The 121,896-nt window shown below is 37.5% G+C and overlaps 2 long non-coding RNA genes across 2 annotated transcripts; one reads left to right on the top strand and one right to left on the bottom strand.

The window, feature by feature from the left end:
• Positions 1–2,199: 2,199 nt before the first annotated feature.
• Positions 2,200–62,182, bottom strand: LOC118352576 (uncharacterized). Its single transcript, XR_004809873.2, has 3 exons — positions 61,697–62,182; positions 60,158–60,226; positions 2,200–2,402 (listed from the first exon to the last, which is right to left on the bottom strand). It is a non-coding gene; the product is annotated as an uncharacterized LOC118352576 (long non-coding RNA).
• On the top strand, positions 22,252–30,649 carry LOC118352577 (uncharacterized). The gene is made up of 3 exons (XR_004809874.1): positions 22,252–22,360; positions 29,882–29,967; positions 30,542–30,649. It is a non-coding gene; the product is annotated as an uncharacterized LOC118352577 (long non-coding RNA).
• Positions 62,183–121,896: the final 59,714 nt, after the last annotated feature.

Genomic DNA, 121,896 nt, shown 5'->3' with positions numbered 1-121,896 from the left:
AGGGGCCACATGTGTGGACATCCAGACTGCAAAGCTCCTCCCACAGCCCTACTAACTGCCACTCTCCGGCCATCCCTCAGGAGGGGTGATGCCCACACCACTGGTGTGGGGGAGGTGAGGGTGTCAGCCTTCAGGAGGCCAGAAGCAGAAAAAAAGCCTACAAAGGTCCTGCAGGTGTACCTGGGGACAACTGGGCAGGGACCAGGAGCTTCTAGTGCCCAGAACTTGTTCTAGAAGGGTAGCATTCCCTGAGAGACAGGGAGAAGGGAGAGCACTTTCTTGCCACCCCTCTACTCATCCCAGATTCTTCACTTTGTAGGAAAGAACACTGCTATAAAGAGGCAGAGTGGAAACCTCTGAAGTCTAAGGCATGACAAGGGAACTTGTAACTGAGTCTAAAGTATAGTGGTTTTAAATATATCATCTAATTTAAAATTTTACTGCTCCTAAAATCCCATGAAGTCACTACTATCATTACCCTCTTACACATGAGGAAACTGAGACTTGCAGGGTTCAGTACCTTGCTCACTGCTGAGGAATGCAATCAGGGCAGCCCTGCCTCCAGAGCCGGCCCCTAACAGGGTGCAATAACCCAAGACATCCATATAAAATAAAAGTGAGATGATGTTTTTCAAAACCAATGAAATGAGCTATGGCTTAAAGAAGCAGTAATTCATCTAAAATAATCTCTACTTGGGTTTGAAAATATCTTGACAGGTGTCACATTGCTTAAAATTCTAATGCAAATATTACAGAGATTAACATGTTTCTTCAATAGGAAAGATCTTTCAATGTCTGGTCTAATCCAGACCTCATCAGTCCAAGGTATTGAAAAAAGTACTCTCTCTCCATCTCTAGGCACAGGGCAAGGACTCTTTTTTGAAAATGGAAATTCAAATGAATATGAAACGATGTGTTTTCCTGGCCTCCAAGGAGATGAAAACAGAATTTAGCTGGTCCTGGCTGTGAGGAAAACTCTTTGCTCTGACTAGAGATCTCAATACAGAGTGCAAAGGAGCCAATGCAAGCCACTGACATGCAAAAAACAAAAGATAAACTCTGGTTGCCTAATGTTTGGTTTTGCTGCATACTAAGAACATGCGTTTCAGATGCAATTTCAAAGAATGTTTGAGAAACACCACTACAGTCTCAGGGACTAGAGCTTATTCCTAGCATATAAAGGTGATCATTCATTTTGTAGGCTAATGGTACCTATGATTTTGAACATGATTTCATTGACAGATTTCAGAATTCAGCATTTAAAGTAAGTAAAGATACTGTGCTTCTCTCACTTATACTTTTACGGTGCATGTCCAGAGGGGATTTATCGGGACAGGCACATTAGCAATATTTGACTGTTGAAGTTAGAATAAAGCAAATTTTCTAGCTAAGCTTTAAAACCTGTCATTTTAGAACTTTGCAAGTATTTAATTTCTGTGTAAATTGTACAAATGCACTTTCATTAATCACCCCTGGAAGCTTTTAGGTGATAAAAGAACAATGTTTTCCATTCTAACTTACATAAACAACTTTCTAATTTTGGGTCAAGCATTTTATGGCTTTTATGGTTTTGCTATGGCTTCATTTTTTAATTTAATTACATGCTGCTACAAGATCCTCTTTACTACTACAGAGTACTGAAATTCTCCTTTTTCTATGTTAATAAATTCACAATCTGCTAAGTGTACCTATAAATAACATTAATGATATGAGACAGATATAGTTTTACCATTTTATTGTATTTAAGAAAATCACAGTTAGGAACTGTTCCCAATTAAAGGAGACAAAGGAGGCTCTTCAGATGTCTGTGATACTTGATGCTATACTGAGTCCTGTCCTGGAGGGGAAACTTTATAAAGGACATGGAGTCAATTGACAAAACTACAGATGGCATGTTAAATTTGTGTGTTGTGTGTGTGTGTGTGTGTGTGTCAGGAGAGAGTGTGCAAATGATGAAAATATAGTAAACTGTTAAGTGTTAGAAACAGGTGAATCTGGGTAAGGGGTATACGGGTTTTCCTTTTACTATTCTATTTTTGCAACTTTTAACAAGTTGGAGATTATTTCTCAATAAAAAAATTTTTAAATGGTTACCCAAAAAAAGTGCCCTTAGAACTTTTTTCACTGGAAAATTCTTTTATGCATTATTCACAAGCTTAGTCATGTAACTATAAATAAATATTTAATATTTACATTTCTTGCCTTATTATAATGCTACTGGTTCCAGCTGAGTCTGGGGAAGCCTGGCTGAGAATCAGGGTGGCAGTAGGCAACAGAACTAGAGACATCATGATGCTGTGCTCAGGGAGAAAGAGGCCAGGCTTCTTCTGGAGTCACTGTCCCCCAGCACCAGGCCTTCATGCACAGAGAGGTGCTAAGTGGCCAGCTCTCAGTCAGCACTCCTACATGAATGAGAGAATGAGCAAATAATTGAACAACTGTAAGAACAATGATTTATCTTATAAGTAATTTCATGTAAAATGTAGGCAGTTGATTTCCACTTCTGGGAAATATACATACTTTTCCCCATTTTGCATGCTAAGTACAACTAAAAACCTTAGACAGTATAAGTAAAACAAATGTATGAAGATTATGAAAGGTGTTGAGAAGAAGGCAGACTGGCTAGGGACTTCAGGACCCAAGGAGTGATACAGTAGCTCTTCTCTTTGCCTTATGTATCCCAGTTTTGGAACTGGAGAAACCAGCAACTTGGATGCCAACACGTGCAGACAAAAAGACCCAAGGAAACCTGCTCTCTCTAGCCAAGATCAGGAAAGGGGCAGCCTAGAAAGACAGGAAACCTTTAGACAAAAACTGCTGTACTCTAGCCAGACAACACAGAAAACACAGTGGCCCCATTTTCACCATGCCAGCAAATGCCAAGAAGAGAGCCAGACTTCCACTACCACAGGGCTGTAACAAACTGCTTCAATTATCCCCCTCTCCTGCTATGATAGAATCAGATAAGGCCAAGCAGGGAGCTGGGACTTTTAAAGGCGGTAAAAAACCCTGTACCTCCCTGACTCCCAGTGTTAGTGGAAAACACTTGGCAGCCTGGCCTACCATGAGGCTTCACCCTCCTTCTCGCCCCTGGAGAGTGTCAGGAGAGACCTCCTAGAGAGTCAGGACTTTCACCACCACACACGGGTAATGAGGCAGCTCCACCCATTGGTATCAGTGGAGATCACAGGAGTATATAGTATATATATAGTATATAGGCACTCCTATCCCTCTGCCAGGAAAGTGTCAGAGGAAGTGTCCTTCCTAGGAGGAAGTCCTAGGACTTCCCTGCCCCACAGTAACAAGGAGACTCTCCCTCCCACTAAGACCACCTTGGCGTCAACAGAAGCAAACAGGTGAAACTGGAATTCCAATCCCACCTGGCGGTAACAAGGCGGGATCCCACTTGCCTGGTCAGAGAGGTGTCAAAGAAGGACAGCTAAAGCTGAAGGTGTAAATAAGATCCAGAGTTTCACAACAAAATATCCAAAATATATTTCAGTCAAAAACACACATCAAACCAAGAACCAGGAAGATTCCCAAAGGATGGATAAATGATAATCAACAGAAGTCAACATTGAGATAACAGAGATGTTAGAAATGTCTGACAAAGATTTTAAAACAACCATCATAAAAATGCTTTAACAAGCAATTATGAACATGATCAAAACTAATGAAAAAAATAGCAAGTCTTAGCAAAGAACTAGAAATTTCCAGCAAGGAAATAAAAAGATACAAACAGGAACCAAGCAGAAATTTTAGAACTCAAAGCTATAATAACTGAAACTAAAAACTCAGTGGATGGACTCCTTAGCAGAACAAAGGGGCCAGAGGAAAGAGTCAGTGAGCTGGATGACAGAACAATGTATTATCAAATTTGAATGACTGAGAAAAAAAGATCAACAGATAGATCCTCAGTGATCTGGACTATACCAAAATATCAAAGAGTCATGTCATTTGAGTCCCCAAAGGAGAGGAGACAGAGAGAGGGCATGGCTGAAAAAGTCCTAGAAGAAATCACAGCTAAAAACTTTCCAAATATGGCAAAAGACATAAGCTTATAGATTCAAGTGCTAAGCAAATGCCAAACAGGATAATTAAAAAACAAACAAACAAATACCGATACTATGTCACATCATAAACTTCAGGAAACTAAAGGCCAAGAAAAAATTTTAAAGCAATTCAAATACCAGTGGATTTCCCATCAGCATCCACAGAGGCCAGAGCTTAAAGAGAGAGCTGTCAACCCTGAATCTTACATCTAGTAAAAATATTCTTCAGGAAGAAAGAGGAAATGAAGCCATTCTCAGATGAAGAATGATGAGAGTGTGTCGCCAGCAGAGCTACCGTAAAAGAATGACTAAGGAAGTTCCCTAAGCAGAAAAGAAATGATAGAAGAAAGAAACTTGGCACATCAAGAAGAAAGAATATAGTAAGAAAAAATATGGGTGAATAAATAGACTTTCCTTTTCCTCTTGAGCCTTCTAAATTATGTTTAACAGTTGAAGCAAAAATTCTAACACTGTCTGATCTGGTTCTAAATATAAGTAGCCTTGAGAGCTATGGCTCATCAGCATCTATGCAGGAGAAGGCAGAGGGAAGTATTGAGGAATATGAAAACAGAAATAGCACTAAAAATAGTTTCAGACATGAAGACTAAACTGAAAGGAATGCATGGCAAATGCATCCAGGTCCAGGAAATAATGACTGGGTAAGCTTTATAATTTAGCCATACACATACACACAGGCGTATACTGCTACAGAGGGTGATGCAGAGAACATCAAAACTATGAAAAATGCACGTTGAGTTATTTTACTGGTGTTCTCAGTACAGGCTTCGTGACAAGACCAGCTTGCTTTCCTGTCCCTTTAATGAATGGCACTGTGAGATGTCAAACAGAGCATCAAGCCAAAGGTATCTGGGCTCTCTATCCTGTGGCCTGGTTCCCTTTATAACTGGAGCTACCTGAGTTACATCAGCAGGTTCAATCTTGTCCAGTCCTGACCAAGGGCGCCTTACAAGGAGGGACGTACACTAACTCAACGCTCTGAATGGCACCAGTCATCTGTGGGGAATCTTGCTCTGACCTCGGGCCTCTCCTTAGAATTTAGCTTTTCTCATTCCAGTGTATTTTTCCACTCTCATTCATGTTTTCCTAAAGTAGTTTAGGAATCTGCTCTTTGGCACCAAAGTGAATAAATCACACTTTATCTGGCATGTGAATGAATACCACATTCTATGTCTCTTTTGAGAGCTTTCATTAACTATTTCTGCTTCACTAATCCTAAGAAATTTTAGACATTTGACTCATTCTGATGTGGGTTTTATAAAAGACAAAAAAGAAACATAAATGTATAAGTTTCTCTTAGGATAGGAATAACAGATCAAAAGTTTTAGAAATAATAATTCAAGCCACAAAGACTCCTGCCTATTCAAAGGGGGCACTCCCAATCTTTTTTTTTTTTTTCTGTTTCCACCTACCAAAAACTATTTTTCCATGTCCAGAGACTTTAGATGAGAAACTGGATTAGTTCACTTGCAAATCTTTGGCACACAAAACCAGATAACCTGGGATTTTGACCATAGGAATCTTGGAAGGATCAAGTGTTGATCACTTAACAGAATTAAAAGAACTGAAATATTTTACTAAATTTCATAATTTTAATCACCAGGCAGAATTACAGATTAGAAGTTAAGAAATTTGGCATTAATCGGCTTTCCAGCCCTGCCGCTTAAAAGCTGTGTGACTGGGCAAGTTACTTTATTATTCAAAGCCACACAAAAATTTTCTCTATTACCTATCGATAGAGTTGATGATGACAAAAACAATCATAAGGAGTTAACATTTATTGAACATTGTTCCAGACACTATATTATTTTGCATGATTATGTAAATCCACATGTAATCCTCAAAGGTCAATGCAATAAGACTTGAGGTCATCACCACTTACTGGGTAAGATGGAATTTGAATCCAAAATCTTTGACTGTAGGATCCATGCTGAAAAAGACTCCTCAAAGTGGGTGTTGTATTAGGCAATGAATATAAACTGCATGGCATTATATCTGACATGTTATAAGAGATCAACAGTAGTTTGCTATTATTTTTTGTCCATATCAAATGAATGTTTTGATTAATACAAAATAGAATGAATATAATATCATTTTAAGGGATAGTATAGCTTACTGAGTGTTCAGGGTAAGCACTGGTACTCTGACAAGCTCTGCATTCCTTGAGGACCTGCGCTAAGTGCCATTTACATTCGTGGCTGAGATCCTAATACTAAGCATCTAATTTGAAGTAAATGTTCTATAAATATTGGTTGAATTAAAAGGTGTTCAAAGTGGTTATAAATATTTAAAGAGATCTATATTTAATCTATCACAATAATCAAAACTCCCAAAGAATAAAGACTTTGGCATTAGTAACTGTCCTAAAACAAAGGTCCCTGCCTCCTTTTGACTGTCTGTAATATGGATACAGACTGAATTACTGGCAAGGCTTCATAAGACTGTTATTTTAAGATCTATTTAAGATGCGAAGAGCCTTGTCCTAGTTTTGCCTTTATCAAATAGTATCTATTAAGTAACCATCTGCTTCTCAAATTGTAATGAAGTCATATAAAACAAGCTAAGGGCTGACGACTTCCTTAATCAAATCCAAACAAGATCCTGAAATGTCTCAAGAGAGTTTGAATAATTGGTTGCTGGGAAATAAAAGATTTTGAAGTGCATTTCTAAGTAAAATATATGGTTTCGAATATTTTTAATTACTAGTCTAACATCAGACAACATTATCTCTTCATATTATTTTTGTTTTTTTATACTCCCTCTCAGCAAATGGCATTCTTCTGTATTATTTATAAAACAAACAATTTTAGAGATTGTTTAGTCAAATGCCTTCATTCTACAAATGAGGTACACCAAATTTTATGTCTTGCTTATGGTCATACAACAGATAGTGGCAGAACCAAGACCCTATTTTCTGACTCGGGGATTTTTCTAGGCATCCAGAAAGAAACATGGCCTCACAATAACGCAGGTTGAATGAGACAAAAGATAAGTTTCAGAACAGTTCAAATATTTGCAATACTATTACAATTTTTACACCTTGTAGTATGTTTCTCAAGGCCAAATTCTTATGTGATTTTCCTTATTAATTTTTTAAAGAGGACAAATTTTTTTAAAGGACAAATTTAATTACAACTAAACTACTTAATTGAAGATAATCAATTAATGATGTTATGCAAATCAACATATTTCTAGACAACTTCTTTAATTACATTCCAGAAAACATAGATATTTGGTCAAAGACTGCACTCATTGTTGCTAAGAACCTATATCTACTCAAATCAATACTTCAAATTTCCTGTAAATCTCTCAGTTGTACACAAAGCATTAAATACTAAAGTGGATGGGCCGAAATTTAATCTTGTACAATAGTTTATGAGATTGTTTTTAAAGCTGTTGTAATAAAAACCTTTCATCCACATGGACCTAATTGTTATATGCACAAAAGTTTTTCTCTCTGGACAAATAAATGTTGGTGATGGAGGGCAGGTCTAATTATAAAAGAAACCAAATACAATAATTACTTAGTCATGTAAAAGGTTTTCTTGGCCCCCACACAACCCACCCTGAAGAAGATTTTGTTGGCTAGAATGAACAGGAGAACCAGCAATAACAAGTTAATTAAAATGTCTTTATGCTCCAGTGTAGCAGATTGTATTTTCTAAAAATGGCCAAAGCAATATTTCTGGTCCCACACGTTCCTTCTTGAATTTGAGCAGGCTTTGGGGCTGTGGGGATGAATGGAATGTGGCAGAAATGATCCTGCGTAATTTCTTAGGCTAGGTCATAAAGGAGATAGGGCTTTCTCCTGCCTCCTTTTCTAAGGACACTCATCTTGGAACCCAGCCACAATGCTGTGAGGAAGCATGGGCCACAGGAAGAGGCCACCCATCCTGGTGACAGCTCCAGCTGGGCTGTCAGCCGACAGCCAGCATCATCTGCCTGACACGTGAGTGAAGGAGCCTGTCAGATAATTCAACACTAGCCTTCAAGCTGCCCCAGCTGACACCAAGTACAGCAGAGAAGAGCTAGCCGCCTGAGACCAGACCAAATTGCAGACTCATGTGCAAAGTAAATGTTATCATAAGCCACTACTTCAGTGGTCTTCTACTCAGCAATAGATAATCAGAACAACTAGAGTTTTCCCCTCCCAAAACCTATAGTTTTTGAAAGGCACAATCATGAAGGACAAATAAAATTTCACTTAATACTATTGTATTGGTTTTTAACCATGATTCTCATTGAAGAAATAATAGTAGATCAGTATTAAGTATTTTGATCAATGTGCAGAGAAACCCAAAAGTGAGAACCCAGCACATCTAAACATTCACATGTACCTCTGACACAAAACTGCCATCCAGAAACTTCTGATAGTTGTACGGTGTAATCAGTGGGCTGGACCTAAGCAAAACTCTGATCAGATGAGACTGCCTTCAGTGGCCACTTTTCTTTGTCTCCTGCCTCTTTCAGCATCCCTGCTACCCTCCCTGGCAGCAAAGCAGCTAGAAAACTCCATCATGTTCAGGTACCAATGCAACCTTAAGTTGTTGGCTTATCAGAAATGAGAAGAATTAAGGGTGTGTGTGGTGTGGGGGGGGGACAGTGGAAGTAAGCACTCATGGAAGCAAAACTGAGTATAAAGGGAATTAACAGCAATGAGTTGGGTGCCAATGTGAGAGTTTTCTTGGCACCTCTCATTACTGACAGCATCTAGGCAGAAGGTACAGAAAGTACAAAGACAGGAAGATGTAAAATGCCATGGTGTATTTATGAGACATTTGTACTTCCTGAATGTAAAGTGACAAGGGAGGAATGGCAGTAATTTGGACTAGACATGAGGACAGGAGATGGGAAATGAGGTTTCCCATGCCCTGCTGTTGAGTCAACTCTCATCTACCAGTCACTGGGAAAGCTACTGAAGAATCCCATGTGCACAGGAGAGAGCCCAAATCAGGAGTCAGCAGGCCTGGAGTAAGTTGTGACTTTTCTTGTCTTTAGGTACCTCCTGAGGCTCAGGGATCAGTGGGGCCTGTATGATTGCAGAGATTCTCTAGCTCAAAAAGTCCATCTTATCTGAGTTATGTTACCTTGAGACACAAAGCCATCCATCGTGGGGTGAGTGAGATGAAGATTCCATGGCATGAGCTGTGAGCACTTGGAGGCACCACTCCTTATTTCTTCCAGGGTACTGGCTTGAAGAGTCAAAGAGTGGATCTGTGCTTATTTTCATTTTTGAAATTTTCCGCTAAAGACAACATCTCTATACTCCATGGGGTTAATTTTTAAAACAATAATATTTACCAATGCTTCTTGAACATCAAATGCTACTGTTCATAACACTAATTTTTATTCCTCCTCCTCAATCAGCCAAGTTGAACTTAAAATATCTAAGATGAGGGGTGCCTGAGAGGCTCAGTCAGTGAAGCATCTGACTCCTGATTTCTGGTCATGATCTCGGGTACCTGAGACTGAGCCCCACACCCAGCTCCACACTCAGCCGGGAGTCTGCCTGAGATTCTCTTCTCCCTCTCCCACTGCCTTTCTTTTCTCTTAAGCATGTGTCTGCTCTCAAATAAATAAATAAATCTTTAAAATAAAATATCTAAGATGATATTTCATTAAATTGCACATGCATCTGCCAAGTAGAAAGTTGGAAAATTAGGCAAAAATATGTTACTGAGGTATGTCTGAATTTCCAAGCACAAAAAGACTGGGAGAGGAGCCTAATTTTGAGACTGGGGATCAAAAATTGGCTAAACATTCTTGTAGTTTATTTGACAAAATTGTTTTTAAAAATTATAGCTTATTTCAGCCAAATAAATTTAGATAAAACTGAAACACAATTCGAGGAACCAGCAAGAAGGCATTTGTGGCATTTTCCAAAGTAAACATAGTGCATTTGTTTCTGGGAAATGAGGCCAATGGAAAGGTACATATTCCTGATCATACAAGGAACAGAGAGACATTAAAACAGCTAATGATACAGTCACTTAAAACACAACAGTATAACAGTATAATTAACTCTGTGACTCTAGACTTTTCTATACTCTTTAAAAAGATTTCATTTATTTATTTTGAGAGAGAAAAAGAGAGTGTGTATGTGAGCAGGGGGAAGGGCAGAGGCAGAGGGAGAGAGAATCTCAAGCAGACTCCCCACTGAGCAACCAGTAGACTGACGTGGGGCTCAATCTCAAGACCCCTGAAGTCATCACGTGAGCCAAAATCAAGAGTCAGATACTCAACCGACTGAGCCATCCAGGTGCCCCTAGACTTTTCTATACTTTAAGCTGACATACATAAGTAAAAAATAGGTAATGACTGCAGCCTATCCTACCTCATAGCAAACCTGTGGAAACAATTGGCGGGATATTAATAGATCCCCTGCAGCAGACATGACTGAGCTTGAATTTCATTTTCTGGCTTGGGCAGGTCTTCTTGAGCTGCAAAGAAGTAAAAATCTTTTCTCATCACTCCTGTTAGGAGTCTCTAAGGTGACCAAGTGTAAAGCTCAGATTGTTGTTTAACTGCCATCGGCACAGCCACACATATGGGCAAGCATCAACAGAAGTGGCCTTTCTGAGTGCTATCAGTGACCACAGAGGAAATCCAGCCTGAGGCTTCCATGTAATTTGGAAGCTCAGCTTCCAGAGCACAGGACATAGCAGGGACCTATACACACACAAGCACACACAGGTATAGGTGGTCAAACACACAGACATACACATGTGTCCACACATGTACTCAATAACATATAGATATACTCACACCATCCTTCACATACATACACAGATAAGCCAGATGTAGGCGGTGAAACAAGCACATACAGATGCACACATCTATCCACACATGTATATGGAGACAGAGACACAGATACATGCATATGCCTACATATGCACACAAAGACACACATATACACACACAGAGACAAGACAAACATAGGCAGATACACACACATATCTACACATGTACTTGTGTACAGACAGATGCACACAGATACACACACCCACATACTCCAACCCCAAAACAGAGACAGGCACACACAAATTCACATAAATACCGACACTACGCACTCTCCCAGACATAGGCATTGTGGCCAACAGTGTGGGGGTGAGTATGCATGAGAGGAAGCGGCACTCCTGCCCTGCCCATACAATACATATTCCATCCACTGCAGGCTGTTGCCTTCCTAAGGAGGCAGAAAATAGGCTTCATGATATTAACTATTATTATCATTTCTAATATAACATGCTCTAACTCTAAACAGGATCCTGATGTGTTTGGGGTATGTGGGTGTTTTTCAGAGTTCTACACATAGCAGTTATATTTCACTCTTAAAGTTCTATTTGGCAGCCCTAGGCTCTCGCTGTCTGCATCCAATTTATCAATCTTCGGGGAAGCTGATGACAGTCAAGCTCTCCCCTTCTGCCCTGGATTAAGACACTTGCCATCTGACAACTGGCATGGCTGCATCTCTGCATCTAGACTCCCTGCTAGATTCATGTCAAAGGCCACATATCTGAAAATTCAAAATCTTTCCCACTGACAAGTATTAGACACAGCTGTCCAGAAAAGGGCTGTCCAGTAGATATGAGGCAAACTCCGATAAACCGCCTGGCTACAGTTAGGGAATCCCAGAATCCCCTCTCCTTTCTGCCTCTCTTCCTGGACTAAAGACACTGCTACTTTCCTCTGTACTTTCAATCACAGTAGTTCTCCCCATCTGTGGGGACATGTTCCAGGACCTCCAGTGGATGCCCAAAACTTCACATGGTACCAAACCCGATATACACTATATTTTTCCCTATACATTCATACCTATGCATAGTTTAATTTATAAATTAGTCACAGAAGAAATTAACAATAACAACTAATAATAAACTGGAACAATTATCACAATATACTGTAATAAAAGTTACATGAATGTGGTCTCTCTCACATATCTAGCTGTACTGTATGCACCCTTCTTCTTCTAATGATGAGGATGAAATGATGGCATGCCTACCTGATGAACCCCAATTGACTGCAGGTAACTAAAACTATGGAGAGTGAAACTCGGGAGATACAGATCTAAATGTACAGTTGTTTCTATCAGTGTGTTTAGAAAGTGTGGTATAATCCTAAAAGCCATCTACGAAAAGCCCACAGCAAATATCATTCTCAATGGGGAAACACTGAGAGCCTTTCCCCTAAGATCAGGAACACGATAGGGATGTCTACTCTCACCACTGCTATTCAACATAGTACTGGAAGTCCTGGCCTCAGCAATCAGACAACAAAAAGACATTAAAGGCATTCGAACTGGCAAAGAAGAAGTCAAACTCTCTCTCTTCGCAGATGACATGATACTGTACTTAGAAAACCCAAAAGACTCCACCCCAAGATTGCTAGAACTCATACAGCAATTTGGCAGTGTGGCAGGATACAAAATCAATGCCCAGAAATCAGTGGCATTTCTATACAGTAACAATGAGACTGAAGAAAGAGAAATTAAGGAGTCAATCCCATTTACAATTGCACCCAAAAGCATAAGATACCTAGGAATAAACCTAACCAATGAGGTAAAGGATCTATACCCTAAAAACTACAGAATGCTTCTGAAAGAAATTGAGGAAGACACAAAGACATGGAAAAACATTCCATGCTCATGGATTCGAAGAATCAACATTGTGAAAATGTCAATGTTACCCAGGGCAATTTACACATTCATTGCAATCCCTATCAAAATACGATGGACTTTCTTCAGAGAGTTGGAACAAATCATCTAATATTTGTGTGGAATCAGGAAAGACCCCAAATAGCCAGGGGAATATTGAAAAAGAAAACCAGAGCCAGGGGCATCACAATGCTGGATTTCAAGTTGTACTTCAAAGCTGTGATCATCAAGACAGTGCAGTATTGGCACAAAAACAGACACATAGATCAATGGAACAGAATAGAGAACCCAGAAATGGGCCCTCAACTCTATGGTCAACTAATATTTGACAAAGCAGGAAAGACTATCCACTGGAAAAAGGACAGTCTCTTCAATAAATGGTGCTGGGAAAATTGGACAGCCACATGCAGAAGAATGAAACTAGACCACTCTCTTACACCATACACAAAGATAAACTCAAAATGGATGAAAGATCTAAATGTGAGACAAGAATCCATCAAAATCCTAGAGGAGAACACAGGCAACACCCTTTTTGAACTTGGCCACGGCAACTTCTTGCAAGATACATCTATGAAGGCAAAGGAAACAAAAGCAAAAATGAATTATTGGGATTTAACCAAGATAAAAAGCTTCTGCACAGCAAAAGAAACAACAAAACTAAAAGACAACCTATGGAATGGGAGAAGATATTTGCAAATGATATATGAGATAAAGGACTAGTATCCAGATCTATAAAGAACGTATTAAACTCAACACCCAAGAAACAAACAATTCAATCATGAAATGGGCAAAAGACATGAACAGCAATTTCACCAAAGAAGACATACACGTGGCCGACAAGCACACAAGAAAATGCTCCACATCACCTGCCATCAGGGAAATACAAATCAAAACCACAATGAGATACCACCTCACACCAGTGAGAATGGGGAAAATTAACAAGACAGGAAACAACAAATGCTGGGGAGGATGTGGAGAAAGGGAAACCCTCTTGCACTGTTGGTGGGAATGTGAACTGGTGCAGCCACTCTGGAAAACTGAGTGGAGGTTCCTCAAAGAGTTAATAGACCTGCCCTACGACCCAGCAATTGCACTGCTGGGGATTTACCCCAAAGATACAGATGCAGTGAAACGCCGGGACACCTGCACCCCAATGTTTATAGCAGCAATGTCCACAATAGCCAAACTGTGGTAGGAGCCTCAGTGTCCATCAAAAGATGAATGGATAAAGAAGATGTGGTCTATGTATACAATGAAATATTACTCAACCATTACCCACCATTTGCTTCAACGTGGGTGGAACTGGAGGGTATTATGCTGAGTGAAGTAAGTCAATCGGAGAAGGACAAACATTATATGGTCTCATTCATTTGGGGAATATAAAAAGTAGTGACAGGGAATAAAGGGGAAAGGAGAGAAAAATGAGTGGGAAATATCAGTGAGGGTGACAAACCATGAGAGACACTCAACTCTGGGAAACGAACAAGGGGTGGTGGAGAGAGAGGTGGGTAGGGGGATGGGGTGACTGGGTGACGGGCACTGAGGGGGGCACTTGACGGGATGAGCACTGGATGTTATGCTATATTTTTGGCAAATCAAACTCCAATAAAAAATATACAAAAAAAAAAGAATCAGATAAAACTTTTCAAACTAAAAAAAGAAAGCTAATACAGAACAGGAGTAGGAGGCAAGGCCAGGCTCTATAAAACAGAGCTCTCTAACTTTGCTTACTGTACAAATAGAGAGTGATAAGTGATATTCTTTGTCTAGTACATCTGGATAAGGAGAAAACATTGACTGCAGCCACCCAGGCACCCCCAAGCCATATATTCTATAGATGTGGAGGATTGAGGCTTAGACTAGAACTTTCAGTGAGGAAAGTAGCTGGCCAAATGTCAGTTGAAGTTTACTTTGTTTAGAATTCATTTGTTTGAAAAGGGAAGGAGAGGGCTTATTTTAAGTGGTAAGGCTGGACAGAATCAGGAACAGTAGGGACGTATTTCAGTACTTTGTTCAATGACTATTTTCAATGTTTACAAATGTTTGTGTTTTTTCTCTTCAGTACAATCTTGTCTTTTGTAGAAAATGAAGCAATTATGCTACACTGGTGTTTCCGATGACACAAGGTGATTTTAGGTGGTTTACTGACCCAGCATTAAACAACACTGAGCCATGTAGCAAGAAAGGAACTTCTTTCTCTTGCAAATCTTTTAAGTATGTTAAAAGCTCTTTGATTCTTACTAATCTCCATCTTAAATTAAAAAAGCAGTTCTCAGGTTAAAAAAAAAAAAAAAGAAAGTGTGGTATAAAGGTAGTTGATTTTGAGTAAATAGATCATGGGCATTTTAGAACTCCTGGGCATCCTGTAAGATTCAGTTTCTCTTCTTCAAGAAACTTTCCTTAACTACTCCGCACATAACTCCATCCCCATTGTCCAGCTTAGGTAGCCCTCTCCTGGGTTCTTCTAGCACCCTCCAAGGACTTCTATTGATGCCCTTAACTCATTGTTTTATATCTCTTTATGTGGCCATGTTTTCCATCACACTGCAAATTCCTCAGGGGTACACTCAACATGTTCAAATTTGTCATTTCAGGACCAGGTACACACAAAATAGATGTTCAATAAAAATGTGTTAGAAGGGACGCCTACGTGGCTCAGGGGTTGAGTGTCTGCCTTTGGCTCAGGATGTGATCCTGGGGTCCAGGACCGAGTCCTGCATCGGGCTCCCTATGAGAACCTGCTTCTTCCTCTGCCTATGTCTCTGCCTCTCTCTCTCTCTCTCTCATGAATAAATAAAAATAAAATCTTTTTAAAAATGTGTTAGGAAAAATTCTCAGTTACGGCTGCATATTTTTCACTGATCTTTCTGGCACTGGTGTGGCTTTGTGGGAATTCCCATGAAAGGTTATCTATCTCTGATAATGTACTAACACACAGTAGATGTGACATGAAGTTGAGCTGGCAAGTTCTCAGCCTTGAGCACACGGGGTGCCTCATGATGGTCTGACAGCATTGACACTTGAGATATTTTTCATCATCATACAATGCTTACCATTTGAAACCCTTCAATTGTATTCATTGTTCTTTGTGACTATTTGTTCTTGATGACCATAATAACTTTCTTGCTTGGGGGAATCATCATGCTTCAGAGAGACATTTGTTATTTTTATTATTGAAGAATTTTAAAATAGAAAATACCATCATACGTCATCTGATCACACAATTCTTTGACATCCCTGAGAAATATGTTCAGAACTCCAGCTACATGAAGGGGGTGGGGGCTGAACCATCAGATAGGTTATTCACTAGTGAAATGATTCCCATGTATGAATCTTACACCAAGGCACTCTAGATTTGTGCCAGGTAAGTCACGTTTCATTTTCACAGCAATGTGATAGAGGTATCATCCCCACTCAAAAATGGCATGTATCTTAGACCTTTGGGTCCCTCACAAATAATTCTAACCACAAATGCTAAGATAGCAAATATGGAGACTATACAGGTCTGACAATGGCAAAACTCAATAGCTGCTGCATGCTTTAAGAATCTTCTGCAGTGTAGGGGCACCTGGGTGGCTCAGTCGGTTAAGCATCAGACTCTTGGTTTCGGCTCAGGTCAAGTTCTCAGGGTCGTGGGATCCAGCCCCATGTCTGGCTCCATGCTAAGTGCAAAATAGGCTTGGGATTCATCTTCCCCCTGCCCCTCATCCCCTCAAAATATATAAAAATCTTAAAAAAGAATAAGACTTTCTGCAGTGTAATGCCTTTGCTGTTGACCATAGGAAATGAAACAGGTGTTTTTAATGGAGTAAATCAGAGGGCCAGATTTATTTAAAATATCACAGAACTTTTAATCCAAGAAAATCCTTATCCTCGTTAATACTACCATTGGTGAAGCTAATTAGGATTACAATTAACCTTACAATTTTACAGATTTTACAATTTGGCCTTTTCAAAGGCCACCTTCTGCAAGAGGCAATGCCACATGCAATAATAATCGGGGAGCTGAAGACCAAGGGAAATTCAGTGTTCCTGCACTGATATTTTACACTTCTGGTTTTTGAGTTCTGAATGAGATCTTTTGCATCACTTTTTGGGTTTTGTTTTGGTTTCAATCAGTAGTCTTAAACTTCTCACAAACTATGTCATGAGATTAAAATTCCTTATCTCCTCATAAAAATTATGATCAGTGTGTTTTATTGTGTGGGAATTATACCTCAATAAAAACAGAATTCCTTATCACACAAGAACAAAAAATTATGTTTCTAGGTTAAGTAGGATGAGATGCTGCAGCTCCAAGTTTGCTTGTTTGTTTTAGTATAAACATGAATAATAAATTCATAGCTCTGTTTAGAAAAGTGAACTACACTCTGCTTATATGTTTTCAAATGTTCAAAGGTAAACAAGGGGAAGCCCTTCTAAAAATCACTTCTCTAGATGGGGCAAGACAGGAAAGGACAGGATCTAGCACTGACATTTCATTCACGTTTTGTGTTAAGCAATTGCTAGAAAGGAGGAGTGTTTAAGAGAGTGAAAATCATGAATAAATCTTTTCCAATTGGAAAGAAACCATTATAGCTTTTTACGGAGATCTGGGGAGTAGCCAATAAGATGAACTTTCTTCATCATCTATGGTTATGACCAGAAGTAGGAAAGGAAGTAGAAAACTCTGTGTGTGTGTGTGTGTGTTTATTTTAAGAATCAAGTGGAAAAGGAGGAAAGGATTGGCTTAGATAACCTGTCAGATTCCTTACAAATTATAAATTCTATGTGTCCTGTAGAGGTAAATATGTGAAACGAAAAAAAAAAAAACCAAAACTAATATAAAAAATAGTGAAAAGGAATAAAGGGGGAAGGAGAGAAAATGAGTGGGAAATATCAGTGAGGGTGATGGAACATGAGAGACTCCTAACTCTGGGAAACAAACAAGGGATGGTGGAAAGGGAGGTGGGTGGGGGGTTGGGGTGACTGGGTGACAGGCACTGAGGGGGGCACTTGACGGGATGAGCACTGGGTGTTATGCTATATGTTGGCAAATTGAACTCCAATTAAAAAATATACAACCCCCCCAAAAACTAAACAAATTAAAAAAAAAACACCAAATAAGGAGAAAAATTATCATCTCTCAGGTGTTTACTAGGAAACAGATGAACCCTCCTGGTAACTTTACCAGATAAGTACAATTATTTCTACATTACAGATGAAGAAATTAGCATTTAAAGAGATTTAATAACTTAGCCAAGTTCGTCCAATGAAAGGCAAGGCTGGGTTTCAATTTGACATTTGGCTGACTCCAAAGCCTGTCCTCTCCCCCACAGTCCATCTGGCTTTGAACCCCAAAGCCATCCTCAGATATGGGAAGCAATTCCAGCCTGTCCACTATTTGTTATGTAGCCAAAATGTTCTCTGCCAGCAGATGAGATGCAGTGGGCTGAAGTTGCCAGGTAAGATTGCCATGGTGTTTTAGGAATATTTCAACCCTGTGGGTCTCTAGTATGGAGCATCACTGCTTCAATTTGCCAGCTGAATGCAGTACAGCAATTCTTTAACCTAAAGAGAGACAACTCCAGAATAGTAGCTCCTTACAAATTAGTCTGTCTTATTATTTTATATGGACCACCTGCTTATGTTAGCACTTAATATCTGAAAAATAGACACATGATCTACACTAGCCACAATATTTTACTTCAGGAATAAAAGTTTATACACAAATACTCTTTTCTCTCTGTTTAACATAAGTGTCCAAATGCTCGGTTGAAACCGCCCTTCTCAGTAAGAAAAGCAAGAGAAGGCTGGAAAACATTCACATTCCAGGGACCGCAGAGGGCCCATGAACAAACAGCCCAGTTGGAAATTGGCCAGATGGGACAAAGATCTTAAACATTAAGTCCATTCATATTCTATTACTTGTCATCACAACCACATTACTTTTTTCTTCTTCATAAACAATTCTTTACTCCATAACATTTTCTGTTAACCTCCCAATAATGTACCTTATCATGACCTCTCAGCCCTGTAACATATTTGCTATAGAAAATTACATTTTTCACTAAAGTGATATAGCACTTGCTATAGGATTCTGATTTTGCTCAAACTGAGTGCTATAGAAATTCACAAGCCTTGTGTTAATTACTATATTATTATGTAGAACTTTCAGTTATTAATTCACTCAACAAATACAATTCAAAAATCTAGTCTGAGTCTGGATACAGCAGTGAATAAAGCAAAGTCCATGGATTTCATATACTAGGGGGTGCTAGACAATAAAGAAATAAATACATGCATAATAAAATATCAAGTGGTTGTAAGCACCCTGAAGAAATATCATTTAAGGCAAGTCTATGAAAGATGATAAAGGGAGTTATTTTAGACTGTGGTTGAGGAAGGCTTCCTTGAGAAGGAGCATTTGAGTATAGACCTAAATCAAAATATGAGAATAATCCCTGTAACTCTCAGGAGGAAGAGCATCCCAGGCAGAAAAATAGCAACTACAAAGTCTTGCAGCTTTTCGTTAGAAGGTTTTTGTAATGACACTCTCTTGTGATTGTAGATATTAAAACTGCCTATTAGAGTTCTGATCCAAAGTCAAAATGAAGCCTCATTTTTCCCATAGTAAATACATGTATATATACAGAGGTACATAAAAATGTATACATTTGTAATAGTGTTATAGTTTGAGGTACTACAACACAAGGCATGAGTCAGGATTCTCCAAAGAAACATAACCAATGGGATGTGCATATATCCAGAAAGAGATTTATTACAAGGGATTGGCTCATGCAATTATGATGGCTGGCAAATCCAAAGCTGCAGAGTGGGCTGGAAGGTCTGAGACCCAGGAGAGCTGATGACACAGCTCCAGTCTGAAGGCCAGCAGGTAGAGATCCAGAAAAGTCAATGGTGCAGATGGAGTCCCAAGACAGTCTGTTGAAGATTTCCCTCTTGCTTGGGGAGGCCAGTCTTTTAAGTTCTATTCAAGTCATCAACTGATTAGATGAAGCCCATCTGCATTGTGGACTACAATATATTTTACTCAAAGTTCACTTAATTAAACGTTAATTTACTTCAAAACACCTTTTAAGTTGACATGTAAAATTAACTATCACAGGCAGTATAGTTACTAAGGCAACAGAAAATTATTGTGGGAGGGCAGGGTGAGCTGACATCAGGCGGATGTGCAGAGGGATGCCACTTAGCTACAAACACTCACTTGGTAGAATATGGGTGGGTTTTAGTCCCAGTTTCACTGCATTAAGTACTAGGTGTTCACTTAAGGGGCACAGTTGGAAAATCGAAGCAGCAGCATTGCTCTAAGAGAGATGTGTTCATATGGTAGGACCAAAGTCAGCTTGACTAAGGGTCAAGCAGGAGATTGGGTAAAGTACCAGGACCACCATTAAACTCATCTGGCTCCAGGGAAGACCATATGGTTAGCACCAGGCAGGGCACTGGGCAGGTTAACTCATGAGAACAAAAGAGAGAACCTAAGTAAAACCCCATTCCTCTGCTCAGAGCCAATCCAGAGCTGAGAGGGAAGAGAGGGTGGACAATTAGTTAAGGGCTCCTCAGAGGCCCAAACCTGGCACCTCATCTTGGTCCTGGTTGGAGATATGTGTGGCTCAGGGAAGGTCTCAATTATGGAATCCTAGGTCCCTAGGTCTGGGAATGGAATCCTAGGTGAAGCCATATGGTAAAGTTAGCTTTGATGAAGTAGAGAAAACAGAAGTAGAGAAAATGAGGAGGTGGGGAACACTGATCTGTCGAAATTAGAAGCCGACATGAATAGTCTTGTTCCTGTGGATAAGTAGCCTTCTAACAATTCTCAGTACTGCATTAGGAAAACATTTGTCCACCAAAATCTGCTGAGTCATCCTCACTGCAGGAATACTCCTCATCTGTCACACATTCTGACACACAGAAAGTGGTGCCTTCATTCTATAATCTCAAATCAACAAAAAGAAAGAGGCAAAAATTCCAGTTTCACTCACTTAGCGAAGATCCAAATAGTTCAGAGCAGCATTTCCTAAAAGCAGGGAAGAGTTCACTGTGCTTTATCAAACAAATGCGCGAGAAATTCTTGGCTTACTTCAAGGCCACATTATATGAAAGATAAATCTAGAAAGCATCTATTTTAGCAGCTAAGAAAAATGTGAGAGATTTATTTGTATAACAGAGCTTTTTGGGGAGCTACTATTAATAATGTAGCTGATTCCTGTTATCAATCAATGTATTCATCCAAAAGCAAAATATCTTCTAAATCAAAATATAGTGTATCTCTTTGGACAAGATCTACTTTCCTACTTCCAAGTTCACAGTGATAAAGCATGATGGATTAGTTAGCTTCTTAAGAAATGGTTTAGGGGATTCCTGGGTGGCGCAGCGGTTTAGCGCCTGCCTTTGGCCCAGGGCGCGATCCTGGAGACCCGGGATCGAATCCCACGTCGGGCTCCCGGTGCATGGAGCCCGTTTCTCCCTCTGCCTATGTCTCTGCCTCTCTCTCTCTCTGTGTGACTATCATAAATAAATAAAAATTTTAAAAAAATAAAATAAAATTAAATAAATGGTTTAAAAGGGTTTTTTTTTTTTTTTTTTAGAGGAAACTCACTTGATGGAATAGTCACCTTTCTCCACTTTTAAGTGTGCACACACTTACTTTCTAGAACCTAAGAGGGAAAATATTAATGGGTTAATAAAATATAGGAAAGGTCCTATGTTTTTAAATTGTTCAAATATCTGTGTTTTTCTGTGTTTTCTGTACACCTATTTTCTCTATTTCATGGTTTGGAGAAAGCATTCCTAAAAGGACTGTTTTCCATCAGATGACATCAGCCTATATCTCTTACATGTATATACAAGACAGGAACCTTTATATGATTCATATGAGGCTCAAAATCACATTAAAGAGAAGAGTGAATCCCCAACATATTAATTAGTCCCTTTAAGAATTTTAAGTGTCTAGAAACAAAGAATGAAATGGTTCGTCCAACGACTTTTGACTTCAATTATTCTTACATGAAGACATTATCGTAATGAAGACCTAAATCTTGGGAGACAGAAAACTAGAGTCTGCTACCGGAGTCATCCAAATCAAAAAAGGATAGTAGCCAGGGCACCTAGGTGGCTCAGTTGTTGAGCATCTGCCTTTGGCTCAGGTCATGATCTCAGGGTTCTGGGATTGAGTTCTGCATCAGGCTCCCCTCAAGGAGCCTGCTATTCCCTCTGCATATGTCTCTGACTCTCTGTGTGTCTGTCATGAATAAATAAATAAAATCTTTGAAGAAAGAAAAAAGGATGGTAGTCAACTGGAATGGAGAGGAAATCACAGTGTTTCTCCCAGTGGATTCCTTTTTGATACTGAATTGTAATTTCCTCCTGTTGTGAACTAAGCTAAGCTAGTTTGGCTATCTAAAAACAGTCAAAGCCTTTGTAAAAGCCTTTGGCCATAAAAGCCAGATGGGATGTAACAATGAAAGCAAGTCTTAGATAAGATTCTGCTGGAATGCAAACATTTATGAGCAACTAGATAGAACCCTGCACCACCTGTTCCTGGAAGCTTAAGAGTCACCCTCTGTCTTGGGCTTTTTAGGAGAAACTTGCATGACAGATTTACTCTGAAGAGGATGTCCAGTACTGTGAGGTAGCATCAGCTTACCTTCTAGTCTTTTCTGCAGGGAAATATTCAAACAGAGCTCAGTTCTAGCTCCATAAGGCTGCTGGACCTGCCAGAGCTGGATCTTTTTCATTTAAGGCCAATAATGTCCATACATTCCTTTTGGCCAACCACTTAGTTTGACCACTACTTATTTCAACAATATAAGATTATTTTCTAATAATTCTCATGCTGAAGAACAAGGCTCTGATATGAATTTTGACAACAATATTGAAAGTGCTTGTGTAGACTCTTTAATAGTTTTCTGTAACAACTTGGCTAGGATATAGTGTCCAATTGTTTGGTTAAACACCAGTCTAGATATTGCTGTGTAGTTATTTTCTATATGTAATTCACATTTATAATTAGCAGGTAAGTGGGCTTCATCTAATCAGCTCAAGCTCTTAAAAACAAAGACTGGGGTTTCCCAAGGAAAAAATAATTTTTCCGCAAGACTCCTACATAGAAACCCTGCTGTTTGAGTTTCTGGTGTGCCCTAAAGTTTCAAACTTGCCAGCCCCCATGAACACCATGAATTGAGCCCTAAAATAAATCTTTCTTACACACACACACACACACACACACACACACAGTTTGTTTTTCTGAAGAACCCACATTAACATAAGATCCCTAAGGAACAGAGACTCCTGATTTGGGTACTTTAAGGGCTAACTAACCACCTCTAGAGTGTATATTATAGGTCACTTAATCTCACACACATTCAAAGTAAATTACTACCCAGATAATATGTCACCTTGTTCTGTGAGTGTCTTCCCCCATCTACCTTCTATTTTTTTTTTCCTCATTTGAAATGATCAGTTAAATAGACACAGAAATAACTTCTCTCCCATACACCTTTCTGGTTATGCTTATGAAGCTCCCAAAAGATTCACTCAAGATCTTGAGAACTTACTCTAATAACTGTAAATATGTGAAGAGTTATGTAGGGTGATAGTTTTGCTTTCTATGGGTAAGCTGTCATGCAACGTAGTAGTGAGTAAGCTAGCTATTCTAGGTGAAATTCTCCTCCTTCAATTATACCATATCATGAATATACATACCTCTCATTTCATTAGAAGCCTTCAGAGCCGCAATCCTCACTACAGCAAAAAACAACATGTACATTTATAGCCTCTGCTTCTACTGTTAGTATAATAAATGATGTGTTCAGAAATCAGAGTGAGGAGTGAGATTCTGTGAGTCTGTTTCTAGTTCTGAACACTCATGGTTTTCATTTCACTGTGGCTCACTAGACAGCATGTAAAACTGTAAAAGAAATTATTCCAAAGGAATCCATATTTAAGTGTTTTTTTTTTTAAAGGGATATCTCTTTAAAGTACTTTGTCATTGTTTTCAAAAGTAGGAATGTGGCAAGTGAGAATTTTTTTCGATATTGTGTGAAAATCCACCTAATTTATCTACTGCTTTCAAATATGTGGGTCAACATATCCCTAAGAAAGTAACGCAAAATACCAATCCTTTAAAAAGCCTCTAAAATGGGTTATATATGGTTAAATATCACCCTGTAAAAGTTTAGAAATGCTTTTTACTATACACATCCCTACCTCCACCAGAAATTCCAAAGCATACAGCAAAGGCCATGAAGCCCTTCAGTAGAGAATTTTGTTTAATTTTGTTAAGCCTAATGTTTCTGAAATGCATTTGATAACAGAATCTTTACTTTGAGTAACTTCCCTTAGCAGTCCATAAAATGTGAGAGCATACTTTGAAAAATGTGGACATAAACTATTCCAGACAGAATGAGGTTAAAAAGAAAAGTTTCCACATTAAGAGATTCTGTTAACTTCTCTCAAGAAGTCATCTCAGTATCTGGCAAACAGAAGATCTTTCTGTATCTGAGATAAATCTTTCATGCTACATTTTAAACATTCCCTGCTGTTGTGTACTCTGTGGAGAAGAACAGCTGGGCACCATTCTCCATGTGAGAAATAATTTTTCATTTAGAGACCTTTATTAGGACATCTATCTACCTTCTTTGCCACAAGAATAAGTGCAATGATTAAATCTTTCTTAGATATTTATCTTCCACAAGTGTTAACTATCTTTGCGGCTCTACTTGGAATCATCTATTTTCTCCATTACATTTTTAAGTTAGACAGACCATATATGTAGTTACTCTATTAGAAATATGACCTGGACTTAGGACCATCGTGCTTACAGATTACTGTGGAGTAATACCTTGTGTGGAAATTGAGTCTAAAAGTCAGCGGGTTATATCAAATAAAGTAGTTGGCTTCTTCTCAGAGGCAATGTTGTATGACAAATGCATATCTTTAAACACTATCCGTTCACCACAGCAAGATGCTCGCACCATGAGGACTCATGAGAATGGAACTGACCAAGATGGGAATGAATTGGTATCTCAGTGAGGGCAACAATAAGAATTCTATCCACACTGTTGAATTCATTACTTTCCTCTTTTTCCATTGTTTTGCTTTTGATTTTTTAAATCAATATAGTATAATTGAATTTGTGTAAATGTACCTATGATGTGAATAACTGTCAAAATGCATTTGATTATCACTGTAGTTAAGTTTTTAAGGAAAGAGGAGTCTTTATTATTTGTTTTATTTTGTTTCAATAAACATTCAACAAACAATTTCTGTAGACAAAGAGTGGGTGAACTATTGGGCAAAAAATAACTACGACCCAACCTCTGGCTTCAGACTTCATCTATGATGAAGATAAGCATAAATAAAGCCAAAATCAAAATAAGACTATATTAAGTATCATAATATTATAGAAAGGGAAGAAATTCATTCTGCTTAAATCATGGAAGAATGTTACAGCAAGAAGTGCCTTTTGAATCAGGTCCTGCACAAGAAACAGGATTTCACTATATAGAAAAATGCATGTGTGCATGTGTGTAAATATATAGTGTGTGTGTGTGGGGGGGTGGATTTTATGCCAATGGAGCAAAAGACAAGTAGATATAAAATGGGTATTTTGTGTCAGAAAAATCCCATAATCTGGAACTGTGCTCCTTGTGTGGAAGGAACACATTTCATTCACTCCACCATGGATATGATATAAACAAGTCATTCCCCTACCAAGAATTCGTTGTGGTTTCTGTTCTCCATGAAGTCCATATTCCCTAGTGGAACATTCGGGGTCCTTCCCAGCCTGGCTTCAGCCATCTTTCCCATTTCAGTTCTTGGAAGTAGGGCAAGACAAGCTCCTCAAGGCCGTATTCTTTTTATTTGCAACACTCAGCATAATATCTGGTATTTTGTCTCATACTTTACCACTGTGTTTTTCTTGCCAAGGCATTGCCCTGCATATATATATATTCCTCTTTACTACCATAAAAGATATTCTGCTTCACTTGAATACTTTGTCAGTTTCATAGTAGTTTTTCATCTCCATCAAGTTCTCTGTGAGGATCTTCATATAGGGCAGTATATATAGCTATATATATATATATGTATATATGTAGCTGCTAACTGCAACTAGTCTGCTATTCAGATGCCCAGCCTCTGCCTTTGAGAGACACAGAAAGTACAAGTGGCACATGGATGATGAAGGGAAATAATGGACAGGAACCTTCCACTTCACTTCTTTTGTGTAAGTCTTCTTGGAAACTTTACTAGTCTCAGTATTAGTATTCCTAGTAATACAGGGTTATTGATCATTCATTCACCCAAGCTATATGCATCTAATACCAAATAAATGCAGGTTTTATTCTAGGCTCTTTGGGCTATATCAACAAGCAAAATAGGGGAAGATTCCATGCTAACATTCTACTTGGGAAACAAGATCATCAGGGAAACATAATAAGCAATAAATATAAATAAATTATGCATCATGTTAGAAGGTAATAAGTGCTATGAAAAAAACTATAAATTGAACAGATAAACAGTACCTGGAGGGTATCATGGGCCAGGATGAGTTGCAATTAAATATGATGGGTCAACCTGCTCAACATCATTAATTATAATGAAAATGAAAATTAAACTCACCATGAGATTCTACTTCATGCTTACTAAATTGGCTAAAATGAAAATGTCTGATACGAGCAAATATTGATTAGGAAACTGAAACTCATGTTGCTATGGAAACGTAAAAGGGACAAGGACTTAAGAAAACTGTCTGAGGTAATGATAGTGACTAGAACTAGAATGATAGTGGTAGAGGTTAAAAGATTGAATGCACTTTAAGGAAAGAGACAAAAGGCTTTATGATGAATTAAATGTATTATGTAAGAGAAAGAGGAGTCTATGCCAATCCAAGATTTTTGGTTTGAAAAACTGGAACGGTAGGTTTGTGATTAATAGGTGGGAAAGATTTCAGGAAGTATACAGATTGGGGATGCAGATATCAGAAGTCCAGTTCTGGACATATTAAACATGAATTGCATATTTTTATAACCACTAGGAGACATAATTTAGACCATTTTACATGAGTTGGAAGTTTGGAGAAGTCCAAGCAGAAGACCTAATGTTGAGGTTGACACTATCCAGATGGTATTGAAAGCCATGAGACTAGGAGGAGATCACCATAGAGATAAAGACAAAGAAGATAATTCACAGGCTAGAAGAAGCCCATGGATTAGCCTTAGACTATTACAATATTTAGAAGTAAGGGAAATGCAGAAGTGACTGAAAAATGGTGTTCAGTGAGGCAAAAGGAAACTCTAAATGAGAGTGAGGACAAATGAAGAAAGTGTTTCAAGGAGGAAGAAAAAAGTTAACACAGTTGAATAAGCTGAAAGAATAATATGAGGCTTAGAACTGACCACTGCATTTGAAGATGTGATTCTTGATCACCTCAGTAAAAGTTACTATCAAGAAACGGTAAAAATAGAAGCCTATCTGGAAAGCATTGAAGAAACAAGAGAGGTATAAAAGCAATATGTGTATATAATGGTTATGAATTTTTTCAGTGGAAAGAGAATTTAGAAATGAGGTGGTAGTTGAAGAGAAACGTGAGATCAAGTGAGGGTTTGGATGGGTGGGTGGATGGATGAGGACAGCTGGTCACCTCTACTGAGAAAAAAGCCTTCAAATCACCCTTCCAGTGGGGTTCCATTGCTTCACACCATGAGGGAAAGATATATCATTGTTTTGGTCATTATTAGGCAAGTCAGATCTCCTCATGTACCCCTAACCCCACTTAATATTCTCCCCTTATAAGTAGGCCATATGATTGTAAAGTGCATAATAAAAATACCCCCAAACCTCAAGACACCTTGTAAGAATGTAATAAAAAACCAATACCAAACAAATTACTCATAAATAAAATTCAATGATGTTTCTTATTGTTATGCAGGGAAAACACATGAGGAGATATAGGAAATAAAGAACTGTAAAAAAAATTAGACCCAATGACATTAATTCTGCCAATCAAAATTAGACTGGCTATTTTTCTGATTTATGTCACTATTTATTACAAACAAACATGTTTAGTCTGGCTTAAATCTGCAAGAGTCATAAAGGAAACCTGAACACATTTTCAGACTATGGTCTTCCTGGGGTATAACATTAACTATTCATAGAAGAAAATGGAGTAATCAGCCTTCATAGTTTTAATTCCCTTTATCTCTACTGTACATACATTCCAATGGAGTGATTATTCTAATCACAATGGTCAACAACAAATTAGGTCATTTAAAAATTTTATGCTAACAAAGGACTGAATTCAATGCTAAATTCTTAAGTGATTGTTTGCATGATGTAACATAGGTTTAAATTCAGTCTTAATGCAGGTCGAAGAGGAGTAGTAGGAGGATATGATGGAAAGGCACAGAACAAACCAAATTCTATGCACAAATTCTCACTGTGACTCGCTTTAAAGGGCACAATCCTTAGAAGATGCAACCTGAGTTCTTTTGTGATAATTAGAAGCTAAGCTTGAGGTCTCAAATTTCTAATGCTATGAAAAAACATAAATTTCAAACAATCCATATATTCAATCTGCAGTTTTTCCAGAGAAAAGTTAATATAGCTTAGTGTTTTTACCCAATTCTGTGCAATATCTTGTAAAATTTAATTATCTAGGGTGCCTGATGGCCAAGTCTGTCAATCGTCCAACTCTTGGTTTTAGCTCAGGTTGTGATCTCAGGGTTGTGAGATCAAGCTACACATCGGGCTTCATGCTTAGTGGGGGGGTCTGCTTACAGTTTCTCTCTCTTTCTCCCTCTGTACCCTCTCACTGACCATTCTCACACATGCTCACTGTATCTTTAAAATAAATAAATAAATCTTTTTAAAAAATATAACTATCTATTCTTTGGGTCTCCTACCTATGCTAACCTTCCAAGTACTTTATGGGATTTTTTTTTTTAATGAGGAGACTTGGGACATCTGGGTGGCTCAGTGGTTGAGCATCTGCCTTTGGCTCAGGGCATGATCCTGGGGTCCTGGGATGGAGTCCTGCATCTGGCTCCCCACAGGGAGCTTGCTTCTCCCTTCTGCCTGTGTCTCTGCCTCTCTTTGTGTGTCTCTCATGAATAAATAAATAAAATCTTCAAAAAATGAGGATACTTGATCTGTAACTCTCTGTATACTCCTGAATCTCTGATTTCAGTTGATACCACTAAACCCCTGACTCACTGTGCTACATCCCATTGCTTCCTTATTGCTGCTGAATATGTCAGCTATCCTCCTTCCTCAGGATCCTGGTACCTAACTTTCCTCTGCCTAGAATGCTCTTCCCTCAACAATCTAAGTGGCTCATTCCCACAGTCCCTTCTAGACTGTACCATGTCTCATCTTACTTGAAAGCTCTGTCTTAATATCTACACAGTATTTATCTACACTTAATTTTAATACAGACACACAATTTTATTTATTAATTATTCCCCTCTACTATAATCTAACTCCATGAGGCCAGAATCTGTGTTTTGTTCACTGCTCTAATCTCAGAAACTAGGTAAGTACTCAGCCCCAACTAGGCACTCAACAAATGTTAAATGAATGAAGAAAGACTAGAAAGAGTAGCTGCCCTCCCTCTACTGGTCAAGGTGAATTTGGCATACCTAGAATGAAAGAAATAATATGCTTGATCCTCTGGATTTTGTGTATATGCTTTCTCCTCTCCAATAAAAAATACACTTACTGGTAGTAGACCTCCAACCTCTCAAAATTTAAGAAAATGGGAAAAGTTATAAGATAAATTTAACCCAATACTTACTGAATACAGTGAGCATGTTAATGAGAAACTTCCAGGCCAACAAAGTCGTGGTTATTTTGCTGACAATTCTGCATACATTTCTTTCATTGTGTGTGTGTGTGTGTGTGTGTGTGTGTGTTTTCTGAACACAAAAGAATGTTCATACAAGCAAGACCTCTGTTTTCTTATAAGTTCACTCCCTGCTAGATGATAAATAGAGTCAGAGTCCTTAAGATCATTGCCTTAGTAACTAATCATTGCACATGAAAAATAATATTGTCGGAAATAACAATTGAGACAGGAAACAACTGGCCTCAAGAGGTTGCTAAGTAGTAGGAAAATCTGATTTTTAACAGCTGATTTCTATCTCTTTTCCAGTACATAAACAGACCAAAAAGGAAAGAAGCCACAAAAATAGGAGATAGAAGCCAAACCTCTGTCTTCAACCTCTAGAAGAACAAAAGGTAGAGTATAAATTGCCTCCAAGGATTGCCTGAAGCATTAGGTAATATTTGCAAAGACTTTTTAAGATGAAAGCTATCAGAGAAGGGCGAAATCCTACTATCTCAATAACTGGAATGGTATTCTTTTTTTTTTTTTTCATGCTGCATTACAAATTCTTTTAAAAATACTCCACCAAAAGAAAAGCCTTAACAACCTTCCATAGGGGAAATTTCCATTCATCCAACCAGAGTTAACCAAGACTGGGGAGAGCCAGGACATGCCTTCTGTGAGTCTACTTCTATCACGAAGGTCCATATTTGAAACACCTGAACAAGATGACAGCCTATGGGGAGTCAGCACTCTCTTTAATTTGTTGGAAGAGAGTCAAGGAGACCACTTACTAACATATCAATCCAGTGCTCCACTACATTTGCTTCTGCAGGTTAATAACAATATAACAGATGTACTATACCAGGAGTTTAGGCCAGATACTAATAATTCATAACCATCCCCCAGATGTCATGATGCTATTTAGTTTTAGTTTCTGTAAATCAGTGTTTATTCAAAGTATGTTTCCTCTACCACCAATAACAGAATGATCTGGGAACACATTAGAAATGCAGATTCTCAGGCCTCGTGCTAGATCTACAGAATCCAAATTTGGAGATGGAGTTCAACATGGTCTGTATCAAGCACTCCAGGTGATTCTGATGCATTGCTTTATAAATTATAGTTTACATTTTAAAAAAGATCTGGCTATTAAAATCCCACTGGACAGAATAATCGGCTTATTACTTATTTATTTATTTATTATTTATTTATTTATTTATTTATTTATTCAGCCAATGTATATTAAATGCCCATCATGTAATAAGCATTGCTCTGGAAGCCAGAGATTCTGCAATGAACAAAACAGACACAAACCCTGACCTTATGGATCTTGCATTCTAGTTGAAGTAGGCAGACAAACAAAATGAGCAAATTATATAATATTTCAGAAAATAAGGGTTGTGGAAGAAATAAAACAATGAAAGGAAGATGAGGCATTGATGAAAAGGGGCATGAGTGCATTTTATTTTCTTAAAGATTTATTTATTTATTTATTTATCTGAGAGAGAAAGAGAGGACAAGTAGGAGGGGCAGAGAGAGAGGGAAAGAGAATCTCAAGCAGACTTGTCACCAAGCACAGAGTCCAACTCTGAGCTCAGTCTCACAACCCAGAGATCATGACCTAAGCCAAAACCAAGAGTTGGCTGCTTAATCAACTGTGCCACCCAGGCTCCCCTGAATGTATTTTATATGAGGTGGTCACAGTCCACAAAATTTGAGCTTTGGGTCATATAACTAATTGATATGTCAGAATTTGTTAGAGGATGGTTTTTCACATTACTTTTCTAAAGCCAATTTATAAACTGATCTAAGAGATACTTATGTCAGGGTTCATTTTAAGTATGTTTTAGATACTTGACAAAAATTTTCAGAAATACACATTACATTTTGTATTCAAATCTTATTTCTAAATTTATCCCTTCTTTCCTCCTTTTGTATGTTTTAAATTTTATTTTTAGTACTTAAAATTATATTATTTAACCATTATGTTAAACTAAATGTTTAAAAATTAGACAAGCATGGAAAAATTAATATATGCTAATTTTAGACTTTTGATCCAATTCTCCTAGTGTTGGTAAGCACAGATAAAATAATGCTACAGTTAAAGCGGCCATGATCTTTTAAACTGTGATAAAACCTTTTAAAATGTGGGTCATCAATTAGTAAGCATTAAAAAGAAACAAGATGTTTTATAGTTTAAAAAAGTGGATTCAATTTCGACCCAGACCCCTGGGAAATGTGTTACTGAGTTGTTATGGACTGAATTATGTCCCCTTCTATGTTGAAGCCCTAACCCCCAATGTGACTGTACTGTATTCGGAGATGGGGCTTTTCAGGAGGTAATTAAGGTTAAATAAGGTCAAAGGGTTGGACCTAATTCAACAGGACTGGTGTCCTTAGAAGAGGAAAGATACCAGAGCATGCACACGCGCTCTCTCTCTCTCTCACCTTCTCTCTCTCTCCAAGTGCACAAAGGAAAAGCCATATGAGGACCTAGTGAGAAGGCAGCTGTTTGGTAATCCAGGAAGACAGGTCTCACCAAATGCCAACCTCCCCACACCTTGATTTTGGACTTCCAGTCTTGGGAGCTGGAATTTCTGTTGTTTAAACCACCCAGTGTATGGTGTCCTGTCATGGCACTCCAACCTGACTAATACATAAATATAAAAACATCTCCTTTTAGATAAAGAGTTCATTTGAATTTTTTAAAAGATTTTATTTATTTATGAGAGACACAGATTAAGAGAGAGGCAGAGATACAGGCAGAGAGAGAAGTAGGCTCCATGCAGGGAGCCTGATGTGGGACTCGATCCCAGGACTCTAGGATCATGCCCTAGGCTGAAGGCAGACGCTCAACCACTGAGCCACTCAGTCGTCCCACCTGAGTTGATTTGAATTTTAAGAAAATTTCCCTTAAGACTCATTACCGATGCGGTTCCCCAAACCATCATGACCACCAGAAGAAAGGTGACTAATTTATGGTCTCCCCTAGAAGAATACTGACCACTTGTGTGTAGTACAAGATAGTGGGCTTGAAAAGTAACCCATACATGTAAGGCCAGGAGATAGCACAAAGATAAAGAATAACTGGAGCACAACTTTTAATCACTTCATTTGTATTAAGTAATATTTAATAAGGTAAAGGAGGATAGAATATATTATGTTGATTCATCTAAGTTAATCATCAAATTCATCATTTTTTGGCACATTTTCATGGACAAGTTGCTATATTAGGTGCTGACTATTCAATGGTGTGCTAAAAAAAAGACAGTTTTTAAAAACATGTTAAATAACATACAAACAAATATGTTACAGAAATAACTCCTAAGGAGAAAAATGTGCTATAAAAGCATATGATGGGTTCCTGCCTTGGTCAGATAAGGCTTTCCTAAAAAAGAAGCATTTGAGCTGAGTAGTCAAAGGCCATTCTAAGCTAAGGTGAGCAAATTCTGGGATGGATAGTGTACAGAAAGCCCCATGTAAGATGAGATTGAAGAGTCAGGGATATATCATGCAATGACCAGATTATTCAACAAATACAAGAGACAGAGTAAGATGCTGATTAAAAAAATGGGAATACAACCTGCAACATGCACACAGTGGGACAACCTAGAGGAATAAATGACCAGTTTTTCCAACAAATGTATTGCAAGGGGGAAAAATGAGGAAGAATAAACCTATACTCAGAAGGAAATTAAGTGACATATTGAGCAATTACAATATACAATACAATATACAAGTTCCAATATATGGAACTTGTTTAGATCCTGATTTAAATAAATATAACAATGATATCAGACAAAGCTGGAAATTTGAGCTGGATATTTGATGAAGGAAGCAATCTTGATTTTTTTTTTTAGATGTGGCAATGATACTGAAGTTATTTTTTAAAGGAGTAATAATTTAGAGATCATGCTACAATATTTACACATGAAATGACCGGAATGTCTGGAATTTGCTTCAAAAGAATTCAGTGTAGGGGAAAGGAGAAAATAGGTAGGAGATGAATGAAACAAGATTGGCCGTGAATTCATGATGCTTGAAACAGAGTATTGGGTAGTTGAAGCTTTACTATGCTGCTCTCTCTTTTTTTGTGTACATTTCAAATTACCCATAATAAGAATTTTCAAAAGGAAAAAAGAAACACATTAGGAGAAAAAGGGCAATAGAACTGCAAGTGTATGAGGAAAAATCAGGGCTATGCATTTATCTCAACTAGTGTCTCCTTTCAATTCATGTATACTACGCTCATAAAATTTGAGATACCATCAACATTCAGTGCATTTAGAGTCAGATCAATGCTACCAATAAACTTTTTCAATACTATTTGAAATATTGACACAGCATTGGGAAAATTCTGCAAATTTAAGCAGAAAGAATCCATTTGGAATCATTCCAAAAGTGAATTGCATTTTAGGGGGTGTATTTGAGCTAGCTGTAATCAGCAACTCAAGTATTTTTTTAAACTCATTGACTATGAATTACATTTCAAACTAATCATCTTGTTTATTTCTGCTAAAATCTCAGAAACCAAGTGATCAGCTTAAAAATTCCTGCTTTGCCAGGTCTCTTTTTTAAAGCTAAGGCAATTTTCTGCCATAAATTCTGCTAACGAGAAGAAAGACATTAAAATATCTTGCCAACAAAATAGAATATAAAGCACAAATAAGCCAAGAATTAAGCCTAAACAATTTAGTCATGCATTTTTGTTGGTTAATCAGGAAAGAGTAAAGGAATTCATAACAAAAATATATGAGCAGGAAAGAGGAGATAAGACTGTAGGGCAATTGGCATCCAACAACTGGCACTTAATTAAATTGTATGGTTCTTTATATTCAAACTTTTAATTTTAATCAAGATTTTTTTTTTTTAAATCCCAGGATGCATTAAGTTCAAAAAGATAATCAGAACTCTAGGTTCTTTTGTCTTTGAGGAACATTGTCAGAGAAGTAACCAGAGCCCAAAATACTTCCTCAGCATGAGAAAATGCCTGTGATAGGTATATATGAAAAAAAATTTTAAAGCAGCAAGTGTTTGCCTTATATCAGAAATGTTAGTGTTCAAAGTCAAAGGATCCCTCCAATTCTTTTATTTAAAAAAATCTCTTGTTTATACAAAGATACAGGTGCTCAGTCTGTTTCATAGATCTTACCTCCTTCCTGGGGAAGAACATTGTCTGGCTTTGTGAAGGACACTTGTCTCAATTTAAACACCTGTAAGACGAGTGTGTAGTACTTCACCCTGACCCGCCTCCTTTTGTTCTACTTGCCAGGTATTGGTGATCTGACACCCTCGCTAAAGCTATCTTTTATTTTTGCTCTCACCATTTCTGAGAGCACTGATGCTTCAAAGGGCCTTTGGTTCCACCCAGTACCAGTTATAATAGGTCTAAGCAGCTATCACCTATTCTCTGCTCTCGAACATCCCTAGCATCTCACTCTTTTGTCACCTACCTTTTCCAGGATCATCCAAAGAAAGTTACTCTCAGCCATTTTCTTCTCAACAGAACCACTTAAACTCACTTGATGGGTAAAACCTGTCTTCCGTTTGCTTATACTTACAGTCCAGGTAATAACCACACACACATTCCCACTCATGTTGCATGGTGGAATGGTGTATGTGCTATCAATACCAAGTGTCAATGGAGCTCAAGAAATAAGGAGAATGGATGAATATGGGAAGATGTGTCTTCTAGGGAGAATTTAGATAGTTGGAATGATGGTACAAGAACCAGTCTGGCAGGAGCCACCGAATAAAAAAGCCTTAATATTATGAGCAAATGAGACATTTTCCTGAGAATAAAAGCACAGTTCACACTGTGTACTATATGACAACAATAATTATGAAGTTAGTTTGAAGAGGTTGCCATTTGTAGCAAGCTGTGGAGAGCCTTAAATTCTAAGTGTACAATAAAACTTACCTTGCAGTTTTCTCTGGAGAAGATTTGAATAACAGAGGAGATATCTGACAAAATCAATGAGATAGAAACACTGATTTTGTGTGAAGCTTATTAATAGAGCACAAAATGATGAAGGTCTTGATGAGGATAGACAGTGATAACAGAAAAAAAGGAAGAGAAGAAAAGCTGCTTCAAAGAAATGAAACAAAACAAATCAAAACCAAACCAGGATTCAGATACTAACATACAAGAAAGGAAAGGGAGCTGTCTAAGATGACTCCTGTTTCTGGCTTAGCTGACTGGACATTGGTAGTGTACATGGCCAGAATAGAGCATATGGGAAGGAAATCCAAGTGTATGGAACAGAATGTGGGGGAAGAGAATGTGTTCACTTATTGGCAAGTTTGGAATCATGACAACTAGGGAATTATGGAAAGAAGCTTGTTCCCCAAGGATGTTGCCGCAAAGAGCATCTGCTTCAGACAGTATGGCAGACTCAAGCAGATGAGCTCCAGCGTCCTCCCTAACTCTTGTATTTCTAGCCAAATAGACAGTGTGTGTGGAGTTACAGGAGTTGTTTTCCTGATTATCTCAGGAGTCTGAGTCACTTCAAGAGCAAGAAGACTGTGGGTTGTGGTGCTAATTCTTTATCACTTGCAGTCTCCAAAATCTGTCTAATGTGGATTAACAAGTCCCAGTGTCAGTTGGGCAGGGAATTCTCCTTCTTGGAAACATGGGATTTTGTCTCATGTCTCATGTCTCAACTCCCTGGGAATTCCCATGAGCTTTCCTATGGGAGTCCTCCTATCAACTGGCATCACATCTACCCAGCCCACTCACTGACATTATCATATACCACACAGTAACCAATAACCATTACATTTTTGCTCAATTCTACAAGCAGAAGTAGCACTTTATTTATTTGAGAATTTTGTTCCAATAACCTCAACCAACGAACACCCAAAGGGTAAATCAGGAAAACAGTAGGTACTCAGATTTAGTCTCCTAGTGACTACATAAGAGTCAAATGGCAATATAGCTGCAACTGTGTCACCTTGAGAAGGGTGACAATCAGCTCAAGTTCCAGTGGAGTCCCGACAGTTGCATAATACTAAGCAGGCATCAAAACCAATAGCACAGACAGCAGGGCCAGTGCTAAGAGTGTGCAACAAAGGAGCTCGTTAGGGAAAGTAGCATGAAACTGAGGTTGGACTGACTTGGAACAAGGCCAAAGCCCAGGTCACAGGTCTCCCAGTGGGAAACCACAGTTCCCATCAGTGGATAGGAGAGGGCTGGTACTCCTATCTGTCTGGGCCACAGCTTCCTTCATGGCCATCCTGCTTCACTCTGTACATTTAGTTTCCTTGCTCTCTCTGCTCACAGGCTTCTTGAGCAGCGGTTCAGAACTGAGACTAGAGCATGGTTATGAGGGCAGTCCCCGCCTCTCTCTTTCTCTTGTCCACACACAATCATCACTACAGTCTTCCTGGCTGTCTCTCAGGTGTCCGGTTCCTGAGAGCAGCACCTCTCAGTTCACCTTACCTTCTGGAACCAATTCTCACAGGCCGCTGAACTCTATTTCCTGATGACCCTCCAGGTAGCAGCGAGGATGTCACATCCTCTGACAAACCTTGCCTGTCACAGTCTGCTGCTGGTCCTGGCTGGGTCCCTTTCTGTGTTCCCACAGCCCTGCCTGGGCTCCCACACTGCCTTGTAACTAAGTATTCGTGTGTTTGTCTGCCCACAAAGCAGAAGCTCCTGGGGGCAGGCTGTGTCTCACAAATGATCATTTCCCTAGCACCTGGCTCTTTAAATAAATGAACATGAGCTCAATGGGCTTTTATTAACTAATCCTATATTAAAATATCACCTACAAATATGTAAATACATTAATTAAGTCTGTACTTTTTGCTCTTGCTGAAGCCACCTTGTGCATTTCTACATTTCTATAAAAGCATTTGCTATTCTTCCAGTTGTTCAGGCATCTAGCTGATGGTACTTGTTGAAGATTGGCTTCAGGTATCTGAAATCAACCTTAGTAGAATGAAATAAACCAATGGGAAATAAATGAGAAAGCAGTCCCTTTTACAGGCTACAGAAGTATCAATATATACCAACATAGCATAATGTATAAACTTTGATTCACTAAGTTGTACACCAGAAACTAGTGTAACATTGCATGTCAAGTATATTTAAACAAAAAAGTAAAAATAAAGAAATATCAATGTATGAATAAAGCTATGTGAGGTTCTTTTTTATCTTGTATTGAACAACAACACAGTTTAAATGAGGGATTTTTCTCATCCTGACTAAATCTAAAATAGATTTGAAATATACCATTAAGACTCTGAATTTTCTAACACAGTATTAATACAGTTACCTTATTAACAGAGCAAAATTAGCAAAGTAAATATCTAAATCTCAGACTGCTAGCAACAAATTCTAAAGCAAGAAAGCAAATGTGCTATTCTGCAAAACACATACTTGGTTCATTTCTTACCTTTAGTCGAGTTCTGCTCTATAAAGCATTTAATATATTTATTTTAAAACAATGAATTTTCTTTCTATCATTTCATCCTCTCAGTTTCATTCAATAAACATGTACAGATTGCATACTCTGCATCAGACACATTTCCAGACTTTCAGGCAAGAATATTATTTATCTATTGACAAACATTAGCAATCACATTAACAATGCCATAAATGGGTACGATGCTTTGTGGTTCATAAACACTTTTGTATAGGAATCATCTGATACCAACAAAAACCCTTTAATTTTACAATGGAGGAATAAAGTGGTTGTTATGACTGTCTCAAGGTCACTCCAAGTACGTAGTGGAATCCCACATGACACTAGGTTGTCTGGCTCCAAATCCAATTCTCTGATACAACACATGGCCTCTCATTTGTTAATGTGGAGAATATGACACAGGAATATGCTGTGTCAAATACTGCTTCCATGGAAGCACTTGTCTGAGACCCAGGCTGTTCAGGAGTGCAGCCCAGGTGAACTTGAGTATCCTTGTGACTAAATCAGAGCTGATACGATCTTACAATGAGTATACCATCTCTTCTAACAACACAGTCAATAGATGATTGCACTGCTGAAAATTTGTTAGAGCATCACACAGCCAGAAATAAAATTGTAAATTAAAAGCTTTACATAATGTTCACTAGAGCCTAGCAATTTTGTCATTATAAAAATTATTTTTGCCATTATGTTCTGATTTATGGAGAAAAGGATTTTCTCTCAACTTCATCGGTTTCTTGGCAACTGAGAATTTAACGGAAATATTAACATATAGGATTATGTAGTTTTCTCCATGAAGTTAAAAGCCAATAGTTAGACTGGAACATTTTTTTCCAACTGCTGGGCCATTATCCAGAGGCAAATTTTGTAACTCCAAAAGCTCCCTCCCCCTTCCCCCCACCTCAACACCATCTCCAGAGATAACACAGGTTGCTCAGCTCTTCTCTTCATCCTACCTTACACTATTTCTTTTCATTCCTAGGTATAAGACAAAAAACAAAAAACAAAACAAAACAAAAAACCTCACTTCACCCAACCATGGTGCCATTTGAGTTAAAAACTAAGCTAGCAAACTAGATGATCTCTTCTAAACCCATGAGTCTATTAGTCTATGAATAAAGCACTAACTACATGAATATCAAACAGTACTCACACTCCGAAGGATGTTATACCTATGAATCTCTAAAGGGATGACCCCCAGAAATCCCAGAGACACTTGGACACCTTATTAAATACACAGATTCCTGGGTCCAAGCCCAGATGTACTAAATCAGAATTTCTGGAAGTGAGACCTAAAACTATATTTCTAACACACTTCCTTCGATGAATCTGAAGTTCACCCTGGTTTGGGAAGCATTATTTAAACCAGTAGTTCTCAAAATGTGGTCCTTGGACCAGCAGCATCGATATCACCTGGGAATATTCTAGAAAGGAAAATTCTCATGTCCTGTGCCAGATCTACTAAATCAGAGACTCTCAAGATGGGGCCCCAGAACTCTGAGTTTTATCAAGTCCTCCAGGTGGTTTTGATGCATGGCGATGTTTGAAAACCACTGATTTAAACAAAAGAATAAATTTCAATTTTAAAAACCCCCTATACTGAGACCCTCCTGAGCAAAGTCCCTCAGTTGCTGCAGGGGAAAAATAGCAGCTCATTTTGTACTATATTATTTTTTTAATGCACATTTCTTCAAACATCTATTGAGAATTTACTCTGTGCTAAGTAAACACTGTTAGAGGATTCTTAGGATAAAGGTATTAAAAAGATACAGTTCCTGGACTCAAGGAGCTTATAATCTACTAAGACAATCTTTTCCTATAAAGGAACCAGACAGGAAGGGTTGGCAAACTTTTTCTGTCTAGGGCCAGCGATCAAGTGTTTTAGGCATCGTGGATCACATGCCTCTGTGTAACTACTTGGTTCTGTTATTATAAATGCAACCAGAGATAATATATAAATGAATGAGGTTGGCTGCATTCCAATAAAACTTCACTTATAGATACTAACAACATTTGAATTTCATATAGTTTTCACATGTCGTGAAATATCATTCATCGTTAGAGGTTTTTTTCCCAACCACTTAAAAAATGTAAAAGCAATTTGGGGGACCTTACAAAAACAGCTAGGGGCCAGAATTATCCTGTGGGTGGTAGTTCACTCTAAAGTAAAGCCTGTAAGACAGTAACAAACAAAATCTGAGGGTTTGAGTCTCTGTGATGTCAACAGAAAGTAAAAAGTCAGCAGAAAGAGTTTTTAGAAGGAAAAATGCTGAATTCTGTCTTAAATAGTCTTTTCTGTCTTTTCCTATCCTGTTGTTTTCCTAAAAAGTATCACATGTCTTTTCTTATATTTCCTTATAGCAGAAATACATCTTTCCACTTAAATAAATCCACTTCATCTTCTTATTCATACCATATCTCATGAAAATAACATGATGCTAACAGAGGGTCTTTATGTCTTTCCCTCTGGGTCCAATTTTATCCATTTCTATGGATATGGAAGCCAAGATTTTCAATATTATAAAAAACATCTTTGTTCAAACATACATTGCATCACTTCTTCTCCTTCAAGTACTAGGAGGTGGAGGTTGGCTACCATTTTTACATTTAGTCTGCCTTGAAAACTGCCAGCTTATGTTGTCTACTGAGGGCTCCAATTTTTTGGAGAATCATAATTAGCTTGGGCTTTTTGTTTCTTTGTTTTTAATCTCATATTTGTGCAGTTAAGTGCTAATTATCCAGCTTCTAAAGATTAATATTCACAGAAATATAAATGTCACTACTCTGACAGAATGAGTGACTGTGAATCTATGGCATCAGTTCCCAAATTCAAACCCACTCAGGATATTAAATCAGAATCTCTGGGCATAATACCCAGAATTGGTACTTTCAACATGTTCCTTAATGTCCTTGATGCCCAAGAAGGTTTGAGAACCAATCTCTACCCTACAGTGGCTAGACAGTGGAAAGGACAAATGTAAGTGGCTCTGGCCAGGACATGCTATTGGATGGTCAAGCTCAGGAAGTGTCACAGCACCATTTTGCTGGGTCATGGAGGAAACATCTTCATTTTCAGATAGCAGTTAAATTCTAAGTTTTTTATCACAACAAAAGTAGAAATAAAACCCAAACTTCCCACCATTTAAAGTAAGCTGAGCAGAACACGAGTTGGCCAATTAGAGAACACCCAAACCAGAGACGAAGGCTGCAGAGTGCACCGTGTCTCTTCTACCTGGTCTTTGCACTTGGCCAACCTACCCACTAATCAAGTTCCTTCCAGCTCCTAAAGTCAAGCTAGGAACTTTAGAGCTTGTTCTAGACAATCACCACAGCCCTCAACTCCATCACCATTGTCCATTCACATACACCTTGCTCTCATCTTCTGAGTTCATCATTACTGACTCTATGCTCAGTAGTTGGTTGGCACCTCCTTCTCAAGAGTCCTCAAATCAACATCAGTCTTGCTGTATTGCTTTTTCTCAAGAGTCCTCAAATCAACATCAGTCTTGCTGTATTGCTTTTTCCTCTACTTACTTCGTTTTTGGTGAAAACTTTTGTTCTAGCACTTGCTCCTATAGAAATTCCTGCTGGGGTTGGAGAGATATAGGACTTTGGACATATGAGACCTAACCTTTCTTAATTAGGAAAAAAGTGACTAAATAGCTAAATATTGAAGAATGACAGGCAAGATGTAGAGAAATCTCTAAAACTAATATGAGCATATTGCTGTACAAAAGCATCTTCAACTCTTTAGGCTTTCAGGGCCAGAGCACCAAATGTAGGGCACATTTGGGGAGTACTAGAGAACCAGGCTGACAAAAGCAGAAGGTGAGACAGACTGGGTCAACCAAAGGGGATTTGCCAGCTCCCTAGAGAGTTTATATCTTATTTTATATGAAATTACACTTAAATTAACTAGAAAGTCACACTTCTCATTCCATTGCATAAGTTCAAGAACTCTCAAGGAAATCTACGAGTGTATAGACTTCTGTAATACTATATTTTAAGACAAAAAAAAAACTGGACAAGGGATGGGACATGGAATTTTAAGTTTCTATCAAAATTCTGATGCAGCATGGACTCTCAGGTGGATGATATTGCTTCAGAAGGTACCTCAACAGGTCTCACTCCTGTCTTGCTGCTAAGTGTATCACAGGCACTGGCATTCCTTCATCCCATAAGGGATAGAGGATCTAGCTGGGAGCCAGGTAAGCCAAATTATTTAAAACAGTCAAAGCCAATAAATATGCTAAGAAATGTTCATGGAATAAAAAGTATGCCATCACTGTGGCTGTTACCCCTAGAAATATAGGAAAAACTGAGTAGTAGATAGGTTTGTCAATGAGCATACATCTCCCACCTAACGTACTGATACCATTTCTGTGAATTAATAGCTGCTCCTCTTGACTTCAAAACTTGCATTCCTTCATAGTATATGTTCACCCTAGACCTCTTACCATATCACCTGTGCCTCAACTTACTCCTCCAGGTATGGTTCATGCTGCAGAATCACCAGGCATAGCACCTACTTGTTCAGGGGCAAGATCCTGCCTGCCTGGGCTTTGAAAAGAAAAGCACTCTGATCAAAGTAATTCACAATCCAGTACAAATCACAGTATATTTAAACAATTAGGAAATGAAAGTCATTGCCAGTTTTATGTCAGAAAAACCTCTCTCCAAAAGAGGTTAAGACTTTAATTGGCCCTTTATGAAATTTATGGGCTAAGTAAAAAAGTGTGTCTGTGTGTCTGTCCCAAAATTCTGAGATGTCCTGTTCAAGAAGTTAATGACAGTGCATTGATCAGTAGGCCTGATAACTTTTACTGATATATAAATACAAAGGGGAAAAATGTTTGAAAAGAAACAAAGTGAGCTGGGAATTTATCTAATGTTAGGTTGTGTTCACCAAGTCCTGCTTTGTAATGCTTTTCCTGAGTACACAAAAAGACTGCTTTTCCCAGAATCTTAGCATTTAGTTAGAGTCATGTGACTAGTTCTCACCAACAGATGTGAGCAGTAAAGTAATGTGTCTCTTTCTGGCTGAAATATCTAAGGATTGGTGGGGCTAACTGAATATTTGATGATATTAGAAAACTGTGTCATCTTTTAGGTGTGATAATGGTGTTGTGATGGTGCTTTTAGAAAGAATCTATATCCTTCGGAGTGCCTGGGTTGCACAATCATGACCCACTCTTGGTTTTGGCTCATATTGTGCTCTCAGGGTGGTAAAATCAAGCCTCACATGAGGCTCCACACTTAACTTGGAGTCTACTTGAAATTCTCCCTCTTTCTCTGCCCCTTCTGCTTGTGCTTGCTCTCTCTCAATCTCTCTCTAAAATAAAAACACAAAAAATTAAAAAAAAAAAAAACAATGAATCTAAATCTTTTAAAGGTATATACTTAAACATTTACAGAGGAAATTCCTGGCATCATTTTCAAAATAGTCCAGTAAGAGCAGGCAGGGTGAGTAGGGGAATACAATTGAAGCAAATTGAACTAATGATTGTTTTATATGACTGAAATATATTAGAACAAGTTTTTTAAAGATGAACTGATTTGAGACCTCTCCTTATACCTTCTTGTGATAGTGATCCCAAAGCCACCTATTTCAGAAGTAAAGCAGTAATCCCATGCAGGTCACTGCTTAGACAAGAATTGCCCTGATGATCCAAAGCAGACCTTTTGTGAACAAGATAGAAATCTTTATGTGTTATGCCACTGAGATTTCAGGGTTACTTGATACCTCAGTATAGCCTCACTGTAGCCTAATCTAATCAAAATAATAATAAGCAGCATTGATTTTAAAGATGGTGTAGCCTGGAATAGCCTATATGGTATGGAGCTAACCAAAGAGAGCATTTATAAGATGACTGACTTGGTAAGAAACTCGTAGGAATTTGAGAATAAACACAGAGGAAGGAAATGGGGGTAAGAGGGAAAGGCCAGGAAACAAAGGAAGCAAGTGGTTTTCAGAAAAAAAAAAAAAAAAAAAAATCAACCAACAAGAAGTCACCTCTGGCAGAAGTGGTTAAAGAACTTTTTAAAAAATGGCAATGCCTAGGGATGCCTGGGTGGCTCAGCAGTTAAGTGTCTGTCTTTGGCCCAGGGCATGATCCTGGGGTCCCGGGATCGAATCCCACATCAGGCTTTCTGCATGGAGCCTGCTTCTCCTTCTGCCTGTGTCTCTGCCTCTCTCTGTGTGTCTCTCACGAATAAGTAAATAAAATCTTTAAAAAAAAAAATGGCAATGCCTAAAACATTGGATAATTTAAAAGAAATGAATTAATTACTAGAAACATAAAACTAACCAAGATGAATCATGAATAGAAAATGTGGAAAGATCAAATAATGAGTAAGGGGATTGAGTCAGTATTCAAAAATCTCCTAACAAAGAAAAGCCCAGGACTAGATGGCTTCCTGATGAATTCTACCAAACATTTGAAAAAGAATTAATACCAATTCTTGTTAAGTTCTTCCAAAAACCTGAGGAGGAAAAAACATTCCCAAATTCATTTTACAAGGCCAGCATTATCCTGATATCAATGAGGATACTATGAGAAAACTACCAATATCCCTAATGAACATAGATTTAAAAAATCCTCAATGAAATACTAGCAAACTGAATTCAACAACACACTGAGGGATCCCTGGGTGGCGCAGCGGTTTAGCGCCTGCCTTTGGCCCAGGGCGTGATCCTGGAGACCCGGGATCGAATCCCATATCAGGCTCCCGGTGCATGGAGCCTGCTTCTCCCTCTGCCTGTGTCTCTGCCTCTCTCTCTCTCTCTCTGTGACTATCGTACATAAATAAATAAATATTAAAAAAAAAATTAAAAAAAAAAAAACAACACACTGAAGTTGCAAGGATGCAAGGATGCAAGGATGATTTGACATGCAGATATTAATAACAGTGATACATACATTAACAAATAGAATAAAGGATAAAATTCAGCTGTCCATCTTAATAGATACAGAAAAAGTACTTGACAAAAATCAGCATCCTTTCATGATAAAATTGTCAACAAATTAGATATGGAAGGAATTTACCTCAACATAATAAGGGCCATACATGACACCCCTCAGCTACTATCTTCCAGCGATCATACTTCTGGTTACATATCCAGGGAAATGAAATCAGTATCTCAAAAAGATATCTGCACTCCCACGCTCATTGCAGCATTCTTCATAACAGTCAACATGTGGAAACAACCTAAGTGTCTATCAAAGGATAAGTGGATAAAAAAGATGTATATCTATAGATAGATAGATAGATATAGATAATAGAATATTGGAATATTATTTATTCATTTAAAAAGAAGGAAATTGTGCCATGGATGTGCATGGATGAACATGAAGGATATTTTGCTAAAGGAAATAAGCCAGACAAAGAAGAAAAATTGTATATGATCTAACTTACATGTGGAATCTTAAAAAAAAAAAAAGTCAAGCTCATAGAAACAGAGTAGAATAGGGATTATTAGAAGTTATCAGGGGCTAGGCAGTGTGTGAAATGAAAAGGTGTTGGTCAAAGGGTACAAACTTTCAGTTTTAAGATAAGTTCTGGGGATCTAATAATGTACAATATGGTGACTGTTGTGAATAATATTGTACTGTATACTCGAGTTTGCTAAAAGTGTAGATCTTAAGTGTTTGTACCGTAAAAAAATAACTATACGAGGTGATGAATGTGTTAATTAACCTGACTGTGGTAATTATTCACAATGTCTATCAAATCATCACACTGTACACTTTTAAATACACATAACTTTTTGATCAATTATATTTCAATGAAGCTGGGAAAAAGCACATACCGTAGGTCTAGTCTAGATTCAATACCATATAATCTGTTGGAGATATAAAGGAAGACATGGTCCCAGTCCTCAAAGACCTCACATCAAAGTGAAGAACTATTAGAAAAATAACAATACTGTCTAGTACAATAAAATAGAAGTAAATACAGAGTGTTGGGATATTAGACATAACACTGCAGATAGGAAAGTTCAGGCAAGAAGTGTTAGAAGCAATATAGAAGCAGCGGTAGCCAAGGATCAAGGAAAGGGCATTCCAGGAAAAGGAAGAAGCTTGTGAAAAAGCTTTGAGCAAATAGAACTTGGTGTATTGAAAGAACTGAGAGCAATTTAGGGTGGAGAGTGTTTATTATTGAAGAAGGGCAGGGGAGGCATCAAGAGGTCAGGTAGGGCCAGGCAATAATCATATGCCCTACCAAGGAGTATTAGCCCCACCCTAAAGGCTACAGGGAAACACTTACTATTTTAAGATAATTATGAAGATCCAGTACCAGCAATGTGGACAATGATTCTGAAGAGGTGCAAAACCGCAGGGCAGGGAGATTTGTTAGGAGGCTATCTGCAGTAGCCCAGGTGAGCTTTAACCAAAATGGTGGCACTGGAGTTGGAGATAAGTGGTCAAATTCTGGAGTTGAATGATCAAAAACCACAGGCCCCAGTGAGGTAGGCAGGAAGAAATTGTTCAAGGACTGCACTCACTCCTTATAGGTTGCTAATGCATGGGCTGCCTTTCATTTTCCTCCCAATCAAAATACAATCAAAATACAATGACTCCTCTATCCTCTAACTTTTAATTACAGCTTTCTACACAACTTGAAATAAACACATTTAGGATTCAATGTCATATCATTCAATTGATCAGCACACTCTATTCACTGCCAGTTGGAAAAGTTATTGATCAAGCACACAGAAGTGCTGACAGCCTACAATTGGCCACTTGAGATAAAATAGAAATGTGAAAGATCAAAGGGTTCTTGTCACTAGCATATTTGAATAATGGTTCCTGATTATAATGGTCTCCTGTGTGATTTGACAGGCCAACTGATCAAAATTAAGAAGTCAAGCCCCTAAAGGCATCCAAACTTTGGGTTCCATTAACTACTTCTAAACCATGTTGTTAGCTCTTTTTTTGTAGGGCTTATGGTGCTGATCTTCAGAGTATCTCACTCATGGAGAACATGATAAATTATCAGCTCAGCATGACTTCCGTGCATCAGAAAAAACCCCATTGGACTAACATTATCTCTTATTGGACTAAGATAAAATTTTTTCTGCTTAGAAGTCTAGGGTTGTTCTCTAGAGAGGTCGCTGGATTGCAGGAGACCCAAATCTAACCCTAAGCCTAACCAGAACCCTAAACTATGAACCCCAAATGCCTAACTGCTAATGCTAATACTAACCCTAACCTTAACACAAAACCTAAACCTAGATCTAAGAAAAAAAGACAGGAAGATACAGTATATAATATTACTCAACCATAAAAACATATGAAATCTTGGCATTTGCAACAATATGGATGGAGCTACAAAGTATGCTAAGGGAGATAAGTCAGAGAAGAAAGAAAAATACCATATGATTTCACTCATATGTGGAATTTAAGAAACAAAACAAATGAGCAAGGGGAAAAATAAGAGAGGCAACTAATGAAACAGATATTTACTATAGAGAACAAACTGATGATTACCAGAGGGTAGGTGGGTGGGAGATGGGTTAAATAGGTGATTGGGAGTAAGGAGTACAGTTGTGATGATCACTGGGTGTTGTATGGAAGTCTTGAATCACTATAATCACTGGGCGTTGTATGGAAGTGTTGAATCACTATATTGTGCACCTGAAACTAATATTACACTGCATAATAATTGCAATTTAAATAAAAAAATCTAAAATAATTTTTTTCTGCTTAGTTGAAGGTCTTAGCATTAACTCAGGAATTAGGATGCTGTAATAGAAAGATTTCAAGCTTTACAGACAAAATATATATAAGTTCATGGCCTGGCCATGCTGAGTGACCAAGAGCAAGTCACTGAACCTCCCTGAAACTAAGTTTACTCATTTGTAAATTTGGACAATTTTTCCATCCCACCTGCCATACAAGAGCTTTGTAACAGTACAAAATAAGTAATGATTGAGAAATCATTCTAAAAAGCATTGCATGCTTCTTAATCGCTGACAAATTGTCACAAGTACTATTGCCACTATTTTTATCTTGTCCTTTTAGATTAAGTAATATAGTGAAAAGTATTATTCTAGGGCTACTATATAAATGCATTTAAGATGAAGATGACAGAAAGATTAGTTGGGGGTGACAAGCATTCTTTGCTTTTTTACATAATATACCACAATGTCTTGGGGTTTATTGATCTTCATACAGATAGAGCAAAAGAAAGAAACTTCTGGGAAAGACTGAAAAACAAATGACTTCTTAGCTAAATTTAGAAAAAGAGAATCCTTGTACTTGCTTCAGCAGCACATATACTAGAAAAAGAGAATCCAAAAAGGAAGGAAACTCAGAGAAAACCTCACAAGAAGATATTATTTACAGAAAGGAAAATGTAAGAGCAAATATCAATGAGTTATACATAGAAGAGAAATAAGATTTTCGAAAAGCTAAGTTTTATTAGGGCAACTACTAAAAAGACAGGAAGCTAGACAAAACAACCATCATCTAAAATGGCTTACGTGATTATATAGTAATTGCCTCCCACTATTTTAAAAGAGGAGACAATTCGTACTAAAACAAGGTGCAAAGATACTATTAAAAGCTGTATGAAATCTATAAGTTCTATAAAAGCAGTCAAGCAGCAAAGGAGACCAATAGTAGCAGAACTGATATCAAGAATGAAGAGTCTGTGATATTGAAAAGACAATAACAGAACAAATGAAAGCACATCAAAGATACACAGACATTGACAAAGAAAGAAATCTACAAACCAGGGATAAAACCATGATATTCAATTTGAGAATAATCAGTGTACCAAAGAACATAAAAATGCAAAGTGGAATTTTTTAAGTGAACAAGTTTATTATTGTTTAAATGTTATTTATTTATCTATTTGTTTTTAGTTTCAGAGGTAGAGTTTAGTGCTTCGGTTGCATATAACACCTAGTGCTCATTAAGTGAAGTGTCCTCGTTAATGCCCCTCACCCAATTACCCCATCCCCCCCGTCAACCTTCCCTCCAGCAACCTGTTTGTTTCCTGTGATTAAGAGTCTCTTGGGCACTGAGGGGGGCACTTGGCAGGATGAGCACTGGGTGTTATGCTAAATGTTGGCAAATTGAACTCCAATAAAAAAATTAAAAAAAAAAAGAGGGATCTTATGGTTTGTCTCCCTCTCTGACTTCATCTTATTTTATTTTTCCTTCCCTTACCCTATGTTCATTTGTTTTGTTTCTTAAATTCCACATGAGTGAAATCATATGATATTTGTCTTTTTCTGACTGACTTGTTTCGGTTAGCATAATACCCTCTAGCTCTATCCACATCATTGCAAATGGCAATATTTTATTCTTTGATGACTGAGTAATATTCCATCTTCCTTATCTATTCATCTGACAATGGAATCTGGGCTCTTTCCATAGTTTGGCTACTGTGGACATTGCTGCTATAAATATTGGGCGTGCATGTCCCTTTCAAATCACTATGTGTGTATCCTTTGGATAAATACCTAGTAGAGCAATTGCTCAATCAAAGGGTAGTTCTATTTTTAACTTTTTGGGGGACTCTCCATACTGTTTTCCAGAGTGGTTGTATCAGTTTGCATTCCTACCAACAGTACAAGACGGTTCCCCTTTCTCCACATCCTCACCAACATCTTTCATTTCCTGACTTGTTAATTTTAGCCACTCTCACTGATGTGGGATAGTAGCTCATTGTGGGTTTGATTTGTATATCCCTGATCTTGCGTGATGTTGAGCATTTTTTCATGTGTCTGTTGGCCATTTGTACGTTTTCTTTGGAGAAATGTCTGTTCATGTCTTTTGCCCCTTTCTTGACTGGATTCTTTGTTTTTTGGGTATTGAGTTTGAGAAGTTCTTTATAGATTTTAGATACTAGCCCATTATCTGATAAGACATTTGCAAATATCTTCTCCCATTCCATAGGTTGAGTTTAGGAGAGAAATGGATTACAGGTGCTGTGGAGGGGAGGAAGGCATCATGGTCTCAGAGAAAGATGAGAGAGAGAGAGAGGAGCACACAGGGGAACACACAAGGCAAACATTTTCTCAAAGCCATTGGCTAGGAAAATGAGAACAGGATGATTTTCATGAGGTCTTAAGCCAGCAGAGCTTAAAGATTAGAGTTTTAAAGGTCAGGTGGGCTTGACTGGGATAGAGCCCAGAGAGGGCTGTCCTGCTCCTGGAGAGAAGGTAAGCAAACAATCTGGAGACAGACAGTGTAGAAACACCAATCTGAAAATGACTGGGACACCTAGTGGGAAGATTCTTCACTCTTCTTGGAATGCTTCCTTGAGAGATAGCAATCATAGAGATGCGTCTCTGGGGACAAAGGAGCTTGCTGGTGCCATTTCCTTTCCCCACCTCTCAGCATAAACACAGATCTACCTACACGAAGCAGCACAGTGTCCACACTGGCTGTCTAACCTTCTTAAACCAAGTCCTACATCCCTCAGGCCCAGCACGGTGGGCCCTTTCCCCAGAAGACCAGCAGAAACCCATGCCCATATCATGTTTCCCTACCAGAGAGTTCTGCAAGGCTTCAGTTCTAGTGGAAGTATTATAAGGTCTCTTTTAACAGACAGACCAGAGCACACTTAACCAAAACTTGCCGCAACCTGTCCAAGAATCAAACACTGCCCACTACAGGCAAGGAGAGCCTGTGCAAATGACTGGCCTGAAAGATAGAGTAACCCAAATGATAGCAGAGTTCATGTGCACACACCACCAGAAGCACTCCCTGACATACCTAGGCCCCAGACATTATATGATCTCTTCTTCATAAAGCTATTACTCTCTGGAACAGGAAACATAATGGGCTTTTCTAACACAGAGAAGAAGGCAGACACTTAGACAAAATGTCAAGATGGAGGAATTCATCCCAAATGAAAGAACAAGATAAGGTCACATCCAGAGAGTTAATCGAAATGTATATAAGGATTATGCCTGATAGAGAATTTGAAGCAAAAATCATAAGGATACTCACTAGGCTTAAGAAAAGAATGGAAGACTTCAGGGAGACTCTTACCACAGAGATAAAAGAATATTTTAAAAAATAAATTACAAAAGAAAAATACAATAACTGAGATTGGAAACATGACTTGATGCAATGAACACGAGGCTAAAAGATGAAGATGAATGAATAAGTGATACAGAAGACAAAATAATGGAAAATAATGAGGCTGAACAAAATAGAGAAAGAAGAATTATGGAACATTCGCATAGATTTGGGGAACTGAGTGACACCATCAAATGTAGTAATATTCATATTATAGGAGAAGAAGAAGAGAAAGGGAGGCAGAAAATTTATTTGAGGAAATAATAGCTGAAAACTTACCTAATATGGAGAAGAAAAGAGACATCCAGATCCAGGAGGCACAGAGAACTACTATCAAAATAAACAAAAGCAGTCCAATACCAAGTCATATTGTAATTAACTTTACAAAATATAGCAATAAAGAAAAATCTTAAAAGCAGCAAGACAAAAGAAGTCCTTAACTTATAAGGGAAGACCTATGAGGCTAGCTGCAGATTTATCAACAGAAACTTAGCAAGCCAGAAGAAAGTGGCATGATATATTCAATGTGCTGAATGGGAAAAATCTGCAGCCAAGAATACCCTACCCAGCAAGTCTATCATTCCAAATAGAATCTCCCAGACAAATAAAAATTAAAGAGTTCATAACCACTAAACCAGTCCTATAAGAATTATTGAAGGGGATCCTCTGAGTGGAAAGCAAAGATCAAAAGTGACAAAGACAAAGAACAGAGAAAATGTATAGAAACAACAAGTAAAACTAGTAATAAAATGGCACTAAACATATATCTATCAATAATCACTCTGAATGTAAATGGATTAAGCACTGCAATCATTTGACACAGAGTGTCAAATGATTAAATTAAAAAAGACCTATCTGTATGCTGCCTACAAGTGACTCATTTTAGACCTAAAGACACCTGTTTGAAAGTGAGGGGACAGAGAAACATTTATCATGCAAATGGATGTCAAAAGAAAGCTGGAGTAGCAATACTTATATTTGACAAGACAGACTTTAAAACAAAGACTGTAACAAGAGATAAGGAAGGGCAGTATATCATAATAAAGGGGACAACCCAACAAGAAGTTCAACTGCAAACATTTATGCACCCAACAGGGGAGCACCCAAATACATAAAACAATCAGTAACAAACACAAAGGAACTAATTGATAATAATACAATAATAGTAGGAGACTTTAATACCCCTCTTACATCGATGGACAGATCATCTAAACAAAAAATCAACAAGGAAACAATGGTTTTTAGTGACACACTGGACCAGATGGATTTAACAGATATATTCAGAACAGTCCAACCCAAAACAGCAGAATACACATTCTTTTCAAGTGCACATGGGACATACTCCAGAATAGGTCACAAATCAGTCCTCAACAAATACAAAAAGATTAGGATCATACCATGCATATTTTCTGACCACAGCTCTATGAAGCTACTAGTCAACAATAATGAAAAAAATTGGAAAGATCACAAATACATGGAGGTTACACAACTTGCTACTTAACAATGAATGAGTCAACTAGGAAATCAAAGAAGATATTAAAAAATACATGGAAACAAATGAAAAAACACAATGTTCCAAAGTCTTCGGGATGCAGCAAAAGCAGTTCTAAGAGAGAAGTATGGAGCAATACAGGCCTACCTTAAGAAGCAAAAGAAATCTCAAAAACAACCTAACCTTACACCTGAAGGAGCTAGAGAAAGAACAACAAACAAAGCCTAAATCTAGCAGAAGGAAGGAAATAATAAAGATTAGAGCAGAAACAAATGATATAGAAATTTTAAAAATAATAGAGTGGATCAAGGAAACAAACTGGTTCTTTGAAAAAATTAATAAAATTGATAAAATTCTGGGAAGACTTATCAAAAAGAAAAGAGGAAGTACCCAAATTCAAAAAAAAAATCACAAATGAAAGAGGAGAGATCACAACGAACACCACAGAAATACAATTGTGAGAGAATATGATGAAAATCTACATGCCAACAAAATGGACAACATGGAAGAAATGGATAAATTCCTAGAAAAACAAAAACTACCAAAACTGAAACAAGAAATAGAAAAGTTGAACAGACAGTAGCCAGCAAAGAAACTGAAACCCACCAAACAAAAGTCCAGGGCCAGATGGCTTCTCAGGTGAATTCTACAAAGATTTAAAGAAGAGTTAATACCTATTCTTCTCAAACCATTCCAAAACATAAAAAAGTAAAGAAAACATCTAAATTAATTTGATGAGGCATGCATTTCCCTTATACCAATACCTGATAAGGACTCCACTAAAAAAGAGGACAATAGGCCAATATCCCCAATAAACATGAATGCAAAAATTTTCAATAAAATACTAGCAAACTAAATCCAACAGTACATTAAAGGAATGATATTTTTAAAGGATATACATATTTATGTATATATATATAAACATATATAATTCATATGTAGAATAATAAACATGCTACTGGAATATCTTACTATTATGGAATATAACCCACGCATAGGATAGTAAATGTTAAGGAGATATAAATAGAATATAATGCTCATTAACGTTTTTTTTTCCCCTAGAAAGTTGCTTAAGAATCAGAGAATATAATCAGAAAACAAGATCCAGATATGGCAATTTTCTCTCTTGTGAGTGTATGTGTGTGTATGAGAGAGAGAAAGAGAAAGAGAAAGAGAATGTGCTTTACAAGGAGGAGATTTATCATAGCTTTAGAAACAAAAATATTATAATTATAACAGTAATAAGTAACAATAAAAACTCTCATAGATGGAACACTAACTTTAGACTAGCCACAGTATGCAGCACATTCCATTTTTATCTCATTAGCCTGCAACTCTCTATCATCTACGTCACTATTCCTCTCTGCTTCCACCAAGTCACATGCAATAGAAGTTGGCCTATCAAATAGAGGAGGGGTAGAGAGGGTTGGCATAACACTGTTGGGGGCTTTTGTTAAAGATCTAATTTGTAAGTAACTTTTGATGACATACTAGAAAACTTATCATTTCAATCAATCTAAAGTAGCTAAAATAAACGTCAGAAATTATTACTGTTGACATGTTTTACAATAAAAGAGACATAATTTGAAGTGTGAGCATCTTATTAAACATGACATCATATAATTTGTATTAGATACCACTATAACCAGTTTCAATGGTGTAGAAATTAAGATGTTGATATTCATTAATGTTTTACTTTCTCAAATGAAATCCTACCCTGCTTTTGTCTCACTTTCAAATAATTGCCTCTAGCTCTCCATATGCTGTTCAGAATTGATTTTCGAGGTTTTGAAAGCACATAAAAGAGTTTATTGGATGCTTCTAAATACATTCTTCATGATTATTGTTACAATCATCATTGATAGCATGGTGATAATCAATAAATACCCATCAAAATTTACCCCATAAATGGAACTCTTGAATTCCATTTTTTTTAAAGTAGACCTCAAGGTGAGGTTAAATGCAAAGGAACAAATGTATCCCCCAAATAATTAGCATTATTTATACAGCTTCCCAGTATAAATACTATATGGATGGCAACTAGACATTTGGTGGTGATCACTCTGTAGTACATACAATTGTCAAATTATAATGTTGTATACCTGAAGCTTATACAATGTTATATGCCAATTTTACCTCGATAAAAATAATAAATAAATAGAAATACCCTGTGGTATATATACCACATAATAGAATATTTAAATAGCCCCACAACCAAACCAATAATGTCATCAATTTCTATGAAAGCCTTATCACTAAATCAGACTCATTGGTCAACATATCCTCTGACCTAATACTTCTATAACTTTTATGGACAAATGGTGACATAACTAAATGTATCTTTTGCAAAAATAGCTATTAATTTCTATTTGCCACTCTTCTCCACACCTTGAATAGAATGTCACTGTTCTTTCCTCAAAGTACAAAACCAAAATATAACATTGTTAAGATTATTAAAACTATCCAACAAATACCTAGACAAGGTTTCAAATGTCATTTCTACTGACCTTGCAAAAATGTTAGGCAAGACTGCAGCACCATGATGGGGCTCCCAGAGAATGTGGAGGAAGCATCCCCCATATCTTCAAACTAGTGGAGGGATACCTGGCTGATGTGGTCAACAACGAGACGCTGCAGATGTACATGAAGCCACCAGTCCATGAAGAGTCCAAGGTGCCACCCAAGGGCTTTGTGGTATGGGAAGCTCCCTGGATCACCAACAGCAGCAAGAAGGCTCCTAAGATGAGCAGCTCAGAAGAATTTCCCAGCTTTGGGGCTCAGGTGGCCCCAAGACCATCTGATGAGGCCCCAAATGATAATGATCAAAAAGCAGAAACCTCTCCAGCCTGCTGACCCAAACTCCACCCCACATGGCTTGTCTCAATCTGACTCAGCAGCTGGACCCTCCATAACCTATTCACGCTTCCCCCTCCCCAAAGTCTCACAGTGAAACCAGAGGCATCAGCATCCTGCATGTGCCTTAGGATCTGCTCCCTGACACCTTTGCTCTGGGACGGCTCTCCGCTGTTGTGAACACTAACAAAGGTAATAGGACATTTCCCCATAAGTGCCCTGGCTCATCCAACATGTCAATAAAGTTCTGGCCTCCCTGTGAGAGCTCCACAGTTGTGGCTGAGTCTACTTCCTGTGACATGACCTCAGGAAATAAATTTCCTTGACTTAAAAAAATGTTAGGCATGAACGAAACTGGATTCTCTTGCTCTGAAGAGTAGCACAGACCCTTCCATTATCCACAGGCAGAAATATTGCAGGACAAACAAAATCACTCCACAGAACAAAAAACTGAGGAGTAAATAACCACTCAGTGGAATGATATGCCTTTCTGGACATCTCAAGGCACTTTACAGACAATTCTTGTGGTGAGCATTTCTATCTTCATAATGTATTGAGCAGGAAGACCAGAAGTAGCTGGCTGAGAGAAGAGCAAGTAATGATGGTGATGAGGCAAAGGCGAAGCTGATAAAGGTAGCAGCTGCTGGCTACGATGCCCTTCCCATCGTTGTGCTAAACGCTTGCTATTTTACGTTACCCTCATAACACTCTAGGAAGTAGGTATCATTGCCCACCATCCCACCCTTTACAGGCAGGTTGAGGCTTAGAGAAGTTAATTCATCGTCCAGGATCACACCACTAGGAAATTGCAAGAGCCAAGTTTTCAAATCCAAAGCCCAAGCTCTTAACCATCCTGTTCATGCAGCCTTCTGAAAATTATTTTCAATGTGTTGTATAATGTTGTTTCTTGCATGAAAACAGTTGGAATAAGGCCAATTCTTGAATGGCTTGAGACAAAACTCTAACAAAGGCTTATTTTAGCAGACCCCAAGGAAAGATTTTTCTTCTCTTTTTTTCATCTCATTGACCAGTGGGATCCTGTGGCTGTCTTGGGCAGGAGGACTACAGAGCCTGAGGTGACACTGCTGTCATGAGTATTGTTCATAGGCAAATCTGGGCATTCTTCTCATCTCTGTTAGGACCGATTACATTGTCCCTTTGAAGTCACTAGGCATTCTTTGCTTGAACAAAAGATGAAGAATTCTATTTTGAAGGAGTCATGGCTAGATTTTTAAAAATTAATATCATGGACTTATTAGTATAATGGCCCAAATCCAAAAATTGGGATAAATGTGTGGCATCAGTCCAATGTTACTGTGATAGTAGATATGCAATAATTTAACATCATTTCAATTTCACACTTACACAATGTCCTCGTTTAGGGTGGATCAAGATAATTGGCAAATTTTCAGGCTAAACTTAAGTTCTTAAAGACATTTCAGTAGCAATGCCAACCACAAAACTTGTCGGAAAACTGATAGTAAAATGGGCTTTGAGAAGCAAACTATTCAAAGAACAGATGGATTGAAATTTGACAACTTTCATCATAGTAACACACACACAAACACAAAGACTTGTAGAGCAGTCAGTGACACCTTAACTCTATGCAAGATGCTTGAGGGTATTTTCTAGACACATGGTCCTCCCTCTTTTTTAAAAACCAGTCTCCATTTCATTCCATTCTTGGAATAAGTCTCTTCACCTACAAATGTTTTAATGTTTGGTAAATAATCACATTATGTTAGTGGCTGACATGACAAATAAGCAGAAAAACATTTTTATGTATAACTGTTGTTAGGGAATTTATGAGATACATTAACATCACACAAAGCCGAGCACCTATATTGGCTGACTGGCTTATTGGGAGACTCCAATAACACAAGAGAATGGGTGGGTTTGTGGGACCATTTACCGATTCAGCAACTTTAAGTGGTTGGGCAAATATCCATTGTTATCATAGCATGTTATTGGACCATGTTACTAGGCTCCAATGAAGAATTTGTTAAATATGTATCTCTGAACCAAATAAAAGTAAAAACATTCCTTATCAGACAGTCCAAAAACATATACATACTTACATAGCTTATGATCAGAATAGTCCTTTTAAAAAATAGTCTTATAGGAGCAGAAATATCTATTGCAGCTTCTTAGTCACATACATGAAACTGGAAGGAAAATTTTTTTCATAAAACAGCGTTAAGAATCTGCCACATATGCAACACTCTTTCAAAAGGAATATGCTCTAGTCTTGAAAAATGTTTCACTCAACCTGAATTAAATTCAGAATGTAACTGTAAATATAAATGTAAGGAACTATTGGAAGAGGTCTTTGAGAGGACATGACTGCCACTTGACCCACAAGCTGTACTCAGTCACTCCCTCCTCTATCCTTGGAAAGTACATTCTGCCCATTGTTCCCACAGTAGGAATGGTTCCAAGGACATAGACTCGAGACAGTGATGTGTTGTCGAGACCATCTAGACAGTATACAGGACTGAATCTAGTTAAAGACCACTCTATAAACATAAGATTCTGGCCAGCAGGTGCAGAGATCTACTCATTTTATGGCTGCTGAAGACAAGCCTCATAGATGAGTTCCCTTGCTGATTAAATTTGCCACCTGTCTATCTGGAGTGGCCTGCATCTTTCTTCCATCTCTCCTTGCCCTTCATGTATGGGGACATATTGGAAAACCAACAAGGACCAAAGCTAAGAGTATGGCCTTGGGGCCAGACCAGCTGTATTTCTGTCCTCCAGCTCTGCTACCTACTATCTGGGAGATCTTGGGCAAGTTACTTAACCTTTCTACACCTCTGTATTTTTCTCAGTTATAAAATGGCGACAATAATAGTATCTACCTCATAGTTCTATTCTGAAGAATAAAAGAGTTATTTTATGTTATTGAATATCTCCCAAACAGGCCTATTCCTTATTCTTAAAAAAAAAAAAAAAAAAAAAAGAGGGATATTATGGTTAGGTGAGGTTATGTGATTTCTCCAAAGTCACAGTTAATAAGTACCAAAGGTGAGCTTAGTGGCCACCTACTTCACATCCGGTGTCATTATTTTTTCTATGATCTTCAGGACCGCAATTTTAAATTATGTGATCATTTACTTTCTTTTCAATGTCAAATTTTGCATAAATCCTTTGGTTATATCCAGAGGTAATTACTATGTGCAAACTACACGCAAATTAACTACATATTAAAGGACAGAGAGGAGACAATAAGTTGCATCTAATCATAAAATCCTATAACCATTTCCCTTACTGTCCACCACTTTTACTTATCCTCACCCTTTCACTCTTTTATTTTATTTTTTTTCACTCTTTTTTAAATGCAATTTTTCCTCAGAGTATTTCTTCCCATCTCCCTCAGAATTTTGCATTTGAATGAGGTCTCTCTGGGAAAATCTTTCTGTAAGGCCTGACTACCAGAGTGTATCAGTAACTCCAAAAGAAGCTTCTGTGTTGATACTTAGAAAATATATGTGGTCTCATGTATTTCATAGCAGTTAAATGTACCCAAATGGCACCAAGAGGAAGCGACCAGCTCACTCAGATCACAAGTCTTCTTTCTCTATAGTTCTTTCCTTCTCTCCTAATACCAGATCTCCTGCTATCATACCAACACCTGGCAGACATTCCTAAAAAACTGACTGTCCATGTATTTACGGAATGGAAAAAAATGAAAATAATCTGGAAGACTAAACTGAGTCTCAGTGCAGGGATTCACTTCCAAGCACTGTATTTATTATTTCTTCTCTCTCTCCTCTGCCTAATAGTGGGCTTGGCAAGGAGGAAGCCCTGAGTCACTGCCATCTCTCCCAAAATAGGTGCTGCTCCTATCCCAAGATAGGCTTAAGGAAGTTCACAACCCTTGACATCACAAATAACATTTTGCATATATTTGCATTAAAACATTTTTTTTAGGTAAAAGTCTACCTTTGATTTTCAGTCTCATTATGATCTGTGATCCTAAATTGCTGAATCTTTGCTAAACATCTTCCTCCTCTCAGCTCTGGTTCCCTGATAGGTATTGTTTTCAGCTCAACATCACAAAGACCAAACTCGGGATATTCCTGTAACAACTCCATCTCCCCCCCCACCCCTCTCTTCCTCCCTGCTTCCTCCTCCTTTTCTCTTATTTAATCTAATTTTATTTTATCTTTTTTCAAGTTTTTAAAATTTATTTATTTTTAATTTCAGTATAATTAATATACAGTGCTATATTAGTTTCAGGCATACAAACTAGTGATTCAACAATTCTATACATTACTAAGTGCTTATCAAGATAAGTGTACTTTTAATCTGCTTCACTTATTTCATGTATCTCCACCCATTCATCTTCCCTCTGGTAACCTAAGTTTGCTCTCTATAGTTAAGAGTCTGTTTTCTTGTTTGTCTCTTTTTTCTTTGTTTTGTTTCTTAAATTCCACACTTGAGTGAAGTCATATGATACTTGTCTTTCTCTGACTTATTTCACTTAGTATTATACTCCCTAGCTCCATTCATGTTTTTGCAAATGGTAAGATCTCATTCCTTTTTACGTCTGAGTAACATTCCATTATATATGCCATATCCTCTTTATCCATTCATCTTTGGTTATTTCCATATCTTGGCTATTGTAAGTAATGCTGCATATATCTTTTAAAATTATTGTTTTCATATTCTTTGGGTAACTACCCAGTAGTGGAATTACTGGATCATATATTCCTGCAACTTCTTTAGAGGATCAAAATAAAGAGTAGTAAGAAAGGAAAGAGAGTGGCAGTGTGGAAAAACTTACTTGGAAGAGCTGGAAGTAAATGGAATAGTACTCCAAAAGGCTCATGAAATTAGAAGTGGTTCCTCTTCTCTGAAATGACAAATTTTGTGTCATTTTGGGGATTTCTTTTAATGTTATATTGAGGTATATTTCTCATGTTCCAGTTCCCTGAAAGCATGCTGGGATGGTTATTTGAAGTTTTATTTATGAGGCTCTCTCTTACTTGGCAGTTCTTCCTCTCTCCATGAAAAATTCTATTTCCTTAAGAAAGTGAATCTAAAGGGACCAAATAATTTACTCTTAATTAAGAGTTAGCTTCCCATAGCAATGAGGGACTAGAATGTCAGTGACTGAAGAAATGATCTTTATTTCAGAGTTTCTATTTCTCCTTGTCAACTCATAATAAAATAGAAAATAAGCCAGCAATGATCTTGCCTTTTCCCCACTCTAGATCAGAGGCTGAAATTCATAAATTTGTACAGAGGTGAATTCATAAATTCACTCCAGGGGTTGAGTTCTCTAAATCTCTTCCTCCTCCCCCTCACTCCTGTAAAACTAGCTTGTGGGATTTTCCTTGTCAGCCCATTCATTATATATAGCTCACAGAACTGAAACTTAACAATAATAAAACCAAAAATAATAATGGGAAACAATTTGTATGTTCCAGACACTGTTGTGATTTAAACATATTAACTCATGCAATATAAGCCCGGGGGGGGGGGAATCATTATATTCCCCATTTTATAGATGAGAAGAACAAAGAACTAGAAATAATAATCACTATATCAGATATTCTCAGCTACTTAATTCAATCATAAGATAAAGACCTGAATGTGCCATGTAAACTTAGGGCACTATTTAAATGTTATTAGTTACTTTTCAATTTTGGTCACCTTCCCGGAGGTTTGTTCCTGAAGAGACAGGAAACAATTATAAAAAACACCTCAAATTCTCTGTTCATGAACTCCCCCTTCTTAGCTGGTCACGTTCAAGACCATAAACTTCTTCTCCTTAAAGTTCACCCTCCATGGCTAATCAGTCTTCCCAACCTGTTGATTCTATCTTCACAAAGGCTCTTCAGTTTGTGCTCCCTTTTCAATTTGCCCTGGAGTTTCTTTAGTTTGGGGCCCAGTTATCCCTCCCCTTGATTACCTCAAAGCCCCAACTGGTCTTCCCAACTCTAGTGTTTTTCCTCAATGCCATCCACTCAGAGCATAGCTCCCTTCTTAAAAAACAGATCTCACCAGGGCCCTTAACCAATACTTTCAGCTGCACTCACTGGAACCCGAGGTAGCATCTTGGGCAAGACACTTTGTCTAGGCCAAAGGATGTGAGACCCGGTTCTGAATCTACTACTTCCTAGGTCTGCAGTCTTGAACTCCTTATTTAACCTCCTTGAAAATAAATTTCTTCATGTATGCAGTGAGATCATGTAACATTTTCCTGACCTATTTCATAGACTATAAAAACTTATTTTTTAACTTGTGAGAAAATTCTTTGAAAACTGAGAATCATTTCAAATAAGGAGCTTTTACTAAAATTAAAGTCCAAATTTCTTACCTGGCACTCAAAGTCTCCAAACTCTGACTATGAGCAGCATCCAGATGCTCTTCCACTACAAACATACCCAAATCCCTCCCAAGTTCTCTGGATCTTCCTTCTTTGTCCTTTGCAACCCTAACCCTACACCTTCCTCTGCCCAGAAATCCTTTCTTTTCCAGGGCTTCTAGCAGAGACCTGTTCATTCTTTAGCACCAAATTAAAATCTCACCTTCCCAAGGTGGGTATCCACAATTTCCCAGTAGGATTTAATCTCTCCATTCCCTGGATTTTCCTATTACTTAGTTACCATTTTGTCAACTCTTGCTATATGTCTGACACTGTGCCAATGCATATAGTTATCTATGCTATAATCTTTATGCCTGAAATCCTCAAAATGACCCTTAGAGGTAGACATTATCTCCGTTTATAAATGAGGACATTGGCTCTTTAGAACAGTCAATACCTTGGCCACGGTTACACAAAATGTAAAGAGGAGAGCTTGGCTTGGCCAGGTCTGTCTCCTTCCAGAGCCTCTGCTCTCAACTCTGTATATACATCTTTGTTGTTTCATAATAGCCCTTGCCAGAATCAGCCTGGTAGTAGTCAAAAACACATTTACCCATCTTTTACAAGTCTGCAAGCTCCTGGATAATGAAGGAGCTTTCCTCCCTATTCATTTGTACCATCAGATGATTACGATATACTTAACTTATAGCAAGATGATCAATAAATATTTACTGAGCTACAGTGAACTTATAAAACCTTTATTACTCATCCACTTAGAACTTTCACTCGTCAATCCTGTCATCTCTCAGACTCTTTCTCACTCTCTTGCTCTCTCTTTTTTTTTTTTCTTTTCTTTTCCTAGTATCCAGTGCTAAACCAGGGTAAAAATAAGAATGCTAACAGTGTGGAATATGGACAACAGGATGGAGGAGAATAGGCACTTGGAAATTGTTTACCCATCTTAATTTTTGGTGGTTCAAATGAAAATATTCTGTTAGAGTTTCAAGCTCTTCATAGAATAATAAACACTTGATAATTTTTGCCTAAATACTGGCTCTGGTGACCATCATCTATCTCATTGCAAAGCATTGTTAACGTAAAGTAGTAACAATCCATGAATTGTAAAAAACCTTATATAAAATTTTTTCTAAAACACTAACTATATTGATACAATTTTCCTTGTTCTTTTAAGCAATAAAAAGAAGATTCACATCTACTAACAAGAAAGAATTGGAACTCAAAGTTTTTAGAATAAAAATTCAGAAATCCTATTTCCCTTTGAACAGTAAGTAAAAAGATTTCTCAGCTGACCAAAGTAGCAAAGAGGCAGCTCACATTAGGAAAGATTACAGTTTAACAAAAACAACAAAGAGAATTTAAATGTCTATGGGTTCTCTCTGAAATGTACTACCTTAAACAAATTAAGTGCTTCATCTAAACCATAATAACCAATGGCATTCTAAGAGGAGCAGAACAACCTTTGATGTCTCCTTTGATATTCAGAGGCTGATTCTGAAGGGAAGAAGCTGTCCAACCAGTCAAAAAAGACACTCACAAATGTCTGCACTGCATCAAACCTTCAATATCTTGTCCCACAGCTATGATAAATTTTTCTTCCTGAAATGTTAAACGGTTGTTTTGGCACGTTACTTACAAAGAAAGAATTGTGTACAAGAAAATGTGTCCTGTTATCATGCTAGGAAATGTAGAAGTAGGAAATACAGGAGATATGTAAAGATATAATTTTTTAATTCTTTAAACCCGTTTGAAAATCTTTAAAGAGATGGCAAAGTTCTCATATACTGAAACTAGAAGGGACCATATGAGCTCCTATAATGTTACAGGTAAGAAAAATAAAGTCAGAGACTTTATTGCATAAAGTCATACAGTCATATAGTATCAAAGTGTCAAAAATCAACTGGAGCTCAGGTTCTTTATGCTTAGTCCAGTGGGTTTTTTTTTTTTTCAACACTCTACCACTAGTTTAGTCAGAGCCTCCAGAGACATCATCTCTATTCTCTCTACAATAAATAGCTTTAATCAGTTTTCATGCTACTGGCTACTTCTGTGGTTAACAGTCTCAGAGAAGTTTCAGTATAATAACAAATTTGGCATTTAGTGCATTTAATATGTGCTGTCTCTGTACAAAGTATACTGCTTGCTTTATCTTAACTAATCCTCAAGACAGTCTGAGTCAGAACTCTTCCTTGTCTTGGGGCTTAGGGAATTTATATCCAGAAGCCCAGAGCCTAACACGGCTGTTAGGAGGTAGGACACAACACAAATTAAAAACCATCGACTAATCTAGACCCTGTAAAAGTAAAATAAAAGTTGGTTTATTCAGCATGTTTTTAATATAATATCTTTTATTCACTGGTATTTTTGGGTATCTAAAATATAATGTGTACTGGTTTTTATTTAAAAAACAGCAACCTCATTTATGAATCTTTTGTGTCTCTATAAGCTAGAACAGTCCCTGGCACACCCTCAGTAAAAAAAGAATGAACTTAGGCAGTGTGCAGTCTCAAAGGGCCTTCTACAAAATATTTTAAAAGATAAATGTACATATTGGAAACCGTGAGATAAAATAGAACCCTGTATAGAAGCCTATATAGAACAGGTTAATTTCGAAATTCCAAGTGGAAAACAGCTGACCAGAGGGAGAGGGTGTGCACAGTTGAGAGAGGAAACTCTAGACCAGATCGCTGCACTGTAGCTTCTCAGACTGACCTGTCAACCAGCCTCAAGAACACAGATCTGCATGCCACACTGAGAGAAGCTGTAAGCAGAAGCTGAGAGTGAGTCATGGACAAATGCCTCAAAAGAATGACACTGAAGCTAGCACACTGAACGATGATGAAGAATTCATGAGATGATGGAAGATGATTTCAAGGGAAGAACAGAAATAAAAGCTGGGCGTTCAAAGAGACCAAGATATGTCTGGAGGAGATGAAAGAAATTCAACATGGCAGGAGTATCAACCACTGGCAGAGTGGTAAGAAATGAAGCTAGAGATAAAGGGAGAGATAGAAAAGAAACTAGCTTTTGAGGCCTGTTAAGGAATCTTACCTTTATTCTGAAGGTAGTGGAGAGCCAGGGAAGGGCTTTAAGCAGATGGCATGATCAGACTTTGAGCAAGGCCGATTCTGCAGCATATATCGTGCATACAGTGCCACTCTGGAGTCCTAGCAGAATGCATCACCATGGAATAGGGTACTAGGCAGAGAGGCAAGGCCCCAGGACCAGAGGGAAATACCAGTAATGAGAGCCAGAATAAGAGGTAGAGTACAGCACTTTGGAGACTGTACAGTACTTTGGAGATGTGGCATATAATCAGAGGAACTTTCAGAAATATTAAGAAGGCTCTTATAGTAGGAACTAAAGACTCTTCCAACCATGGATAAGGATGAATGAGAATATATATATATATATGGATGGATATGTTGAAATGATTTAGTTACTAAGTATTCTCTCAATGTATTTCAGTCTTCTGCTAGTTGGTTATTAATTTGTTATGTATGAAAATTCTCTATTACTTAAACATGTACTTTGCCAGAATATCAACCACTCACATAAATATACACATTATGTGTTTATATTTCATTGCATAGGTTACATTGGGCTCTTCCATCCATTTGCTTATTTAATCTTTGAAAGACTCTTATAAGATTGGCAGATGGAAAACACTGTCTCATATTATAAACACTCATATTACAGAAAACACTCATATTATAAATGAGGCTCTCAAAGGTAAAGTGGTCAGAGGTAGTGAACAATTAACTAGAATTTGAGTTTTCTGAAGTTCAGTGTTCTCTCAGCTACACAATTATAAGTATGTGGAATTTAGTCTTTTTTTTCTTCTATTTCCATCTGTCCAAACTTAGTGCACAGCAAAGCTCCAAGGAATCCAAGCAAACAAAATCACTTCTACCTGCAGCATATACTCATGCAGGTGCATGAGTGAGTTTAGTACTAAGAAGATTAAAAGAGCCAATGCTGCTGTAATTCCTAATTGGGATACAAGGGCCAATAAATTTTAGCACAATTAAGCTAGTGAAGGAAAATTCTGACATTAGAACTGTCTTCAAAAATTGGGGATATACCTACCACCTTATAGTAACAATAACAACAAATAACATTTATTGAATGACTGCTTTGTGCAAGGGACTTTTCTAAGTGCTTTACTTGCCTTAATACATCAATCCTCAGCATAACTCAATGACATGGGTACTATTATCATCTCTATTTTATAGAGGGGAAATTGAGGCACTAAATAGTAACTTGCCCAAATTCCCACAGCTAGTAAGTAAAATAAGATATAAACCTAGGCCATGCTGAACAAGAACCTATGCCCTTAATCATTGATGCTCTACTACTTCTCATATTATCATCAGTAAAATCTCTGTCTTCCCCTTTCCAGGAGGAGACTTGAACTGCAAATACTACTCCCAGAGATTCAAGTACATCAACAATATATGTTAGAAAGAATGTTAACCCAGGGATAACATGAAGTTGCTGCTCAATTTGGGAAACTGACAACAAACAGCTATAACTTAGTCACTGTGAAAATGATGAATTATTAAGACATCAATTTCCATTTGAAAAGCAGATATTGAGAAGCTACTATCTGCCTAGTCTTGTGGTAGACCTGGAAGTAATGGAAAAGATAGAAAACATATCTGTGAATCTAACCTTCAGGAACAACCAGGCAAACCTGAATGAATTATTATTATTGAATATTTTAATAACAATATCCAAAATTTACTGAATGCATACTGAGGCTAGACACTGTTCTGAACACCTGTATTAACCTTTCAATCCTCATAACAACCGTAGGAAGTGGGTGCTATTGTTATCCCTCTTTTATAGAAGAAAAAAAATGAGACCCAGAGAGTGGGTTAATTTGCCAAAGGGTGACATGTCCAGTAGTTATCTGAGCTGAGACTTGAACCTGTGCAGTCTGGTTCTGAGCCCTCACTCTCAACACTGGCTCTCTTTCTCTTTATTCCAGTTTTGTGTCTGCACTTGGGTAAATAATTTAAGCTGGAGCCAGATCTACAATCCCAGACATCTCAGGTTTAAGGCAGGGGGAAAAAGAAACCTCACTTAGGGCTTAAGACCAAACCAATTTGACCAATGCAGCTTTTAAAAGAATGCTCTGAATCAGGGATATTTCATGGTATTCTGATTACTAGCCTGCTATTGTTCTTTATGTTTATCTTTGTTAGCCAAGAATCCTACTTGGAAGAAGAATAAGCAGTAGGGAAGGGGAGGGTCTACCTTCCTATGATTTCCCCCTCTAGATACCTCAGATCTAGGAACAATCCAAACATTCATCAGTAGGTGAACAAATAAATTATGCGGTATTTTCAAACTCAGCAATAAAAAATTAACTACAGATACAGCGACATAAATGAATTTCCTAGCTATTATGCTGAACACAGAAGCCAGATGCCAGAGAGTATATACTAGATAATTATATCTACTTGAAATACTAGAATGGAACAGTCTCATCTATGGTGACAGAAAGTAGATCAGTAGTTCCCAGGGCAAGTGGGTGGGCAAGATGGACTAGGATGAGGCACAATGAACTTTTTTAAAAGATATTAATTGTTTATTCATAAGAGAAATAGAGAGAGAGAGAGAGGCAGAGACACAGGCAAAGGGAGAAGTAGGCTCCATGCAGGGAGCCTGGGGTGGGACTCGATCCTGGGTCTCCAGGATCACGCCCTGGGCTGAAGGCCACGCTAAACCACTGAGCCACCCGGGCTGCCCACACAATGAACTTTGTAGGGTGTTGGAAATTTAAGAGATTCTTTTGAGAATCAGAAAAACATTCTCTATATTAATTCAAATAGTAGTTATATGATACATAAATTTGTCAAAACTTATTAAAATGTACACATAATAAGATGAGTGCATTTTTATGTGGGATTCTGAAGTAGATCCTAAGCCAGAAAAAGAACATGAGGGGATCCCTGGGTGGCTCAACGGTTTGGCGCCTGCCTTTGGCCCAGGCGCGATCCGGGAGTCCCGGGATCGAGTCCCGCGTCTGGCTCCCGGCATGGAGTCTGCTTCTCCCTCTGCCTGTGTCTCTGTCTCTCTCTCTCTCTATGTCTATCATGACTAAATAAAAAAAGAAAAGAAAAAGAAAAGGAAAGAAAAGAAGAAAAGAAAGAAAAGAAAAGAAAAAGAACATGAGTGGAACAGTGGTAGGTTTTGAATAAGATATATAGATTACTTAATATATTGTATTAATGTTAATTTCCTAGTTAGTATGATTTTTGCAATTTTTCTCTAAATCTAAAATAGTTTCAAAATAAAAAGTTAAAAAAAAATTAAAGCACATGAGTTTCTTGAGCTGAGTTCATACAGGGGCCAAAGAAGACATTCTGCAACCTCAGCTTCTGGCAGACCACAGCTCCTCCTCAATAGATCATCTTACATTCGTGGTCAAAGCCTTTCAGCAGAGTAGGTGGCCCTAATAAAACACAGTACAACTTAAAGGGTGCAAATACTGTTGATATAAGAGACAATAAATTTTTTCTTAGCCCAAACAAAACCCATCCAAAGAACAGGTCACGACCCCTTCCCGGTCTCAATGTGGCCTTATATTTAAGGTATGAGGATTTGACTACCCTCAAAGATAGGGCTAGAAGATGGGGAATAAGTCATTATCTGTACAATCTTGCCAAACACCTCTAAAATTCATTTTTCCTCCCAAACAAACAAAATAAACCAAGCCAAACCAAAAAATCACACAAACACCAGGCAATGAAGGCCAATGACCCTGAGAAACAGAAACAATTGCCCCAGCTTACTGCTCTGGAGAAAGTTCCCAGGCTACAGTGCAAGGTGGAACAGAGAGGTCTGGACTGGGAATCCCGGAAGGTCACAGTGGCCAGGGATCAAAAGGCACAAAGAGGGGAGAATGACTTGGACAAAGAGCTCTGGAGATATGTAGTTGGAACTCTGATTATTTTTACCTTGAGGACAAAGGTCTGTGTTATATTAAAAACAGCCTGTAGATTTTTTAACTCTTCACTTCTTGAATATTTTATTTGCATTTTATTTCATTTTTTATTTTGAATTTTTACTCCCACAGAAAGCTAGCTCTGTAAGGGAAAGCCATAAATAAGATTTTAGATTAGAAATGAGAACCATATTGACCCTAGCACAGAGTATTAAGACATATATACAAACATTATTCATGTCAGGATTTTAAAGTTTGATTAATATGCCTATCAGTATTATAAAAGTAATGTATGCATCATAATCATGGTTTATATAAAAATGAAATATGTGTTTCTTTCACTTTTGTAATTTTTGAAACCTTCTCCTAATTTCTCCATAGACCTGACAATCTATATTTAAGGCATGGAAAGATGTTTACATTGGAAGGTTGCTAAGGAAAGTAGAAATTCTGCTGTGTCCTAACATGCAATCTGTATGCCTATTTGCTTATAATTTAATATTTTTAATCAAATCAAAGTGTATTTCCAATGTGAAAACAGAAATTAATAAAAAATACTCCAATTTGTTCAGCTGTCATGACCTATATCTGTGATGAATCCTGAGAATGTGGATGTCTGTCTGCAACATCCCAGATACCTACCCTGGTCCTTAGGTAGTCTGTGTAGGGGAGTCAATGGTAACTATATAGCCACACAGCAAAAAGGGGGAAGACACTAAAATACAAACACAGAGACAAAAATAAACAAAAACCAAATTTATCCCCCAAAACTCCTATCCTTATCAAAACTAGGTTTTTATTTTTTTTTATTTATTTATTTTTTTTTTTAATTTTTATTTATTTATGATAGTCACAGAGAGAGAAAGAGAGAGAGGCAGAGACATAGGCAGAGGGAGAAGCAGGCTCCATGCACCGGGAGCCCGATGTGGGATTCGATCCCGGGTCTCCAGGATCGCGCCCTGGGCCAAAGGCAGGCGCCAAACCGCTGCGCCACCCAGGGATCCCGGTTTTTATTTTTTTTTATTATCATTCAGACATTGCCTCTTATCTGAATTGTAGCGATTATATATTGATGGTCCCACATAACCTTTGCTCTAACCAGGTGGAAGCTATTATTACATCATCATCTCCATTTTCCAAATGGAACATGGAGGCAGTGGCACAGCCCAAAGTCACATAGCAAGCGAATGACAGATCAGGGGGCTACTAGGGCCTGGATGATACCACAAGCCAACCTCTATCTATGGCACTGATCTGCCTCCTTGTGGCCCCTAAATAGGAACTACAAACTGGTCTAAACCACTCACCAATTGGGCTTGCTGATGACGGCTATTGTTCTGATTCTTAAAACCCTTTAATGAAGACCCTTCTCCCCTGGGAAAACTCTTCAGTTTTAGCTCTGTGTCTTTGGGCAAGTTCCTACACCTTCTGAAAAACCTTCTGGGGCCTGTTTCTAGAATGATCCCTAATGATTCTTTTCATTCTAAGCTCTCAAAACTAGGTTTCCTTCTTTCTACAGGACATCTGAGTGTGGTCAATCCAGCACAGCCCAGGGATGGAGGCAGACCTACTTGCATCCCAGCTCAGCCAGTGACCAGCTGGGAGTCTGAACAAACAATTTAAGCTCCCCAAATCTCAGGTGCCTCAGCAGTAAAGCAGTCATCATAACTTTTGCCTTATAAGGTTGTTGAAAGGATTTCAATGAGATCAAGTATTTAAGTGACTTAACACAATGCCCAGCAAACACACAAAGTAGACATTACTGAAACAGCCAATACAACTCCATTGAAAATACTAAAACACTGTGGCCTATGCCTTCCAGGGCCACACCAATATAGGAAACTACTGTCTCTCTCTGCCATGCATGGCATGAAGGGATTCGATTTGAATAAGTACAGAAATAGGACAATCAAAATGTCTATCAATCCCTTCTTTCCTGGAAGGAAAGGGAAAATGTAACACAGTATCATCCTAAAAGATAAAAGTGTAATTTGACTTTCAACATTGCCCTTATTAAGTCAGCCTGGATATTGAGGTCAGATCACTACAGTACGGTAGTGCAAGGATGCCAAGCTGAGGTGACAATTAGGGGCAAAAGTAACACATGCTCTTGGGCTGGAGCCTGCATCTGTCCACAGAAAAGGAAGCCTCAGTACTGATGTACAGAAGTGCCATCCACATAACCAAATAACAGGCTCTGTGGCCCCACCTCATTCTCATGGACACACAGGTGTCCTGACTCTACTACTGTCCAACTCTACTACTGTCTAGTATGGACTAGACAGCTTCATATTGCTAATGACCTTCACAGAGATTTGTTTAATCAAAGGCTTCCATTTTATTTGCAGCCAGTTTCATTTTCTCACTGATGTACTATCACATTGTTGCCATATTTCCAGTCACCAAACCATGTGCAAATTAATGTTCAAATGGAGAAAGTCATTTAGTTTTTCTAAGTATGTTGAAACAGCGAGTGCCTTATTCATCTGTGTCTTCCCTGCATTCCCAACACAAGGCTTTGCGAAGTAAGCATTTAACTCACCCAACTGAATTTACGAGAGAAAAATTCCATTCACAGCTTTTAAAAATCTGACTAATATCACGATATCTTAAATTGTTATTTTTAAAGATAAACTTTTTAACCTAAATCTAAACACATGCCCACATCAAACGCCTCTAAAAATTTTCTACCATAAAGTTACAGATTATAAAGGTTTACAAAGAGACTAAATTGTCCCTGGCAAATTGGTACGATGCAAAAGAATAAAGTAATAAAAACTAACCAAAATCCAAAGAAAAATCAGCAACACTTCCTTCATCTTGCCCTGAACATGTCTCTGGATCTATAACTTATCCATTTCGTATTAAAGAAAATAGTGTATAAAAAGCAAGTGTTTCTCCAGTGGAAAACAAATATTACCTTCCTTTCCTGGAAATAGAAGGACTAGAATTTTCTCATCCATACTTCATTGCTATCAGACAAATTCTTTCATCAAACTGAAATCAGCCAATGTAACATACTTCCCACACTTTCATTTTATTAAAATAACAAGAAGAAAATGAAGAGATGGAAGGAGCAAGAGTTTAATGACTTCTAGGACTATTTGGAATAAACTAGTATGTACGATCTAATGGGTTTTTAAAATTTTATTTAGTGAACCCAAAAGCTGCTTGGTTACTTAGAGCAAAGGTTCATATTTTGAAAACTGCTCAAATATAACATACATCATCAAGGAAAAGGTTTCAGTCACTAATTTTTAATTATATCATATCCTGCTAAACTGGACACTGTGCTACATATCACAATCCTATTTTAAAAGACAAAACCAAGCTGAACCATAACATTTGAATATATATCGTGTTTTTTACTTTTGGAATCAACTTTATTGGATACAATAACATCTAATAAAATACACACATTTCATGCATCCGCTTAGATACAGTTTGACAGATTTATACATTTTCATCTCCCTCAAAACTGGTTTTATTTTGTATTTCTTTGATGACTCATGACATGAAGCATCTACTATGTGTTTGTTATAGATCTAATTTTGTGAAATGCCTATTCAAATCTTATGTCCATTTGGTCAATTTGATGGTTTGGCTTCTTATTGTGCTATAAGCTTTCCTTACATATTTTGAAACACATCCTTCATTAAATATATGTACTGCGGTATTTTCTTCCAGTCTAAAGCTTGCCTTTCACCTTTATTTTCTTAATGATACTTTACCCTTTGATAAAGAACAATTTATCAGTTTTTCTTTTTATGGTTAGTGCTTTTTTTCTCCTATCTAAGAAATATTCACCTACCTCAAGGTCACAAAGATGTTAATTTTTGTTTCTTCTGAAAGCTTTATAGATTTTGCTTTTATATTTATGTCTATGATCTACTTAGAATTAATTTCTTAATCTGGTATGAGGGAAGGGTTGAAGGTTGGGTTTTTTCTCTATATAGATATTCAATTCTCCCAATGCTATTGACAAATAGCATTTCCCCCCTTAAATTACCCTGATATATCAATTGACAAATTATGTATGGGGTCTGCTTCTGGATTCAAATTCTCTTGCATTGGTCTACATGTCTGTCATAAGCCCAAATCATCTGGTATGATTACCAGATCTTTATAGTAAGTTGTGAAATCACATAGTATAAGTTCTCCAAATTTTTCTTCTCATTATAATTGTTCTAATTCTCTGAAGTTTTTTAATTGCCAGAATTTGTATTATAAAATTTAAAAAACAATTTTTTAAACAAACCTAATGGGATTTTAATTGGGGTGATTTTGAATCTTTAGATCAGTTTGAAGTGAATTGACCTCATAAAAATATTGAATGTTTTGAGTCATGAACACAGTATATCTTTATATTAATTTTGTCTTCATCCATTTCTCTCAGCAGTGTTTTATAATTTTCAACCAATTTATAACTGATAAAATTATCCCTAAGTATTTTATGATTTGGGCTATTGTAAATGATGTTATTTCAATTTTATTTTGCAATTGTTCATTGCTACTATATAGAAATACTACTTGTCTTTGCACAACAACTTTCTATCCTGTTACCTTCCCAAACTCAGTTATTAGTTGTAGCAGCTTTTTTATATATAGATTATTTAAAATATATAAGTTCATGGTCATGATTTCTGTAAGTAAATCCAGTTTTACTTCCAATTTGTATGCTTTTTTTTCTTTTCTTATTACACTTGGTAGGACCTCTAGGACAATGTTGAATGATTAATCATTATCTTTTACTCAGTTTTGTTCAGACTTTTCCACTTAGTAAAATATTAGTTGTAAGATGTTTTGTTGATATCTTTCATTGGTTAAGAAATTTCCCTTTGATTTCTAGTTTTCTGAGAGATTTTTCTTTAAATTATGAATGGATGAACAATTTTGTCAAATATATTTCTGCTTCTTTTAGGATGATCTTATGAGTATTTTCTTTATTTTTATCTTTTATGTTAATATGGCAATCAAGTAAAATATGTGCATGTGTGTGTATTCATGTGTATGTATGTGTAATTTACCAACCAAGACCTGTATTGTTGAGATAAATCCCATCAAATTATGATAGTGTATTATCTTTGTATATGCGGTTGGATTCAATTTGCTAAAACCTTGTTACGATAATTCTAATCTCGAATTAGTCCCAATTCCGGTCATGTTTACATTTTCTCATTCATCATTCACACTCATCTGAAACTGCATATTCTTGTCACTGATGATCTTCAAATAGCTAAGTGTAATTTCTTTACTTATTTTTAGTCCTTAGTCTCATTAACTTTCTAGTAATAATAAATAGTGCTGGTCATCTCCTTCCTGAAATTTCCAATCTTTGCTTTCCTGATTTTGTACTATATATCTCATTGCTCTCTCATTTCCTTTGATTCTACTCTGGATCTTCCTTTTTTCTCTAGTCTTTTAGCACTTGGCATAGCATCCACCCGGATATATCTTCTACCTTTATATGAACATGTCCGGCCTCCCTATATTTCTATTGTAAGCCCCTCTTTGTATTACCAATTCTATTATGATATCCTTTCCCAACAGATATTCAGTAGTTGTAAATGACAGCAATAGCAGATTGTGAAGACTTCTCTAATATTTGTAAGGGGTATGGTCTCCAAATAATGTATTTCTACAATGATTTGCATATTACATTTGTTAAAGAAACATTTCTAAATAAACTGTCTCTTCATTCTGATGTTTTATATATAGAACGTCATAGGCAAGTCAAGAAGCGACCTTTCTTCTGTAGCTGCTTCCCGTATCTCATTTGATTGATCCCAAAAAACAGTCACACTTCAGCACTGAAATTCTTGCTCCAGACATCAACACTTGCACAGACCTCATTATACCATCAAATCCAAATCAATATCTCACAGTCTTGCCAAAATATGAACAGATCACCACTATTAAAGAAAATCTCCATATCTCTTTTATGGACTTTTGGAGCCCAACTCCTATCTGTAAATTCAAGAGGGAAATGGGGAAGGAGAAGGTTAAAATTGCATTGATGAAACCAACCCTTCACCCTCCAGCTGTGAACAATTAAGCTCATCAGCATTCCCTTCAGGAAACTCCTGCTGCTTTATTAGGACTAACAGGCAACAGAATTTTGACTTTTTGATAGGTGGGGTTATAAATCTCCCATCACGACTGAAGAGGACAAGCTAAATTTATTTGCACAGTAGAATCTTTAATTATGGACCCCACAAGATGCTCAATCTAAAAATGTCCTATTTATTCCAAGGTAGGAATGGGAGGGGATGAAGGAACCAGATCTAGACTAGAATTATTTTCTTTTAACCAAATTTGATAGTAGGGTGGGTAACAGCTGTGCAGAACAAGATTTCTGAATTTCTTTGGTGTGTCAACTAAAGAATCTTTGCTCGTGTAATTCTTCCCTTTACATGTCTAGACAAAATTGTACTCCTTTCATTGAATTTTATTAGTTTTTTTTACACATTCTTTTATATAAAAATAAGTCAGCTCTTTGGAGAGAATACAGCAAAGATGAAGAAAAAATTAAATTTTAGTGTGTCTTATTAATAAAACAAAATCCTATGTGAGAGAACAAAGCAGTTCTATTAAACCATAAAATATTTTCAACTTTTTTAATGCCACTTTATTTTTAAAAGCTCCATGTTTAATCCAACAAATTGAATAAATATAGCTTCCTGTTACACATAAGTTTAATAGAAATGCACATAATTGTAACCTAATTTTGTTTTCAAAATTAATTCCTTTTCAAAATCCAAAAAGTCCCTAGTTGCTTTAATTCATCTTTGATGTGCATGAGCAGAAAGATTTAAAGCTGGTACAGTTTTGTGGTACCTGGGTGGCTCAATCCATTAAGGGTTCAACCCTTGGTCTCAGGTCAGGTCATTAACTCAGGGCTGTGAGATTGAGCCCTGTGCCAGGCCTGGTGTTTAGTGCAGGGTCTGCTTGAGATTTTCTCTCTCCTTCTCCCTCCCCCTCTGTTCCTTCCTTTGCTTATGCTTTCTCTCTCTCTCTCTCTCTCTCTCTCTCTCTCTCTCTCTCTCTCTCCCCTTCCTCTCCCTCTCCCCTCTCTCTCCCTCTCCCTCTCTCCAATAAATAAATTTTAAAATCTTTAAACAGGTACTGTTTTTTTGCCAGAAATATTTCCAGCTTTCCTATTTGTGGTTGAGATATCTATTCTTAAAGAGAGTTTGGAGAGATTGTCTTGAATATCATGGTCTTTTTCTCATCTCTCTATATTTAAACTTGCTTTGCCACATCTCCACTCTGCTATTACCTCTAATGCTCCCAGAAAGATCTTTCTAGAACATAAATCATTCTCATTTCCTTGCTTAACATCTTTATCATTTCCCTACAGAATTCAAAATAAAATTCAAATGACCTACCATGGCATACACAGTCCTTCATAATTTGGTTCTAACTTCATTTCTGTCACCCTACATTTAGAGAGGCAGGATCTTCATGAAAGCAGGAATTCCATCCATGCCATTTTTTACTTCTGTGTCTCAACACCTAGCACTAACACTTAATGCTTCTAAATTGGCAGGTGGATGGATGGATGAATAATTTCATGTCTTTCTATGTCATTCATTGATGGTGCTCACATTAGAAAGAGTTCATGTGATGTTTATAAAGTTGTTCACATACTTCTGGATGGGAAGTTTGATGTATATTCATATATATTAAGTTTCAATAATATTTTGAATAAAAGCAAAGGCTTCAGACTTTTTTATTTCTCAAAGTTCTGTATATACAATAGTTCCTCGAAAACTGTTGAACAAAATTTAATGTTGTCCATGTTCTCTACATACCCTTTTCCTATGCTTTTTAGAAATAAAATCAACCGGGATCCCTGGGTGGCACAGCGGTTTGGCGCCTGCCTTTGGCCCAGGGCGCGATCCTGGAGATCCGGGATCGAATCCCACGTCGGGCTCCTGGTACATGGAGCCTGCTTCTCCCTCTGCCTGTGTCTCTGCCTATCTCTCTCTCTCTGTGACTATCATAAATAAATAAAAATTTATAAAAAAAAAAGAAATAAATAAAATCAACCTATCAAGGCTGTTTTGTGTGTGGCACTGCCACAGAAGGAAATAGAATTGAGGCATGAAACACAACTTTTTTGGTGCCCAAACAACACCACCAGCAGCTTTTAAAGAAAGGTACATCTAGTGGTCAGGAAAACTTCACAGAGAAGTCGAAATCTGATCTGATACCTATAGGAAGGGGAAGGTTTAGATGAGGAGGAAAGTGTGCATTTCCCAAAGGGCAAGATCTCAAGCAGCGGGAACATTAAAGGCAAGACAAGAGCAAAAGTAACACAATCCCCTATAATTCCCGTCACCATTCCCTTTATGTTGAGACATTAGTATAATAGGATTACATATTCCTTCTGCCCAACAATTCCACTTTAATTTTATTATCATTCTAAACTCATTAAAAATACACTCTGGCTCCTCACTGAGCCACAATACTAATGAGGTAGCACCATTAGCATCAGGGCTTAGTCTGAAGTAATTACTTCTAGCTACATTTTGGCTTCTTCACTGAAATGTGGGAATGTGAAGAAGTGATTCTCGAAGTACTTTAGCACTGTTTAGAACAGATGCTTTCATCTGGAACACTGACTCCAGGAATCGTCAAACGCTTGAGAACGGTCATCCATAAAAATAATTATTTCTCTTCAAAATAAACGACTAGAACCAGACTCCTAGTTCCCAAGATTTTATTGTTGACACTATTGATGACACTCTCTAAGGGTATTTTTGGTAAACTAGTTCTGTACTATGGTTTCTCACTCTACAAAATCCCTCCTTATTTTTTTTAAGTTTATAAGTTTTTATTGTTATTCTTGCTTTTTAACTAGTGACAAAAATTTTTTTAAAAAAAGAAGAGCAGGAGAAATGAAGCCTACAGGTCAGGCTTTATTCATAATATGTGGTATGGGAGGTGGGCAGCAATGTTGAGAGTAAATAACAAACTGCTAGCATAAAAGTGGACTTTATTATTGTGAAAAGCATGTGTTTGTGAGTTGTAGTGGATGAAGTATCAGTATTCCTGTCCTTGAGAAGATGGAAGGTATATCTGGGGCCATTTGGAGTCTTATGAGGCAGATATGCTGGGAGATTAGGGGGAAAACAGTGGGCAGAAGGCTAACTGACCCCATATAGACACAAAGTGATGCTTGCAGGGTAGAAGGGTATGCTGGGATGTCTTGGATTTACAGCTACTGTGCAAGATCAACCACATATGCAGGTGACCCTGCCTGAAGGGCAGCCCCTTCTCATTTCCATCCTTATGAGGTTCATGAGATACATAGATGGTTCCTGGATCATGGATACCCTGTCTCCTTCTCAGAAAAAAACTTGCTTAGCTGCTATTATGCATTCCTTTTAGCAACTCACTCTGGTGCCCACACTAGTTTCGCCCTCCTCTGCTCTCTACCCTGGGGCATCCTGTGCTCCAAGACTTAGTCTTGCTTCAGGGCCTCTCAGTGCAGCCCTTTCTCCTTTCCAAATCACACATTTGCAACAGCCCCCTAACCTGGCCATGGCTCTTTGCTCACTGGCATTAGGAAAATCGCTTGTTTCTAGTGCCCAAGGAGAGAGGCAGAGACAGTGCTACAACTGGGGAAATTCTACAGACTCCTTGCAGTTGCCTCTACATCACCAGGTCTTCCTTAGGTTTCCCCCTGATCCTGCTCTTCAGACTGACTTAACATGTTCGCTCTCCCCACAAATCATTCCCCATGTCAGGTCTTTGCTGCGAAGCCTTCCTTCCCTGCTGCCCACTCTTCCTTGTCCTTCTCTTCATTCCCACAGTACCTCCCTGAGAGTTATGGGTTTGATACTTCCTTTTCCTTTGCTGAACTGAAAGTTCCCTGATGTAGGGATCATGCTGTGTTTCTTTTTTTCTATCCCTCCAGCACTCTATTGTGATCACTTGTTTATGATAGATATAAAATGACTCTCAGGTAGATGCTAGGCACTATAAAGGGACACAAAGATATATTCATTCAACAGTGATTTTTTGGAGATCCTATTACGTGAGCAATGTGCCCAATCCCGAGGGACCCTGGCCTCCTATAGCTTCTGGCACAATGAGGGAGACAGCATACAAATACATAATTTGCAAAGAGTGATAAAGTTACTCCATGGAGAACTATAGAATGAATTTATAATGGAGTGATCTTACCTAGTCTGAGAAGACATAGTTTTGCAAATGGCACAGTGTAAATGTAATAAATGAACGAAGGAATGAATACAGCTAAGGGGAGAAAGAAATTCACGTAAGGAAGCTCCCAACAAACTTAATACACTTTACTCCCTAAATAAATCTATATGAAATACAAAAAAAAAAAAAAAAGCTGCTAATCTTAATCAATGAAAATCATAAGATAAATAGTTTCACTGAAAGTAACTTTAGAGAACAGGCAAAGCTGTGCTATTAAAATTTCAGGACCCCCTGGAACTCTGAAAGCAGACCAGTGTTTGCAGACAATTGCAATGAGACCCTCTAAAGCTCGTGAATGCCATGATAAGGATTCCTCCACTAAAAGAATTTATCTCTCTCTCTCTCTTTTTTAAGATTTTTTATTTATTTATTTGAGACAGAGTAAGAGAGGGAGAAAAAAAGGGGGGAGGGGCAGTGGGAGAGGGAGAAGTGGGCTCTCCACTTAGCAGGGAGTCCCATGCAGGGCTCCATTGATCCTGGGACTCTGGGACCATAACCTGATCCAAAGGCAGATGCTTAACAGACTGAGCCACCCAGGTGCCACTAAATGCATTTTTCTTACAATACATTATGCAGATATAGGACATAATGTACAATCAGAGTATATTAGAATTTTCCAATCAGAGCCACAGCATACCCAAAATAGCAGGTCCTCCTAAAAACTTTGATTTGTTCAATAAATTCCAAAGAAAAGATGATTTCTTTGAGAAAAAAAAATCCACAAGAGTCAAAACACAAATCTAGAATATAGTCTCTCAAATCTTGTTTTATGGGAGATGCAAAAGAGGAGAAATAGTCTGTAAAAAAGACGGATCCAAGATGTTTGAAAGCTTTGAGAATCAGATCCATATCTTAAATAGGAACAAAGCCAAAATGAAACGTTATCTTAGTTTCCTTTTGAGTAAAGTGAGATATTTCATTTCTCCTGTAAACATAAGAATAAAAGAAAGTGCTTTTTCTGCCAAATGGACATGATCCAGACTAGTTCTTTCTAGTAAGAGAGAAATCAGTAAGAAAGGATACTGAATAAGTGTAGAACAGCAAAATCAGGAAGAGAAGAGATCACTGTTTTTGTATCTTTTTACACAATATAACAAAACTATGTCTCAAACTCAGGAGAATTTTTGGGGTGTTTAGGGGTGCCATCTTATACAGTAGTTTTTAAAACATAGGCTATGGACCCTAATTGCTAGACACAAATGAATCTGAGTCCTTTTTGAACTGAGTGACCTTGGTCTACCCATTTAACCTTTCCAAGCCTATTTTCCTTTTATGTAAAATGGGAGAAATAATAATTACAAGAGTAATAATAATAGCTTCATAGGGCAGTATGAACACTAAACAAGACAATCTATGTTTGGAGCACTACTTGACACACCAACAAAATGCAGGAAAGAAAGTGGAAAAGAAAAAATGAGAAAGAAAAATATTTCCACATTACAGAGACTTGAGTAAAAAGTAGAATATGTTTCTATGTACAACTACTGTCTTTTTTTTTTAAGTAGGCTCCACACCTAGTGTGAAGCCCACTGTGGGGCTTGAACTCATGGCCCTGAGATCAAGAACTGAGCTGAGATCAAGAGTTGGATGCTTAACCAACTGAGCCACCCAGGCACCCTGCAACTCCCAGCTTTTAAAATACTATTAAAATACATTGTCAGAAACTATTTAAGGGGTGGGAGTTTCACAAAAAAAAAAAAAAAAAAAAAAAAAAAAAAGGCCAAAGAAAGAGGCAAACATGGAAAAGAAAACAGAGAACTCCCATTGGCTAAGAGTCTTTATCCATTCTCTGCTTTTAGAATCCAACTCCCAGACGGTAATGGAACCAATCATACCTGGATAACATTCTTTCAGCTCTATGTCTGCTTTAAGAACTTTGCTTTAAAGTCAAAATATGCCTTGGGGCACCTGGGTGGCTCAGTCAGTTACACATGAGACTCTTGATTTCAGTTCAGGTCATGGTCTCAGGGTCATCAGCTCAAGCCCTGAGTCTCCTCTGTGCTGAGCATGGAGCATGCTTAAGATTCTCTCTCACCCTCTTCCTCTGCTCTTCCCCACCCCACCCCTGCTTGCACGTGCACGCTCTCTTTAAAGATAAATTTAAAATAATAAATTTAAAAATATGCCTTTATGTCTCCATATTTTTTTCAAAACATGATTTCCAAAGCTTAGCTTAATGTTTACTGATGCTTACCTATAAGATGAGTTTTTTTTAAAGATTTATGTATTTATTTGATAGGGGGGCAGAGAAAGAGAACCTACAACCAGACTCATCACTGAGCACAAAGCCCAACGCAGGGCTCAGTCTCACAACCCATGAGATCATGACCTGAGCTGAAACCAGGAGTCAGATACTTAATTGACTGAGCCACCAAGGTGTCCCAGGTAGGTTTATAATGCACATAAACATAAATAAACACAATGAAAAGCAAAAAAATGCTGCCCAAATGCCTCACCATCATATGAGAATATATGTGAAGAAAATTATGCACAGAAAGACAGGCATTCATAGCACAAGGCAAGTTATCTGAATAAGTATGAAATGGCTAGTTTGCTAAGGGAAGGACCAACATTAGTATAGGATCAGCCCAAAGGAGGTTTTCCTGACAACTCTGCACTACACAAGACAGGCCCCACATGGGTCTACTGTGGACGAACATACTTTGTCCCTCCTCAGGGAAGCTAGCAGTTTACAGCTGATTTCTGTTCCCATTGATTCTACTGAACAATGCTCTTTAATCAAGCAGCTGCCACGCTGCTCACTGGCTTCCAGTCTGAGCTACTCCAAACGCAGCCTGCATCCCCTTGTCGGGGTCTGCAGAGAGTCTTTAGGCCTGTTAGGACACAGCGGATCCCTTGTAAGTCATTTGGCCGCTCCCGCTCCCCGCTGCATGCCAATTAGTCTGCAGGCTGCTTGTCCTCTGCAGCCATTGGAACCACACTCCTATTTATTTGGGAACCACGTGTCTGAGAAACCAAACAGTAATGACGTCCTATGTTTTTCATCAACCTGGACCTCAAATGTCCTTGGCAATCCCTGAAACCTTAGAAGACTATTTTCAGAGTAGGAAATATGAAAGTTAAATATTTTACAAGGTAAGAAGGGAAAGTACACAGGTACTAGTTTTATGTGATGATTTGGAGGGGAGGAAATAAAGGCAGGTAGACAGATTTCTGTTTTTTAGTTCAAAATGTGGCTTTTCTATTTCTTCAAACCCATTGAAATGTTCTACATTATCCCATAAGTTCTAGTCACAAAAAAATTAAATGCATTGAGCTAAGATTTGGTGATTTTTTTTTTTAACTCAGGCTATAAACTGCAAATGGCAGTGTATTTCTAAGACAGCTATAAGGGAATTTAATGGAATAGATGGAGCATATATAGGAATACTCAGGGAAATGGGGTCCAGAGGCAGGCCACAAAAGAAAACTGGTGAGCTGCTGCACACACTTGGTGAAATGTTCCCAAAGTCACTTAACAAAGTTGCCCTCTCTGGGTTGGCTCATCTCACATACTCTTTTCTTAAGGCTCTGCCGCTCTCCAATGTATTATAACCTCCTCTGGGGAAAAAAAGAGAGAAAGAGAGAGAGGCACCTGGGTGGCATAGTCGCATAAGAGTCTGATTCTTGGTTTCAGCTCAGGTTGCGATCTAGGAATAATGAGATGGAGCCTGGCTTGGGCCCCACACTCTGGGAAGTCGACTTGAGATTCTCTCTCCCTTATCCCCTCTCTGCCCCTCTTGCTCATGATCTCCTCTAATAAATAAATAAATCTTAAAAAAGAAAGCACATGGAAGAGAATCCTAAAAATGAATGCCATTTTAAGGCCATTCATTTTGCTACAGACAAAACACACTAAACATACCACATTGTACGATCTCATTTAAAGACAAACATTGTATGATCTCATTTAATAAGTGGAATCTAAAAAAGTCAAGCTCATAGAAACAGAGAGTTGAATGGGATTGGGGGTCAAAGGGAACAAACTTCCAATTATAAGATGAATAAGTTTGGGGGATCTGATGTACATTAGACTGTAGTTAGGAATACTGTATTGTATACATGAAATCTGCTGAGAAAGTAGATCCTAAGTGTTCTCACCACAAACAGAAAAAAATGGTAATTGTGTGAAGTGACAGATGTGTCAACTAGCTTGATTGTGGTAATCATTTCATAATATATACATATATCAAATCATCATGTTGTGTATGTTAAATATATGCAATTTTTATTTGTCAGTTATACTTCAATAAACTAGGGAAAAAACATTAGGAGAAGGTAAAAGGTATATAGGTACTATCATTGCAATGTTTCTATAAATCTAAATTATTCCAAAATTTAAAAAATTTAAGACTATTAAAAAACTATACTGTATGAATATAATTTTAACAGAAAAACTTGGAATCTTTCTTTCAGGGTGATAATGGGATTATGGGTCTTGTTTTTTCTTTATTTTAATATTTCTGTAATATAATATTATTTCTATAAGTAAATAAGATTATCCAAAGACTATGCACACCAAAAAAATATCCTTCCACACAAGAAACTGCTTTTATGGAGCAGCCTGGGTGGCTCAGGGGTTTATAGCCGCCTTCGGCCCAGGGCCTGATCCTGGAGACCAGGGATCAAGTCCCGCGTTGGGCTCCCTGGATGGAGCCTGCTTCTCCCTCTGCCTGTGTCTCTGCCTCTCTCTCTCTCTCTCTCTGTGTGTGTCTCTCATGAATAAATAAATAAATATCTTAAAAAAAAAAAAACTCTTTTATGTAAAAATGTCCAAACTGGTTAATCCCCGAAAACAAAATTTAACCCATAATATGTGTTCAGCCAAAATAAGAATTCTTTTCTTTCCAACTTCATTTCCTCCTGTTTACTAAGAGGCCACTCTGAATACCCACATCCAACGGGAACAAGAACAGAGAATTCAAGTTGGCAGATGCTGTGTGCAATATGTTCCTGGTTCAAACACCTGACAGAAATGAGGGCTCCCCCCCAAGCCAGTTCTTTCTTTCTTTCTTTAGTTTTTTAGAACACAACGAATCACTTTTATTTCGGTATGCATCCACATCTCCGCATTTAGAGGTCCTGAACAGAAAAGTAGAAAAACACAAGCCCGCCAATTTCAGGGATCTGCTGTGCACACCAAGTCTTTTCTCGATCCCTGCTGAGGACCATGAGATGCAGTGGAACCAAAACAGAAATATGCACCAAATCCAAGGGTTTTTTTGTTCCACTTGTCAGATTTTAAACTAGACCCAAATGGATTATAAGATGATCACACAAGAACCCTGCTTAAAACTTCTTCAAATATTAAAAGCAGAAGCAGCTACATGAAAAGAAAACAATTCATTCAGAGGGATTGTCTGTGCTTACAAGTGTCTTCTGTGGTCTTTCTTCAAGTTTAGCCCCCAAGCACCCTTGGCTAAGAGTTGGCAGGTCTGAGAACGCTGGTGAGTTTTTTTCACTTTATCTAAACCACATCAGCTGATGGTGATAGCAGAAGGTGGCAGGGCTGGGGACCCAATATCCATTCCCAGGCTGATGGAGAGTGAGTAAATGTTGTTTCCAAAACTAAACGAGGGAAGTCAGAGACTCTTTCTAATCTTACCTGATAGCTTCTGGCCAAAGTAAGGAAGTGTCGTGGAAAGTGCTGGGTGGTGATGGCGCAAAAAGGGACCTAAGGAGGAGGAAGGAAAAAGTAGCACCCCTCTATTAAGGTGGGGAAAAGATATGGGGAAAGCTCCGAATTTCTCACCAAAGGCCAACTTCAGAGGAGAGGAGGGTCGGTTACAATCTATGCTTCGGCCAAGGGTGGTCATGGTAAGTGGAGAAAGGACGATGGCTTGGAGGGGGTAGGGCATCATTTAAGATTTAAAAAAAGAAACCAGGGGTGCAGCGGGAACACCCCTACACACCCAGCAGTAGTCCCACAGGCTGCAGCCTGAAACCTTCACAGCTACTCCAGCAAATCACCCCAAGATAGCCAGTTCTTTAAACTGAAGCCTACGCACAAAATCTATCCACATGTATTGTTTCCTTAGATTTGCCGGATAAGGTCAGGAGTCCATGGATCACACTGTTTCTCTTTCCTGATAGCTATTTCTACCACTCCATAGACGGAAGGCCAACCCTCCCCTCTCCCAGAATTTCACACTGGGCACTTGACGGGATGAGCACTGGGTGTTATTCTATATGTTGGCTAATTCAACACCAATAAAAAATAGATTTATAAAAAAAAAAAAAAAAACACCCTGCTGAGGTACCAGGGATGTAAACCAAAACCTGGTTGTGGTGGTTGCAAAGGAAAATGACTGAGAAGACAGAGGAAAAAGCTTTTGCAAGTCAAGTGGTCTCTAAATCCTTGCTTTCAATAAAACTGAACTAGGTGATTATTTTATGAAAAAAAAATGTAAGTGATTTTTTAGCATGGAACTCTAATTGACTTCGTTATACTTCAAGAAAAAAAATCCTTCTTACATTTCCATTTTGATTTATTAAAACAAGTTTCCCTCTACAATGTCACAATGGAAAATAAGGATAACACTGATGTTAAGCAATAACTGAAATTCATCACACAACTACAATAAAATTTGATCTTCTATATAAGCATCAACATAAAAAATAATAATAAACATATATATATATATATAGTGCTTTCTAAGGACCCTAAGTGCTACACATTTTTAACTCATTGAACTCCCTTGAGATTGCCGTGGGCTAGATGTTATTTTTACCACATTTTACAGCAGAGGCAATGGCTACACAGAGAGGTTAAGAAACTTTCTCAAAGCTACCCTGCTGGGCAGAGATGGGTTTTGAATCTAGGCAGTCTGACTCCAGAGTATGTCTTTTTAACCATAATGTGTATGGTCTCAGTGTGTTTATAATAAATACATTTAGGTTGTTTGCATTCATAACCAAATCCAGAAACATTTTAATTATTTAAAGGGTTGCAGTCATAGTTAATTTAAAATTTGAAATGTGCATACAATGCATATTTCAGGGAAATATGATATAGAGTAGTCAATGAAAGCCATTTGATTTTTTAAATTATTATATTAGCATAAAATATTGTAATGGAAATAGAATGAAAATACAAGTTCAAGGGGAAAAAGAGAAGACACAAAATTTGATGTGTTGGAGGAAGAGTCTTTGTGTATTTTTTTTGTCTTTGTGTATTTTTAAAAGAACTTCGTAGTTAATATACATAAACCCACCACAGAGACTCTACATTAGCATTGTCTTATACTTGTTTTATCATAAATCCATCCATCTAGGGACACCTGGGTGGGTCAGTGGCTGAGCATCTGCCTTTGGCTCTGGTCATGATCCTAGAGTCCCAGGAGAGAGTACCTGCATCGGGCTCCCCACAGAGAGCCTGCTTCTCCCTCTGCCTATGTTTCTGCCTGTTTCTCTGTGTCTCTCATGAATAAATAAAATCTTAAAAAAAAAATCCATCCATCTACTCATCCATATATCCTCACAATTTCTTCTTTAAAGCTTTATTGGGTTATAATTTATATATTATAAATTTTTCCCATTTTAAATAATATGAGGACTTTCACTAAATTTATAACAATCCTGAAACCATTTTCATAGCCCAGTTTTAAAGTACTTCCATCACTCCCAAAGAGTCCTATGTGCATTTTGTAATCAATACTCAGTCCCATTCCCCTCACTCCCTGCAACCACTGGCCCTCTTTCTATCTCTATAGTGTTTCCTTTTCTGGTAATTCATATAAACTTGAATCATCTATTATGTGTCTTTCATTCAGCATAATACTTTTGAGTTTCATCCATGCCATTGCATATTCAGTGATTCATTTCCTTGTATTGCTGACTAGTACTCCATCATAGGAATATTCCATATTTTGTGTATCCATTCACCAGTTGGTTGACGGATATTTAGTTCATTTCCAGTTTTTGACTGGAAACAACGAATAATGTCTTGTGAACACTTGTGTGCAAGTCTTATGTGGACATGTCTTTCCATCTCTCTTCAGTAGATACCTAGGAATGGAATTGCTAGGTAGAATGAAAATGAAATTTATCTTTTTGAAATATGTAATGAAAATGTAAATTTATCTTTTTTTAAAAAAGATTTTTTATTTTATTTTATTTATTTTATTTTATTTTTTATTATTATTTATTTATTAAATGAAAATGTAACTTTATCTTTTTTTAAAAAAGATTTTATTTATTTAATTGAGAGAGAGCAAGAGAGCACAAGTGGGGGTGGTGGAGAGGGGCAGAGAGACAGGGATAAACTCCCTGCTGAACAGGGAGTCCTATGAGGCTCAATCCCAGGGTCCAGGGTTCATAACCTGAGCCAAAGGTAGATGCTAAACTGACTGAGCCACCCAGGCACCCCATCTTACATTTATCTTTTTAAGAAACTGTGTGCCTATTTTCCAAAGTGGCTGCAGCACTTTACATTCCTACCAGCGATGCAGAAGAGTTTCTCCACGTCCTCACCAACATTTGGTATTGACAGACATTTTAATTTTAGCCATTCTGGTAATGTATAGCAGGACCTCATTGTGATTTTAATTTGCATTTCCCTAATGACTAATGATACTAAACATCTTTTCATGTGCTTGTTAGCCAATCACAGTTTTTCCTTGGTTTATTATCATCTTTGGCTCATTTTTATTGGACTTTTTTTGGTCCTCTTCTTAGAGAGCTATAAGAGTTCTTTATAAAATCTGGAGTCCTTTATCAGACAGATAGCAAAATTTTTTCCGAGTCTGGTTCGTCTTTCATTTTCTTAATAGTGATTTCATTTTCTTAAAAAGCAAAGTTTTTAATTCTAATGAAGTCCAGTTTATCAAATTTTCTTTCATGTGTTATGCTTTTGATATCATAGCTAAGAAATCTTTGTCTATTTGGGTCACAAAGATTTTCTGTTTCTTGTGCAAGATTTATAGTTTTACCTGTTATATTTTGGACTATGATCCATTTGAGTTAATTTTATATATGGAGGAAGGTAAGAAAAGGATCTACATTTTTTTGGAAGGAGGAATAGAGATATGATTATCCAAATGTCTCACAACAGTTGAAAATGCTCTCCTTTCCCAATTGAAATCACTTGGCACCTCTGTCACAAATAAATTTACCATAAATACGTAGTTTGGGAGTTTTCTTAGATTCTCCATTCTGTTCCTGATCTATACATCTGTCCTTACCAATATTACACTGCCTTGATTACTATACTGTTATATGGTAAGTTTTAAAATCAGGTACATTTTTAACAGTTTGACTATGTGCATGTGGGTTTGGATTTCTTTCTTTTTTTTTTTAACTTAGAGTTCATTGGATCTGTAGATTAATGCTTTTCATCAAATCCAGGAACCATTTCACCATTATTTTTAAAATTATTTTCTTGCTCTTTTCTCTCTCCTCTTCTTCTAGAATTTCCATGAAACATACATTGATAAACAGGACATTTTTTTATTAATTCGCTGAGGCTCCATTCATTTTCATCAATCTCTTTTTTCACATGGTCATTGGAATGAATAATCCCTATTGATTGACCTTCAAATTTGCTGATTCTTTCTTTCTTCTATCATCTTGAATCTGCTATTGAGACCATCTAGAGACTATTTCATTTATTGAGGTTTTTTAATTCTAGAATTTTCTTTTGATTACTTTCACAGCTTCTATTTCTCTAATGATATTCCTTATTTGTTGAGCTATTGTTATCATATTTTAATTCTTGGGACATCGTTTCCTTTAACTCTTAAGAACATTATTTGTAAGTACTGCTTTGAAGTTTTTGCCTGACTAATCCAACATTTGGGCACTCTTGATGTTATTTCCCTTTGTTTCCTGAATATAAGTCACACTTTACTGTTTTATTGTATGTCTCTTAAATCATGGTTGAAAAGATCTGGACATCTCAGATGATATATTGTAGAAATTATCAGCTCTATTTTACTTTTTTCTGAAGGTTTTGTTGCTGCTGTTGTAACTTGCCTGGCCTTCAACTTTGGAATCTGTCTCCTCTGCAGTATGTAGCCTCTGATGTCTCTGCTCATATTTCTTATTCTTATCTTTATTTTTTGGCTTCATTTCCTAGAGTTTGCTTCTGAGGCTGCATACCTTAGAAGTTAGCTAATGACTTGGGCAGACACTGACTAACCACCTTGAACTATACACCTTCCATCTTCTGTGAGTCAATCTCTTTGTGGTTTGGGAGCATATTCAGAATTGAAGCCAGTTCTTGGGTGTCTTGCTTTTTACTGTTTGCTTGTATGTAGTTTCCCAGTCTACCAGGCATGAGTGCAAAGCTTATCTCAGCCCTTTATGACACTCTCATTTCCAGAACCCTGCTGTTGATTTTCTGGCTGTCCATAGCTCCTCTCAAACAGGAACATGACACTGGACTATCAAAGCTTCCACTGAGTTTGTAAAGCTTATTTGACAAAATAGTCATGTTGCTCCTCATCTGAAATTGTTTGCTTCCTCTAGCAGCAAAGCTGTTGGCTAGTTGGTTTGTTTTTGCATCCATTTTTATGCTGATAAGTTGGCAAAACTATGTCTGACAAGGTGGCTGGGAGCAATCCCAGGCAAGAAGGCTGCACATATCCTGCTAATGTTACCTGAACTGTAGAAATATTTCAGTAATAAATGCTTTTCAATATTTTGCCTGCCTCTGTTCTATTTGCACAGCCCAGAGGTTGTTGTTTTTGACATTTTTATGCAGTTTTATACTTGCTGGTTGTGGAAAGATTTCTCCAAACTCTTCACTTTGCCATAGCTGGAAATCCTTCTTATTTGTGTATTTGTAAGATGGGTACTGATGGATAACAAATCCCTGCAGAATTTAGATTCTATTGGGTATGTTTTTAAAAAGATAAAGCAGGTTTTTTTTTTTAATTCACTGACATTTACAGTACATGGGAAATGACATACTTTGTAAACTCTTGACATGATTAAAAATTTAAGATACCAATTTAAAAATGTGAGGGCATATGCAATTTGTAAAAATTTAGTAGGCACATAAACCAAAAGTTTAAAAGTTTAAACTCCCAGTCCTAGAAGACAGGAAAATTTCAAGATCTAACTCTTGGGCTCAGAGAAGTGTCCTATAGTAGTTTGAAATATACCAGATCTGAAAGGAATCCATCTTGCTGATTTTGCCTAGAATGGCTCAATTTTAGTAAAAAGGACTCTGCTCCATAACTTAATGTATCCTGTTTAAGTTTTATCACATACAAAATAAGTACTAAACACATTTAACAATTTTTAAAGGTTAAAAATTAGACAAGCAATTGTATTTTTAGTTCTGATACTTCATGTTAGGTATAAGACTCTTTTTGTACATATCCTGTAACATCCACTTATAATTAGAATTGCTAATTATTTTGGAATTCTCAAAATTTTATGATATTAGGGGTTTAAAAATTTTTACCAAAAAATATGTACTTTATTATAGGCACTTAGCCTATAGCCTATAGCCTAATGACAGGCACTTGGCAAAAACCAAACAAAACAAAACAAATTGTAGATCATGGACAATGAATTAAACCTCTTAAACATTATTGCACTAGTTACTGTAAAAATATTAAAACAAGTAGAAGGCAATTTTTCCTTTCTATATCCCAATACAACCCATGACATGGTCTCAGTGGTAGTCTCTGTGGAGGAAAGTGGTAGCTGGCGGACAAGGAGTAAGAGAAGTACTCATTGTTCTCTCACTACTCTTTTGGATATTCAGAATTTGACTTCTAATTCAAGAAATAAATAATTTAAAAGTATAAAGTGATAGAAAATCTTCAACCTATTATATAAAACATGTTTCTTATTAATTCAGCTATTACATTTCTTTTTTTTTTTTTTTTTTTTTTTTTTTTTTTTTTAATATTTTTTTTTTGTTTTTTTTTATTTTTATGATAGTCACAGAGAGAGAGAGAGAGAGGCAGAGACATAGGCAGAGGGAGAAGCAGGCTCCATGCACCAGGAGCCCGATGTGGGACTCGATCCCGGGTCTCCAGGATCGCGCCCTGGGCCAAAGGCAGGCGCCAAACCACTGCGCCACCCAGGGATCCCAGCTATTACATTTCTAATGAAACTATCCCGTGTTCTTTGAATACACATTAGTAAATGAAAGATGAAGGATAGGTAGAGATAAGTAATTAGAGTCAGAAAAACCAAATTAAAGCCAAAGATGGTGAAAAAAAAAAAGGACAAGTTTTAGACTAGAGACAGTAAGTGCAAAATGAATTAAAGAATGGAGGATGTGGGATTCAAAGGGAAATCTGGGTTTTTATTCATTGTTTACATCCCTTTCTACTCTGGGAGTAAATGGCAAGCTGACTAGAAAAAATCTGATGATCACAGAGCTAAAAGATGCAAAATAATTCTCTGCAGTGCTAATTTTTCCAAGATGACTATCTTACAAAAGATGCAATTGTAGAGGTTAAGAACACTGGCTCTAAGTTTCATATTAAGTTTCTGCCACTTATTATTAAATGATCTTGGGTGTAGTATTTAACTCTGCTCACCTCCATTTCCATCCCAGGGAAGTAGGCTACTGACAGTAACTACCTCATGTGGTGGATGCTAGCTAGAATCAGTGAAGTGGCACACATAAGTAACATGCAAAACAGCCCTGGCACACAATAAGTAGTCTATAGATATCAATGATCATTGCTACATGTTAATAACAGTTTTGATATGAATCCCATGGCTTAAAAACCAGTGACACAATTTGTCACTGTGCAAAAGATCTGCTGCTCTATTATGTTTTTATGTATTTGATCAGGCTTCACAAATATGAGTTAATTGAGATTAACTCATTAATCGCATTAAATTAACTCATTAAAAGTTGGTAGATTTTAGGGACGCCTGGGTGGCTCAGCAGTTGAGCATCTGCCTTCCTGAGGGCGTGAGCCCAGGATCTGGGATCGAGTCCCACACTGGCTACCTGTGGGGAGCCTGCTTCTCCCTCTGCCTATGTCTTTGCTTCTCTGTGTGTGTGTCTCTTATGAATAAATAAATAAATCTTTTTTTTTAAGTTGATAGATTTTAGAATTAATGACATGCTTCTCAAGGAGAAGCAATCACACTGCCATGGTCTATGTACATGCTCCATGGTGCCCAAAACAAAAGACTAGGAAAACAAGTATACACTGTGAATTCAAAGAAAAGAAAAAATTTAAAGTTCAAGATGAATGAAAACTGAATGAGAAAGCTACTTTATGCCAAAATTTTTTTTAATTTACTTTTAAAAAAGATTCTTATCCTTCATTGCATAGATATCCTGACATCACAATGACTCTTTAACTGCATGTTAAAAAATAAGTCCAAAAATATAGAATTCTTTAAAAGGCAGTGGAATAAAGTAGACCCTAAAGTGCCTTGTGAACAGCCAGAACACATAATTGGGATTCATTTCCGGGCAATCAATCAGCTAGTTGAGTCACCAAAATGGGGCTATTACTTACGACATGTATGCCTGGTTCAAGAGTCATTGACTTCTGTCACTTAAAATAGTATAAGTCATAGGATTCATTAGCTCTGCAGTTATAGAAGACTGAATATCTTAATGATATCAAGTCTCCAGAAATTGATCTATAAATTCAATATGATTTTAATCAAAATCTCATAAATTTGGAATAGTTAATATCCAAGAATAGCTAAGAACCCATTGAAAAAAATCAGAAAAAAAAAAAGCTGAGAGTAGCTATTGTACCAAACATCAGGAATTATTATAAGTCTGTAATACTTAAAATCATGTGGTAGTAGCACAGGGAAAGTAAAAACAAACCTACAGATAGAAGAAAGTTCATCAGGCAAAAGCCACACTTTTTTTCTAAATCATATTCTGATCATTCGTTTTTCATAAAGTTAAAGAAGAACTGTACCCCCAGGTTACTCTCCACACACTAAAAAAGATCAATTATGGGTTCTTTAAAGGCTTAAATATGAAAAAGGAAAACTAAGATATTATCGATGGTCCTGTAATAGTGTTGTATGGTGACAGATGTGGCTATACCTCTGGTGAGCATAGCATAATGCACAGAATTGTCAAATTACTATGTGACACATCTGAAACTAATGTAACATTGTGTGACAACTATAATTAAAAAAAGAAAGAGACTTAAACACGAAAAAGCAAAACTAATAGCTTTTAGAAAAAATATAGAAGGATAGCTTCATGAATTTGGAATGTAGGAGGATTTCTTAAGTAGGACACAATAAATGCGAACCATCGAGAAGTTGTTAAAATTAACTATATTTGTCTTCTCAAGCCAGCATAACAAAGTACTGTGGACTAGGTTGTTTAAATAGTGGCCATTTATTTTCTCACAGTCTGGATACTACAAATCCAAATTAAGGCTTTGGTAGGGTTGGTTTCTTCTGAGGCCTTTCTCCTTGCAGATGGCTGTCCTCTCTCTGTGTCTTCACATCATCTTCCTTCTGTACCTTTGTCCAAATTTCCTCTTTTTATTAGGACACTATTTGTATTGGATTAAAACCTACCCTAATGACCTCATGTTAACTTGACTACCTCTTTGAAAATCCTAAGATCATACTGACGTATTAGGGGTTAGGACTCACCATATGAAATTTGGGGTGATATAATTCCGGCCATAACAGCAACCCAATAGAAAAGTGGGCAAAGACCTAAAATGGGCACCACACAGAAAAGGAAATCCCAATGGTCAATAGTACAGTATGAAAATATGCTGAATCTCATTAGTATTCATAGAAAAAACAAGTTAGAATCCATACAGACATACCATTTCACACCCACCATATTGGTGAGAATTTAAAAGTCTGACAGTATCAAGTACTGGCAAAGATATGAATCAACTGGATTGCATATACTTGGTTGATGAAACTGAATATTTGTTTAATGACTTTAGAAAAAGTTTTGGTTCACCCAATAATGTTGATGGTGTCCAAGATTAAGAAATATCAATCCTAGGAATATTAACTAGAAAAAGTCCCATACACTTACACCAACAAGCATGTAAAAATTGTTCAGGCCAGGACTGTTTGTGGTAGCAAAGTAGTGGAAAACCAAAGGTCTATCAATAGCATGATGGATACATAGTGGTATAATTTTATAACGAAATAATCTGTAGCCATTAAAAGGAATTAATGATAGTTAAAAATGTAGATAAATCTCAGGAACATAAGGTGTGTGAGTGAAAAAAAGCAATTTCAGAAATAATACAGAATGATGATTTGATTTACACAGATTTCAGAAACATGAAAGACTACAAAATGCATTTTTAGAGATACAAACATATGTGGTAAAAACATTTTTAAAAAAGGAAACATAAACACAGAATTCTGGATAATGGCACTTCTGAGGCAATTGGAACAGAATGCTTTGGGGAAGAGGTACACAATATAAAGGTATTCACTGAATTCATTCAAAACTCTAAATTTTTTCAAATGTTTTATTAAAACTTTTATTATATTTCAATACTTAAATTTTTTTTAAAGATTTTATTTATCCATGAGAGACACAGAGAGAGAGGCAGAGACACAGGCAGAGGGAGAAGCAGGCTCCATGCAGGGAGCCCGACACGGGACTCGATCCCAGGTCTCCAGGATCAGGCCCTGGACTGAAGGAGATGCTAAACCACTGAACCCTGGCTGCCCAACACAAATATTTTTAAATCAAAATGTTAGAATACATTAAAGTGCATGAAAGAATATGAGATGAAGATGCTATCAACAGTGTTTCTTATTAGAAATAAGCAGTCTAAAAAAAATCTATGTATAACTAAACTATCTCCACCAAATTCTAAGCATTGTCATTTCTCATTTTGAATCATAAGAGAACCGTGTAATAAAAGCAGAATTGAAAGACTATTAGTGAATAATCTTGTTATGCACTGCAAACACTGCATCCCGATAAATGCCAATAAAATGATTATTTCCCCATTAATCTTAATTAATTGAATGCTCTGTAAAGATAAGATTTCACAGTATTAAATTTTTATCCTTTTTTAAAAATGTTCATTTTATCTACTTCGCAATATTTTATGTTAAAGTATTTTCCACCCTCCACATATAACATTTCAAAATCATCAGAACTACACTGGAATTAATTTGGAGAGAGAGAACAACAATATGCATATGTCCCAATTTTTTATACCGAATATTGAAATTCAAAATGCATGCAGGTGTATAAAACATGCAAGTGATTATTTCAAGAAGGGGAATCTGAATCCAAATAACAGACTATCTGGCAGAGAGACACAAATTCCATTATAGCCTCTTATTTGTTGCTAGACCCAAGTCTTTATATGCAAAACTGCTACCTAGACCCAGGATTCCATAGCCTGACTGAGTTGCCAAGTATTGGCCCAAAAGGAAGAGACTAACCATACACCATGTTCTGGTTCATCTAACATTGCCCCAGGAAACCCAGGGCAGTTTCATGGGAGACCACCAACCCCACAAGCCTGGGAGAGCTGAGGCCTATTATCTGGGGCTGCTAGGCTAAGAGTGGGTAGCATACAGGAGAAAAACAGTCTGTCTTCCTCTGAAATCACCCCTGATTTTTGCCCTAACCTCTGTCCATTCAATAGATTTTTTTTCGATTTTTACTATAATTCAAAAGCAGTTAACGTGGAAGCTGCTTTTAGAGGACATAAGGGATATTTAAATGCAGTATTTACTCCGTTAGTAACAATTCTCCCATCTTTCCAATCTTAGGAAAATCCCAAAGAATTGCTTCCTAGATTTCTACAGCACTCTTCCATCTATTCCAGATCTTCAACCCAAGTGGGAATGGAGCATTCAGCCAAGACAGACATACGGATAGAGATAGTGGTTCTCTTCAAAGGTTTTTGGAACCATCATCCCTCTCTTACCCATCACAAGCTTTACAACAGTTTATTTTACTCTGCACCTTTCTATCCTTTAACAATTCTAAAAATCCCATCCCTAGTTAAATACTGGGCACACCAATCCTAAACAATAGCTGGAATAATAATTGAATACCAATGAGACATAATAAAAACATCCCTAACCACAGATCAGGAAAAATTAGGAAACCCAAGACATTTGATACCTCCAATATGAAGACCATTCTAAAGATGGAAAGACTTGCTTCTACTTTATCTACTTGGAAATTAAATGTATGTTTAAAAGATTACCCTGTCCTAACATCTTCATGACTTGTAATTAGCCCTGAATGTAGTTAAGAGATAATGAATTACATAAACACGGTAACAGGACAGCAAACACCCTTCACAACTTTCCAGGAGGTACTGCTGAGCACAGCAGGGGAAATAACACTGCTGCTCTGGACTGATTAGGCTGAAAGCATCATCAGATGCAATTAAATTTCACAAGATGTCAAAATGCAGCAAGGAAACCATAACACACAATGTCACAGAAGCTCTGCATCTGGAGAAATTCTTTGCATAATTTATTGAGCGTGTGCTATAGTACTGCATGATCAAAGCAAAAGGAAGAAAAAGAAATGCCCACTATGGACCCAGACTGATCAACTGAAACACAAATCTGTGATTTGCATAGTGAATATAGAACTAGGGATTACAGTGAAATGGAGCCCTAAACTCAGGTACATCACTTGGAGATTTAGGGAACCCTAACAATAAAATGTTCTTTGAAGCTTAAGTTATAAGAAGGCTTATCACGTTCTATTCATAGGTCCTCACAGCTATTACAAAAGCAAAAGAAGTTTGAAAATGGTGAGTTTTAAGCACAGCTCTGGCTGGCCACACTGAGTTAAGTATCTCCCATTAGCTTTATAGTAGAAATCCTTTTAAAAGAAAAAGGAGCCTTGTGAAGATGCTAGAGGTTTCTTCACAGGAATATTACAGTCTGGGGCTGAAATGACAGAGCACAATATAAATGATACAATGTGGTGCCTTGAGTATCAGGCTTCATTCTTAGATCCAACCCCCTAATCAGCTGTGACAGGGAACGAGAATCCATGAGGCAAAACCGAGCAGCACCAGATGCTGGCAAACCTCTCAGACGTGGAAGGAAACAGCCCATCACAGAGCAGCCCCTGTCTGTCTGGAAGCTCAAGTGCTGTCATCTGAACTCGGCCCTGTGGGGAGAAGGAGGCTGCTGCCCACACCAGCTCCCCTGTCTACAGCCTCCTAGCTGCTCAGGACTAGGAGAACGGAACCAATGACAGCAGAAAGGAGAGAAAGGAACGGGGGGGGGGGGGGGGGGGGGGGAGCGGGGGGGTAAGTGCAAGGTTTGCAGGCTTGGCTTGGACTTAAAAATCATGCAAACTGCTCATGTCACATCGGGAAAAGGAATTGGCAAAGAGAAGAACTGAACTGAGCTCACCAGAGTCTTAGCCCTAGGACTGGACTCCACTTTTCTCTCTCCAGGTCCTTGACCCCTCACCACACAAAGCAGATCAAAAGTATTTGAAATGTTGATGCTCAGGCCCCATCATGGGATCTACTGAACCAGGAATTATTTTTAAACAAGATCCCCAGAAGGTTCCCATGCACATTAAGATTTGAAAAGCACGGGTCTACACCAGACTATTTATTCTTCCAATCCAGCAAAGCAGATCTAGAGACAAACCACTGGGTTTCAATCTAGTCTCCTTCACTTACTAGCTATGTGACCCTTAAACACACTTCCTCAGTTCCTTCTGCAAAATCACAATATTTATCTCAAAGGGTTCTTTTTTTTTTTTGGTTTTTTTTTTTTTTTGTTTTTTTTTTTTGTTTTTTTTTTTTATCTCAAAGGGTTCTTGTGAGCAATATGCAGATAAATGTATAGAAAGTGCTTAGCAGGATGCCTGGCATAAAACTAATTTAATGTAAGTTTTAGGAATTATTATTTTAAAATCATTTTTATGATGATTTGACAAGGAAAACATCAAAAATGATCAACTTCTCCATTTATATATGACTCTGCTTAGAGATATGGATTTTGCAAGGCTTTTAAGGATTCATATGGTGATTCCCTAGTGTCTTCAAAGAACAGAGAAACATCCAGGCTCACTATAAAAGAGCTGCTTCCTGTCTTGTCTCTACTTCTACTCCAGTCTTGTTTTTTTGCCATAATGCCCACAGATTCTGCATCAGCAGTAGGTCAACTAAGTATGCACAGGACATTTATAAAGCACTTAGCACACTTACAAAGCCACAGTTCCACCCTACCCTATAAAAAAAAACTTAAAAAAGTACATTTCTATGATTATACTGTAATTTTGCAACCAGAAAATCTAGAAAGAAGTTATTTTAATTTCTGCATACAGGTAAGTTTTGAGGTATTTCAAAATGTAAAATATTTCTCCCTTTTTTATACATGTTATTTCTTCTCCTTACCTAATTACAAAAGCCAGGAAAGAATATAATTTATTTTTGAATACACATAGGGGTCACATTTACAGCCTCTAATGTACTTAGATAGTACCAACCCTTGTGAACTATTGTAATTTTTCCAACATAACATATTCTCTCCATCCTAGTCATTTTTACATGCTGCAATATTAATCTAAAATTCCTTTTCTCAACTTTAACCAGTGTTAACATGCTCCAGCTAAAAATCACCAGCAACACACCTGTGGTAGTACATGTTGAGTTTATTACTCACTGCAGAGAGGGATAATACACAGCTTGAGGAGCTCCAGGATGCCTTAGTAAGAGGGTTTAGAAGGAACGTATTAAAGGATTGAGGTGAGTATTAGGTGAATCTGGGTAGGAAGGAAAAGTTTTGATCAGGATGTCTCATGTCTATGATTGAATTCCAATAAATCTTATCAATAAGGTGGATGAACTGAAGCAAAGCTAAATCGGTAATTCGTAAAGAAAGAACAGTCACTCATATTACCCAGAATGGAGGAGTATTTGGCCATGTTTGTGATGTGAACAATGTTCAACCTTTCATCTATGTTCAGACATGATTTCAGAGTGCTCTTCCTTTTTATTTAATCCATCTGCACATGGATCCATCAACATTTTCTGATGTCGATGTTCTGTGAAATTGTTTATGTGCAACAGAATAGCTAGGCCTAACTGTGACTGCCAAGCCATTCCTTGCTGTCAGCGGCTACCTTTCTCACCAGGAAAACTCTTCATCACTCAAAATCCCAGGAATGCCTCCTGTAAATCCCTCCAGCCCCCATCCCTCTGAGTTAGGGACCCATCCTCGGTGCTCCTCAATTGCACGCTGTGTGTACCACATCAGGAGCACATGTCACACCAGGCTGTCCATGTGTGTTCCCTCTTCATCCTCCCTACTGGACTGGGAGCTTTCAGTGGCAGGACATTTTATCTGTATTTGCTGTCTCCTGTCTCCCCCCCCCTCCCCTTTTCCCAGCCCCTTTCTCTGCTAGCTTCTCTACTCTGTTCTATTCAGAAGCCTATCTCACCTGATCTGCAACTTGCTCCCATATCCTCTGCCTTCTGGTTTGATTTCAATGGCAGGGGAAGTGGGTTCCTGACAGAAGAGGGGAAAAAGGGAAGAAAGAGAAGTCAGGGCATATTCCTATGGTACCCTCCCCACAAGGCTGCTTCAAGATGGATATGTCACTCCTTGTAAGTCTCAAGGTAACATTTCTTCATGACTCTCTTCCCTGGGTTTAAGTACTTTCTAGGCTGTTGGTTATGTGCTGCAGATGCTCCTGGAAGGACTCAGGGCAAGATGGGAATAAGCCACACAAAGGGAATATTCCCAGAATCAGTGGCTAGTTGAGGGCTGAAGAGAGCTGGGGATGGGAGTTCCATGGAGGGTTGGAAAAATTTAAGCTGGAAAAATGGTATAATAATTTCCATCTCAATTCATTTATTCTTACCTCACTAATTCAAAGACTCTGAAAATGTTTTACTTGAATGAGATTTAAAAATGAATGTAGAATGGAGATTTTAGGACCTTGCCTATCAGATTCAATGATCGCATGCAGCTCAAACTGCCATCTTCCCAAGAATCATCCCCCACACAAAGTTCCAAGGTGGCTTTTAAAAACGCATTTTGTAGAAAACAGCCACCTTTCTTCACATAAGAGGCAGATGGGTTACACTAAATGTATTATTAGTAACATACACTACTGGGCTTCAGTGCCTTGCAAAACCATCTCCCACATCTGTCTACAATTTCAAAAAAATAATACCCATTTCTAAAGATAAGAAGATGCTATCATCTCCTTTCTTCCACTTATTCTGTATTTTTAAAGTAAAATGAAATCTCTGAAAACAAGCAAAGATTCTACAGTTAGAATCATCTCTGAGAAAGATCTTTGGAGGGTGACAGCATTGCCATCTGCAACAGAAGATGGTGGGTATTAGCACAAGGATGATATAATTATTTCTTGATGCCAACAGAGGTTTCACCTGATTGTTCTCCAGCTGTTCCATATTAAAATAAATTACACACGTTTAAAAGAGCCAGTAAACAGGGTAATAATGATTCCTATGCTCTTGCATCTTAATAGTCAACTTTGAACAGAATTATTTGGAGTATAAATAAAGCAGGAACCGCACTGAGAATTTCTACTTAATACTGACCCAAAAGGGAGAAAAGTCTCTTTGAGAATAATATTTTTAATTCCCTATTTTATGCAAGATAATATTAATAATTGTGCAAAACAGCTACATTCTGCCCTCCAAAAATATTTGTTGGCAAGATGGGAAGATATTCAAAAAAGAGGAAAGTTATGGAAGATCAGATCTTAGATGCTCTTACAAATATCATCCGTTAGTATATGAAACAGAAACCGGTTCTACATATTTCTAAGGAAGGTTTGGAGAAAGGAGTGAGAAGTAAAGTAGAACTAATCATGAAAATCTGATTTTTACAACATTCTATCAGTGAATTAGTTCCTACTAAAAGATTTAATTCAACAAGTACAAAAATGGATTGAATAACAGGCTAAATAACCAGCAAAGCAAATACATATTTTAAAAATGCACATAACACAAAACAATGTGATAAAACATCAGAAAATAAATACTAGGTTCTTAAAAGAAAAAAATTTAAGACTAGGTAACTATATTTAAACCTACATGACTACAGAAACTGCTTGCTCCTTGTGCAACAAAACACTGGAAGAAGACACAACAAAAATTTCTAAATCCAATACGAGGTTTACTTTTGAATCATCTTTCCCTGATTTACGTGGATGAAGCAGATAAATAATATCACCATATATAAAAGATTTTATTTAGTATGAGGAGTATTAAAAAGACACGTAGGGGTGTGTGGGTGTCTCAGTCAGTTAAGCATCTGCCTTCAGCTCAGGTCAGGATCTCAGGGTCCTGGGATCAAGCCTCGCATAGGTCATGATCTTGGGATGCTGAGATCACGCCCCAAGTAAGGGCTTAATGAAGAAGTCTCTTCTCTCTCCCCCTCTGCTTCTCCCCCAATCTCCTGTGTTTTTTCTCTCTCATTTTTTCTCTCTCAATCTCTCAAATAAATAAAGAAAGAAATAATCATTTAAAAAAGACACATAAAAGAAATGAAATGCTACTTAATAGCTATATAGGATATTGATTTTTCCTTTACTTTAGCTGCTGCATTTTTTTACACATTGAAGGATTTGGAACACTTGGTTGATCGGTCTTCCAAACTGGTAGGTAAACACCAGTGTGACTCTGTTATGTTCCAGCCTTTTTTTGCATCCTTATGATAGCTTTTCTTTGGCTGCGATTTTTCTGCATTCATTCACTTTCTTTTCATTGGAATAATCAAGATGATGAAGGCTCCTAATTCTAATATCCATAAGCTGTGACTTGTGCTATAATTTTATAACAGATTTGTTTTCTTCCATGTTTTAAAATTATCTCCCTTGATGAGTATATTATTTCCTCAAATTAATGAATTAATTAATATTTACTAAGTTAGATGATGTGCAAAGTAAGGGTTTCTAGAGGAAACAAATCCTACAAAAGGAAGACATGGGCCACAAGGGCTTGGTAATGTATTTGAAAAGACAAGGCACAGACACATGAAAGTCTAAGAATACAATGACAACTAGCAATGACAACTGCTAGGTAAGTTTAAGCCAAGAAGAAGCGCTGTGTGTTCTCAGATAAGTTACAACAGGACCGAGCAAGATGTTCAAGAAACAGTATCAAATGGATCGCTTTATGTGAAAGAAATTATGGGGGAGAAAATACGGAGGTGGATGACAATACTGTGAAGCCATGGCAATCAGAAAGCACAAGGTACACTTTGTAGCAGGGAGGAGAGGGATCTGGTGAGCACCACCTACTTCAAAAGAGCACTGTGTGTTGGGGCTGGGGGTGTCCAAAAACATGGACATGAGGCCCATCAGCCTACAGCTGCAGAGAAAGACAAATGTTCTTTCCAATTCCAGTTCTGCCACCTACAGGCCCCATTTCCTCATCTGCAAAATGGAAAGATAAGGGCAACTGCCTCAGAGAATTCCCATCAGTATTAAGTGGGAAAACATCTTTCACAGCACGTAGCACATATCAAGGTAATAAAGCAATATGAGTTCCGGTTACCAACCACATTGAGTCTGGCGTCACCGTTGAGTGATGTGATAGATCATTCCATCACAGCCAGGGCTCTCCAAACCAAGGCTCTGGCCTCTGTTCCCGATGGTGCTCCATGTCTGCCCTTGCATGTGCTAAGCATCACTGTACAATTAACATGAACTTGAATCAAGAAAGACCTAGATTCCAAAAGTGATTATAAGGGTTACTCTTGACAAGTAATTTTTTCTGAATTCGATTTTCTCACAGGTAAAAAATATGTAAATAATAGCAGCAACTTGTAAATGTTGTTTTGATGCTTAAATGAAATAACTAAAGCATCTTACCAAGAGTGGGCACATGATAAAGGTGACACCACCACGGACACTCTAACCGTCCTATGAGAGAGATGCTATCATCGGTCCCATTTTACAAATAAGGAAACTGAAGTTTTAAAAGTTTAATTTGTCAAGTCACAGGCAATGTGGGTGGCAGAGCTGTGTCTGAACCAGGCAATCTGACCCCAAAGACACCACATTGCCTTCTCCTTCCCATCAATTCAGAACCCCAAGAGAGTAACCACATGGACCAGTGTCAGCTGCCCCAGGCCCATGGCTTCCTTGGCCTTACACACTCACCCAGAAGAATGGCTTTGGTTGACAGAAAAATCATAATCAAAGGGAAATCCTTTGTGTTCTCTAGAAAGTTGTTACTTATTTCTCTGTGCTTTATCCTAAAAGTCCAACACTGACAGCCATCACTAGTGTATAGAGAGGTGGCAAGAGTCAGCTAAGGTCTCAGCTGCTCAACCAGTCACATCCTTTTCCCTTCCAGAGGAATGTATTTTGCTCGAAATTACCATCTTCTGAACACATTGGCCTTCTCCCTCTCCTAGCTGTGCCCTGACAAAATCCACAATCAGGTTGACTTTATGCCTCAACGTGCCCCTAAACTGCCAACCGCTACTCCTCTTATTTAAGCCCTCACTCCTTATCAGCCTCCCACTCAGTCTTTGCCAACAATTTTTCCATACACAACACCTCCTGCTTTTCTTCACCTGTTTCAAATTGCACTGCTTGCTCTACTGTTTATCTTGAGGAGCTTCCCATTTCTTTGCTTTGACAATCAAGGCCTACTTTCTTTAATGTCAATTTCCACAGAACATTAATGAACTTGAAATTGTTCACTTACATTTCTTTGAAGACCTACATTCAGCACTTTACTGAGGAAAATAAATATAACTTACTTCTAAGAATAGGGCTCCAGTCTTTTTATCTTTTTATAGTACAATGATCAACCACTCTCTTTTACTCTCTTAACTATATGACGCATCTTAAAATATATGTTGAGACATCTGCTCCCTCACCAAGCAGCCAAAAGCTATCTGCTTAAACTATGATTCACTCCTCTCAGATATACGTTGACATTCTTTTACTCCTCCACATGCCTCTTGTACTTTAGGAAAGAGAAAGTGTGATGCCCATAGGGATGTTGTATTTCCTCTCAAGAACCCATCAGAGTTGGCCTCTACCTAATGAGACCACATAACTTTGCTGACCTGAAGAAGGGGTGGCCCGATCTGATTTTGCCCGTGGTAGTAGGAGAGACAACGTATTTTTCATATGAGTGAAGCTCTAACCTTTTCCTGGGACATCAATGCTTCTTAACTCTTCCTCACAACCTTTGTCAGGGCTGCCTCAGTGAGCAGATGGGTGACCATATCCAGAAGCTAGAAGAGCACAAATTATTTTGAGAATTCTACCAACTAAACAAAAAAAATCACCAAAATTATTTTGAACTGCATTATAAAAATAGTGAAATATCAATTGTTTGATATGTGCCACATTACCCATGCTATTGATGTAGGGCCACCATTATCAATCTTTATGAAGCTCAATTTTATTTAACTTTATTTTACTTCAATTCAGTAGTTGGTAATTTGCATTTCTATTTTGACTTGTTTGCTTTTTACAACTTAAACAGTTATAAGAGATATTTTCAGCAATCACAGATCCTCTGCCTCAAGGTAGTTAGTGGTTTAGCTAACAACCACGCTAAGCTATATTGTGATTATGGAGATTATGTGGGACCTCTGGGGTTATTTTATTTCTGTGTAAATATTTCAGAACATAATTTGGTGCATCTCTTGGTGTGAACTTTGTTTCTTGACAGTATTTGGCTTCTTTTTTAAGAATTAGCTTATTCCAGGCTAGTTAAAAATACCTAACACTTAAAATAACCAATCATCTCACAACTGTGGTCTCATCAAATGCAGGACCAGGCTGAACCTGGGTTACATAGACAGTGGTAAAGCTCATGACAGAAGGAGGAAACAGTACTTACTCAGAAGGCTGCCCCCAACCCCAGATGGTACATATAGTCTTCAATGTCAACCAAAACAGTATCATCTTTAATGTAAAAATTCTGTCCAATTGTGAAGTTATGAGCTTTCTTGCCATAGCTAACTTTTTCTCTACATAAGGTGAGTGAATTGGTTAAGAGCAGGGACTAGGAACCAGTCTGCATAGATTTGATTTCCAGATTTACTACACCCTAGCTGTATGATCCTAGGGAAGACTTTTTGTTTTGTTTTTTTAATCTGTAAATGCAGATAATAATAGTACCAACTGCATAGGATTGTTGAGGATTAAATAAGTATGAAGGTATTGATAATATGTATGAACATAGTAAAGACTCAATAAATATTAGTGTGATGGTTAATTTTAAGTATCAACTTGGCTAGACTATGGTACCCAGTTATTCAAACAAACAGTATTCTACTGTACTGTGAAGGTATTTTGTAGATGTGGATGACCTCTATAATCAGTTGACTTTAAGTAAAAATTAGCTTTTATTATCTGGGAGGGCCTCATTGATTCAGTTAAAAGGCCTTAAGAGCAAAAATTAGATTTCCCTGAGATAAAAGAAATAATGCCTCTGGCCTGAATTGCCAGCTCCTGCCCCCCAAGAGTTTCTGGCTGGCTGGCCTGCCCTGTAGATTTTGGACTTCCCTAGCCAGACCCACAATTACATGAACCAATACAAGTCCTTGACAAGAAGTTGATTCTCATTATTCCCAGTTATATTCTACAAAGTTGCCATGATCACTGAATTCATGCATATGCAACTGTTGTTCTTGGGAGAAATACAGGTTAGGTTCCTGCAAGTGTCTAGTCACAACATTTTTGTCAATCAATCAATACATAATCTTGTTTCGTCTGTTTCTATTTTAAAACTCCTTATTTAATATGTATTTATTACAAATAACTAATTGCATGGTCTTTGAATGATTTAAAGCCAGGAGATTTAGAGGCTATTTGCATTATATAGGTTTTTTTGCCAGTGTTCTTATACAATGAGCCAGTCTCAGTGTGAAAATTTGCTCTTTCCTATAACCCTTTTCCTGTCTATCATTTAACAGGTATTTTTAAAATTCTTATGCAGCCTTCTGATCTGTAGCACCTACCTCATCTGCAAGTTAATATTTGTCATGCTGTATCACTTTTTGAAACACGTGAGCAAGCCAGCACTAGCCAAGAAGGGTTTAACATTTTCCTGACCATGGGTAACATGACCTGAAATTTCTTTGGCTTTCAGCTTCACAACATTGCTGTTCACTCTGCTTTTTACGATGAGTTATTATCTTATGAATCCATAAATTTAGCCATTTTCCCATATTTTCCATAGTTTCATCACACATTATACTTTAGCTCTTTCCAGAGCAGCCGCATGTACAGAGCAGGGAACGTCTTCTTCATTTTTCTGGATCTGTTTTGCTGTTGATTCATTCACACTGAACTCACAACTAGCAGCACCATAACTCATGCCTGAATGATGCTTATCTAGCACACACATTTTCTCCATAAGGCACAACACAGGCTTCTTGTGCTGAGAAACACTAGACAGCACTGGAGCACTACACTTGGGGACCATTGTAAACACTGAAATCACCAACAAAAAGAATAAAAATATGAAAAATGTGGCATTAAGTAGACCATGAAAGAGACGCTTGTTTACAGTATGATAGCTGAAACAAGAAGGCAGGTCATCTCCTTGTTCAACCTCAGCTGGAAGCATGTGCATTAGGCAATCCCAATTTTTCACCACTCTGTGTGTGCCTGTGAATGACCATGCCAGCACTGCAAATACTGATTTTGGGTTACAACCATAGATATGGTTATAGATATCCTGCTGGTTTTGTTTTGCTGATAAAACCCTGACTGTTTACAGCTAGTACTATTAATTATTCCAGATACATCTAAATCCCTGGGGTGTTTTTTATTGAATTCAGAATTGCATCTGATTAGTAGGTGTTGAATAAACATGAATAAATATTTGTATAATTAAACTAACAGAAATGACTGGGTTTTTTTTTAAGATTTTATTTATTTATTCATGAGAGACACAGAGAAAGGCAGAGACATAGGCAGAGGGAGAAGCAGGCCCCATGCAGGGAGCCCAATGTAGGACTTGATCCCCAGACCAGGATCACACCCTGAGCCAAAGGCAGACGCTCAACCGCTGAGCCACCCAGGAGTCCCAGAAATGACTGTTTCATAAAACATTCTGGCATAAACTGTGATGAGAATGAAGTAAAGTTAACTCATATGTAACTTGGGTGCCTGCCTCACAAGGTGAAGTATGTGTCACTAAGAATCACAGTTAGGGTCAGAGGTCAGGTCCTGTTCGGGTCAGCATGAACAGGAGAGCAGCACCCACTCATCCAGACTGAATGTCAGCTGTGCAGAATGTGTTGTCTTAGGGGGTAAGATAGGAGAAAAGAAAAACAAACCACCTAAAAGGGAAACAATACCATAGAACTTCACTAATCAATGTAACATTGTAAAATAAAGCAATGCACATGAGCTAAAATAATAAAATTAAGGAGAATATATCACCCCTTAGGAGAGAAGGAGATTTTGAGCTAAGGGGAGTAAGGGAGGGATCTCAGGGTCACTCTAAAGAAAAAGCACAGTGACATGTAACATATAGGAATGATTATTCTGAAGATAAGAACAATAATAATAAACAGGCTATGGTGGTTTGCCAGGAAAAGAAATATTTAAACAGTTTCTCTGCAATATAGATCCAGGTTTAACAACAAATTTGACAATAAAAATTGAGAACCGGAACTGTAGAGAATAACTCTGCAAACAAAAGCCACGGCACACAGCATAAAAATACATGTGTTTTTGTTAATACAAGATGCCTTAAACCCATGGCACCCCAAAGGCATAATTATCTATAACTGAAATTACGATATTCTTAAAACATAGGGAAATTTGCCTAAGTACCAAGAGCAATAAAGAGAATTCTTGCAATAGAATACATAAGAGGAAGGACAGATGTTGGATGTAAATAGTCCTTAAGTATTTTTTTTCTTTATGATAACCTATATATTCCAGGGGTAATTCAATCTAAATGACACCAAGAAAGGTACCTTAGTGAGTGATCAGTTAACTATTTAATTTTTCACTCAGAAACCCTTTTTTGAGGCATTAATGTGAGCCAGACACTATTCTAGGAGCTGGGGATACAGTCGTCAACATAAGACTTGAGGCTTCTGCATTTATGAAGTTTATATTCTACTAAGAGGTACAAACAACAAACAAATGAGAAAAAATAGCAGATGGTATTAAGTGTTGTACAGAAAATAAGGCAATGTGATAGAGAATGATGTGGAGCTGCTTTAGATTGAATGATCAGGTCTGACTTCTCTGAAGAGGCTGGACTCATAAGCTGAGACCTGAGACTACGCACGATCCAGGGGAGGGCATTTCAGAGTGAAAGCACAGAAGGTCCTACTTTGGGATGCATTGGGCATATGTCAAGATCAGAAGACAAACAAATATGGATGGGATGATGTAAACCAGAGAAGAAGTAGTAGAAAATGAGGTTGAAGAGGAGTTTAGATGCCATGGATAGAAGGCCTTTTAGTCAGGGTGAGGAAAAGGGATTTCATTCTAAATGAAATGGAAAGCCAACAGAGGTAGTTAAGCATGAGTAAGACATAATATCAACCTTTTTTAAAGATGACTGATGAATAGTGGATTGCAGAAATGGAGAAGCCAATTAGGAGCTTTTGATGTAGACTAGATGAGAAACAATGATAGTTTGGATCAAGGTAGTGGCAACAGAGAGGAAGCAAAATGGATAAATCTGGGATATGGTTTGAAGGTATTGTTAACAACTCATCAGAAAAAGGGGAAATCCAAGATTACTCTTAGATTTCTGGCTTGAGCAACTGCACTGATGCTGATGCCATTCACTGAGATGAAGAAACTTGGAAAATATTTTAGAAAGAAGTTTAAAACACCTATTAGACATTTAAGTGAAAACATCAAGTAAGCATTTGCATGTACAGATCTAGTGTTTAGGGGTGGAGACAAATTTGAGTGCCCATAGCTCATATACAATATATAAAGCCACAAGACTAGATGAGAACACTAAGGGAGAGAATATAAACACAGAAGAAAGGAGATCTATCTTCAGAGACCAGGGAATGCCAACATTTAACAGTCAGGCTGACATGTAGTGGCAACCAGCCTCTAGGATGGCCTCCAAGGAACCTCATCTCCTGGTGTCCACATCCTTGTGTACTTCCCCCAAAATCTGGCCCGTGCACAATGAATCCAGGCTAGCATGTATGGCCAATAGAACACTATGAAAGTAATGGTGTATGACTTTCAAGGTCCCGTCACAAAAAGAACTGCAGCATCTGCCCAGCTCTCTTTGTCTTTTCAAAGGAAAGCCAGTCACCATGCTGAGATGGCTCAAGCAGCACCACAGAGAGGTCATATGAGAGAGTTAGTCCAAGTTAAACCTTCAGATGGCTGCAAACCCAGCTGACATCTGACTGCCATTTCATGAGACCCCAAGCCCACTCCCAAATTCCTGACCCACAGAAACTGAGAAACGTAATTAAAGATTTTCGTTGTTTTTAGGGACGCCTGGGTGGCTCAGCAGTTAAGTGTCTGCCTTTGGCTCAGGGCATGATCCTGGAGTCCCGGGATCGAGTCCTACATCGGGCTCCCTACATGGACCCTGCTTCTCCCTCTGCCTGTGTCTCTGACTCTCTTTGTGTGTCTCTCATGAATAAATAAATAAAATCTTTTTAAAAAATTATCATTGTTTTAAGCCAGCTAGGATTTGAGGTAACTTGCAAAGCACAGTATTACAAGTATCGATAGGGAAAAAAAAAAACAAAACAAATATTGATAGGGGAACAAGCAAAGGAGACCAGAGGGGGGAAAGCCAATGTATTAGGAAGACAGTCAGGAAAACTGAGGCAATAGAACAAGACTTATAGGCTTGAAGAATGAGAATGTATAAAACAATCATTCTGGAGTATGGGAAAGTGAACAGACTAGAAAGTTCAGTAGAATTGATGGGTAGTATTAAGTCCCCACTTAAGATTTATATTCATAAATCTGCAAGCTACATAGTTTTCTCCATGAACATTTAGTTACTTGGATTCTTGCAGAATAGGTATAAAATTGCAGTTAAGTAGAGCTGTGGTTCTCCCAGATGAGTATAAAGAAGGGAGCTGATGTTGCAGGAGAAGGACTATGAAGAGGGACCACAGACACTACTGTAGGTGGAAGATAGTGCCCACATGGAGGATGAATGAGAGTGAAGGGCAGTAGAATCCAAATCTTGGAGATGTTGGTAGAATGTAAGAAATGCTTGGAAAGGAAGCATCAGAGAAAGTGAAGTGAAAGGGAAGGAGTCAGTGCTTAGACATTAATTTACTTGAAACTGAAATTTTAAATACACTATAGTCACTGATGGAGATAAACATAAGAGAAGGATGATAATTGCTTTTAAAAATAATAGCTCACACTTAATAAACATGTACTATGTGTCAGACATTTTAAGAACCTTTTATCTATTATCATTTCTCCTCACAACGACCTTCATTTTACAGACAAAGAAACAAGCACAGCATGTCCAAAGTCATACAGCTAACAGGTAGTAGCACCAGAATTCAAACTCAGGCACACCTTCTAAAGCAGATGCTCCAACGACTAGATGAATGGTAGCCAATGACAGCATTAGAAAGACAGATCATGGAGCACTTAATTTCTTGAAGGAATAGGGAGGAGGGGCAATGAGATACAAGCACAGGATGCCTAATCTATATCTATTTGCTGCAGTGTGTTACTGGAGAGGAAAAATATGGCCTCTACTCAAGAGGACTGCAGCGTCATCAGGGGAGATTTAGGTTTCACTTAGTCAAAGTACGTTAAAAGAATGTGGATATAGAGAAGCTTGCCAAAGACAGTTCTTGAGTGCACAAAAGAAGAATTTAAAGGTAGGAGGGGGTAACAGGAGAGGTCAACTTAGGGGCTATCCAGAATAAGAATAAGAATATGAGTGTCCATGCATAACCTGGAGAATTTAAGCTTCTGGTTGCAGTAGAGGCAAAAGAGGATGAGATGCATGAAATGAGGGCATCCTGTTTAAACTGGAGGGCCAGGGTCACTGGGCAACTCTTCTCGCTTGCAGTTCCCAGTGGCATGGGTAGCCCCGGGATGAATGAAGGCCGCCTGGTAAACAGACGTTAGGGACTCTGATATAACAAAATCTAGGAATTTCTTCCATATTATCTTTGCATGAAGATGCTGAGAGGGACTAGAAGTTTAGGAACAAGTGAAAAGACTCTGAAACTCATCACTTCAGTGTCACCTAGGAAACTCTGAGTTAGTTACTAAGATTTCAGGGCAACTCCAGCCTAGATCTCTCTGAGTAATTTAAGATCCAGTGAAACTTGGTCACATAATACATTAGAGATTTAAGAGACCAATAAAAGATAAAACCTAGGGGGATGCCTGGGTAGCTCAGCAGTTGAGTGTCTGGTTTAGGCTGAAGGCATGATCCTGCGGTCCCGGGATCGAGTTCCACTTCGGGCTTGCTGCGGGCTCCCTGCTTCTCCCTCTATGTCTCTGCCTCTCTCTGTGTGTCTTTCATGAATGAATAGATAAAATCTTTATTTAAAAAAAGATAAAATCTGGGAAATCCTGAAGTGTATTTTGTTTTACTTCTAATCCCCTGTGTAGGAGAACACCGATTGTATGGCCTGGTTAACCAGAAGTTGACATAGTTTTCTGGATAATTTGGGAAAGACAGATGATGTCTCAGAAAAGAAGCGCATGAGTGGAAGTCTACACCAAACTCACCATAGTTGTTACCCCAAAGAAGAGGGGGAAGGAATAGGATTTTTGTTGTTGTTATGTAGTTAAGAGATATTGATGTAATCTGCAAGGTTTCATTTCCTGAAGGGCCTAAAAGAATTTCAAATATTCAAAGTTTTCTTTCTTGGGCAGTAGGAATATGGATGCTTGTTTTATTTGCCTACATACTTTTTCTTAATTTTTTTAACTTTTCAGAAAAAAAACAAACCAGTAAAGCAGTCTATGAAAAGATACTAGAAAATATGTGTGAGTAAGGAATAGTATATTCTAGATAACGAATTGAAAAGTACAAACATAAAAGTTAAAATGAGAGGTCGTTTCATTTCTAATTGGGGACATAACAGACCACTTCTCTTACTTGAATTAATTTCCTCACTTTTTTCCCCCAAGAAACTAATGATGCACTAATGCATGACGTGACCAATTACAGCGAAACATTGTTTTAGCATGCCCACAATGAACAACCACAAAGACATGCATTTACTTTGAAGTGTTCTGGACAAAAGCTCATAAAAGTAATTATGAACCTTGCAAAAAGAGAGTCAAACCCCGAGAAATGTTACACATAAAGTTATTCCACTGAGGAGCAGAACAATTCAACCAAAAACCCCATCAGATACAATTATCAGGCCCACGTTTTCATTCTATAGCGAGCAGGCTGTCACTTCACAGGCCTTCAAAAATTTATTAAAGGGCTGCTTAGAGATGGAGTGTGACACATTTCATATTTTACTTCAAGGTGAATAAGGTCCTTCTGAAACATACTGAGCCCAGGGCCCTGGACAGTGAAAGCCCACTAATCTCCAGCGTGATGATGACATGGAAGAGAAGAATAAATGGTCAGTGCCCAACATGTATGAAGGGTAGGCGAAAGCCACTTGAGACCCACAGGGTAAAGGGAAGCAATGCCCTTCATGTCCACTGAATGTTTCCAGCTATCTAAGAAGACACCATGGGGCTCAGCCTCTAGAACTTGGGACAGAGAACGAGTAAAATCAGTACAGCTGTGCAATGCTGTGCAAATTATATAACCTCCTTGAGCCTTCTTTTCACATATATAAGTGTGGCAAAAAGAACTACTTCACAGGGGCATGCTGACGACTAAAGGTATTAATTTGCTGGCTTCTGGTAGACATTCCAAGGTATTTCCCCTTTCCTTCCCAATGGTGGAGAGGTAATGAAAAATTAATATAAAACTCTCAAGAAATTGAAAAACGGTATCACGAGTGCATTAGACAGGAAGCTTATCTGCTCTGATACAGTATCCCCCCCCCCCCATTCCCAATTTCAGGAAACCTGGTCAACTGCATGGGATTATCATATAATACTAACGACAGCATCAATAAATGTCTACTGAATTCTTTAAGTTGTGCTGGGTCATATGCCAAATTATTTCTATACTTACTCCCATTTAAATCTTACAACTATCATCCTGAAGCTGTATTATCATTATTTCCATTTTTGGAGTGAAGAAATAACCTAACTTCCCACTACTACTAATTGATAAATATGAGAATTAAACCTGGTACTTTTAATTCCAGAGGCTAGCTATCTATGTACCTAATCACTAGGCCATGCTACTCCATCATTATTAAAAGATAAACAAGAAAGGAAAGTCCAGAACCATTTTTCAGAAAATAAATAAATAAATAAATAAATAAATAAATAAATATATATATCAGTGTAACCCTTCTAGTGGTTCAATTTTCCTTATGTGAACACTAAACCCTGTTTATTACTAGTCAAGTCTTAATTCTAAGAGCTTTGATACTACAGGCTTTGTCATATAATCTTGATCAAAGTGAATCCTTGACAGTTAATGGCTGCAGTCTGATGTTGAGCGGCATTTGCTTATCACTTAAGACAACACAATCAGAAGTAGGTTACAAAGCTTCTGAATTATCAAACTAGAAAAATATACTTATTTTGCATCTTTTTATTTTCTTTGCCAAGTAAATAAGCAATCACCTGCCCAAAGTTTATCAGCTGCCTGGATACAACAAGCACGAGTTAAATTCTAAACCTAACGGTGTAATTACTTGAGCTTTACCTATCAAGGTACACCAGAATAATTCAGATGGAAGGATGTTTAATAAATGGACTTTATTTTACTTTTCCCTGGAAGACCCTATTGAAATATATTCCTTATTCTTTCCCCTTATTCTTCAAGGGAATTCAGATGTTTCTTTATCAGTATAAACTAGCTGCTGTTTCACTATTATAACAACATCCTCATAACTGGATATAACAAACTTAGAAAATGAGACTTAAATGTTTAATGTGTTTGTAATAAAAAGAAAACAAGACATTACTGCCAATGTATTCATTTTATTTCCAATTACCAATTATGTGGGAACATATTTCCCCTCTTCCAAACAAGGTCTCGAATCTCACTGGCCAACAGACAGCTCTCATTTTACCCAGCTATATCCAACTGTGCATTTCAGAAGTGATGAAATTAATTAAAAGCCAGAGATAAAATTACAAAATTAACATATTGGATACATATTAAGGAAATTTCCATTGGTTTTTTTATATTCTTTGGAGGAAAATAACATTTTTATCAAACCAATTAATAGATACAAATAATACTATAGTTTCTCCACCTAGTGTGATAAAATGACACCGTGAAGGGTCCTAATACCATTTTTTAAATATTAAAATTCTTTCAAGCTACAAAAATGTATAGAGAAAATTTTATTTAAGAGATAATCAATATTGAGCTTTCAAAGATATTATGGTAAAAAAAATATTCAAAGATTCAATTATAGTAAAAATCTCAGCACTATTGCTTTGTCATTCTCAACAGTTAATTATCATTCTCAGTTAACTGTTATAAAAATAGTATTAAGTGACTTGAAATTTTTTAACCTTCACATTTAAGTAATATGTTCTTTCTGGCTTTGATCACTTTTTGCCACACAGGACTCTAATCAAAGATGGCTGGGCCACATCACACTTGTTGTCAGAGATAAGAATCACCTTGGCATCTCCCTCCATGGCAGGACTTGTGCCTACCTCCCCAGCCTCGCCCTGTGGGATACAGAAGACCTGATTGGTTGCTGTCACACACACACACACATTTTGTGACTGCAAACCTCACATGCTGCTAGTGCTGCCCCTCTGTCTAGAGACATTCCCATCTTTCTTCTGCTCACTGTTTTGGGACTCTACTCCAGCTAAACATTCCAGGTTGGTTAAGATGTTCCATCCTGGGGTCCTGCAGCACCTTGTGCATACATCTATCATTGCACTTTTTATTTAAATGACTTATCTCTTATAGTATAAGCAGACATCTAACCCATGCTGGGCCCATCAGTCTCTTTTATGAGAACCTGGATTTAGAACACAGTAATTCTAGTATATCTCTTCTCAAGACAAACTGAGAGACCATGCAAAGCTAGAATGGAGATAATTCTGCAATCACCAAATAGGGAAGGCCACGCTTTGAAAGGAGAGGAAAAAAGAAGAAAACATGAACAAACATCAAAAGGGAAGCCACAAATCCTGAAGAGGCAAAAAACAAATCAGTTTAATTTACTGTTTCCTGTGTCCAGAAACCAGGTCACACATATGCAAACTTGGGTTCTGGGAGATTCTCATAGATCCTTCCTACACAGTCTCCATTTTTACTTAAGCAATTTGAAAGTATTCCTGTTTCAACAAGCAAATGATCTCTAAGACACTTACATACTGTATGTAAGTGGTGAATATATGTCTGTTAATTAAATGAATTCATGACTGCCTTTTATTGAATTAGATCAGAACAAGGATTCCCTTCAGCTCCAATCTTCAGGAGAACCTCCAAGTTTGCACCTACCATTGGAACAGCAGCAATTTTTTAAAAAAAGAAAAATGGCAGTGCAGTTTTATAAGATTTTGAATATAGAAAGACCTTAAAAAGTATTAAAAAACTTGAACCTCCTCCAACTGCTACCAGTTTAAAGATTAAAAAAAATGAAGACCCAGAGAGGTGAAATAACTGGCCCAGGGTCATCTGCCAAGTCAGAATCACAACAGAGCCCAGGCTTCTTATCAGACAAACTATTTCTCGTCTCCTCCCTAATATGCATTCAAATACCTTTGACTCAAGCACAACCAGGGAAACACTTAAGCTGTGACATGAGCTTTCAGAAGAGCAGACCAAACAGTGGTTTTATATCCTGCAGATTTTTCAAAAGTAGAATAAGGGTCAATGATAAGAGTTAAGATCTTTAAAATATTCTGTTCTCTCAGTCTTTGACCATGATCAACCTTAAGTGTTAAAGACAGTACAGAGCAGTTCTCAATCCCAGCTATAAATGTGGTGATTTGGCCAAGAAATACTAGAGATATAAAAGACAATCTTTTATTTTCTTTGCATAAAAATCAAAATTGCAGTTATCAAAGTAATCAATCATTTTTACAGATAATGTATGTTCTTCATATTTGACATGTACATCATAACTCTTTTCACAGTCACAAATAAAAATTACTTAAAGCTAAGTGCAAAGTATAAAAGATTTATAATAAAGACTTAACTATCAGTTACATAAAGCTCTATCAATCAATAACAAAAATGCATTGATTATTCACTAGGTGTGGATGAATGCCAGCCCGTAAGCTCAACACAAGCATTATCCTTTCACTTATCCTTCTCTGGATGTCTATTTGAGTGTGTTTTATTTCTCTTTCAAATTATGATAAATTAGTTGCCTCACTTCCCTAGAAATCCAGATTTATGTTCTTTTTAAATAATCCATCAATATTTTGGAGGTTAAATTTTTAAGGGCAAATCTTTAATATCAGTCTCCTCATAGACACTGCTGCATAGAATGACTTCAAAATCAATATGCTTCTAGCTTATATATAAATAATGATAACCATGATTTGCATAATGCAAGAAATATTAATATTTGTAAAGTCTACATACAAAAAGTATAGCTTCCCAAATGAAAATAAGGTTTATTTATCTAAAAATTGGTAAATTATGTCTATTTCTTGCTTTTCAACCTAATTATCTGTTCATTTAACTAATGCTGCTTTATTCACTAAAGACTCTAAAAATGTTAAAAGGGTATTTTTTCTTGACTAATTGTCACAGAAAAATGAAGAATATACATAAGCAATTCTTTTCAATCAATTTACAATGAGGATGACATTCATCAGTTAAATAAATATGCCCTTCTGTTAAGAATGAGTGTTAAGGGATCCCTGGGTGGCGCAGCGGTTTAGCGTCTGCCTTTGGCCCAGGGTGCGATCCTGGAGATCCGGGATCGAATCCCACGTCGGGCTCCTGGTGCATGGAGCCTGCTTCTCTCTCTCTCTCTCCCTCTCTGTGTGTGTGTGACTATCATAAATTAAAAAAAAAAATTAAAAAAAAAAGAATGAGTGTTAATTCAGGCATTCCATGAGCCTCTCATAAATACTGATGAACTTTACAACAGTATCCCAGAATACTTTTTATTTTCTACTCTTTTCTACTCTGTTTTTATTCCCTTTGGAATGCTATAAGCTCATACAAGAGAGCAATAATTTATAGAACAGATATGTCAAATCAAAAGTATCTCATTTTTCCTAATGAATCTGATAGAAAATGAGGAGATATTTTAGAAAGAAAATGGGTCTCAGCAATAATTCTTCAACATTGATCTGGCATAAAATAAATATAGGGAAATTCTAGCACTTACTAGGCTGTCTTTATGTATTAGATTGTTTTAAGTCTTTTCATGTGTTCCATCATTTATTCCCCATAACAATCCTGTGGGGTAGGTGCTAGTATTTTTGCGATTGTACACATGAGTAACCTAAGGCACAGAGTTTAAGACATTTGCTCAAGATCACACCTGACAAACAGTGGAGCAGAAGAGGAGCTCAGGCACTCCGGCATGAAATGAATGCGGTTAACCACTGTGTATACTGTATACTTCTTATGCTTCTGTAATTGTACAATTTAAAAATATATGTAAAACAAGCAGCGTAGTTCCTACCCTTTAATGAGTACCCAGCAAGTGTGGTAGTGTCACCATTATGATTTTGAGTTGATAATCATGACTATCAGTCATGATGCTTCTTTTATATTCTGTTATTTTTATATGTATAATCTCATTGTTTTCTGCTGAAAAAAATAATTGGCCCTCTAAATTCATCATGTTTTTTTTTTAGTGTTTCAAACATGAATTTCTGACATCTGTCACAAGCACTCTCTAAAACAGTATCATTCAGTATTCAAAACATGTGACATACGGTTTTGGGTGGGGGGAGTCATTGAAGTTTTTACCAAGTTATTTGGGGTCATAGGATTTGCTACTTCCTCTAGAATTACATTATCATAAAAGAATTCCCATTATATTTTCTCAATTTTTATGATACAAAAAATAAACCGAGACTGCTTTTATTATAATCACCATCTTTTCACGGGCTACATTACAAGGAAAGAGGGGGAAATGGAGGAAAACAGGGAGAGAAAGAGAGAAGTAATTTGTATTTTGCAAAAGGATAAAAGAGATGTTGGTGATCTTAAAATCGCAACTCTTAACTAAAGTTAGAGGATTCCATATGGTGACTGTTTGATGGGCAAGCTTGAAACCTGGGATACGCTAACAAGAAACCATTATGACAGTGACTAAATTGTCAATCAGAAATGCCTCCATTCTAATAATATCTCTCTGAATATGTGATGCTGGGCATTTACTACAAAGTAAGTATCTAAACTTGATTAGTTTCAGCTGATAAAAGGAAAGACTTTATCTTCCATTAGCTGAAATTCACCTAGGTGATCAAAGATTACCAAGCACCAGTACCCAATTAACATTAAGCAAAATGAACAAAGGACGACAATAGCTAGAATCTTTACCAAATGCTACCCATAAATTTAAAAAATTTTGGCTCGTTAGCAAATGATTTATTTGGAAATAGCTTTTAATGCTAATTTCTGAATGAAGCCAAGAAGTATTTTATTGAAATGAACCATTTTAGTGTTGAGCTCAGTTCAAGTACCAACCAACACAGTTTCCAACAAGCTTTCAAATGAACACATCAAAGTAATTCCTGCTTTACTACTTATTCTGGGGACTCAATTAGAAAGAATAACAATATATATAAAATTCATTTCTCTCCATTTCACTATGAAAGAATTTGAGAGTCCAGCTTTGGTAAATCAGCTAATCCCACCCAAAACAGAGGCAGAACTCTTCAGAACAAAATCCTCTTCCTTAATGAGGATCTCCAGTGGGAAATGGCTCATAATTTACAAAACTAGCAATACTAATCTAATATAGATAGTTTTTTAAATAAATTTCTTAATGGTTCCTATTATTTCTGTTGCTCCTACACACACACACACACACACACACACACACACACAAATGAGGTTATCTGAGCATATTCTTGTTAAATATTTCCTTCCATTCTTAAAAACATTTGTCTGAAAAATAAAAAAAAAACATTTGTCTGGGCATCAGAATCACCCAACTACCTCTCTAATGCCTTAATAGACACTAAGAATTCTGTACCTCAGGGTACTTAGTATTAACAAAATCTATGAACAGTTTATTGTTTTAAAAAATTGTAAATAATATAAAATCATTTTTAAGCAAATGGGTTAAGATTTTAAAAAGATCATAGAGGTATCTGAATTATTAAAATCAAATAATAGGACATGTTATAAAGGATTTTTTTAATAATAAATTTTTCTAAAGCAACCAGGTTATATTAAAATCCAACAGATGACAAGCTCTGCTGAGGAGAAAGGTTTCACATTTGGTACAGCATAGGACAAGATCAGCATTATAAAAGTAAGAAAAAAAATAGGTGATATTTCAACAAATTCTTAAATGCTAGGGACGAACTAGCCTGTCAGTTTAGATCTCTAGGAGTCCCAGACTTAAAGAGAATCTCTTCTCATTCATCATCTTTTATCCAAGAGCCTCTATTGGGTGCTCTCAAGATGAGACAGAGATGGTACCTGGAACAACACCCTCCCAGTGCAATACCTCATATGAAGCAAAATCTGGAAGACACAGGAGGTGGGGTAGGAAAGCCTGCTGGCCTGCTCTTGGACACAGGTACCACTGAAGGGGAAGGGAGGGAAAACAGCAACAGCAATCTGCAGCTGAGGAAGGGACAGGACAGCTGCTTGAGCCCAGGTCCCTATACTGGTACAAAGCAGAGGTCTACTGTCACTGGGGGAGGGCAGGACACATGCGCCAACTTAAGTGTCCCTTCAAGACCCCTTCATAAATATAGGGCAGACTATGGTTATGTGGTAAGCTGGCGGGGGGAAGGACTGCGGTGATGACAGAGGTCTGAAACGTTAAAAAAAAAGCTCCACCTCTAAAATGTAAGTGAATAAAGCCTTCCTGAGACTGATGCTAGATCAAGGAGAACCAAAACACCCTATCTACCCTCCCCACAAGTTTCCACCAAATAATGAGCAATAACAACCTGCTTGTTCCTTGGGAGGAACAAGACCATGGGGAAATATCCATTTGTAGTTCAGGTATGCAGGACCTGCTGGTATCAGAACAGGAACACTGAAAAAAAAAACCTATGGTAATGCAGGCCTCATACTAAGCATGAAGTGGCGGTATCCCACCATTGGAGGAACCTGAAGACAGATACACAGAAGGCAAGTATAGCAACAAAACCAGTTCAACTACTGATGACCACTCAGGCCCTGATAAAAGAGGTGTGCCAGTTTCAGATGTAAATAGTACTGACCTCCATCCTTTCTGCTCTTTTAAAAAAATATCCAGTATTCAATGAAAAACTGTGATACACAAAAAGAAAAAAACCAAAGACATATTATCAAGTAAAAAAAGCAGTCTAAGGACCAGACTGAGAAATGACTCACATGTTAGAACTATCAGATAGGCAGAGACTTTAAAATAAGTATGACTAATATGTTAAAAAATTTAGTGAAAAAGGTAGACAACATGCATGCACAAATAGGAAATTTCAGCAGTGAGACAGAAACTGTAAAAAAGAACCAAATAGATAATCTAGAATATATAAATACATATATATATTTATGTACATTTGTGTACATATATACATACATATATATCAATATAGAATTCCTTGTACAGGCTTATCCATAGGACACCATAGAACAAAGAATAATGGGTTTAAAAATAGGCCATCAGAAATTATCCAAATTCAACCACAAAGGGGAAAAAAACCCAGATCACCTAAGAGATGTGGGACAATCTTAGGTGTCCTAAGACAAATAGTCTTATATACATGGGAGTACCAAAAGGATAAAAGATAGAGAATAGGATAGAAAGAGTATTTGGTGAGATAATTTTCAAAATTAGCAAAAAAAACAATAAACCACACACCCAAGTTCAGAGAGTCCAAGCAGTATAAATACCAAGATAAACTCATTGGGCACATTATAGTCCAAATGCCTAAACCTAAAGATGAAAGAAAAATCTTGATGGTAGCCAGAGAAAAAGAAACAGTTCCTACAGAGGTATAAAGATAGGAAGTAGACCAGAGTTCTTGTCAGAAATTAAGCAAACACAAAACAATGAATATCTTTAGAGAACTGAAAGGAAAAAAAAATTGGTCAAGTCATAATTCTGTATCCACTGAAAACACCTTCCAAAAATGAAAGTGAAATGAAGATTTTTCCAGTCAAACGAAAGCTAAGAGAATTAATCACCAGCAGACCTGCACAATGAGAGATATTGAAAGATGTTCTTAAAGGAAGTAAAGGAAGTTTCTTCAGTTCAAAGGAATCTAATATAAGATAAAGAGCAGGAGAAGGAAAAATGTAGATAAATATGATAGACATTTTTCTTAATTTTAATCTCTTTAAATGACAATTGTCTGAAGTAAAAACACTTAAAAAGCATTGTGTATTTCCTAAAATATGTTGAAGTAAAGTAAAATGTATGAGAATGGTAGCATGAAGGATAAGAGGGAGCAAATGAAAGTTGAACCCTGAACAGCACTGCTTTCCTATTTGTGCATGCATGTTGTCTAACAGCATGGGAACAGCATGAAAGGTACTGCCCCCACCTCATGCAGTCAAAAATCCACATATAATTTTGACTCCCCCAAAACAGAAATACTAATAGCCTACTGTTGATCAGAAGCCTTACTGTTAACATAAACAACACATATTTTGTATAACTCTTATATACTATATTCTTACAATTAAGTAAGCTAGAGAAAAGAGAATGTTATGAAGAAAATCATAAAAAAGAGAAAATAAATTTATAGCACCACCTGTACTTATTTTTAAAAATCCACATATAAGTGGACCTGTGCAGTTCAAACCCGTGTTGTTCAAGGATCAAGTGTGTGCTACGGTAAGATTCTTGAACAATACAGGAAGTCCTATAATATTCTTTGAAAGTGAACTGTCATGAGTTAAATATATGTATTAAAAACTATTGAGCCAAAATAATTAAAAACATA

This window comes from Canis lupus, chromosome 27 (genome assembly GCF_003254725.2).
Source record: "Canis lupus dingo isolate Sandy chromosome 27, ASM325472v2, whole genome shotgun sequence".
NCBI classification, from domain to species: domain Eukaryota; kingdom Metazoa; phylum Chordata; class Mammalia; order Carnivora; family Canidae; genus Canis; species Canis lupus.
Note: the sequence above shows the minus strand (reverse complement) of the source record. Positions and strands in the feature narration are given on the sequence as shown.